This window comes from Pteronotus mesoamericanus, unplaced genomic scaffold (genome assembly GCF_021234165.1).
Source record: "Pteronotus mesoamericanus isolate MK-2021 breed Mesoamerican mustached bat unplaced genomic scaffold, CSHL_Meso_final scaffold_174, whole genome shotgun sequence".
NCBI lineage: Eukaryota > Metazoa > Chordata > Mammalia > Chiroptera > Mormoopidae > Pteronotus > Pteronotus mesoamericanus.
The window spans coordinates 15,157,721-15,301,899 of record NW_026555309.1 but is presented as its reverse complement, the minus strand read 5'-3'; the positions used below and the strand labels follow the sequence as shown (position 1 = coordinate 15,301,899).

At 36.3% G+C, this 144,179-nt stretch overlaps 3 protein-coding genes and 2 pseudogenes across 4 annotated transcripts in view; 2 read left to right on the top strand and 3 right to left on the bottom strand.

Moving 5' to 3' along the window:
* Nucleotides 1-6,480, top strand: part of CCNE2 (cyclin E2) — a 12,956-nt gene extending 6,476 nt beyond the window's left edge. The window contains exons 7-12 of the mRNA XM_054590276.1: nt 908-1,054; nt 2,552-2,647; nt 3,961-4,095; nt 5,149-5,260; nt 5,752-5,909; nt 6,337-6,480. Coding sequence (XP_054446251.1) covers nt 908-1,054; nt 2,552-2,647; nt 3,961-4,095; nt 5,149-5,260; nt 5,752-5,909; nt 6,337-6,462 — 774 coding nt within the window. The 3' untranslated portion in view covers nt 6,463-6,480. The remainder of the gene's footprint in view (nt 1-907; nt 1,055-2,551; nt 2,648-3,960; nt 4,096-5,148; nt 5,261-5,751; nt 5,910-6,336) is intronic.
* A 1,288-nt stretch (nt 6,481-7,768) lies between these two features.
* On the bottom strand, nt 7,769-53,438 carry INTS8 (integrator complex subunit 8). The gene is made up of 27 exons (XM_054590275.1): nt 53,143-53,438; nt 51,690-51,864; nt 49,536-49,676; nt 49,136-49,207; nt 48,328-48,379; nt 47,231-47,413; nt 45,005-45,112; nt 43,121-43,276; nt 40,020-40,120; nt 39,442-39,583; nt 35,190-35,260; nt 34,651-34,826; nt 33,352-33,485; nt 29,815-29,925; nt 27,171-27,372; nt 22,503-22,624; nt 20,401-20,585; nt 19,963-19,996; nt 18,720-18,776; nt 18,577-18,638; nt 16,168-16,286; nt 14,965-15,068; nt 14,053-14,103; nt 12,509-12,582; nt 12,364-12,428; nt 12,150-12,193; nt 7,769-7,938 (listed from the first exon to the last, which is right to left on the bottom strand). Exons 1-27 carry the CDS (start codon nt 53,270-53,272, stop codon nt 7,822-7,824), a joined length of 2,988 nt encoding a protein of 995 aa, XP_054446250.1. The 5' UTR covers nt 53,273-53,438; the 3' UTR covers nt 7,769-7,821.
* On the bottom strand, nt 31,285-32,800 carry LOC129084213 (histone-binding protein RBBP4-like; annotated as a pseudogene).
* A 312-nt stretch (nt 53,439-53,750) lies between the features above and the next one.
* Nucleotides 53,751-54,118, top strand: LOC129084034 (40S ribosomal protein S25-like; annotated as a pseudogene).
* Nucleotides 54,119-66,058: 11,940 nt separating this feature from the next.
* DPY19L4 (dpy-19 like 4) lies at nt 66,059-134,108 on the bottom strand. 2 transcript variants are annotated; one of them, XM_054590273.1, is made up of 19 exons: nt 133,963-134,108; nt 127,450-127,560; nt 120,101-120,225; nt 116,632-116,722; nt 116,012-116,133; nt 115,757-115,902; nt 107,110-107,233; nt 101,626-101,760; nt 97,658-97,789; nt 97,460-97,558; nt 96,637-96,710; nt 93,947-94,105; nt 93,100-93,219; nt 83,531-83,651; nt 81,260-81,316; nt 80,499-80,581; nt 77,823-77,955; nt 71,382-71,540; nt 66,059-69,207 (listed from the first exon to the last, which is right to left on the bottom strand). In XM_054590273.1, the coding sequence occupies exons 1-19, from the start codon at nt 134,015-134,017 to the stop codon at nt 69,043-69,045; spliced, it is 2,211 nt and encodes a 736-aa protein (XP_054446248.1). In that variant the 5' UTR covers nt 134,018-134,108; the 3' UTR covers nt 66,059-69,042. The 2 variants fall into 2 exon arrangements, with proteins under 2 accessions (XP_054446248.1, XP_054446249.1); XM_054590274.1 differs by having other exon boundaries at nt 134,002-134,108.
* Between the last annotated feature and the right edge of the window lie 10,071 nt (nt 134,109-144,179).

Below are 144,179 nucleotides of genomic sequence, written 5' to 3'. Positions count from 1 at the left end.
CCTGTATTCTTTGAGCATTTGAAAAATGGTTCAGCATTTGAAAATCGATTTATTACCTTAATAGTTTAAGCTGTTTACTACCTAAACAGTTTATTACCTAAACAGTTTAAATCATAAGGTCTCAACACACATGATTTTTTGAAATTCTGTATCCATCTCTGATTTTCAAATACATAATTAACTATGAATAGATTTCCTTAACACATTGTTTATCAGAATCTCTATACATTTTGACCAAATCAAATGGGGATAATGGCTCCTACTTCATGGAGTTGTTTTGGGAATCAAAAACTTTCTCTATAATAAGTGCAGAAATGACAGATACTATTTATTGTTAATAGTAACTAACAATAATGAGACATTAGGGGAATTCCCATTGCAGTGCAAAACAAGATATAGAGACAAGATTTTTGTCTATCACCAATGTTAGTTATTCACTGTTTTCTTCTATAATTTTAGTGCAGTAAAACATGAAAAATAAATCACATAAAAACACTGAAACGAACACTATTGTAGTTTTTTTAGTTAAATGTCTATAATGATGAAGAGAATCAGCTGGAACTATTAGAATTATTAAGAATATAAACTAAGCATGAAAACTTGCCTATTTGTCAACAATGAACAATTAGGAAAATAGAAAAAAGTTCTCATTCATAGTCAGTAAAAATGTAAATTTATCTGGGAATAAATACAGTAATTAAGTCCATGTGAAAAACTGTAATATGAGGACAGTAATAGTGTCATCTTATCAGTACTAGCATGTCGTTTTTACCCCCAGTCTTAGCTTTGGTATCCTAAAAGGCAAAGTTGGGCTTATGAAAGTATTGTACAGTCTAAGAATGCTAAGATATAGCTTTCTAACTTGGAGAAATTCATGCAATATTGAAATCTTTGTATTCTTGTCTAGGTATGTGAAGTATACACACTTCATAGAGAAACATTTTATCTTGCACAAGACTTTTTTGATAGATTTATGTTGACACAAAAGGATATAAATAAAAATATGCTTCAACTCATTGGAATTACCTCATTATTCATTGCTTCCAAACTTGAGGTAAGTTTTCAAAGTTTATCCAGAGACATATTTACCTACCTGGTTTTTAAAATCAACATATTAATTCCAGAAAACACTACTACTTTGATATTAACTCCTTAGGAAAGATGAGTATTTTTTCCAATACATTTTTATTTATGATTTGGATACAAAGATAAGTATCAGAGTTCTATTTTAGTATCTAAGCCTATTATGTCTGGGATTAATATCTAGGTGAAATGTTCCATGGTTCATTCTGCTGAAGAAAATATACTGATGCTGTCCCCCTCTACGTAATTACAACACTTGGATTCAATAGAATGGTCTCTGAAAACTGACTAACCAATCAAATGAAATAAATGCTTTTTTTGTTAGAACAATGGTCTATATGCAGCCTAATAGTTTTGCATCTGATGGTGGTGCCAGGATAGAAGGCAACCCCTTCACTGCCTGAGATTTTCCTTCACGATCTCAATATGATGTTATTTTCTTAATGCACTATGAATATTATTAGTACCTCCAACTTTTGAAGCCTGTGTTGTTTGGAGAGTAAAAGCACTGAATTATGCATTAATTTCCTTAAGAGTATTCTTTTTCTTCCAAATTTGCCTTTTGAGCTTTCCCCTCAAAAGGAGATTTGGGCTATCCCCTAAATCTGCCAAACTTGGTGAATAAGTTTGTCTTCAGTCTGTTCTTACCTGAAATCATACTTTGTTACAGATCATCTTTCTAGACTGAAATCTTTTTAAAAATAATTTTTTTAATTTTTATAATTTTTTTAATCCTCACCTGAGGATATGTTTACTAATTTTAGAGAGGGAGGGAGGGAAAGAAATATCAATTGGTTGCCTCCTGTAAGCGCCCCAGTTGGGGATCAAACCCACAACCTAGGTATGTGCCCCGACCTGGGATTGAACCTGCAACCCTTTGGTGCACGGGATGACGCTCCAACTAGCTGAGCCACCCAGCCAGGGCACTGTACTGAATATTGATCTTAGCCTATTCTCATCTGTGGCAGGCATCACTTCTGCTCCTTTGATCATTCTAGTTGTTCTTCTCTGGTCTGTTAAAGCAGACCTGTCATCAGCCAAACTGCACAAAATATTTTTTGATAAACATACTTTTATATCAGGGTAAAAGAAATGTTTTCAGTTTCTAGAACTTGTTAAGTGTTGTACTGTTTTGTTCTGACCAACATACTAGGCAATCTTAAAACAGGTTTGGTTTTTTACGTGTCAACTGAAATGACTGGTTAAAATACTGTTGTTTATTAACTACAATTCAAGATCAAATCTATGAAAAATAAGTCTCAATCAATATAGTTGGCTGATTTAAACCTAGATATGAAAAATACCTTTAAATGTAAGGTTGCTTTGGCTATTGTAGAATTATTTTACTGAAATTTATAATCATTTTGTGAAGCTGTACTTAAAAATGAAGCCTGTAGGTGGTTTGTATATAACTCTTTCATTTTAATCTCAACTGTGCTTAATACTAATGTAAAAATCCATTTTAAAGGAAATCTATGCTCCTAAGCTCCAAGAGTTTGCTTATGTCACTGATGGTGCTTGCAGTGAAGAGGATATCTTAAGGATGGAACTCATTATATTAAAGGTAATAATTATATCTTTATTATTTCTAGTTGTAATTTAATAACAGTAATTTTTACTGAATCTCAGAGACTCCAATGCATGTAATCAAAGCTGATGTTTTAGTATTAGGACCCAGTCCTAAGAGGCTAATGCAAAATACTGACAATGTTATGGATGGGAGAGGAATTTACTTAATCTGTAAACTCTATTTTTCTTCATCTTTCAAGTTTCTATATTGAGAATATACTACTTTCTTAATTTAAAAGTGATAAAGGACAACACTTTCAAAACATATAGGTAGTTGGAATTCACTTGTTAGCATTATCAGGTATATATAGTAATTCTCAAAACTGTTATTTCCCCCTCCTTCCAGCAGACAAAGAGAATGGGTATTATTTCACTGCCTTTTTCTATATGCAGAGAAAGGGCTATTAATAGAAAAGTGGAGGAGAGAGGCATGTAAGTATTTAATCAGGCCTTCAGTTAGAGATTAAAGAAAGAAAGCTACTAGAAAGTATATTAATAAATGTGGACATCATGGGTTTATTAATAGGATATGTAAGAAAACCCAATCAATATGACTTTAATTTTTAAATTATAAACTATACACATTGTAAGTTATAAATTTATGTATCGTAAGTTATATTTACAAACTCTAAACATTCAGATAGCTCTATTAAAATGAGATCTTGTTGGCATGTTTATACTGTTCTAATAACAAAATTATCCAGATTCAGGCTTGAAGTATAACATAAGGAGGATGTAAAGAGAAGATGGAATTATCTGGGCAGTTCTACAGGTGTTAAGATCCTCTGTTCTCCCTTAATTATTTTGGACTTCATGGAGGGAAAGATATAATTTAGGATTTGTCTTTTTTTTTAAACTTTTACATTTGACCAGAAATCATTGGAGATCACAAAAAGTAATAAAAAGTCTAGAATTAATTACCGGAAGATCTGAATGGGATTAGTGTGGAGTCATTGAATACAACTAAATGGCAGTTGTAATAGAGTAGAGAACAAATTTGGAAGACCACGGGCTGCAAGAAGACAAGCAGGAATGAATAATAGGCTGAACAAACTTTGTAAATAAAGACAACCAGAGAATAATGAAGGGGTCTATATTAATAATAGACTATAAAACACATGCAACTTCAGATTGTGAGGTTATCTATAAATATCTAAAAGAAAAATAAAAAGGGTCAGAATAATAAAACTCCTAGAAGATATAAGCCAAAAGCAGAATGTTTCTGAAATGACTAGTGAAGAAAGTACCTTCATAGTGTGGTGTCTAAGTACCTACATTTATTAACAAGCATTTTAATTTCTTTAACAGGCTTTAAAATGGGAACTTTGTCCTGTAACAGTCATCTCCTGGCTAAATCTCTTCCTCCAAGTTGATGCTCTTAAAGATGCTCCAAAAGTTCTTCTACCTCAGTATTCTCAGGAAAAGTTCATTCAGATAGCTCAGGTATTAAATGACATTGTTAATGGAATATATGCTAATGTTGTTAATTATAGGTTTTCTTTAATGTATTTATAATCTTAAATAGGCCAATCAACAAAATGACAGCATACTGAATTAACTTTATTCCTTAATTGACTAGAACAAAACTTCTGGTCTCAAAATTCTGTCCCCAGTATTTATGTTGCTAATTCTAGAAAACAAGTTTTTAAACTGAGTCCAAAATAGACAGTTAAATACCTCTTTTTGATATAAAATGAGGAAAAAGGTATTTTTAAACCAGTTGTCTTCAGGCTTTATAATGGTATTAAATTATTCAGGTAATTTTACTCTCTTATATTTGAATACACAGGGTACCTATTTTATATATTAGAATTAAACAATTTTTAAAAATTTAAGTTCAAACTAAACTTTCCTATGCCAGCATATTAACAGATAGTCTAACAAAGTAACTAATTAAAGGATGGTACCATTCTTTCCTGTCTACTTCTCACAGTATCTTAAGGCTACTGTAACTGCCATATGTAAGTAAAGAAAATCCACATTTCTTATTCTGTATGTAGGATGTAAAAATCTAGTCAACACATTGTGAACACTGAAACTGGATAACCACTAAATACATTGAAATTGGTTTATTTTGTAAAGCTTTTTAATGAAGGATTTTTTTGGTCAAGGTTCACAACATCCCAGGTTATCATAAGCAGCCATGTATACCCTTTTGATAGAGGGCAAATTTTTGATAAGCTGTTAAACAATGTAGAAACCATTTCTAGAGGTATATAATAATTCATGTCCAACACTTCTACTCATTTTTCTACTGTGCCAATGGGGGCAGCAAACAAAATTTAAGTTTTATTCCACTGGACAGGTAGTGGCTTGTTTATTGACTTCCTTCAAGGTAGTGGCTTATTTATCTTTGGATCCCTTTAGTTTTAGCAGTTTTTGGCATGTAGTACATATCATCAACACTCTAAAATATTAGCTTATTGATACATAGTAGCAATATATAGTACTTATCCTTCTCCTAAATACTTGTACTTTTGCTTTTTCCTTTGTTAGCTTTTAGATCTGTGTATTCTCGCCATTGATTCATTAGAGTTCCAGTACAGAATACTGGCTGCTGCTGCCTTGTGCCATTTTACCTCTATTGATGCCGTTAAGAAAGCCTCAGGTAAGGCATTGTTTTACTTCTTACCTGTTCAGCGCTTTTAAAGAGACTATTAATTTGTGTACTTTCAGCATGCTGCTAAACAGCAATTTAAAATTTTAATGGAAAACATTTATCAGTGTAGTGATTACCTTCCTTTCTGTTAGTTCTTTCTAATCCTCAATGTATAGCCACAAACAAAAAAGATCAAATGGAATTTAAACTTATTTGAAGTTAACGTGATTATAGCTCTGCTTCAAGAGTTCTTTGGGTTTTGACAATTTTAATTTCTTATGTAGAAGGTACTGGTTAAGAAGCTCTTTTTATCCCTCAGAATAGTCACATGATATAGTTTGAGTGTTACCAGTTTTGACTTGCTAAAAATGTTTTTTTATTTTCTATGAGTTTTAAAATAGTTATCTTTAAATTTGGAAGCAGGAACAAATTCATGAGGCTTATGTTAGATACTTTCTGATGTAACCTTCACATTTTGCTAATAACCCTTTTCCATCTAGGTTTGGAATGGGACAGCATTTCTGAATGTGTAGATTGGATGGTGCCTTTTGTCAGCGTAGTTAAAAATACTAGTCCAGTGAAGCTGAAGATTTTTAAGAAGATTTCTATGGAAGACAGACACAATATCCAGACCCATACAAATTATCTGGCTATGCTGGTATGTTTTTTGTGGGGTTTTTTGGTCTTACTATCTAGTAAGTCACTGAAACTGACAATAAGGATACTACAGGATAATACTTCAGGCAATTGTATAAGACGGTAAGAGGATAGAAAGTTCTAATGGGCACAATGATTTCAAAATAAGGAAAAGTTAACAAAATAACTTTGAGGTCAAAGCAGGATTCATGAAGTTTCTTAAGATCAATGCCAGTAGTCCAGGTTAAGTTTTAAAACACATAGTTACAACTGTTTAAATGGCTGACCTCTAGAATATGACTAGTCAAGTTGCAAAGACATAAAAGAGACTATTATATTAGGCCTAAGTAGCCTCAAATTAGTATTCAAAAGTCAGGTTTAACTTTATTTTACCACATCAGTGCGTTATCTTAGCTGTTAATCTCTGCATTATTTCTTCACATGTGTAGGATGAAGTAAATTACATAAACACCTTCAGGAAGCAGGGACAGTTGTCACCAGTGTGCAGTGGAGGCATTATGACACCACCGAAGAGCACTGAAAAGCCACCAGGAAAACATAAAGAAGCTAACTAAGCAGACAAGTACTGACTGAGTACTGGGTAGAATTTCATAAAGATGAACTACTAAATTTTACAGGGAAACAGTGCTGACTGTCCTAGCCAATTCCGAAATTTCACTGCCCTTCTTTGACTTAAAAGACTACTTAAAATTGGCACTAAGGAAGAAATGTATTTCATTCCTGTGTTAGCTGTTTAAAGAAACAGCAGGACTTGTTTACAAAGATGAATTCACTCCCAAGGTGACTGGACAGAAGCCAGCCATGATTTATGCCACAAAAAGTTTTTTGATCCAGTGTTACTGTCTTTATATTGATAAACCAGGAATTGTATCATTAAAGTTTTGGACAAGATAAGTGCTACCTTAAAGGGTACATTAAATGATATAGTACTTTGAATCTAATTTTTAAAGTCCCAAAATTCATAAACTATTGCTTAGTGCAATCTGGTTCTTGAAAATTTAAACGTGTTTACAAAAGTTTAGTTTTGTAATAAGGTGACTAAGTTATCTACAGCTGCTGTAGCAAGCTATTATAAAACTTGAATTTTTACAAATGGTAAACTTTAATCTGTTTTCTAACTAGTGTATTTGCCTTACCATAACATATTTAACCTGTAAGGCTTAGGAGAACATGGTGTCTAAACTGCGCTCTAAACAGTGGGAATACCAAAGAAATTATAAACGCTGTAGCTCTTACTTGGGGCTTTGACATACAGGTTGCTTTATAGTAACTTTTTTGTGCATCACAATTTGAATGAAAAAACTTAATTACCCTTTGAAACTATTTATATGAGAAAGTCACTTTATTACTCTAAGGTATCCCTAAGGAATTTTTAAAAAATTTAGTGTGACTAAGGCTTTATTTATGTTTGCAAAACTGTTAAGGTCCTTTTTGAATTTCTACATGAGTTAAGGACAGTGTCAAAGTGATAGAGCTTAACACCTGACCTAAACTTCTTTTAAGGTGGAAAAGTATTAAATGTATACTAACTCCCAGCAATCTATTTATTAAAAAACAAAAGCAAAATAAACTTCACTTAAGAACTTGCTATATATAGACTACCTAATTCTACATAAATATTTGCTTTTTTAAAAATGAAATTTTAACCTCAAGTGGATTAAATTAGAAAACATATACTAGATTGTTAGTTTATTCTGTTAGATATGTGAATCTCTTCTTTGAAGAAATTATAAATTTAAGCTATTATGGAATGAAGTCTTCTGTATAGTTTTAGTTTTTAAACTGTTTCAGTATTTTGTCTGAAAAGAAAACACCACTAAATATGTACATATGTATATATACTTCATCTTTTAATACTGTTTATATTTAGCCTATTGTTTAAAGAATAAAGTTAAAAAATTTTAACTAACTGCTTAAAAGTAAAGTTTTGCCATTGCTTGGAGAAACTTTTTTTTCCTTCTCTGCGCCGCCAGCTGTAACACTTCTTCTGGGTTGCTTGCATTCAGCTCTGTCTGGCCGATGGCTTTGATCTTCCAAAACAGAAAAGTGATGTTATTAGAGGTCTGATTAAAAAAAATAAAGGCTTGCTAATATACACAATATAAAACTACATACAGGCTCTCTTAATTGTAAATGCTAAGAGATGTGGAAGAAATTAACATAAAAACTCACTACAACCACTCTTTTTTTTAAAAGAAAGTCACCTTTGGGGGAAAGGGTGATCATTTCTGAAGAGGGTAGGATGAGGTTGAGGTGCGTATGGACATCCAGTGGCAGGTGTTCATCAGGCCTTGAGATACTCTTGCTTTATTTTGTTTAAGATTTTATGTATACTTAGAGGGGAAGGGAGGGAGGAAGAGAGGGACAGAAACATCCTTCTGCAAAAGAAACATCAATTGGCTGCCTTTTACATGCGCTGACCAGGGATCGGTGCAACCCAGGTGTGTAACCCCAATGGGGAATCCAACCTGCGACCTTTGGCTTCGCAGGACGACACCCAACCGACAGCCACGCTGGTCAGGCTGACTACAACCACTCTTATGGAAAACTTTAACTGATGAAACATACTTTATGGAGTTAATTTAATGTTACTGAAGATAAGTTTATTTGACTAAAATACTTGTAAATAAACTACATATAACTGGACAATGACATTTTTACAGTTAAATTATGACATTCTATTTATCCTTCTATAAAACAGGATAAAAAATTGTTTCAGGATTTCACCTCTTAAAATTTTTTAAAAATTTATAACTTTTTTACAGAGAGCAGAAGGGAGGGAGAAAGAGAGGGGGAAAAACACTGATCGGCTACCTCCCATACTCACCCCAGTTGGAGACGGAACCCACAACCAAGGCATGTGCCCTGACCAGGAATCAAACTGGCAACCTTTTGCTTTTCAGGATGATGCCCAACCAAATGACCACACTGGTCAAAGCAGGCTCCACTTTTTAATGTGCAAAAATAGCTACTTGCTCAGCATTGTATCATTTAGTGAGTGCGCAGTATTGTATCATTTAGTGACTCATTTCTTCCATGATTAAAAATACCTCGGCCTACTAAAAAATCCATAGTATTCTTCCATGAAGTATTCTGTGACACCATTTTTTTAGGCCCTTGGAATTAACCTTTAGATTATAAGGTAATCTATTTCTAGACTAAAGGAAATACAGAATTTTAACAAAGACTATTCTGACACGTAGCTTAAAGGAAGTTAAGACTATTCAAATATGGTCTCCAGCCTTGGCTGGTGTGGCTCAGTAGATTGAGCGCCAACCTCTGAACCAAATGGTTGCTGGTTCAGTTCCCAGTCAGGGCACATGCCTGGGGTGCAGGCCGGGTTTCTGGTAGGGGGCATGCAAGAAGTAATAAATTGATGTTTCTCTCCCTCCCTTCCCCTCTTTCTGAAAATAAATAAAATCTTTAAAAAGGAAAAAAAGATCTTCAATTACATTAGAAAGTAGGAAGAATTGCTAGATCATATCATTCAATATGAAGAAATACATGTGGGAAAACCTGGTATTGGGGTAAAACTAGAATTATTTCAAGCAAAGTATCCTGAAGATGACTGGCTACAAAAATCTGAAGTATAAAACAGAAGTGGTAAGAGGAGCCAAATATTTGAGAGAAATGATACACTCTATGTAAGTAGTCAAAACCATGAGTGAATGAAACTGCCGATAGGGCAATCAGAAAATAACCAAAGGGCTTGGACAAACCACGTTTAAGGGGTAGGCCAAGGAAGAAAAGGCAGAATAGCTGGAAAAAGAATCTAATGAAAATGATATCAGGGAAATCAAAGGAATAAAGAACTTCAAGAAAGAAGGAGATGTAAATAGGATAAAAATTAAAAAGTATACAACAGCTTTGGCATTTGATGATCCAAGAGAAGAATGGTGACAACGGAAGTCAAATTGCACTTGGTTGAAGAGCTTCTAAACACCAGGCAGAGACGAGATTAAAGAGAGGTGGAGGCACAGTCAGAAAAGTTTTTATTAAGGATGAGAAAGTTAATGGGCTATAGGAGAAGAGGCTGACAATATAGACGATAACTAAAAGGTCGGTGAAGGGATAGAATCAAAAGCATAAAAACTTGCTTTCATCAAGGAGTAGCATAACCCTTTATTGACTAAAAGAATGGACTTGACGACGAGTACAGATGTGGATTATTTCAAAGGCAGAAAGCGGAGCTTGAAATAGGAACTTGAAGCTGGCACTCACAGGGCCACAATTCCCAAGACCAGCTTCCATGAGAACAGGAGCTGGTCAGTCTTTTTTCTGATTTATTCCAAACACAGGCAAGGAAGTTACTGAACATGGAAAAGGGAGAGAGAGGACAAGGGGCTTAACAGAAAGAAAGTCTAAAATGGTTCCTAAAAATACCTGTATATACCACTGACTAATGACAGGTTAAAAAAAGAGATGAGAGGCCAGCTTAGGCTGGGGACCACAGTTTGGTACTGGCACCAGTTTATGTGGTTGTAGGACTTTGTGACAGTATTCAGTGCTTCAAGGGGGAAAAGTACCAATATTTGAACTGATTCAGGGTTGGGACTTTTCCAGGTGAGATGAAGAACAAAAAAGCAAAGATACTGAAAATACTGTCAAACAATAGTTCTGACCACCTATCATAGACAGCTTTCCCAAATCTGACCTGTCACCAGAATGATCTAAGAAAACTGAAAAATTAGATTCCAGGGCCTCATCTCAGACCTGTACCAGTATCTCTGAGATACACAAACTGGTATTTGCTGTATTCCAGGTGAGTAGGGAAGAAAGGGAAGCTTGGAAGAGGCTGACAGGCTAGGGAAAAACTGGTCATAAACTTGATCAAGGAACAAAGAAGCCAGGAAGTTAAGTGAAGGAGACATTACTGGAAGAGATCTTATGTAGAACAATTCTGACTGACAATAAAACATGGCTACAGGTGTGGGTGGCTGATGCAGAGTAAAGGTGACAGTGAACTTGTAAAGCTAGGTGTGCTGGATGTCTTGATCACTTCTTTTGATGCATGTAGAATAACAACCAGGAGGTTGGTTAGGTAAGCAAGTAAGGAGGGAAGTATAAGCTTTGAAAGAGAAAGGACTTTAAAAATGATATCAAGTAGAGGAAATTTGAAAATAGCATCAGAGAACTGGAAAAGTTTCAGTATTCACTTCCAGACCTAGAGAAACTGGACACGGGAGGCTCAGTAGCCTCCAGTCAAGTAGAGCTGGCTTCCTGTTTTTTCCTTCCTTGCTCCCTTTCTTTTTTCTTAAAGACACTGTTATCATTGTTTCCTCTAACTAGTGGTCATACGATCTGGTCCAAAAACAAAACTTTAAAGGACACTTAAACAGTATTTACTTTTATTAATATAAATGAAGAGAAAAATATCTATGGTAATAATGCAGCAAATGTTAGACAAATAAAAATGCCCATTAACATTGATTATGTTTTGGCTTTTAAGTCAAATTCAAATCAAAAATTCACTTATTCAGTTACTATTGAGCATCTGTTATGTGCCAGGAACTATTTTAGGTATCAGCTATGACAAAATCAAGTGTCTGCCCTCGAGGAAATAGCCAGTAAGTAAGTAAATATATACAGGGGTGAGCAAAAGTAAGGTTCACAGTTGTTCATATGGAAAATACAATAATTAATAATACAAGAATAGAATGTTTCACATACATACAACTGTAACCCTACTTCTGCCCATCCTGTAGTATGTCAGATGTAGATAGTGCTATGGAGAAAATTTTTTAAAGTGAGAAGAATATTAGAAAAGGGGGAGAGACATTGCTATTTTATAAGATGGTTAGGAAAGAATGATTACTAAGAAGGTGACATTTGAGGAAAGGCCTGAGGGAAGTTAAAGAATGTTCCTGGAAAAGTCCAACAGCCGTTCAGTGGTGAACATTCTTAGCATTTTATTGGTATAGCAGAAGTTAGCAAGGGGGGGTCAGATGGGAAATTCATAGGTGACCTTACAGGCCATTGTATGGACTTTGACATTGTGAGAAATGGGAAACCACTTAAAGGTTTGGAGTAAAGAGACACAGTCTAACATTTTAATACAAAATAAACTAGATACAAAAGCTCGTATTACCAAAATAGGATCTTTTAAAAAATAAACACTAATAATCAACTTTTGGCAGTAAATAGACACACAAAAATCTTTTTTTGTTGGTTGAATTCTTAGCAATGGTTTTAATATTAAGGAAATTAAGTATATTACTGAGAAAGGCACAAAGTAACTTACCGCAATTTGTCTTTTATCTGTTTCTCCTCTTTTATGATGGAGATCTAAATTAATCAGTTAAGAATAATAAATCTAATACTATTAAATACCATGATAGAATCTCAACTCTGTTTTTTAGGTTTGGTTTAGAAAATACACAATACTAAGTACTTCTTTAATTTACAGAAGTGAACTGTTCTTCTAATATCACATGTGGTATTAGTTGAAAGGATATAAGTCAAGTATTCCAAAATGGTAACATCCCATATGTAGTCATAGTAGGAGTCCATAGCATCATGACTGAAAAACAGAATTCGGTCACTTCCTCTTTCTTCAGCAGAAAAATTGCAACTTCATTTTATTTTAGAAATCATTCATACCTGTTTTGTTCCTGCAGTGATTTAAAGGCTGTTTTGTAGTCAATTTCTCTAAGGAACTGACATAAAATTGCCACCTACATAAACAAATAAAGATTTAAAAACAGTTTCATGTAACTAGTGTCAACAATGACTCTCCTGGTTTTGGAGGAGAAATTTTTAATGATTCTTATATCAAGAATGTATCATTTAAGAGACTCTGCAGATAACCCTGAGTGGATCAGCTTGTACTGCTGCCTTCCATCCAATTTTAATTGCAAAAACCTTTACACAAGTGACAGTCTGCCCAATATTTTTTCATCAGTGATCTAGAGTTTTAAGAGCTATTTATTTGAATGAGAAGTTGGCAAATGCCAGTTCAGAAAAATCAAAGGGAATAGAAAACTGCCAAACAAAAGTGTCATGACATTCAAGGATATACAGAACATGCTTAAACCTTTCATAGCTGGCAAATACAAAAGCTCATTTTGGCAAAATTTAAGCTGCCAGTCTGCTTAACACAGAAAACAGATCCATTTCAATCAGGTATATAGGTCATGCTTATTTCTTTTAAAAATATTTTTAATTTTTAAAAATATAATTCATATACCATAAAATTCACCCCTTTAGAGTATAGAGAAGTTTTTAGTATATTCACGAAGTTGTACAACCATCACCACTACCAAATTCCAAAATATTTTCTCCCTCCCCTCTCCCTGCAAACTCCATACCCAGTGACAGTTGCTCTCCATTCCTCCTCCCCTCCCGCCTCAGTCTCTGGCAACCACTGATTCACATTCTGACTATAGATTTGCCTATGCTAAACATTTCATATTAATGGAATCATATAATAGCCTTTTGTATGTGGCTTTTTTGACTCAACATAATACTTGTAAGATTCATCCCAGTTTGAGTACACATTAGAACTTCATTCCATTTTATGGCTGAGTAATAGTCCATTGCACAGGTAATGCCCAATTTTGTCTATCCATTCACCAGCTGATAAAACACTTGTTTGTAACTTTCTGACTATTATGAATAATGCTGCTGTGAACACTCATGTACAAATTTTTGTGTGGACACATGTTTTCTATTTTTTTGGTTATGTACCTAGGAGTGGAATTGCTGGGTCATATGGTAATTCTATTTTTAGCTTTTTGATGAAATGCCAAACTGTTTTCCCAAAAAGGCTGCCTCATTTTATGTTCCTATCAGCATCATAATTCTCCACACTTGTCTCTACCTGCCTTTGCATCACAGCCGCCCTAGTGAGTGTGAAGTACTGTCCTGCCGTGGTGCTGATCTGCATTTCCCTGATAACCAATGTACATATTTACTCTTAAATATAAGAAAACATACTTGAGAACGCTTCTTTTCTAATTCATACTTTCATTTTAGTTAAAATTCTATAAAGTACTAAAAAAAACCCAATATGCCAAATTCTTAAATACCATAAACATAAGCAATTAAAAGGAAAATAAAAGCTACTTCCCAGTCCAATGTTTTTTATTTATTAGAAACTCCAATATACAAGAAAATAAACCAACATCAAAATATAATAAACTAACCTGTGTGTGGCAATTCAGCAAAGAACAACACTTTATCATTCTTTTTATTACCTATAAAAACAATTCTGATTATTTTAAGAAACTAATTAGCATCAATTATAACAAATGCGCCACTCTGATGAGAGATGTCAGCAGCGGGGGAGGCTGTGCATGTGTAGGGGGGATACATTTTTGCAAAACTCCTCCCAACAACAGCACCCGTTTGCTTTTTGTTTTTTAAGTACATATGAAACATTTACTAAGAGATAGTCCACAGCTGGTACATAGGGGGTATATGAGCACTCTAATTTTGCTCAATTTTGCTGTGAATCTAAAGCTGTTCTAAAATATGAAGTTTATTCATTAAAAAGTTACTAAAAATTTTTAAATCTTACCTCAAAAGCCATTTATCATAAATACTGAAAATGCTATTTATTTTAAAGTATGATACTGGTAGACTAAACCCGAAGAAAGAGCAATGCATAGCAACAGAAAATAAACAAAATCCAAGATTTCGGAGAAGGAACCAATATGCCTTGAAGGCTGATTGGGTGGTTTGTGGTGTGCGAGGGTCTTTCAAGAACAGAACACGACACTCAGGATTTGGGTTTAGTCAACTCAAACAGTTAAACGAAGGTGTTTGGTATTTTGGTGAGTTGTTTGTTTGTTTTGGAGGCAGTGGTCACTAGGAGGAGAGACTGGTAAAGCAAAAGGCTGCAATCGGTTCTGGACAGGTTGAGTTTGAGGTGTTTGGGGAAATCAAAACATCAATGGACTATGGGCACTAGAAATAGGGAGAGCAATCTTGTCTAAAGCACTCAATTTGGGAAACACTACCACAAACATGGAAATGAAAACTCACCCAAAAGGGACCCAGAGAGAAGAACATTTAAAGGGAGACAAGAAGGAAAAGAGCCAATAAAAACAACTTACCTGGTCTGTATAAACATCAGGGGGAACAGCCTTATTAAAGAAGTCAGAACATACAGCTCCAGCCTGGAGGTAATAGTGAAGAGCTGCTGAATATTGATTTGTTGCTGGAGTAGAAAACAGAGATAAAGAATTACTTCTCATTAGACATATCAGCTGGAAAAACAGACAGAGCTTCTTTTGTGAAGAATCAGGCATTAAAACTCTTAAGTTGACAAAAGCAGATTCAAACCGTAGCCCAGCGATAACAACACTTATCCAGGACACTGAAAAAAACTGCCTTTTTTTTTAAACTACTTTTAAAATTTGCAACTATTTGCTTCAAAAACAACCTGGGAGACAGGGAAATAATGTAGGCGAGGGTACAGATAAAATGAGACTGGCCTTAAGTTATATTAGAGCGAGATGGCACACACATATGGGTTCACTATACTATCCTCCCTACTCTTGTATTTGGAAATTTCTCCTTTAAAAAAACCAACTCCTAAAAAACTGATCATGAAATGATCAGTCAGAATTTTTTTTATCTGCGTAGTAACAGAAATATTCTTATCAAGTTGGAAAGATCTATAAGTATCAATGTATTACCAAGAATACAAATAATTATCAAGAGTGCCCGGAGAGCCCTAACTGGTGTGGCCCACCGGGTTGGGAATCATCCTGCAAACCGAAATATGACTGGTTCGATTCCTGGTCAGGACACATGCCTGGGTTGCAGGCCAGTCCCCAGTTGGGGGCATGCGAGAGGCAACCAGTCAATGTTTCTCTCACACATTGATGTTTCTCTCCTTTTATTTCTCCCTTCCCCTTTCTCCAAAAATAAATAAATAAAATCTTAAAAAAGAAAGGAGTACCTGGACAGATTTTAGAACCTTTAAGTAGCAATTCTGCAAGCTAACTTTAACCTCTTTCCTTAAGACTATTTTATCAACTTACTAGATGACCATTCACTCTTCAAAACAAAACAAAAAAACAGAAATAAGGTAGTCAACATAAAATTAAAAGCATCTGAACCAAAAGCTCTATACAGCAAAATGCATAAAAATGATGATTTCAGTTTTACTCTCTTAGTATTATGTAGGAAGAGGTATCTGTCAAAAACAAGGCAAGTTTAATATAGTATTGCAATAAAATGTGTAATATACTTATTTTTACTTCTGAAAGTCTACAAAAACAAAACACAAAGCAACCATACATCTCACTTACCAAAGTAAATGTCTGCCTGAATAATTAACCAGGAATGGTTGTTTGGATTTATGCTGCGGGCATACCGTACTAGCTCTTTCACTGTGATTGCCACAGCTTCAAAGTCCACTGACTGGAGGCTAAAGGAAAGACAATGAACATTAATCTCTATTTTAAGAAACAACTTCAAATTCCATACACACATTTATTAAAAACCAAAAGACTTAGCCAAAATTTAGGTGACCATAAATATGCTAAATATTTCTAGGGATATACAGAAACTATCAAAATACCTGAGAAAGTGCGATAAGCTAACTTTTTATAAGAAGTTGAAAACAATCTGATTTTTGTTTCCTTCTCCCACCCCCAAAAATGCCAAAGACAGTTGCTATTAAAAAGTATATTTAGCCCTAGCTGGTGTGGCTCAGTAGATTGAGTGACAGCATGTGAACTGAAGTTGCCAGTTCAAGTCCCGTCAGGGCACATGCATGGGTTGTGGGCCAGGTCCCCGGTTGGGGGAGCGTAAGAAAAAACTAACTACACATGAATGTTTCTCTCCCTCTCTTCCTCCCTTCCCTTCTCTCTAAAGAAATAAAATCTTTTTTATAAAGTATCTTAATTATTTTACAATATAAAGCATATAAAAGCAGTAAGGTAAACACCTAGCTCCATTTTTTAGGCAAAATTTACAGATAATAAAATTAAAGAGACAGACTCATAAATTTCCCCCAAATGATTTCTTTATCTATTATGTAGAAGCCACCAAAAACAAGAGCTCAAACACTAACAATGTGGCCTTAAATCCATCTTGTGACTTCTCCTAAGAGTAACTAACTCCTCTGGATTAGATATTTAATTGACTATCACAGGGTTAGGGGCTAGATATGGCAGGTGTACCACTTAAGTGCATTTGGTAGGAATAAGGGAATCAAAAAAGAGTAAGGAATAGGACCAGCTGCTAGGGGCCTAGTTAAACCTGGAAGTCTTGAGATACAGAATTAGAAGACAGAACTGTGAAGATAAAATCCAGGTCAGCACCCAATTAATATAGTTGATAGCTCGTATCTCCCTGGAGCAGAAAGCCACAATGACCACATTTTATTTTCTCTAGGTCCATTTACATTAAAGCAATTTTATCACAAAGATAATAAAGCCTACTATGCACCAGTCCTTAAACAATTAGCTTAGAAAATGTATTAACTTATTTAATCTTCACAATTCTGACAGAGGTACTATTCATATACCCATTTTTCAGATGTGGAAACTGGCACAGAAAGTAACTTACTCAAGGTCATATACCTGGTAAGTGGAGTGGCTGGGACACCAATCCTAAGAGTCTGGCTCAGACCCTCTATGGTAAACCATTCTTTTTGTTCATTTATAATAAACACACACTGAAAATCTATCATTTGTTTACAATCTATAATTAGGCCAAAGTAACACCAAAGAGACGTGACAACCATCAATTAAAAAGGCAAAATGATCTCTGATTCTTGGACTGCTATCTAATGAACTAATTTTATATAAAATCTGCAGTTCGAAAGCTGTGGAACATGCACATTTGCTTCATAAAGCATGGTGCTCCTTTGGAAAACAAGCCTTAGTAAGTGGAGGGAAGGGTCACAAACCCACTTTTGAACCTCCAGTTTCCACATGAGATAAGTAGCTGCTTCCAACCTCAAAGTTTGGGATGAAAGCAAATTACTCTCATTCTGCTGCCTGCTTCCTACCTACTGAAATCTTTTCTTCTTCCCAGATGCCACTAAGAGTAATAAAATGAGGCCTAGGACTACCATTAAGGCACAAAGATGGGGAAAGAGAGGGAGTAAAGAAACATGAACTCTCCTGAATGAGAAGTTGGCTACGTGTAGAAAGAGAAAAAATATAAATGGTTTCTTCTTCCAGAGTAAGAATACTTTCTCTCCCCTAAAAATATTCTCCAACATCTTTTATTATGCTTCTCAGGTGATAAAAGTTAGGGTGAAGATTTCTTAAAGTCATTAAAGAGCTTCTTAAGGCAACAAAAAGGTTTGGGAGCCTCTGATAATCACAGTGTTAGATAACACCTACAAAGAATTTAAAAAAAAAAAAATTTTCATATAGATACTTGTAAAGGAGATAATACACTACAAACTTGATAAAAAGTCATTCTTTTTAGCCTTGATTTTCTAATTCTACACACTGACAAGAAATCAGGACTACTTAGAAATCTTCTGTTCTACCTAATGCTGGTGTACCTCAGCACTTTCTTAGAGTTATGCCTTATCTGTAATTTTTTAGGAAGATAATAACTCTAATAAAGAAACAAAGTTAACTTCAAAATCCTAACGTTGTACCCTTTTAATCAAATTATTCAAAATTATCTATACTAGTCAGGATAGTTCTAAATACATAAATAATTTAATAAATGTAAACTATAATACTTCTTACTTGGGGATAGAGGATGGCCAAATAGAAATGTGTTCAGCTGTAATATCATTCACAATGTCCTCCTTTAAAAAAAATAAATAAGTGTGACTTAAATGGAAATTTCTTTCAAAAAAATTTTTTTAATAAAATTATGAAATACTGACCCGAACATTATGAAGTTTCACAAAAAGTGATAAAATAATAGACAAAACCAATGGTTCCTATGAGAAAGAAAACACAGAATCCTTAAATATTATATATATTTTAATATTTCTTCCATCAACCTCAGGAATACCAAATATTTTCTTCCAAAAAAATTTTGGAATTTACCATCTACTTTAGTTTAAGACATACTAAAAATCAACTTTATCTTTAATGTCATGAAAGAAATCATGGCACACAATTTACACAAAAATTATCACATTTAGGTGTCTGGTTTACAATGCTCAAATCCTCATGATTTCTGAAACTGAGTAAATGTCTTTCCAACTTCCAGCTACCTCAAAAAATGATTTTTATTTCTTAAAATAATAAAAAAGAAAATCTAGATTATGTCCAATAAATATTATATTAATATTATCAAACCAAAATTAAAGCTACGCTTTACACATCTAGCCCTATTATGCGGACTTCTTTACAATTTTAAAAATACCTGTTTCTAGTCACTAAAACATAGTTAGGTAAATGCAAATTAAACTTCTCCTTTCAAACTATCCTAATACTCAAAATTAACCAATCACCTAAATAATCATTTAAGCACTCAATACTTTTTAGTTACACAAGGGGGGACCCCCTGAAAACTGGAATTCTTTTCTGAGGGGTGAGCCCCTTCTAGTACAGGCTTTCCCCGCTCGGTGAGTGTTCCAGGAACCCATCTGTATCAGTGCACCAGTTGGCGTTGCTGTGAAAGGCTGCGCTGGGCTTCAGTGAATTGTTTTTGAAGACTTTCCAAGTGTTCGTGCATTTCATGATGGGTGATTTACAAATGCAACAGCCCACACACGGTGCTGAGTGGTTAGCAGTTTCTGACCAAAAGAACAGCATGACCCGCATGCCCCACTCTCCCTATTCACCCTATGTTGCCCCAAGAGGCTTTTTTTGGTTTCCCCCATGAAAAAAATCCTCAAAGGGAAACATTTCACTGATATGTAAGAGGCAGAACAAAAAAAAGGCAGAAGCACTAAAAGGTATCAAAATTGACAAGTTCAGAAACTGTATTGAGCAGTGGAAAAAATGTCTCACTATGTGTATTGCATAAAATGGAGAGTACTTTGAAGGTGACTGAAGTTTAAAAATGTAAGAATACATAATGTTTTATAAATAAATTCCAGTTTTTGTTGGGTCCCCCTCATAGTCCATAAATATCAGCAAAAGTAATTAATTAGATCAACTTTTAATAAAACGTACCCGTAATTTTTTGATAAAAGAGAGCAATTCACTCCTACAAAAAAAAATTTTATATACATTAAATATCAGAAATTAAAAATAAAATCAAGAAAATTACAGATGAAGATTTAGTCCTAACTCTCCAGTTCTGCATGTATAAGAGTATTCTATTGCCATATTAATGTAATAAAATTTCTTCTATGTTTTAATCACATGTGACATCTTTTATACTGCCCAACTGTAAGATTTCACTATGTTAAATTATTGATAGTCTCCTACAATAAACAACAAAGTATTTCTAAATGCAGTCACATCAGCCAAGTCCATCAGATATCAGCACCAGAGAATTCTTACATTGTCCATCTTTATGATGTATAAGGATAATGATAGATGTTCTTGAAATAGTACAAATAGTATAAATAATAATATAACTCAAAAAATAAAGTCATCAAAACATACCGATACATTATACCTAATGTAGATTCCCTCTGCTTTATTAAACTAACTCTGCCATCATTTCCTCGTTTGTGTTGACTGGACACACTACAGATCTGAACAACAACTTCCCAAAGGTCTTTAGCAGTCCGTCTACTTTCTTTAGGGCCTGGAAGTTCTTTGATTGTAGCCGCTAAAAGCTGTCCAAGCTGAACACGAAAAACAAACAGAAAATACACAAGAGACAATCTGTAATGTCATACATGCTAGTACTATTATAAAGGCACCCTTAAAGAAAAATGTGTCATTGCCCAAATATCCCAAGCACAGTTATTTTAAGCTGTGCCTTCCATCCAACAACTGAGGAATTTGGAGCTCACTGTCTACTGAAAGATCTGACTCTGCTCAGGAAAGAGAATCCTCTGATTTTACAGTATTATATACCTCATTATTTCTAAGCAGTCTAATGAGAACAAAAACCAGTATAGTATAGTGAGACAAACTGGGACAATGCAAAGAGGTATGTGATTTATTAAGTGGAAAAAACCAAGTTTCCAAATACACATAGTACAATCGTACTTTAAAAAAAAAAAAATTAAAAAGGTGTGTAATGGAATATATACACCGCAATGTTAACTATGGTAAAATCCCAGAGATGAGATTAAAACAGTGCTTAAAAACTTCCAGTCAGGATGGCAGGGAAGGTAAACACAGCATTCACCTCCTCCCACAGCCACATCAAAATTATAAGTAAACTACAGAACCACCATCGTTCAGAACTGCCTGAAATCTGGCCGAGAGGAGTACTACAACTTGGAATTAAAGGAGAATCCACATCAAAACTGGTTAGGGACAGAGATGCAGGATAAGCTGGTCCCACATCCATATGTGGTAGGTAAAACATTGGGTGGGCTATCTCGGCTGCAGAGTTCCCCCCTGAAGAGCAAGCCCACTTGCACAGGGGGGACACACCACGTGTGCACAGCTTGGGTGACAGGGGAGGCTGTGCCACTGACCCCACAAAACATCTACTACATTAGGTCACTCGACTGATCCTGGGAGACGTAGCAGCTCTACCTAAAACAGACACAAACACAGAGAGGCTGCCAAAATGAAGAGACAAAGAAAAATGGTCCAAATGAAAGAACAGAACAAAACGCCTGAAAAAGAACTAAGGAAAACGGAGACAAGCAACTACTAGATGCAGAGTTCAAAACACTGGTTACACGCATACCAACTGAACTTAGTAAAAACCTGAACAGCATAAAACAGGATCAGTCAGAAATGAAGGCTATACTAACTGCAATGAAGAAAAATTAACAAAGTCCTGGCCAATGTGGCTCAGTTGGTTAGGTGTCAACCTGCAAAGCAAAAGGTCACCAGTTTGATTCCCAGTCAGGGCACATGTCTGGTTTGTGAGACTGGTCTCTTGTTCAGGCACGTGAAGCAGGCAACCAAACAAAATGTCTCTCCTTCTCATTCTCCCTCCCTTCCCCTCTCTCTAAACAATAAATAAATAAACCTTAAAAAATAAAATTACAGGTAATGAACAGTAGAGTAGATTAGGCTGAGAAACAAATAATCAATTTAGAATATAAGGAAGCAAAAAACACCCAATCAGAACAGCAAAAAGATAAAAAAGAACCTGCTCTGGCTGGTGTGGCTCAGTGGGTTGAGCGTCAGCCTATGAACCAAAAGGTCTCTGGTTCGACTCCCAGTCAGGGTACATGCCTGGGGTGCAGGCCAGGTCCCAGGTTGGGGGTGTGCAAGAGGCAACCATGATGCTTCTCTTGCATATCGATGTTTCTCCCTTCCCCTCTTTCTAAAATCAATAAGCATGTCCTCAGGTGAGGATTAGAAAAAAAAAAAAGAGAGAAATAGGTACAATAATTCCATCCTAATAATTTTTTTTTAAAGAAAAGATTTTATTTATTTATTTTTAGAGAAGTAGGAGAGGAAGGAGAAGGAGAAAAACATCTGTGTGTGGTTGCCTCTGTGACCCGCAACCCAGGCACGTGCCCTGACAGGGAATCGAACCAGCCACCCTTTGATTCGCAGGCCAGCACTCAGTCCTCTGAGCTACACCAGCCAGGGACTAATAATTCTTTTACTTAAACATGAATTACCTTTACATATGGATTATTCTGAAGCAGAAAGGCAGGAACTTGAAGTGTAAGATACTCATTTTCCTTCCAGTTTAACATAAAAGCAACACACTCCTCAGCAATAACCTGACGAAGAGGAATATCTAAAAAGCAAAAAATGAAAATAGTTGGAATTACCATCATAATATTAAAGTGAGAACATAGCAAAATTTGCTCAGATTTTAGTTAAACATATTAAAAGCAACAGTTATAGATGAAATATAGAAAAATATTAACATTTTACACTTTTCTCTATAAAGTTTAAGGTTTTCCATAAATAGATTGTCATGGTCTCCACCATTAATCAACCAAAGTATGTACTTAAGAACACCTCAGACGCCCAACACTCTGTGAAAGTTTATCATTCAAAAGGGCTTCAGAGAATAAAAACACAAACAAGTACAAAATGGTATGGTATAAACTTTTAGTACTTTTAGAGAACAGAAATAGCTAAACCATATAATAAAAATGTAACAAATCTAATTTATCATTTTAATAATCTTCTTGATTAAAATGTAATAAATATTGAGACAAGTCATACACTCTTTCAAAATATATTATGTGCCAGAAACTGTTTTAAACATTATTTCCTTTGCAAAATTATTAAATACACCTTGATGTGCAATATGCTGTGAATTTTTGTAGCTCAAAGTATGTAATATTCAGGTTTTAACGTACTGCAGCAAAAAGAAAATCTCAATGAATGCTACAGAACAATGTTAGACTTTAAATGGGAAGAGATATTAAACCAAATTATATTTTTCAGTCTTTCTATAAAGAGTGTGCCTGTGGCCATTTGTTTACGTTTCATTTTTAAAAAGAATTTGAGATGATAAAAAGCATAGGAACACAGAAAAATAAAAATACATTATTTGAATTATCTTCTTAAGAAAGGAATGAAGACATTCCTTTAAGTGAAATTAGTGCCCAAATGCATGCATGTCATTGAGTGCTACACAGTTTGCCAAAGGAAGGCTACACAGCAATTGGCTGCAACGTTTGATTTATTCAGTGGGCACTCCCCTCCAGCAACACGGCCATAGCTCTTAAAGATGAATCAGAACGTAGAGAGGGGAGTACTGATACAGCCTGAGAGGCAGTGACTTGAAGAGTAAACTTCCCTTTAAATACCTGCAATACAGTTATTCATTACCAGAAAGTATAGAGTCATATACTTTTAACAGTTAGACAGCAACACTAGGCCTAACATTCAATTTTGTTGAACTCCAAGGAACATTAACGAAGCCAAGCGTTTCAACAGAAAGCTACCTTTTAATACAAAGGTATTAAAAGTTGGGGGATTTCTCTCAAAAGAGATGGTTTTAGAATAATTAATCTGCACCTTCTAATTATGTTTTAACTGAAAGGTTGGATCTGTTGTCAGTTCAGATCACTTCTTGTTCCTGACAGAAAAGTTAGGTCAACCCATGTAAAAGAGAACTTTCTGTGTTCCTCAGAGGACATGCATCTAACCCATTCAAAACTGGCCCAGTATCACCCGGGAACAATTTTTTTTTCCTTAAAAAAAGGAGGGAGGAGTAGTTCTTGAGAAGCAGGAGTGGCCAGGCAGCCCAGTTTTGCAAAGGCTCTCAGTGAGCACTGTGGCCAGCAGGCACCTGGCACACATCTGCCCTATTGCCAAGTTGCCAAAGGGGAGATCCGGGAGGTTGTTGGCTAAACCTGCTCCTATAAAAGTGGAAACAAAGTAAAATAAAAAGCAGCAGGGAAGAATAAATCTTCAGATAAAAAAAGTGCAAACAAAAGGGAAAAGGGAAACAAAGAGAAAAAATGTCAAAATGGTTAGCCAGGAAACTAAAGAAGATCTACCTCGGGTAAACATAGAAGTTAAAAACAAGAAAAGTCCAATCTCTGATGAAGCAGGGGAGAAAGAAGCCAAGTCTGATTAATATCGCACACCATGTCTTACAGGTGGGTCCATCTTCCTTCTTGTGCAATCAAAAGTAGTATTTTTATCAACTATTTTATAAATGCAAGTTTTTTAGTAGCTCTAGAAACATTTTTAAGAAGGAGGTAATTCCACATCATCCCATTTTTTAAATGTAAATGCTTTTTTTTAAAAGAGGTAAAATCAATTACTGGTTGATTGTTTTTTGGTACAACCAGAAAATAGTGGGATATTGAATATGGGAGCCTTTGATTGTCTTGGGTGTCAGCTTAACACTCCATAGATGGGGGTGGTTTTTATATCCTATAATACAGAGCATAATAAATGACAATTGGGAGTCTGTCATGCATTTACTATGACTTGTACATTTTAAATTACTTCTATTCCCATGTTTTTGGTAAAACTGTTTCCTAAAGAAGACCACTCCTTGATGTTGGCTCTCCCTGTCAGAATTTTGTGCACTCCGTAACATCTTCGGTGTGGTCGTCCAGTTTTTTTCCTTGCAACTTTTTAAATATGCTGTGAAAGACTGAAAATTTGATTGTGTACCATATATGATAGGTTGTGCATTAGTGGGACCTTGATGTAACAGCATATCAGCATTTGAAGATACTGGTACTTGATACTCTATTAAGGAAAATTAGCCTCCAAATTTTAAACTTGGATGTCACTGGACTAACTAGAAAAAAAAAATCACAACCACATGACTTTTTTAGGTTTTTGGTATGAATGTTAAAAGTTGTCTACAAATTGAAATGTCTGTGTACTTATCCTCAAAACAATATCATCTCAATTAGGGGGGAAAAAAGAGGGAGGAGAAGGTGGCAGAAGACACCTTCTTATACCCCTCCCCCAATTCTGATACATGGAAAGACCAGCCTACCAACTGCACCTCTCGCAGTGGTATTGGACTACAGGGCCGTAAGAGCATCAGAGCCAGCGATGCATGCTACACTCAGGTAATTTAGTCTGTAACTGAGGCTCAGTCAACGTCAAAGGTAAGGAACTGTGTCTATGGGGAAAATCTTTTTTTAAAATTCCTAACAACACATTACATCCTTTCCTTCTCATTTTAAACACTGTTTATAACACAAGCCATGGGACAAGTAGCTAAACAAGCAGCTAGGAATTTACAGAAATTATGGTCAGAGCTATGAGTCTCAGACCAAAAACAAATATGAACTCCAAACTATTTAAATGCCATAAGGTATAATTAAATGCTGATACGCTATAATTATTTAAAGGCATTTCCAACCATTTCCAAGAGTAAGAACACAGGCTTAAGTGGGGCTGATGGATTCAAATAAATGCATGACTTTGGCCAAATTCCTTATCCTCTCTGCACCTCAGTTTCCTGATTTACAAAATTGGAATAATTACAAAACTAGTAACTTCACAGAGCTGCCATGAGGACAAAATGAGTTATGCACGTAAAGCTCTTAGGACAATATCTGACATGTAGTTAACATTCAATAAATGTTGGGGTTTTTCAATTCCTTTTGCTTTTAATTTTTGAGAAACCATGTATAAAAAGCAACCCTTTACTGCAAGACATACACAGTAGCATGTCAGTCAACAGTTAGAGCCAGCATATCAGACCAATTTTTATGATACTGAAGGGCACAGATGCATTAAAGCTCAAAGGTATTTATCCATACAGTGTAAAAGGTTGTAATTTCTGCTATAAACCAAAATGTAATAATTATTAAATTCATTCAAAAGACGCCTGAGGGCCAGGAGCCATTTCTCTCTTGGCACATTATCAGCACCTTCCTTTACACCTCAATTTCACTGTTTTATAACATTAAATGTGTACAGTATTATTTCACTGCTCTAAAGACTATATTATTAAAACATGTAAAATTTAAAAAATAAATGTAAAATTAGGAAACAGCGTTAACTAAGCAAGATTTATATACAACAGATAATTTATATAAGCTCCCTTTCATAATAGGATATTTACATTTAGAATTGGACACACAGGTCTAAAGTGACCACAAGTGAATTCCTGAACCAATGGCAATCATTTTGAGGGCTTTCTATGATGGTAATGAGGAAATAAACCTTCAAGGACATTGTTTTAACAGTGTTCCTTTGAACTGCAATATAGTAGCACAGTGTCCCCCTCAAAATTCACATCCACCTGAAATCTCAGAATATGACCTGACTTAGAAATAGGGTCTTTGTGGGTGTACTTAGTTAAGGTGATGTCATAGTGAATAAACACAGGCCCTAAAGTCCAATGACTGGTGCCTTATAAGAGAGGGGGGAGAAGGGGGAGGACGGGGGGGAGGCGGGAGGGGGGAGGGAGGGAGGGTGAGAGAGAGAGACACACACACACACACACACACACACACACAAAAGCTATATAAAGAAAGGGGCAAAGACTGGAGTGATAAAGCTACAAGCTAAGAAGGTGCAAGGAAGGATTCCTCCCTAGAACTGTCAGAAGGAACATGGCCATGCAGACACCTTGATTTCAGACATCGAGTCTCCAAACAATGAGAGAATAAATTTCATGGTTTTAAATCACTTGTCTGTGGTACTCTGTTATAGCAATCTTAGGAAATGAATAGTTCCCTACATTTTCCCCAACGTTCTCAAATGAAGTCTACATCTGAATTTTGTTTTAGGAAATAACATTTTTACAGATGGTAAAGAGTTAAGTAAATATTCTTTTAGACTTTCCCCACAGTTACTTGAGTAATGACTTTATGAAATGTAGCTTTGTGAAACAGTCTTACCAGGAAGCCTCATTTCCAGATACCCCCGCACCCTACTAATAAGATCAGAAGGAGGTCTCTCTCCTGCTTGCCCTGTTCCAGCTTCATGTGTATAAATATCCAAAAGCAGCATCTCATTCAACATGACCTGACGAAGTTTTGGTGAGAACTCTGTTACCAATTCCAAACAAGCAGCAAATAGCTGTTTAGCATGGGAAAAGTCCTATTAAAAAAGAACAACAAAACAGCCTGGATCACCTTTCCTCTCGAGTAAAAAAAAAAACATGTAACTTTATGAGTACAAAGAAAAAAATTAATTTAAATGATTAATACTGATCTTCTCAAGGCATGAGGCTAAATTATCTTGTTCTTTAACATCCCTATATTGTTGATTTATTCCAATAAATAATTCTTTTGTAATTTTTTTATTGTTGTTCAAGTACAGTTGTCTCCATTTTCCCGCCACCACTTGCCCCCACCCCGCCCACTCCCACCTCCCACCCTTCTTTTGCAATTTTTTAAAAACATCTAATAAGCAATATAAAACATGTGCCAAATTGCTAAACAAGTTTTACATAAATTATAAACAAGTTTTAACGTAAATTACATGTAGTATATATACATATTTGCAGGTATAAAATTTCACGACAAGCATGCTTCTCCATCAACCTAGATATTCAGAATTAGACCTTATATCCTTCAACAAGGTTCCACATTATAATATCTTTGCACACAACACTATTAATCTACATAATTGGCTAATAAATCAAATCACCTACAACCCACACCTTTTCCTACACATCTTCCAATTTTTCCAAAGAGTAGTCTTCCTTCATTACTCTCTCCCCCGAGGCCTCCTTCAGGCCTCCAATCTGGCTTCTCCCCCACCGCCCATCATAATGAAGAAACAGCTCACTAAACAAAGGTCTTCTAACTGTCCAATCTACTGAACACTTCTCAGTTACCTTACTGAACTTCTAGACATTCTCTATTATGACTCCTCATGTACCTGGTCCTCATACCCATCACACCATTCCTTCTTAGACCCAAGTCCAAGAACATAGAGCACCCCCCAGGCTCTATATTCTCCTTGGGTGATCTCTGATGACTCCCAAATCTGTATCTCCAACCCAGACCACCACCCATGCTTCAGGCTCACGTGTCCAATTACAGGCATGAATTAAATACTGTAAAAATGAACTCATAATGTTTTTCTATGCATATTCACTTGTTGGCACTTTCATCTGTTCTCTAACACCCAAAGGAGAAACCTGATCATCCTTGATCCTCTTCTCCCTCTTGCCTTCCACAGCAAGTCAGTTAGCAGCTAATTCTAGATTTTACCTCTTCTCTAATATGTTCTCTTCTCTCTACCATTTCTAGCACTTGTGCCACTTGGTAGCTGTGTGACCTTGGACAACTTAATACCTTTGAGTCTCTGACTTCTCACTGATAAAACTGAGAAAAATCCCTTCTGCACACTTGGGGTTTTGTGGGGTTTTTTTTAAAGAAAATTATATATGAAAGTTGAAGAACAGTCTCTGAGCCCAATAAATGTTATTTTAGGAGAAGGAGAAAAGTTCCCAGTGACATGCTCCCTATTATAAACTTCACCTATTATAAGCCTCATCTGCCTCACCTCACGCAACAAATAAATATTTGGATACTGCTTCCACTCTACTCCTACACCATCCTATTTCTTATCGTTGAGCTTTTCCTCATGACATCAACCTCTTCGCCTAGATCCCTTACTTAAGCTTCAAGTGTAGTACAGCATTTCTGCCTTCCAAATGCTATCCTTAACGTTCCTATATAATTTACTGTACTATTAGTTGTGCAATTTTACTATCTTATATCATGTAACATCTCGCCTATGTCTCAACTTTCCAGATTGCTAACTCCTTACATAAAATAAGTTATGAAAGTAATTTTAAGGGAGTTAGTATTGTTTTTATAGCTTGGAACACAATCTTTAGTAAATGAATCCTAAAGGATACAAATAAGAACTTTTCATGCTCTCTAGATATTTAAAAAGGAATAGAACATTATCCATATGTCCAAGACCAGTTTGTTAAACTTATGAAAGAAAAAAAGAACAAATCAAAACACCTTTTCAAATATCATTTTAAGCCTATGACTATCATTTTAAAGCCAGCAATATGTAACAGCCCTGGCCAGGTGGCTCAGTTAGTTGGAGCATTGTCCCATACACCAAAAGGTTACGAGTTCAAGTCCTGGTTGGGGCAAGGAGGGGAGGCAACCAATCGATGTTTCTCTTTCTCTCCCTCTCTCCACACCTTTCTCTCTAAAATCAATAAACATATCCTCAGATAAGGATTTAAGTTTTGAAATAATGGAATATATAGTAGATACTGATACTTGACTTTCATGCTAAAATCAGTACATTATTTTTTTAATCCTCACCTGGGGATACAACTTTTTATTGATTGAGAGAGAGAAAAATATCAATGTGAAAGAGAAACATCGATCCCTTGCCTTCCATACGCACCCCAACTAAAGATCAAATCCGCAACCTAGGTAATGTGTTCTGACCAGGAATTGAATCCACAACCTTTCAGTATATGGGACGATGCTCCAACCGAGACACCTGACCAGGGCAGTAAAGCATATTCTGAACCAGAAGTTGGTGTACATTTTTACTCACCTTAACTGTACTGCAGTGTAAACCTTTGGCCATGAGAATATATACCAAATCCCTTGTTAAACTGTCTTTAATTCCCAGGATAACACCACTATAGACAGAAGGTACTTCCCACTAGAAGAAATAAAAATATGTAAGTATACACACTTAGAGAAAGCCAAATCTAGATAAGAATCTTTCAATAATCTTGGGTTACATTTAAAGAATCATTCAAAGGTCATTTAAAAGAAGACAGCCATAATGAAATGCTAATCAAAATTAACATATGATGAGCCAGTAATAAATATTTAAATTGAGTGGAACTTTCTGAAGGATATAGGAAAAAGGAAAAAAACAAAAGAATATATGAATTAACCTCTGTAATCCTCATAATACTATGAACTAAGTAGTTATTCCCCTTCCATAGGGGAAAAAACTGAAGCACACCGATGTTAAATAATTTGCTCAAGATTATACAGCTAATAAGTATGGAACTGGGCTTTAAACACAGGCAGTAAGGATCAGAACTCCCTCTTAAATATTACGCAATACTTCTTCATCTATGAAAATGAACCCTAATAGCAATGTCAATACTAATGAAGCCCAACTAATGTTCATAGCAATTTTCTATTTTACTGCACTTCCATGTTCAAGTCCCATAAAATAGACATAAATTTCTGACTGCTTTTTTACTACATTTTCAGCAGAGGAGGAATATACAGTTATCAGAAGCACTGCCATATTATTTTAATTCCTTCCCTAGTATTTCTAGCTACATTGCACTGAAATGGTGTTTTAAAAGCTATTTTCATTTGCACTTCCATGCAAGAAAGCTTTTAAATAACCTCAGAAACAAGTAAACACATTAGCTGGGTGTTTGGGATTTTTTTTTTTTAAATCCAGGATTAATTTAATTTAAAAAATAAATACAAGCTATCAATTCATTCTTGTCAGCTTAGCTGGACAGTCTACCTGTCAGGTAAACTGTCAGGTAAAAACATACCTCTCTATCACTTCGTGGGCTCAAGATTTAAAAAAAAAAAAAAAACATTTCACAGAAAAGAAATAATATAAAAAGAGCTTACAAAATACACTAACAAGCCAAAATATAAAGGTAAAGAGGAACATGTAGTTGTGACTTAAGAAACTGAGAGGAGACTGGTCTACAGAGGAAACTGTACATCCTAGAAAGTCAGGTATGAAGATTTTAGAGTAGGGCCTTACAGGACTTGAATCTTCACTAATTCCTGAATAAAAATGACATCTTGTAGTCCTTACACTTCATGGCTGAGATACTTACCTCACTTGGCTCTATTCCTTCCTTATTTATAGCCTTTACTTAAATGAGTCTGAAGAACTTGGGATATAGCATAAGAAAAATAAAATAAGCACTCACAATACTGCCCTTTCAGTAGCTACTTTAAAGCTTTGTTACTAGAAAATTCCTAAAGAAAATTTAAATATAAGCCTTTGGCTTTGCCGAATCAAGTCCCCCAGTTAATATTAAGAAAACACCATTGGTTTGGGCTAATAGCATTGTTGATGGAACTACTCTAGAGGGAGAGCTGAACAACCTCAGGGTTGAGAGGGGAATAAAGGGAAGTCACAAGAAGTACAGGCCCCTGTCCATCTAGGTCTACACTTCCTTCAGGGTCCTCATCATTGTAAGTGTTCTCTGCCATTTGCCACCCTTGTACATTATCTTCTGACACAGAGCACACCAAAGGTTCATTGGGATTCCAGGAGAAATCAGGTATCTTGGCAGTGTGACCACCATGAACTAACAACTCCAGTGGCCCATCTTCTGCATCTTCCAGGGATTGTTCCTCTCCAATTTTATTTAAATCCCAGACATTAAGCCTGCGATCAGTACCACTGAAAGCCTCTCACTATGAGGTGATCACTGAGCCTAGAATACTTCATCCTTATTTTATTCAAAGGAATGTAACTTCAGTTTCAGACTTCTCAGATCCTATAAGGCCAACAGTTTTATCAGCTGACCCTGTGGCAAGGATGAACTCTCTACAAGGAACAAAAGAAAGGCAGTTCACTTCAGCAGTGTAAGCATCAACTGAGTGGCTTGATCTGGAAGTACTGTTTGAACAAGTATCCCAGAGCGTAAGTTTCTGATCATAAGGAAATGATCCAAACAGAGACTCATGGAGCAGATGCCAGGAAACATCTCCTACTACTGCTGCTGCCCTGTGAAGTTGGCCTTCACAGCCTCAACTCTTCCTTCCTTTGGAACAGCACTGACATCCCACAGGAAGATCGTGTGGTCTTCGGAAGCCCAAAATAAGTGCCCAGTGAGACCTGGGTTCCAAGAAAGCCCACAGCCTTCCTTCTGATGTCCATGAAGATGCAAGTCTGGGTTGCACTGTCCAGAAGGATCTGGTTTAGTAGGATGTTTGTATAGTCAAAAAGAAAAAAATATCACATGCTAGGGTTCTCTGGCAAAAAACATGATGCATTTACTTCTCTTTCATGGGTGACCTTGATTTCTATTTCAATTTTTCTACTAACAGAGCCCAAACCTCCAAGTTGTCCTTTCTCACTGTCATACTGTGAAGCATCAAACTGAGCATCATTATTAAGGAGCTGCACACTGGCTATCACAGGGTGCTTCTGTTCATCCGATGTGTGTGTCCCAGGACAAGTCAACGAATGCTGAAATTTTTCCCTTCTTGTCTGGCTACAATTGGAAGCCACTGTGCAGTTAGGCTGTACCACTCCAGAACATGGGTCATCACCAAATCGTAAAGAAAAAGGATGTTCTTTTTCCATGTTTTGTACTCTTCATTGATCACACGCTCTACTGTGTCATCAAAGGCTTCTTCCTTGTCAGCCATGGCGGGCAGGCAAGCCAGGGGGATCCCGGGGTCCAGTACTGAGGGAGGGGTGGAGAGAATGAGGGCACTCATTCTGCCTAGTTGGGTATTTCTAAGTGAGTATCTAAAGCCAAACATGTCTATAAAAAGGCTTTTATGAACTGGTTCCAAACTGTAGACTTTAGAGACCTTAAGAAGGTATTAAAAAACAAAAAGTCCTCTATTAAACCCATAGCAAGTATTAACTAGACTGCATAAGAAATATACCTTACACATATAATTACAACTATATTTGTAAAGTGTATGTAGAGGCTATGACAATAAGTGGCATATAAACTTATTGTTAGAAGTTACTGATATAATAGTATCTTTTGTGACATTTTTTATTTCTCTGACAATGGATGTTCAAAATACAATTATTGTCATATGAAGGTCCTAAAATTATTGACAAAAAAAGGGGTCTTTATTCTCAAAAAAGGTCAGGCAACAACTTTTCTACTAAACTACATCAGAAAACAAAGGTAATTTTCTTACCTTTTTCTTTTTTTTTAATCCTACTGAATTGCTCACTTAATTTTTAAATTTTTTAAAAGATTTTATTGATTATTTTTTAGAGAGCAGGGGAAGTGAAGAAGAAAGAGAGAGAGAAATAGATCAGTTGCCCCAGGAGGGGACTTGTCCACTGAGCTATACCAGCCAGGACCTTATCTGTTCTTGACAGAGGGTTTCTTACCTTATTTGACACTGTCCAGAATTGGCGCTCCGAAGTCATACCATGTAATTCAATTAAAATCTGTCGAATCCTCCAGGGATCCACTGACAATATCAGCTGATGCTCCAACTGGCCAATGTTGACACTTGCTGAAGCTAAGAAAGGAAGAAATTTGTATTTCAATAATGATTTAACTCAAGGGCACACATTATCCTTTAACTATGAGAATGGTAATTTATTGAGAGAAATTGTGTATGTTTGTAAGTACTATATCTATGTTAAAAACAGCTCTCATCTTGAGAACTGATTAACATAAAATAATTTACTATTAACTTTATCCTTAGAGAAAACCTACAACAATTTTGTCTGCATTTAATAAATAAAGATGATAAAAATATAAACAAAGGTAAAAATCACTAACTGGTTCACAGAAAAAACTGTGTTATATAGGGAAAAAATTAACTTACATAGACAATCGCTCACTTCTGAACATCATATGTTAACAAAACCATGTATAAATAAAATAAAATAAAATGTTAATTTTGAGTAATAAATATTTAGAATGTGTTTTTCGAAGGGAGAGAAAGAGGAGGGGCTGCCTTCCCAAACAAGAAATGATCATTAAAATTCCTAATATACAACTCAGCTTTCAGATAAAGTCTTCAATAATCCACTTCCAGCATTCTAGGTGTTAATGTTATTCTTTTCCTTTACAATTTAACAATAAATCAGTCTAAACCTAGTGAGCTTCGAAGCAATTAAAATTTTGCCTTTTTAACGGACTGAATTGTGTCACCTATACTAAGTTTTGAAACTTATGTTTTTTTATTAATAAAAACACTACTTTCTACTTATAAAATAAGAGCAAAGAAGAAAGAAAATAAATAAGGAAAAAATGGCAATACTGCCAAAGCTAAATGGTTAGCCAATAGGTAGTAAGTATCACAGTGATACAGGCTGAAATGCAGGAAAGCCTGTACAGTACATTTTCATGGTCTTAGCACACTTTACCAGTCCCCTCCCAACACTTACTGGTACCGCCCAAGAATACATCAGCAGCCAAGTTACTTTCTAACTAAAATTTCTACTTTCCTAACTAAAATTTTTTATGTATCTAGGCATAATTCTCCATTAACCATACACTCAGCAGAGTCCCAGCACGAAACTGCTTACATAGAAATATAATTACGAAACACAAGTAAATTTCTATTAATTAACAACATAAATATAAAATAAACCAATTTAGGAGGGCATACTCACATATACTGAGGGACAAATAAAATGTTCCAACATTTTAGTTATCAGACTAAGAGAGCTAACCTGGGATATCATAAAATGAAGTCACAGGTTTAATGCACAGATTTATTCTAGGGGATCTCTTCCTCATCTGATCAACAAGTAGTTTTCGTTCTTCATCTTTCAACAATGTAATGAAAAGCTCATGTGAAGAAATCATGAAAACATACTGTAGATCTTCCAACCCCAGACACACATTCCTAGATCAGTAAGAAATATTGTTAAAACAAAAAAAGTATATAATTTAGTTTGGGAAAAATAATATTAACCAATTTTTATTAATAAACCATTTCACAAGTCATCATTCCATAAACTGCATTAAAGTATTTTGAAATAGATTTTAAAATGTCACTTTGATTCTTATTTAAAATTGTGGTGCCAATGACACAAAATAAGAGTATTGATATATTAAGTTTTGTGAGGCTGCACTAATCTCAACTTAACCCTAACTGGTTCTCAAATATCTGCCTGACTGTAAGACATACCGTTCAAATACAAAGAATAAATAAAAGATACTTTCCTCACAGGACTAAGTTCAAAGTTAAAGGCAAGAAGATACTTACTTTAGAAAAGCAGCCATGTTTCCTTTCAAAGAATCTGAAGGTTTTTCTAAATTTATTGATCTTGAACATACCTAGAAATTTGAGTATTTGTTATGAGTTTGGGCACTTTAAGAAATAATACACTACAGTATGAAAAGTTATCATTCAAAAACAAATGAATTTTCCTTTCTCAGCCATATATCAGTCACAGATGAAGTAATTTAAAAGATGATACCAAAAATTAAAATCCATTATGGGGAAAGGGAGTAGAATCTGATCATTTCGATTACTGCGGGTATTACTAAGAATTATCTATTTGGCATGGTATAGAGGTCTCCCAGAATTTATAAATTGTTACCAATTATATGTAATGATAAACTGTAAGAATCAGTAGCTACTGTCAGAAAAGATTCATCTTAGTTGCAAAGAATCAGTAATAGCTAAGATACATAAAACCAACGGTTAAGAAATTAACCAAGGTTTATAAAATAAACAATGAAAATAAAGAATGATAGAAATTGGTTATGAAAATCTTATCTATAAATATTCTAATAATATTATTCTGAGTTTATTAGGGTGATTTAGAAGCCAAAATAAAATATAAGTAGTATAAAAGTCCCTAACCTCAAGAAATTGTCATATATTCTCTAATAAAATTAATTAGAAAATGTAGCTGCATTGTTCATAATAGCAAAAAAGTGGAAACAACTCTAAAGTCCATCAACTCATGAAAGGACACCCAAAATGGGCACTGAATAGTATACTCAAGACGAATGGACACAGAAAATAGATATTGAATAGTATACCCACTCAATGGAATTATTCAGGCATAAAAAGGAATGAAGCACTAACGCAAGCTACAACGAGAATGAACACTGAAAATATTAAGAAACTAGTTATAAAGGACAACATATTTTATAATTTCATTTATATGAAATGTACAGAATATGAGTATCTGTAGAGACAAAAAGATTAGGGTTAAGGGGACTGAGGGAAAATGAGGGGTGACTGCTGATGTATGAGAGGTTTTGCTGCAGGGTTGGGGTGTGGGGGGCAATACAAATGCTCTATAACTAAGGCGATGGTCGTATAACTCTGTGAACATACTGAAAATTATCGAATTGTACACTTTAAATGGGTAAACAGTATGGTATGTGGATTAGATTTTCATGTAGCTATTACTAAAAGATAAAAAATAACAGAATTTTAACAGCACTATCCTCAGATGAATAGGTTACCTCATTAGTGTGCATCACATCTAGTATCTTGGAGTATGTACAATATATTTACATTCTAATCATCTTGCTCCATGCAAAATTAATTTTTTTTAAATTCTATTTTATTGTTTACGCTATTACAGATATCCTTACTTTTTTTCCCCTTTGGCTCACCTCTACCTACTCCTCCCCTTCTTCAGGCAATCCCCACATTGTTGTCTGTGTCCAGGAGACCAGTGAATGCATAAATAAGTGGAACAACAAATCAATGTTTCTCCCCATTCCCTCCCTCTCTCTATAAATAAATAAATAAATAAATAAATAAATAAATAAATAAAGTGGCATAACTCTAAACAAAAATCCATCAGGCTTATTTGTGAAACTTGACAATCTGAGTCTACTGTTTACAACAAAATGCAAAGGACAAGCATATGAATGCAACTCTGAGAAATAATGTTTGTACTCAAGACACGGAAAAACTGACATAAGAATAGACAAGTAGAAAAGAGATACAGAACAGAGGCCCAAAACAGGCCACACATACTTGGCATTCAGTAAAGGTAGCATGGGAGATTGGTAGAAAAAAGATGGATCATTCAGTAAATGGTACGGGAACAAATGAAAAGCCATGTGATGAAAAAAATGACATCGGACCCCCTACCATTCACATGGCACACAAAACAATCAATTGTAGGTGGATTAAAGACCTAAATGTGAAAGGAAGACTAGGCTCAAAAGCTTTTACACAATAAACTATGATTATCTTTATGACCAGATTTAAAAAAAAAAAGAAAAAAAATTTTCCTAAGATTTTATTTATTTATTTTTAGAGAGAGAGAAAGGGAGGGAGAGAAGAAATATAATGTGAAAGAGAAACACCGATGGGTTGCCACTTGCACACCCCCAACTGGAGGCTTAGCCTGCAACCCAGGCATGTGCCCAGGCTAGGAATTGAACCAGTGATCAGTTTGTTGAACAATGCCCAACGCACTGAACTTTTTCAGGGTAGGAAAAGCTTTCTTAATTTAAGACATGGAAATTACGAATTTTTTTATGAAAGGATTGATAAATTTTACATTAAAATTAAGAGCTTTTAAAACAAAGAGAAGTTAAAAGAGAAGTCAAACTCAAAGAAGATACCTGCAATATATATAATTGGTAAAGGACAGGGGCTATAAACAACTACCAAAACAATTTCTGCCAAAAAAAATACACATATACACACACACGCACACAAAACAGAAAAATAAGGCATAGCACTTGGAACAGATGCCTCAAAAAACAAAATCTGTATGAGGAAAAAAAAGGAAAGCTGGTAAATTCCTTAGTACTAGGGAAATGGAAATGTAAAACTCAGTGAGGTAACATTATACAATGACCTAACAGGCAAATCTGAAAATACCAAGTGTTGGTAAGGATGCTGAGCAATGAGAATTCTCATGCATGCTGGTAGCAAAAAAAAAAAAAAAAAGAACCACAAAATTTTGATATTATAAAGTAGTATTTCAGATACACTTTTTCTCTAAGTGTATAAACAGGCAAATAGTACATGTATGCTCCAGGATATATATCAATATATATATTCCAAGCAGCACAGTAGCCAAAAACTATAAACACAAGGGTCCACCATCATGAGAATGGATAAATTGTGGTAAGTCATATAATGTTAAAATATAACAATGGAACATATTTTATTAGTAGTATTAAAACATCTGCTACATGCCACAGAGAAGACCCACACTGTCCAGAGTCATATAGCTAGCTACTTATTATTTGAAATGTCTAGTACAGATTGAGACCTGCTGTGAATGAAAAATACACACAGCTCTGGCTGGTGTGGCTCAGCGGATTGAGTGCAGGCCTGTGAACCAAAGGGTCGTCAGGTCAATTCCCAGTCAGGGCACATGCCTGGGCTGCGGGCCAGGTCACCAATAGTGGGCATGTGAAAGGCAACCACACACTGATGTTTCTCTCCCTCTGTTCTTCCTTCCCTTCCCCTCTCTCTAAAAATAAATAAATAAATCTTTTAAAAAAAATACAGACTTCAAAAACTTCGTATTAAAAAATTGTAAAATCTCTCATTAACTTTTTACACTAATTTTATGTTGAAATTATTATTTTGGATATATAAAATATAGGATTAATATTAATTCCATATAATATATAGGATAAAAATTAATTCCACCTTTTGTGGGAAGGGGGGTCTAAGGGGATTGAATGGTAATGGAAAAAAATACAATAAAAACTAAATCAAAAAAATAAAGTAAAATAAAATTCCACCTTTTAAAACAAACTCCTTACAGCAATGTGGAAAAAACAACTGTATCTGCATTAAACGTGAAAAAAATCTCACAAATGTTTAGTGACAGAAAATGAATACATTTTGTACGATTTCACCTATACAAAGTTCAAAACAGGAAAATTAAAGAATATTCTTTAAGGGTGCATACAAAGGTGAAACACCTGTAAAGCAAGGGAATGGTTATTATCAAAGGCAGGACAGGGTCTCCTCAAGGGGAGGCAGAGAGAGTTTGGTAAAGACATAGGAAAAACTTAATGGAGTATTGTCAATGTTATACTTTGGAACTAAGTGGTATTAATTATGCTTTATGTACTTCTCTCAATGTCCATTACTTTAAAACTATTAAAGAAAGAGGGTGAAAGATCCAATAGTAACACAGACTCTAGAACTCACATGAGAGGCTAGAGGTGTGATTTGGGAGTTTTCAGTAAACAGGTGATAGACCAGGTGATTGACATCCTGAATGAGAACAAAAAAATGAACTGAGTAGATGAGAGAGCCAAGAACAAAACTTTCGTAAACAAAAACACCAAAAAGAGAGTAAAACCAAAATCAATGAAGGACCAAGGAAAATCCAGCAATGGAAGAGAGCTAGGAAAGAAACAACGTAGGAGACTGTTGTCCGCTAACAATATCAATTATCAGCCAGAGGCAGGTCAGATGAAGATAGAAAAGAGGGCCCTGGTTTGGCAACTAAGAGGTCATTGGTAACTTAAAGTAAAATTATAAGTCAAATGGGGATATAATGTCTTACCTCAAGAAGAAAGTCTATTTTCTCTTTATTAGGTCTAAGAAATAGCTGGTTAAATTGAATACTAATTGTTCTACCTTCCAATATATCACGAACTGTGTTACAGGCACAGACTTTAAAACAGATTTCATCTAGAGCTTCATTTCTGTAGAATACAAAAGTAAATCCACCAATATTTTTTGAATTAAAAAAGGTATGTAGTACAAAACTAAATTCACAAGAATGAGCCATTTATTCTTGAGAGGTTGAAATTTTAGTATTCTCAGGGACATTAAGTAAATACCCAAGTCAAGGAGGGAAAAGCAGCACAGAAAGGATTTGAATGTATTGAGGGACAATTTAGTTATACAAATTAGGTAACAGAATCAGATTCTGCTATGTGTAATATTTTTGTCCAAGTACTTTTAAAATAGAATAGAACAACACTGAAGTGGCCTCTGACTATCTTAAGTTCTGTATAATAACAAAAGCAAAAGTGTTGTCATAGACTTACAGGGAATTTAGAGGTGTTTCTGATAAACCTGAAATGCACACTTGCTCTTTTACTCAAAAATCAAGAATTCTTCAATTTACTTACGTACCCCTGTTGAGCTTTCTGAAAAAGTTCTCTTAGTACTGACTGCCGGAACTGGACAGGTAAACTGAATGTTAAGTTGTCTTCAATGAAAATCTTTATTACTTCCTAGAACAGACATAAAATTGCATCCATTTCAAAAATCATGACAAAGTTTCTTTACTTTAAAAAAGTCTTCCTCTCCTCGAAAATTTAAAAATAAATTTTTTTAATAAGTACCTTTATTTTATTTTTTTTAATTTTTACATTTTTTTAAATTTATTTACTTTTTAAATACATTTGTCTCTGCCTCCCCCCGACCTCTTTCCCTTGTCCCCTCCCTCCTTCCCTCCCTCAGCTCTTCCCCTTTGGTTTTGTCCATGAGTCCTTGCTAGATTTAATAGAAGTCTTCCTATAATAAAAATACACACTGAAGAAAAATCATTAAAATATCTTTCTAGAGCCCTGGACGGTATGGCTCAGTTGGTTGGAGCATTGTTCCATACACTGAAAGGTTGTGGGTTCCATTCCCATTCAGGGCACATGCCTAGGCTACAGGCCTGATCCCTAGTCAGGTCGCATACAAGAGGCAACCAATTGATGTTTCTCTCTCTCTCTCTCTCTCTCTCTCTCTCTCTCTCTCTCTCTCACTCAAATCAGTTAAGTACATCCTCGGATGAGGATTAAAAAAAAAAAATCTCACTAGAAAAATCTTCTCTAAAATTTTAAAAATTAGATTAAGGTTAAAAATAGCACACCTCCACCCATCTTGAGAGAGAAAGATTTATTTATGAATGAGAATTTATGTAAGTTATTTGAGCAAACTGACAACACATGCCAGGGAGCAAGATCTCAGGTGTTCCCCCTCCCACCTTTTTTTCTGTTTTTTAACTTAAAGATCATGGACCAAAAATGAGAAGTGAGAGAAGAATTCATCAGTAGCATGCAATGCAGCTACGTTATTAGAAGTTTTACAAAATTCCCCATATTCACTTTAAACACAAGTTCATACAACAAACTTTTAAAAATATTAAAACAATTAATTTAAAATAATTCAGCTGGGAAAAATGCTAAAAAAAAAACTATACTAATAAATTTAAATGGTTTAAAATATATCATTTACTGAATTACAGAAAATACCCACATTCTTACATATAGACTTTCTCAGCTCTTTATCAAGCAATGGAAGAGAAAGAAGGGTCACAGTGTAAGGAGACAGGGAAGAAGCTTTTAGAAACAGTTTAAGCTGATCAGCCGTCACCAAAAAAATACTGACAAAAGTGGTTTCAAAACTAAACAGCAAACACTGTTCCACCTCTGCAGACAAACGTGAGCAAGGGAAGGTTACAGAGGGTAAAACAGTCCTTGCCAAATATGAAAAGACGCATTTGCTACAGCTGTTCAACTATTTGATCAGTACAAAATAATAACTGGGTAGTTCATATAGAGAATCCTATTCAAATACAAAACGCTAAATATGATTTCTAAGATACTCCTGCATACGTAACTAAAGTGATAAATTTCAGTTATGATAAAATCACTATTTTCTCCTTCCTAGCTACCGAATTACACTAGTTTCTGATTTACACATTTTGGCACTTTGTTATGCTCACAGTAACATGTGCCTATCTATGAGTAATATTTTTAAGTTTCTATTTGCACAGGTCTTACTCCAGGGAGCTTCTTAAAGATTCTGTATCTTAACCATAATTGATCCCTACCCTGCAAAACCCAGTGGGGATATACAACTAAAAGATCTCCAGTCTTTATTAAATCCATCTGCATCTGTAATCCATCCTCAAGAAAGTTTAATTTTCTTCCTTAGAGCAGAGCAGAATTTGTTTAAAAGGGGCCAGAGAGAAGGGGAGCAAGTACTAGTCCCTCTGTTCTTCTATTTTCTGTGTCAAAAAAAAATAACTCTAGTTAAGCAGAGCGAACTAAACAGCTGGACTCAAGTCCATTTGGAGACACAAACTAACCTCATGCTACACTTATTTCATTTCATGATTCCAGTTTTGAATTAAACAACATGAAAGCATTGTTCACTTTCTAGAATAAAGGCTTTCTGACTTTAAAGCACAAATTCTAATTCCCAGTGATTTTTCATTACAAAACTAAAGCTATATACCCACATGGGGTCAATAAAAATCTCAACAGATTGCTTTAAGCTCTTTTCATGAGTAAAGCTGAAATGATGACCAGGCTCATTGGCAAAGTGGACTCTGTAACATACTATTCAAACCTATCAAAACTGCTTTGCTTGCTTTCTCCCTCAGTCTTAATATTTGCAGTGGCTAATAAGGCTGGGCTACAAGACTATACTTTCAAATCAGACACAAAACTTTAGTCTCTATATAGAGGGTATTGGGCTAAGTGAAATAAGTCAGAAAAAGAACGACAAATACCATATGATCTCACTTATAGGTGGAATCTAATGAATGAAATAAACTAAGCAAGACAGAAGCAAACTCCTAGATGCAGAAAACGAACTGATGATCGCCAGAGGGGAGGGGGGCTGGCAGACTGGGTGACAACAGTAACAGGATTAAGAAGTACAAATTGACAGGTACAAAATAGTTATGGGGATGTAAATGAAGTACAGATTAAGGAATATAGTCAGTAATATTATAATAATTACACATGGTGACAGGTGGGCACAAGATTTATTGGGGGAATCACTTTGTAAGTTATATAATTGTACAACCACGGTGACATACAGCTGAAACTAATAGAATATTGATTGTCAACTGTAACTGAAAAATTTTTAAAAACTTCAGGCTCTATAAAACTAGGGTCTCTACCTTTAATTTTAAAAGATCTGCTTATCAATTTTTTTACAAAATGTACTTACAATGGGCAAACTATACCTTCAAAAAAGGATATCAATATTGAAGAGTTAACATCTATACAGAGCTAGACTATACAGTGACAGACTGTAACTTCTCACTTGATTCTCACAAGAAGCTTATGAAATGGGATAATTATTACCACTGTTTTATAGGCCAGTTTCACTGTCTGACTCTCTACAAATCACACACCTGGCAAATGACAGTGCCAGGATTCAAACTCAGTTCTGTCTGGCTTTCAAAACTTTTCAACTACACTACTGCACCCCCATATAAGTCTTACCTGATAGTTGCCAGATCTCAAACAAATATGGACTTGACTATATGGAGTTAACTGTTGAGTTGTACTATCAGAAGGAGATACGAGAACATCACATGCTTGACAATAGCCAGCTAACCGCTTCTCATCTATGGTACAATGAAGAGATAATGAACCTATCTGTAAAGTAAGAAGTATATGTCATTATCCATCAATGTAATAGAAACAATATAGTCTAATACCCACTTACTGCATCTGCACTACAAGAAAATACTAAAGAAAAATTCAGGGCTGGAGGAAACATGAAATACATAAACATTAAAGTTCTAGATCAAATGGCAGCAAAACTTGCTACAGGCCAAATCTCACCCTTCGCCTGTTTTTCCACAGCCCTTCAGTTAAGAATGATTTAGGCTCATAAAAGGAAAACAACAACAACAAATGAGAATATGCAACAAAAAACTGTGTAAGGCACAAAGCTAAAATATCTATCTGGCCCTTTACAAAAATGTTTGCTGACTCCTGGTTTAGAGCTTTCAGGCCAACATACAAAAGGTGGACATTATTATCACTCTAAGTAGGTATGACAATTAAGAAACTGATTAACAAAGAGTGAACACTGTTAAAAAACAAGCTTAAAATATTTTAAGAATACATGCACTCGGCAGACATTTACAGGGGGAGAGCAAAGAAAAGTCAGTCTTTATTAAATCAGGAAGAATATGAATGTTTCTACCGAAATAGAAAAATTGTTTTAAAAGCACATTTTTTAAAAATTCAAGTTTAAATTACCTTCCTGAAATGCCATGAAATTAGAAATCGGATGAGTTACCCAGGCAAAGTAAAAATGAGAATTCCCAGTGAGTCCAAAATAGATTTAAGGTAAACCTCTAGCACATTTAATTTTTTTTCTCTGGTGAGGAAAGGAAACTGAAACGGGACTTTTTCTAGGCATCAGGCATACAAAAACTTAGTTACACACTTTAAATTTCAGTTGTCTGAACCATAAAAAGAAAAATGCAAATGATGAAAACACTTTAATAAGTTTATCCTTACTAAAAATTAAGAAAATGCAAGATTTTTAAAGATAGTAGATTTCACCCATCAAATAAGCAATTAAAAAAAAAACAGCTTGCCCTGGCTGGTGTGGCTCAGTGGACTGACCACCAGCCTATGAACCTAAGGGTCACAGGTTCAATTCCCAGTCAGGGCACATGTTTGGGTTGCAGGCTAGGTCCCTGGTTAGGGGTGTCCAAGAGGCAACCAATCGATGTTTCTCTCCCTCTCTATCTCCTTGCCATCCCCTCTCTCTAAAAATAAATAAATAATATCTTAAGAAAAAAAACTAAACTAAACTAAACCTGCTGATTAGAGTACCCTCAGAGAGAGGCACCCGGCAAAGAAATTGGTTTACAGCCTTTAAAAAATTAATAACCATTAGAAATGGCAATTCTACCCATAGGAATTTAACTTGAAAATATCGAAAATTCAAAGACAAATTTTTGCTTGGATAAATACTGCAGCTTTATTATAAATAAAACAATAAACCACCTAAATGCCCAAGCATGAGGGAAATGATACAAATCACAGAATAGAATACATTTTAAATGTCTATTCAAAGATTTGAGCAATATACTAAATAGTATGTGTGTGTATATATTTAAAAAATTATCTTAACTGTATAAAAACATATAGAAAGAATAAAAGTCTTAAGAAAATAAGCTAAAATGGCAGAAAGGGTTATTTCCAGGCAGTGGTAGTACAGATTTTTTTTAACGTTTTCAGTACTTTTTTTAACCTTGCAGAGTTACTACTATGATAAACACTGTTTAACAAAAGAATTAAAGCCAAAAAATGTACAGATGTTGTAAAGAATTGATATTATGTGCCTGTTATGACCATATTTACCTCTGCAATTAGTTCTTTGGTTCTAAAAAATTTTTCTCTGGCTTTTTCATAGACAGCTGAATTTGTAGAGCCTTGCTGGAAGTATGCTGCACCCAAATCATAACACACCTGAAATGGTAATTAACACCAATTTGCTTAGTAATTTTTCATGTACTTAAAAAGTTAATAAAACCCAGTATTATCTTTATCTCAGCAAAATACAGGTACATATATAGGGAAAAAACATTTCAATGAGCAGTGAAACTACCAATGATCTTAGTCACATTAGAAACCAACTGTGATGAAGCAGAAAACACATTTACTGGTAAGATTTCAGGTGGCCTACAGAATTATTGGTAAGGTCAAGGATCAGACTTGAAAAACAAAAGGGGCACGGGAGGCAAGCAGTGAGGAGGACAGCCACAACCAGTCTAATGAGACACCCCTGCAGCGCCATCCCAACACCAGACTCCACAACTCACATCACCCTCAGCCACCAGCACTGGACACTGAAAGCAGCAGCTGCATACACTTTTACTGGTGCTGCCCCTGAACATGGGGTTTTACTGTCACTGTTGCTGCTACTCGTCATCGCGATGGATTCTATCAGCCCCACTTCACTCACTCACTAGCTCTTGATTCACAGTCTAAACTAAAGGTATGTGTCTGTCACACCTATGTGACATCCTTGCCCTTAAGCAGGATAAGGTTAGAGAAAGACAGTTTTTGGAGTTTTAAGTTCCTCTATAGGAAATAAGCTCTGCCTCCTGCCAAGTCTCAGAAGGTAGAGAGTTCTTCTAAAACAGAAGAGAACAGATACTGAAGAGTGTCTCCAAAAGTGTGGAGAGGGGAAGGAGCAAATGTCTACTATAACAGGACTAGCCAAATTAAAACTTTGAGAAATTTGAATTAATGACTATAAAACAAGTACATTTCCAGTCGTCTTCTTCTAATAGAATCTGTATATATTTCCAAAAACTTTCTTAAACTGATGCCTAAATTTACTGAATACAGAACTCAAAGATTCAGATTGTTCAGCCTGGCCATTTTACAGACAAGAATGCAAAGGCCCAGAATTTGACATATTTGCTTAAAAGTACAAAAAGTACTGGCAGAGTCCAGGCTTGAACCCAGATCACTAGGCTCCTAATATCCTGTCTCAAGTTTATTCTACACATGGCTGATAAATCAAGTCTTCTTGATCTTTTTCTTAAAAAGTCTTCAAATTATTCCAAGTAGAAGAAGGTTCAATCTCTGTGACCGGATCTTCAAGGATCTCAGAAACTGGACTAATTTCTCTCTCCCAACCTCTCTTTCTCTTCTACTTCAATTACACCAGTCACCTCAATTCCCCATTCATATCAGATCTTAGAAATAAAGCTTCACCCACACCCCTTATTTCTAGTTACACCAGATCAACCTTGGCCAACAAATACTTATTCCTCCTTCAAACTCCTAAGCCATACAGTCTCTGGTACTCATTATGGAGCTCCTTCTGACTTATATGCATTATAGCCATTATTCTGTCCTACTCAATAAATTGAAATTAATGCTTCTCAGCCTCCAATATACAGATTTGTATTATGTAGGCTGCACTAAATATTTGGCTGTTTTTCATTCTAGAAAGCTTCCTCCCTTCTAGAGTAAAGAGGTATTAAAGAAGTAAAAATATAGAAAAAGAGAGAGAGAGAGAAAGAGGGAATGGAAGGAGGGAGATGGGAAAAGGTTTATACACACACCCACACAAACACACATACACACATATATATGCCTATGTATTATAGTTACATATAATCCCCCTTTCCAGGCAACCAGGCAAAGACAGAGTACAAGATTTCAAAAGATATTTTCAAGCATTACTATACTAGCTAACTAGCCATTAAACTGAGTTTAAATTCTGTAGTTAAGAGCTGATCAATTGCCCTGGCCAAGTGGCTCAGGTGGTTGGAGCACCATCCCATACACCAGAGGGTTGAGGGTTCAATCTCTGGTCAGGGCACATATCTAGGTTGCAGGTTCGATCCCCGGTCAGGATACGTACAGGAGACAAGCTATCGATGTTTCTCTCTCACATCAGTGTTCCTCTCTCTCTCTCCCCACCCCTCTCTTTCTCATCTTCTTTCTCCTTCCTTCCCCCTCCTTCCCTCCCTCTCAAAATCAAAATCAACAACAAACCAAAATACTAGGATGATGTCATGTAAGTTTCCAAAAATTTACTATGCATTGATTAAATACTGAAATAAATACCTGGCACTGCATCTCCTCAGTTTTGATTTTCAATCCAGCAGTAGAACTCTCAGTTTCTCCATTTACCATGCCTGGCTCCATGGCCAATAGATCTAGTGTTCTCATTGTGTGGACATAAAGATCCTTGTTCAATTTAAGGGCTGCCTCTAGTACCAAAATAGAATCAGAAGCTTGTTCTTTTAGCTATAAAAATTCAATAAACAAATTATTAAAATACAAAAAATGGCAGCAAAAGACTGTATTGACCAAAATATATTTACAGGATACTTAGAAACTTAGTGTACTAAGTTATTTAAAAAATTTTAACACAGTGGGATTCCAATTTGTTGAAATTAAGTTAAGTTTTTGAAAAATATTTTTAAGTCCCTATTGTGAAATTAGAATACATATTGGAAAAAATTAATCTTTTTTCTACAGAAAAGTTAATAAAGAAAAGTGCTTTTAAAATTTGCTGTTCCATTGATTTATTCAAGACATGTCTGTATGTTTCAATGTGCCAGCCATTTTAATAGGCACTAGATGACAAAAATAAAGTGCAGAGTCTTTGCTTCCACATTCGCAATACTAGTTTATCTGTCTGATACAGAGGCAGATTGTTTCTTGTCTTCCCTCTCCTTGCCCAGCCCCTGCACACTACATGGTATCTCTGGCACATTGCAGGTGTTAAATATAGAATTACAGAGATCATTTTTAAATTACAGAAACTCCCATGTTTCTACTTTTACATTAACTAGATCAATTAAAAAATAACTGCTGTATTTTCTGATTACAAAAGTAATTTAAAAATATAAGTAATGTTTATTGTAGAATTTTTGGAAAATATTGAAGAATATAAAGATATCCCCTGCCAGAATGATTTCTCATATCTGCTAAAGTGTCATGAAATATTCAACAACAGAAATGGCAGTAAAGCACTCTATCATTTAAAAATCTGTACAAGTTAGAATATTAGCAAGCTATGTTTTAACAGAAAAACCCTAACTCTCAATACATCAAGACCTTGCCAACTCTCATATAGCTAAGGTTAAGAAAAGCATCTAAACATACTCTAAATGTGTTCCAGAAATGTTTAAAGTATAATTGATGCTGATACTCACCACTTTCAAAATATTTTCTGTCAGCTCCTTCTCTTGTTGCATCTGATTCATACTAAAAGAGAAATGATTTGAGTTATCAAATGTTACTCAAAACACTGAAAATTCAAAACTTAAGAGCACCATTCTTGAATTTTAATAAAAATAGTTTTTAATGCTATTTCTTTTCGTCCTTAAAAAAAAAATCTCAAGTTAAATGATGTTCATTTATTTACAATTTCTCATTTGCTTTGTCTTTAAAAAAAAAAACTAAAACAAAAACAAAACCCTCTATTTAGGAACAAAATTTACTGGCAGCAAAAGATAGTTTATTTCAAGTTAGAAACTATGCTCTCTAGCTCCAAATTTGGGTAAGCTACTACCTGGAATTTAGGAATCAGATTTAAGACTCCAGATACAATCAAACTTTTATAATAACTTTATACTCTGAAATAATATTTACACATATTAAAATAATTTTCCCCCATACAGAATATATCTTCCAAGTACATACAATTAAATGAAAAATAAATCTCTGTATTTTGAAAGTCAGCTAATACTTATTAGGATGAAGAGCACAATTCACAAAATACTTCTTTTTTAGAGCTTTCTACTTTCAATATTGAGAATGCTACCTGATCCTCTCACCCTCTCACCCTCCAAACCCAGATTCTGAAGAAGGCCTTCTTCCCTCCAATTTTTGCTCCAATCCTTCAGAGTGTATTTAAAAACTTGCAAATATTTTTAATATCTGATGAAAATAGTTCCAAGTTAGGGTTACATATTAAAAAAAAAAAAAAGTGCCAGGTGAAGGTCATATCTGCCAACTTACACACTTAACTGAGGAGGTCCAGGTTTTGCCTGTTTGACAGGAAAACTACTTTGAACAATTGTCCTAATTGCCCTGAAGAAAACACAAGAAAAAGAAAATTTAACACATTATAAATGTCACTTCAATTTTTTCTTCAAGTATTCCTTAGAGGACTCGTATTATAAATTACCTGGAGTTTGATTTAACATGTAATAAAACTTTCTAAATCATCCACATTTTTTTTTTATCAGAGTGCTTTTCATCTAGCAGTCCCAAGTTTTCTCCATTAGACTCACAGTTCCCGAGATCCTCTGAGAGAGCTCTGGAGGATAAGGAGCCCCTGAAAAGCACACACCTGAAAGCCAGAGTGCAATTTAACATGGGCTACCCAACACATTTGAGGTTTATGAAAAAAAGGTACCATCTATTGTAGAGAAGTATAGCCATGGCAGTGGTTGGAGGTAAAGTGGCCATATCCATGTCTACATGCTTTGTCCCAGGAGGAACTTTACTGATGCAGAGCAGTTCATTCAGCAGCATATTCAATACTGGAACAGACAAACTTAGAAGAAAGAAGCAAAAACGGACATGTCTGCATGTTAGCCGCATAAGATGCACAAAATAAACAATTCAGTATCTTCACTAAAAATAATTACATTGCTAAAGGGCTGAATCTATGGGGCCATTTTATTAATGTTTCAACTTATATGAAAATATCAAATTTTAAGATTTGAATTAACTTTTATAACGAAAACAATTTAGGAATAAAATTTACTGGCAGCAAAAGATCATTTATTTCAAGTTAGAAACTATGCTAACTCCAAATTTCTTAATTATTTTCATAATAAAAGTAGAGAGAATACTACAATGAATCCCCATATGCCCATTATCCAGCTTCAACAATTATCAACTGATGGCCAATCTTGTTTCTCTTTGCTCTTAGCCTCTTCCCTCTTTCCCATATTATTGTGAATCAAATTTCCAATGTTAAATTTTTTATTCGCTAATATTTCATATTAGAGCTCCCCAAAACTAACTCTTAACATATTTACAGTATTAATTTTACATCTAAAAATTTTGCAATTGCTTATTATCATCAAATATCCAATCGGTGGTCAACTTTCCAATTGTAGCATAAACATCATACTTTACTGTACACACTGCTATGCCTCTTGAGTCTGTTAATAGACAGGTTTCACATTAAAGAATAAATTATTTAATTTTAACATTTAATGCAGGAGAATGGGTGATAAGAAAAGTATTTAAATACTACTACTAAGAGTTTTAAACTAGTACAACTCTCTTGAATGCAATCTGACAATGTGTAACATGTGCCTTAAAAAAGTTTATACTACCTTGACCCAGTAATTTAATAATCTAAACTAAGGATGTGAATAAAAATTCAGATAAAATTTAAGAACAAAAATATTTAAGGCTTTGTCATGTATAAAAGTGAAAAAATAGAAAACAAAATGTCAATGAAGGAAGTTAATAAATTATCCATACAATGGAATTATCTTCAGAATAAATAAAATGGAAAAATGTTCATGATATTCTGTTACACAGGGGAAAAAAGAAATCAAAACAGTATGCAGGGCACGATCATACATTGTTTAAAAAATAAAGAGAAAAACAAAAATTACACAAAAGTATTAAAAACTTTTTTCTCCCCTATTACTTCCTATTTCCTGAGTTTTTCCATATTCTTCTCTATTTCCTTTTAAATTGTGAGAAGGGAATGAAATCATTTTCTAAGCATAGCCTGGAAAGTATTCATTTGTAAACAAATAAGCACTGATTCTAATAAGATATTTTAATAGTTTGGGAGACAGTGATTGATTTATGACCAGTAAAATTAACTATATTATTATTGAATAGCAATTCATTCATATTAGATAACATCCATCATTAATTTTTATCCATTTTCTTCAGATATGTAAAAGTAAAGTGAAACATTTAAAACTGTTTAGGTGAGGATTTCTCTAGTCATCACATCAAATCATCATCCATTGCCTTAATACTGGTAACATCAAGCTTTTACTTTACAAGGTGATTTCAATTCGTCAAACATTCAAATACTTTCTATACCTTTTGAAAAATACTTGCATATTTTACCTAGAATATATGGAAAAATAATTTTTATTTTAAAGACTGATAACATAAAAGCATATATAGAAATAAACAAAGATATCTAAATATTACTTCAAAACAAATGTCTTTTTCTTTTTTTCAGCTTATTTATCTTTAGACAGAGGGGAAGGGAGGAAGAGAGGGAGAAACATCAATGTGTGGCTGCCTCTCATGGGTCCCCTACTGGGGACCTGGTCCACAACCCAGGCCTGTGCCCTAACTGAGAATCCAACTAGTGACTGTCCAATTCACAGGCCAGCTCCCAATCCACTGAGACACACCAGCCAGGGCTATTTTTCATTTTTGGTATCACGCCATTTTATTCAGGGCCTTTGTGAGGGTAGAAGGCTGAGAAAACAATGAGATCCAACATCCTCAGCCTGGCCAGGATCTCCACAGCTACAAAGCCACCAAAAGCAATGGATTTCATTTAAATATTGTATACCTTTTCTCTAATACGTCCAAGTCCCACTTTAAATGTGCAGCAACTTTAAGAGCAAGTAGTTTTAAAATACGGTTTCTCTTGTTATCAGGTGGAGGCTGAACTTGGTTTTGTTCATTAACTGAGGGTTTAGAAGCCTGTTCCAAAAACTGAACTATAAGTTCAACTGGTGTAGGATCTAGGATTTAAAAGAAAATAAACTTTTAAATTTAAGTTTTAATTATGAAGACGCAAAAGGATTCACGGTATTGGTTTATGGCAACAAAAGGAACCCCAAACAGCTACGTAGTTATGACCAAGGAACATAATTTATTAAGATGTGTACTTGGGGGAAAAGGGGAAGATCAGGACAGGCAGTAGGGAGGAAGGGGTGACAGATCCTGCAGAAGCACTTGACAGGTAACAACCAAATGGCTATAGATTTCCAGTTCCGCAAATACCAATGTCTACTAGAGGAAAGAGATGAAACAATTACTGTTTTAAAACTTAATTGGTGGGACTTGCATCAACTTACCTCTCTACATCTGTTTCAGTCAGTGCACAACAGAGATAATATCACTTACCTCACAGGATTATTATGAAGACTGAATTCAATAATATGTGAAGCATTAAGCACAGTGCCTGGCACTCAGAAAGCACTTAACAAATGTTTGTCAAAAGCAATGAATAAAAGAATATAATAGAGGTGGTAAAACTACCGAAGCTTATAAAGTACATTAACTTCTCACACAGTAGTCTCCATCAGTTAAAGCCAATTTAAGGCTGAACAACCCACATTTGGATTCGAACTTTACCAGCAAAATCCTATTCAAGAAACTTATCTTTTCATTCCAGTACCTTTCCAGAAATGCCTGGAAATCTTCCTTCCGTAATAGCACGCATTAAGTGTGATATTAATCATTATCAACACTATAACCACCTCCCAGTTGTATAGCATTTCCTGTTTTCAAAGACTTTCTCATTTTAATTTATAGATCAACTTTGTAGTAATATGCTGGCAATTAAGAGTCAGTAAAATCTCATTGAGGAACAAAACAGTTAAGTAAGAACCTAAGCCATAACTAATCAGAGTCAGAATTAGCACCAGAACAGTTGGTTTCGCCCCAATTCCTCAAATTGATCACAGCCGGGGTTCTGTAAAGAGTGTACGAGCCAGCCTCCCCGACCCAAGCAATCTCAGAAGACCACCTCGCAGGTGCTACAACCCCAAAGAGTAAAAGAACCAAAAGGGGGGGGGGGGTTGAAGGCCTGTTTTGCGCTTTTCTTGGGTCTGCCACGGCTGTGCCCCGCACTGCGACACTTAAGTCTTAGCGAGGGGACCCGGCGTGAGCTCGGCTCGCATCTGCGGCTCCCGGCCCGCATCTTCATAGCCGACAAGGCAAGGAGTCCTGGAAGCCCAGCGGACAGCGCCAGTGACTGCGTCCCGCTCCCCTCGGGCGGCAAGCGCCGCGCTTACCCGGGCAGGGCTTGCGTAGATGTTTCTCTAAAAGCGACTCCTCCAGCAAGAACTCGAACCAGCAGGTCTGCGGCGGGGTGCAGGGCCGACTGGAGGTGGCCGCCTCCCGGTCCGCCGCCTCCGCGCTCATCCTGCTCGCGCCGCCGCTACCCACAGGGACACTTCCTGGCTCCAACCTGACACCCGGACACGCGCCAAGGGCCTGTGATCGGCGGAACCGCTGGGAACAGGGCCACTCTCTCAATGTCCCGGAAACCCACACTACCCAAAATGGCGTCACGGCCCCACCGCAGTGGAAGCTCAGAATCCAAGGCCCAGCGCTGCGGCGCCTCCGGCCAATCGGCTCAAGTTGGAGAGAAAGGGGGCGGGACCAGTCCATACACCACGCCTCCCCCGGCTTCCCCTGGGAGGTGATTGGGGGAAAACTGGGAGGCTGCTGCTTACGTGTTTTTCTGAGCGTTTCAAAATTAGCAAAAGAAACAAACTCTTCTGGGTTGCAAGGAACCGCAACGTCTTCACAAAATACAGTGAACACTACATGTTCAGACTGTGAGCCAGGACCCCCTATCGAGGCAGCCAGTGGTAGCAGCTGCTCTTCGAGTTTCGCTATGCCGCCCAAGGACGACAAGAAGAAAGGTGCTGGGAAGTCCGCCAAGAAAGACAAAGACCTACTGAACAAACCTGGAGGCTAGGTCAAAGAGAAGTGGTCCAAAGGCAAAGTTCGCAACGAGCTCAATAACCTAGTCATGTTTGACAAAGCAACATATGACAAATTCTATAAGAAAGTTCCAACTATAAGTTTGTAACCCCAGCTCTTGTCTCTGAGAGACTGGAAATCCGCGGATACTTAGCCAGGGCAGCCCTTAAGGCGGTTCTTAGTTAAGGACTCAAGTTAGTTTCAAAGCACAGAGCTCAAGTAATTTACACCAGAAACACCAAAGGTGGATATGCGCCAGCTGTTGGTGAAGATGCATGAACAACAGCTTGCATCAGCTGTCCATTTTGAAAAATAAAACTCTATTAAATTTAAAAAAAGAAACAAATTGTAAGCCAGGAGAGTTTATCTTTGGTGCTTTCAATTTCCCTATTTCCATTTCTGAGATTTCCTCCCTGCTAGGTCCTCTCAAAAGACTTGGGCTCCAGCGTCCCCAGTCCCCTTGCTTGACAGATGACAGCCTACAGCAAGATCCAGCGTTTTGGTTATTTCTCAGGACTAGCTTTCAGTATTTAGCGCCTAATTAAGCCACTGGATATCCCCGTTAGAGGTCCTGTTAACCCTATTTTACATTTAGCTTCATTTGGTAATGTTCTTGTGGGCTTTTCTTAGATTAACAATTAAAATGGGGGAAAAAAGTGTTTTCATCGATTGTGCACACACTAGTGCAACTCTACGTTAAGTTACTTAACCTCTATTAACCTTAGTTTTCACATTTATGAAATAGGAATAATAGTGCCTAATATTAGGATTGGTAAGAAAATTAAAAGCAGAGGTTGGATTAATACAGGTAAAAGAGGTAATATAGGTAAGCTTTTTAAACAGGGCCTGACACCTAGAAACATCAACAATTGGAAACATCATATAGTGCCTTTCAATTTGCAAATTATTTTCATATACATGCTTCTGATTTTCTCCTGTAAACAAACCCTGTCATATACCTTTTAACCAATGAAAAAGGCAAGTCTACAGAGTTGTGATTTTGTGTAAGGTTTCCCAACAAGAGGCCGAGCCAGGGCTTTGGTGACATTCCCAATGTACCCAGGCTGCTTCCAACCTTGGGTAGAGAAGAACAAGGGCTATGGTCTTTTTCAGAGTAAAGAGGGGAAATCTTTGGAAAGTTACAGAAAAAAATCAATGGAAGTAGCTCCTCCATTTGTGAAAGTACATTGTGTTTCAATGGCAACCAGTGCCCTGTTCTTTTCTTCCTGTACATTTTCCTGGGCTGTGCACTGCCCCTCTCCATTCTTTCCATCTTGGTGCTCACTGGGGTCCTGTTAGTCCTCTTCTCACTGTAAAAACCATCCTGGTCATGCCTCTCAACTCCTACAATTCTAGCTCTTGAGGGTACCTGTTCTCCAAGCACTCGGTGTCCACTGGACATTTCCATTTTGAACCTCACAAGTGTTGCATACTCAATATTTCCAACATACATTTCGAACCTGTCCCTTAGCTATGCTCTACTCTGATAGAGGACAGGGACACAGGTCATCTACCCCGGTCACTGCAGTTGGAAACATGGGAAACATTTTTTTTCCCCTTCTTTTTTTTTGTTTTTTATGCCTACCTGGTGAATGAAGAATGCCAAATCTTCCACAAAAAATAATGATTTAACCTCCCTATTGATATTTATTAGTTTAGGCCCTCATGTTTTTATTAGTATAATACACAATTTCCAAACTGTGTTCTTTATAGTCCAAGGGGTTCCTTGGAGCCCCTTTAGAAGAGATTTAAAAAACCTCTGTGGGGCGTGTGTGTGTCTGGAAAGATGTGCACATAGCACTCTGAGCTGACCACCCCAGGTTTCAACCATAACTTAATTATAACCTAACTCTTTCCTAGCTTTTCATTCATCTTCATTTCCCTACTCTGACCTCTTCCCACAATTAAAGTTAAGTTTATCAACCTGGCTGGTGTGGTTCAGTGGCTTGAGCGCTGACCTGCAAACCAAAAGGCTGCCTGTTCAATTCCTAGTCAAGGCACATGCCTGGACTGTGGGCCAGGTCTCTGGTTGGAGGCATATGAGAGGCAACAGATTGATGTATCTCTCGCACATCGGTGTTTCTCTCCCTCTCCCCCTCCCTTCCCCTCTCTCTAAAAATAAATAAATAAATAAAATCTGTAAGTTCATCTTGAGGTATTGTAATTTATTTAATTTAAATTGTAAACTATTTCAAAAACCCTTTGGAATAAGAAGGGGAAATACTTATGCACAAGAAACCCTTTATCTGTTTTATGCCACAATACCTTTGTATGCAAGTCACTGTTTCCTTAAAAAAGAAAGATTTATAGAAGAGAAACTATTCCTTCTACTTAAATCTCTGTCCCTCTTATCAAATTCCTATTCATCCTCTAATCTGGGTACCTTCCAGACTTGGCTGAAGAAAGTTTCAAAATTAGGAAATCTCTCTTTATTCTTTCAGACAGCATTTGGCAGAATATATTAATGATTCTGATGTGTTAATGTACTAATAAAATGTATTAATGATTTATTTACATATTTGTCTTATTCGCCAGGCTAGAAAAATAAGGAGCATTTTTCTTTCTTCCTCCCTGCTTTCTTCCTTCAACAATTACTTCCTGAGATCTACTCTGTGCCAGGATATACAGTGGGAACCAGAACAGCCCTGCTCTCAGGGAGTTTTTTAGAATAGAGTATGCTGCTCCCGTCATATGAGGTCTGTCCAGAAAGTATCCAACCGTGTAATATGAAAAATAGAGACATTTGTTGAAGAAGGTACAAGATACAAGGAACATTGTACATAGGAAAATGATGCCTCAGTCCCTTTCAAAGTAGGCACCTTGGGACCTCACACAGTTCTTCCAACATCTCTTACACTGTTCAAAACACTCTGCAAAATCCTTTGTTGGAATCTCCATCAGCTGCCTCATCATATTTTGCTGAATCTCATCGACGGTCTGAAATCTCTACCCTTTCAAAGGTGATTTTAGTTTTGGCAAAACCAGAGGTCACAGAGTGCCATATCTGGGCTGTAGAGGGTGCTGAGTCACCTGGGTGATTTGATGTTTCACAAAAAACAAAACAAAACAAAACACAAAACTCTACATGACAGGTGATGCACGAGCGAGTGTGTTGTTGTGATGAAGCTGCCGATCACCGGTTGCCCATAGCTGTGGCCATTTTCATTGTATTGCATCTCTCAACTGACAAAGAATATTTAAATAGTACTTCTTATTAATTGTTTGGCATGGAGGGGTATACTCATTATTGACAACACCTTCCCAATAAAAAAACACAGTAAACATGGTCTCAATCTTGCTACAACTTTGTCCCGCCTTCTTCGGGCGTGGAGAACCAGGGGACTTCCATTGGGAGACTGAGCCTCCATTTCTGGATCACAGTCATAGACCCACGATTCACCTCCAGGTATGACCTTCTTGAGGAAATCTGGTTCATTGGTAGCATTTTGAATCAAGTCATTAGCAACTGCAGCACAATGTTCCTTCTGCTCTGGTAGCTGTAGCCTTGGTAACAATTTGTACCTCAATATGTTTCATGTCAAGATTCTGCATCAAAATTTCAGACACAGTAGTTTTGGGAATCAATCCTCAAATCAGCTTCTAGTTCTCACACTGTCAGTCTCTGATCTTTGTTGATTGCAGCCCGTACACTGCCAACATTCTCAGGTGTTTTGCTTGTTGCAGCCCTACCAGAACCTGGATCACTTTCAACAGATTCTCAATCATCTTTGATGCATTTGTGCCACACTTTCATTTGTGTGCACTCATTGCATTGTCCCCAAAAGCCTTCTGAATCATCCAAATAGTTTCTACAGAGGAATGTTCAAGCTTAATGCAAAATATGATGCAGATTTGTTGCTCCACTTGCTCAATCATTTTGAATGCAATGGCCACACAGTACACGTGCTCACACAATGGTGAAGTATTGTCCACACATGCACATTCCTGTTCACTCTCCTTGGCTGCCAGGTTACATCTATGTTGAGCAAACCATTCTTGTTATATTAACAATGGCTGGACTTTTTCCAGAGAGATCTTATATGACTGGCACTCCACAAACATTTACTGATTAAATTAAATTTCACACAACTCTTCACCACCCTCCTCATGTAAGTCTGTGAATATGACACTCATTGGTATCTCTACATACTGCAGTTCCTGTGCGGAATACCTTGGGCATCTTTAAAAATTGTGTAATTATTTCACTTAGCATAATACTCTCCAGGTCCACCCATGCTGTCACAAAAAGATTTCCTCCTTTTTTGTGGCGGAGTAGTTTCCATTGTGTAAAGGTACTACAGCTTTTTTTATCTACTCCTCTACTGATGAGCACTTGGGCTGTTTCCCAGTCAGAGAAAGACAAGTACCATATGATTTCACCTGTAATGGAAATCTAATTAACAAAATAAACTAACAAACAAAACAGGAACAGACTCATAGATTCAGAAAACAGATTGGCAGCTGTCAGAGGGAAGGGGTGTTGGGGAGCTAAGTGAAAAAGGTGAAGGGATTAAGCAAAGAAAAAAAAACTCTAGACACAGACAATAGTGTGGTGATTACAGGAGGAAAGGGGGTGAAGGGAGGTAGAAGAGGGTAAAAGAGGTATAAACGGTGATGGAAGGAGACTTGATTTGGGGTGGTGAACACGCAATACAATATACAAATGATAGACATAGAATTGTACACCTGAAACCTATATAATTAACCAATGTCACCCCAATAAATTCCATAAATTTTTTTCTTTAAATCATACAGTTAGAGTCCCTGAGCTGACGCAGCTACTATTAGCTTGAATCAGTGGGCAAGGCAGCATTTACCTCCTGGCGCCCTGAAAGGAAAGAAGGGTGCACTGCTCTGAAAGCTTGGTCTCGCAAATCCTGGCTCTGGACCTGGCTCCGGGGCACGAGGAGAGAGCGGCGCCTGCAGAGCTCCCAGCCTTCCCAGGCCACATTCCACCGCTACCCTTTGCGTCCACCTACCTTTCGGCTGAGTCTTGCCCTGGTTCGCTCCTTCCGAGTGTCTTGAACTAACTTCACCAGGTCGTTCCCGGCTCCCAAGTAAGTGACAATACCCCCTCCCACACGTACACACTTAGAAAACTTCAATAACGCCAATTTAAAGGTGTCAAGATCTCCTCTCCTCTGACTCTCCATCGCCCCTGCAGTTCTCAGTACTTACGGTCGCGTTAGTCTCAGAGAAGACCAACGCTACCAAGATAGTCCCGAAGAGGATAGCAATGAATGAGGGCGCCCAAGAGCGAGGGTCCCTACCCTCGGGCACAGTCAGCGCCGCCGAGTGAGTAGTTGGGCGGAGATGAGACCCCGGACCTTCACTCCATTTGTACCTGCGCTCAAACTTCTGGTTACTCCTATTCGCCCCCCAATGCGTGCGAACGTTAGTGCCTCTGGACGAGATCGAAAGAAAGGGCGCCAGCACCTCCCACAGTACTCCAGGACCCCTCGGGTCGCCACCCCGAGGCCGTCTCTCTCCGCTTCCTCCACTTCGCGGGTCGCCGAGGCCGCGGAGCCGGGACCACGCGCTGCAACCCGGACCCCACGGTGCTCACTCCGGAAGAGGTCGGCCTCCAGCGGGTTGCTGTGCGCGCAGGTCACTTCTGCAGAACCTCGCGCCTGTTGCACAGGTGCTGTGGCTGGGACGCCTCCGAGCAGTTGGAACCTGCCTCTGCCCCCGGAGAAGCGCGGGTCAGGAGGTACCATGAACAGCTGGTCGCCACGCACGGGACGCGACGCCCTCCTGGGGCCTGGCAGAAAGGGCCAGTAGGGGCGGGCACCACGTAACATTCCGAGGCCGTCTGCGTAAGAGCGGGCTCTCCGAAGCCCCGGCGTAGAGAAAAGAACCCGACCCAGCGGCAGCGCGGCAGTCTGAGAAGCGCCCGCCGCGGACACCCACCAGCCAGCGCGTCCCTGTCTGGGGAATGACTCCGCCCCACATCCTCAGCAGCCAATCCCCTCAATTGGCATCGGGCCTCGCCCCCTCTCGGTCGGCTGCTCCGCAGTTAGCGACCTCACCGCTGCCCGTGACCGCTGGTGACCGGGAGGGCTCCCCTTCACTTTGTCAACTCCGTTTACACTAACTAGTGCCCAACAGCATTCTTCTCTAAATACGCGCCAGAATCAGAATGCCTCCCAGCGGAAACCGCCTGCGGAAACAGGGTCTCAGCGCAGTCCACCCACCCCGGCCCAGGCTTGCGGCAGGAGCCGCACTGGTGCAGCGCCTCCCGCTCTCAGAAAGCAGGCGTCGAGGCTCTAGAACGGCCGCACTAACCGTTCACGTCAGCCGCTTTCGCCTTCTGGTCACCTGATTCCTGGGACACAGCTAAGGCAGCTGAGAATGATTTGGAGCGGCTTCTGGCTTAGGCTACTGCTCAGGTCTGCTAGAGGTTCCCGTTTCTAGACCTCCCATGTCCACAAGCCCAGGTGAATGCCAGAAGCCAGCCAAGAGAGCACACCGAGCTTTAAATCCCAGTTACAGCACTTAACTGTTGTGTAACACTAATTACGCTATAGAGTTGTTAAAGGATTAAACGAAAGAATCATGTCAAAGCATATAGCACAGTGACTAATACAAAGAAAATGCTCAGTGTTTGTTATTTGGTGCAGCTAAGGACCCATTCTAAAAACTCAAGCTGGTCCGGATTCTCTTTCTCAGAAGTTTGAAATAAGTGATATAGAGCAAACACGATTAATAAAAGAGAGTTGAAGCTGGCAAGATGCCATGACCCAGATTTCAGAATGGGCCAAACCTAAGTAATAACGATGCAGGAAATTAGTAGGCAGGGGTACTAAGAGGCAGAGACTCCTTGAGAGGCCTATGTAACAAATGAGAGACGCTGGTTACTTAAGAGGTTTTAGCTTCTGACATTTTTTCCAGCAAAAGTGGAAGTGCTTGACTAGGATTCCCCAGTTGTCATTGGAACAAACTGACATGACATTACTTTGTTTCTCTGCTTTCATCTGGATTAAGTTAGCAACAACGAAATACTATCCAGTTGGTTCTCTGCTCCAGAAAAGCAGGTGGTCATTGGAAGAAACCAGGTTCTCTTACCACACATATATTTTTCACATAACTAAACCAGGGTTAATTTCAGAGCTGGTCATATAAAGTATGACCAAAAAAATTCTTTGCATTCACCACTAAAGCTGACTTAAATCTTATCTAAAAAGTTAATGAAATGACTGAGATTTGTTCATATTAACACTAAGTAGGGACTTAAGAAAGGTCAAAATTTTTTTAAATTACACACACACAGAGGTATGTCCAGAAAGAGTCCAGCCTTTTGTAATATAATGAGAATGGTTTGTGCAACGTCCATGTAACCTGGCAGCCAAGGAGAGTGGACTGGTATGCACAGGCATGAACAAGGATGACTTCATTGTACTAGTTAGTGGGAGGGTAGATGCCGTTGAGTGAGCATCTGTTGTAGCTGTCATATTCAAAATGACTGAGGGAGTAGAGCAACAAATCTGCATCAAATTTTACATTAAGCTTGAACATTCCTCCCTGAAAACTATTAGGCTGATTCACAAGGCCGCAGCTATGGCAGCTTCATCATGACAACGTGCCCGCTCATGCATCATGTCTCATGCAGTTTTTTGGTGAAACATCAAATCACCCAGGTGACTCAGCCCCACTACAGCCCAGATTTGGTGCCCTGTGACTTCTGGCTTCTCCCAAAACTATAATTGCCCTTGAAAGGGAAGAGATTTCATACCCTTGATGAGATTCAGGAAAATACAATGGCGACTGAGAGAACTGTGTGAGGTCCCCAGGTGTCTACTTTGAAGGAGACTGAAGCGTCATTGCCCTATATACAATGTTTATTGTATCTTGCACTTTCTTCTATAAATGTCTCTATTTTTTGTATTATATAGCTCGATACCTTCTGGACAGACCTTATATATTGCTGTCTCACTTTTTTTTTTTTTTTGCTTATAATAAATATAATTCTTTAGAGTTATGTAAATGTATATTGCTAACTACTTGGCCCAGTATACTTTTATTTAATAAGCCAATCCTTAAGGTTAAGTCTTGTAGAATTCCTAATGCAATACTTAACAATTAAAAAAAATACTGTATATGAGCTGTGTAAGTGCTTACATTGCTACCTACTGCGAACTGGATAAAAACTTGATATTGTGGTAATGGCAGCTTACATTTACAAAACGTTTGTTATATAGCAGAAACTGAAAATGCTCGACTTAAAATCAAATTTTTATATCTCACCAATTAGCCTGTGGGGTAAACATTATCCTCATTTTATTGACAAAGTGCAATGAAATGAGGATTTTGTACTTTGTACTGTGATTATGAAGTCCACTAATATAACTGAATATTTGCAGCAATTACCTGAGCCTGTTTTTTTTATTTCTGTAAGACATTCAGTTTATCAAACTGACAAATAGCCCTTCCCTCATTTGAAAGGTCTAGTCACAATTTTTCAGGTAAGCAATTAACTGTTAATATTATTTCCTTATCAATGATGCTACCAAGAGAGAAAGCCGATTAGTAGCTACTGCAAATGATTTGCTAACCTTTTCTCATTAACAGCCTTAAATGGCATTGTAAGGAGCCCCCTGTGAAACAAATCTAACTGATAACAATTATTTTTAAGAAAACAGCCATTTAAAAGCTCTGAAAAATTGACCTAAGAGCATATGGCAGGTGAAGAATTAGTTATTTAAAAAAAAAAATCTGCTAAAACTCAAAGAGAACAGCCAGAGTCTGTACCAAATGTGGCATTTGAACCTACCCACTCCCTCCTTTTCCCCTCCCTGCTCTGTATGATAGTCCAGGCGGGTAAAGCCAAGAATACAGGGTTACCTCTCCCCCTCAGCTGCCAGCCAAGGGCGGCAGTATCTTCCCTGGAGTGGCAGGCCACGAGAATTTCTCATCAGCCCCAGCCATGTGTTGCTAAGGTTAAATTCTAAGCAAATGAAAAAGAAAAAAGGTGAGGGGCAACCTTCTTTCCCCCAGCCTCCACTCTTAGGGTAAAAGCTCTACCTTAGACATGGCACGTTAATAGCTAATTTGTAGGGCAAAGGTTCCAGGAGAGGCAGGTCAAGACCAGAGAGGCTACCGTCCCAACCCAGAAGCCTGCTCCCAAAGTAGGAGTGTCACTCAGAGTATGGCATACCTGTTACCAGTCCCAGCTCAGAGCTGCTGCTTAGTAACTTTTGCCTCGGGAGAGAACCAGGATGTAAAACGAGCTCCCGAATAGGTGAATTTATTTGAAACAGAATATAAAGAAGTTAAAGCCTAAGAGTACTCAATACAGCAAATTTTGGTGGAAAGCAATTCTGCAGAAGCTGGCTTTGAAAGAAATACAAACTAAACCAAAGGCCACCTAATATTCCAGAGAGAACCAGGGAAAGAGAGGCCTTCTGGCGTTAGAACCAACCACAACCATTGACCCCAAATACTATCTCTTCAAGGGAGCCAGGATTTAATTGGATCAGGACGTGGAGTAATTTATTCCTCAGAGCATGGTTGAAAACAACAAAGCAATCAGCCAAGACTAGTTGAGCTTAACAGCTGGCTAGGAAACAGAGTAAAGAGCCCTGCTAAAACCACCGTCATCCCAGGGTGACTGTGTACATGCCCAAAGGGGTGACATCTGGGGACCAACATCAAAGGTTCCATAAAGTGGAGGAAACAGACATTACTAAAATAAGTTCAGTCGGACACTAAAGAAATAAACAAGTCAACAATGATAACAAGTTCCAGGGAATGGGGAGGTACGGCGGATATCAATATCCAGAGTGGCTATAAACAGAAAGTATCAGTAAAGAGATACATACTGTTTTTTTTTTTAAAAAAGAACTGCATAGAAATTCTTAAGTTGAAAAAGTACAACTAAAATGAAAAATATACCAGAAGGGCTCAACGGATTTAAACTGACAGGAGAAAGAATTAGCAAACTTGGAAATAGGGATAATGCAAATCAAAGAACAAAGAGAAAAAAGATCGAAGAACATTGAATACAACCACAGAGAAATGTGGGTCACCATTAAGTACATCAACATATGTGCAATGGGAATACAAGAATTCCAAGTCTGATTTTCAAGAAATTCTTCAGGTAGCTCAACAAACTCTAAGTAGAATACATGCAAGTAGAACTACTTCAAACACATCATAGTAAAAATGCTTTGTTAGTAATATCAAACATGAGTAACAATGCAATCAAAATTAAAAGCATCTCTTTTTCAAAGGACACATCAAGGAAGTAAAGCAAACACACCTAATGGGCAAAGAATGTGAATGAACATTGCTCCAAAGAAAATAAACAAATAACCATTAAACACATAAAAATATGCTCAACATCATTTGTCATGATGGAAATGTGGATTGAAACCACAACAATGTACTGCTGCACACCGACCAGGATGGCTATCATCAAGAAAAAAGATAATAGCAAGTGTTGGTGAGGATGTGAAGAGATTGGAAACCTCATTCCTGTTGGAGGGATTGCAAAATGGTACAGTCACTTTGGAAACTAGTCTGGAAGTTTCTCAAATAGTTACCACAGTTATATGACCCAGAAAATTCTACTCCTAGACATATACCCCCCCAAAATGAAAACATATGTCCACCCAAAAACTTATACATGAATGTTCATAGCAGCATTATAGCAATATAATAGCCAAAAAGTAAAAATAACCCAAATGTTGATGAACGGACAAGCAAACCATGGTATATCCATAAAATGCAGTATTATTTGGCAATAAGAAAGGATACATGCAACATGAATGAACTTTGAAAACATTATTCTAAATGAAAGAAACCATCCCAAAAGACCAAATACACATCTATTATATGATTTCATTTATGTGAGATGTCCAGAAGAGGCAACTGCAGAGACAGAAAGTCTATTAGCGGGAGTTGCCAGAGGATGGCATGGTTGAGGGTGACAGCCTAAAGGTGTGCAGCTTCTTTTTAAGGTGATAAAAATGTTCTAAAATTGATTGTAGTGATGGTTGCACAACTCTGTGAATATACTAAAAACTGTTGAACTGTACACTTTAAATGGGTGAATTGTATGGTATATAAATTATATCTCAATAAAGATGTAACAAAAACAGTTTATATAGAAATAACTAAAATTTTTAAAAGAATTTTATTTTGGAAATACAACAAGGAGTATAATTAAGCATGAAATAATTTCATTCTTGATAATAGGTAAACATTACAAATATGTGAAGTAAACTAGTTGGTATCCCAACTCTTTTAAAAGAGTTACATTTATTGAAATTAACTTTTATTCTTTTGCAAAGGCATAACCTTACTTACAGGATGAATACATTTAATCTAAATGTTCATTGTCATAAATAAGAATCAGAAGTCAACACACATAAAATCAGTTGCATTTATTTTTGTTAAACAGCTGTACAAAGCTATTAACACAAAAAATGAAAGGATTCTTTAGGAAATATTTCAAACTACAAGGTTGGAATGCATGTTTCTTTCTGATACTATTATTACACTAAATACAACAGTCAGATATTCTTATAGGACTGCACATAGGATTATATATGCCAAGATTAAAATAATGCAAATTCTAAGAAACTCATAAACAGAAATGATTGAAAGATTCCTTTATGTTAAATCCAGCAAATGTTGTTCTACAATGCCCTTTTTATTATGAAAAACAAGTTTAACATTTAGGAACCTTGATGGACAAAACATAGTTGAGTCAAATATAATCTTTTGTAATTTTTGCATCTAATTATTGAAGCTGTTAACTCTATACATTCAAAAATTTAATAATGAACTATTGTTTCAATAAAAAATTGTTCAATTTTACTCGCAACTTTTCAGAGTTTAATTTTAATACAGATTGGCATCTAAAACTATTAGCAAATAGCAATATATTGGGATCTAAAATTATTTGCAAATAGCAAAACACTTTAAAAATTGGACAAATAAAGAGAGAATATGTTGAAGTATAAATCAGGAAACATTTGCTTTACAGAAGATTCTTAAATATACAGAATAATCATAACATATGCCTGTTAAATATTCATGCATTTAAAATAAACACACCAAAAAATCGACTGACATATAACTTTTAGAAACTCTGCAATTTTATAAAGAGAAACACTAGTTTTACCCATAAAAGACATCAAAATATTTTAACAGTTCAAAATACAAAGGGACAAAAAAAAATTTAAAAACCAAAACAGTTTAATCGGATGGCTTCAAGAAATTCATCATTTTTAGAATATATTTTCAGCCCTAACTTGTAACACATTTGACATCCATTTCTGCTTTTCCTGGAATCATTCTGGACTATGTGGAAGAGTAAAACCACGTGGAGGCAATTGGTGATTTGGGTTAATATCCTGAAAAAACATGCTGTCTGTATACACAAAGTAATAAAGAACAAAGTTCTGAAGTACAATGCATGCTCCCTATGTTGTAAAACCAAAGTCTAGCAAAAGCACCAAGATACAGATGCCAAAAGATAGAAAAAACATAAACCAGCACACACCTTATCACATACCTAATCAGGTAAGTTTTATTTGTTGGATTGTTTGGCATTTGGGAGCTAAATAAATGAATTTAGCAAGCTAGAAATCCCATTGCTGTCATAATAAAGATTTGCTTATTAGTAAAAATAGCGTGGTGAGGACTCCCTTGTCCTTACTCATGAGGAAAAAGTGACCATGATTTTCTTATGGGAAAGAAGGAAATGGATAATACTTTTTGGAAAATAAAAATAAACTTTTAAATGAAGAAGCTAAGGCACTTATTTCAATGGTTTTGCAACAGTATGGGCAAAATATGCTCTGTATTTCTTCAAGAAATTCCTTCCACACAAAGACCATAAAGTTGCTCCTTAGAGAGATCTTTATTGTCAAACCTAACAACTTGTAAATTACATAAGCAGAATTACTTGCAAACTTCTTAATTATTTGTTATTCTACAAATAAGTTAATTAAATGCTCCTCAGTTTTCTAGTGCTATTGTTTTAACTACAGTTAAAATAGAAACAAGTAATATTATCTCTCATATCCAGTATTATTATTTCTATATTAAAGCTCACATTTTCCTTTTCAAATGATTCTGAATGAAAAATTTATTACTTAGAAAATCCAATTAAAAGTTTCTCCAAGTCCATTTTATTTAACAAGTAAGTTGACAGAAGCAAAAGCACCTATTATGTCAAAACAAAAATAAAACAAAGAACCACACACAACAAACTAATAATTCAGCATCTTTGATCATAATGTAAATCAATAAAAATTAAATATTTCATGCTAGATAGAAAATAGGGTATTCTATTTCCCTTTCAAAATATGTATGCTGACTTTTAAATCACAATGTTTTACAAGCTCTAATCATAAGTATTACCATGTGACTATTCACTATGTTCTTAGATAATTATGGTAATATTTTCATAAGGCTTGAAGCTACATATTAGTGACTCATTATTAAGATGTACAGAGAACTTGAAATATCCTGCCTACAGCTATCTTAATATAATTGTTAAAAAAATTACATAAAAGCATGAAATGGAACGAATAAAACTATTGCACCAGATATAAGACACAGCCATTGAACAATTCTTAAGCTCCAAAAGAGCAAAGCAACCTAGAGTTAGTCCAAGAATGAATGTGCTTTCAAATTTTTAAAACATATTACAGAAAATAAAGATTCTGGAAACATGCTCCCTTCTAATATAGAGTAGTGACTGCAATTTTTACAGCACTCTAAAAAGTGAAAATTTTGAAAACCTGTTCACTTAACAGATATATAAAACTAAACACACATCCCATCTTATTAAAATATCATATTTATCCTGAATCTCTTTATAAAGCCAAATAAATCATTTTAGATTTTCTTTTAATAAATGATTTAAAATGTGAAAACATTTAACTTAAAGGAACAGAGCATTTAGATGGTGAAACCATGCTGTGAATTTTATTATAATTGTCATTCTTTTTGTTGAAGACTGTATCACAGTTTCATAAATAATAGCACTTTTATAATAACTATATCTGTATGCAGAGGTATGTTTAAAAGCATCTGCACATATCTCCAAGAAATTGTTGCTCATTTTAGTGTACATCTATTTATCATGATAAAGATTTTTACCTAATATTTCAGTAGAAAACATGTGAATAGACTGTATACTTCATATCTATATTTGTATTTATTTTTTAATTTTATTTATTTATTTTTAGAGAGAGGAGAAAGGAGGGAGAGAGAGAGGGAGAGACACATCAATGTGTGGTTGCCTCTCACGTGCTCTCTACAGGGAACCTGGCCCACAAACCAGGCCTGTGCTCTGACTGGGAATCAAACCGGCAACCCATTGGTTTGCAGGCGGGCACTTTGCACTCAGTCCACTGAGCCACACCAGCCAGGGCTCCATATCCATATTTTTAAAAACCTGAACATTCTTGTAAATATTTGTTTTAAAAAATATATAGGTAACAAGAGTTACTATTTTATCATGATTAAATTGGTATCAAATTTATGAGCATAAGTAACCAACGCTAATCACTTAATAGTTATAAAATAATAAAATGCAATATCATACACTATATATTACTAAGAAAGTGCTCACTTATATAAGCAGTAGATAATGAAAACAGTATCATGGAATAGCTGGATATATCTTTACATATATATCCTTAGAAATCACTTTCTTTTATATCATTTCCATTTTAATTTAAATGCCATGTTTTCACCTAACATTTAAATTAGTTTTTTATTGTAACATTTCAGTTCTATAATAAACCATAAACTGCCTTTAGAAACTGCCTTGAGGGTAAGAATAATTCTGTTCTATATAATTATATCACATTAAGTATATATTGAATGTTATGTTTGTGAAATATACTGAGACCTTGAACATATTCAAATTCAAGATCAATGTCATGATAAAATGAAGATTTATAAGGAAATTTTTATAATAGTTCAGAAGGTGAACTCTTTAAAGACCATGTAACAGTAAGGAAACTCCTGGCTGGAATACTGCAGCATGGTGCGATTCGACATTTTACCAAAGGACAGCAAGGCTTAATCTTCTACCCCCCACAGAACTCTGGATCCAGTTAATTGCAGGAGGGAAAAGCAGCAGGAGCACTTCAAACGTCCATATTCTGATTTCCAAAAGCACACCACACTGCATTTTATTTCAGATGGTATAAGTCTTTGAAATGAGGGCTCTGCTATTTTCAAGACTGAAAGGATATCACAGTGTTGATTTTATACACAAAGTAGGATCTGTTCCAGTATACTCTAGTGAAATAATTCACATATGGAGAATAGTTAATTTTGACCTCATGACAAAATCGCCCATACTTTGAGTAGGTTAACTTGTCATCCTCTTCACAAACCATCTATCAAAAGATATGAAACATAATATTAAAAAACTTATTAAGCTTATAGGAGAAATACAGTCAATATACAAATGACTACATTTATATGGAAATATAATACGCTAAACATGGACTATCCCCCATTGTTTAGCAAACATCTCACATTGTTTATTTAACAGAAGCCTAATCACAAGAAGATCACCGCGTATACTCAACTTCTGACCTTCCCACTGAGATTGAGACACTAGTACAAAGTGTTTCCAATTTTAAAAAGATTTCATCCCTAAAACTTAGAAGCCTATGTCTCCATAGTCCATTATCATTCCTTGTAAGAACTTCATCATGGAGCCTGCCAAAGCTGAGAAATACACATACAGGGTGGGGCAGACAAAGGTTCACAGTGGTTCGTATGGAAAAGAATACAATAATTAACAAATAATAAGAATAAACTCTGTGTTTCTCATACTCACAAATGTAAACCTACTTTCCCCACCTTGCACTATATTCTTAATATATATTCAAACACTTCTCCTGGTGTAGAACTGATTTACAATCACCTAGTAAGCAAGTGAATTTTTATAACTTACCCAGTGCAAACCTTTACATTCCCTCCTTAATGATGTTCACTAAGGTAGCGTAGCTAGCTTGTAGGATTTTCTATAAAACACTAAACGTTATTCTAATGCCAAAGGAAGACGTCAGAGAGCCAACTTTAATAAGAGTAAAAGGATAGGTTAGCTTTATGTCTGTGCCTGGCATTACATGAAAGTAACCTGATCTTCAAAATGGAGCAAAAAGGTAGCCAAAAGTAGATTATAAAAAGGCTCCAGATAGCAGATACCAATACAGCAGCAATCACTAAATGCTTTTGATTTTTTTTTTTTTTGTTAAATCCTTTTTTAAAAAATCCTCACTTGAGAATGTTTAATGATTTGAGAGAGGATGAAGGAGAGATATCAATGAAAAAGAGAGAGGGTGGGGGAGAGAGATGTGAGAGAGACACATTGATCTGCTGCCTCTCATAAGCACTCCCCTGCAATCTAGGTATGTGCCCTGGCCAGGAATTAAACCCGCAAACTTTTGGTGCATGGGATGATACTGCAGCCAACTGAGCCACCTGCCCAGGTCCCTGTTATCTTTAATAAAATTCCATTTTGTCACCGGTTAAGCCAAAGATCAAAGATATCAAGTATGAAGAGAGAAATTTTAAAAAATACATGCAGCAGAAAACACAGTATGTTTTTAAGTTTCAGGGGTCATGAAGAAAGAAAAAGGTGAAAATCATAAAAACTAACTTCTCAGCTCCAAACTAGTCTGTGATGATAAGACAAAGAGCTAATTATTTAGGAAGGGACAAAAAAAAAAAAAGTCTCGGTTGTAACCTGAACAGAATATGCACCCCAACCTAGAATGATCTAATAAACTTTTCCTAGGGTTTCTCAGAAGTAAAGGTACCCATTCCAGACAACACTCCCCCCCTGCCAGTCTTCTCAGTTGCTAGATATGCAGTATACACTGCAGGCTGAGATGTAAGATGTTTGGTAAAATAGCTAAAATTAATGAAAAATTAAGATACAGCTAAGTCCTACTGACTAAAGTGCCTCTGAATACACTAATTGTTGTAGATAATAGGGACTCTAAGCACTGCTATAATTTAGTAAGCAATTTTCCTAGATATGTATTAAATTATAATAACTTTCTCAATATAACATTCCAACCAAATGCTCTACAGATTATCAATTAAAATCATCATTCAAACCAAATTATGCCATCTTGTTTTTTTTCAGATGCTCATTTTTCCCCCCAATATTATTTTGTAATGGTTTCAGGTGTACAGCGTATTTCCAGTACCCACCTGGCACCATACATAGTTACCGCCATACATATTTCTGACTACATTCCCAATGCTGTACTTTACACCCCTGGCCAGCTTTTGTTTATAAATGTTGAATATACATAAGTATAGGTAATGAATAAGAAACGTATTGGTAAAAAAATTTTTTTGCAAAAATACCCAACTTTCCTTTTGTACGTTAAAAAAATACTTCAAACTACTTTTAATAAGCTCCCCCCCACACTGTTATAAAACTTTTAATTATATTCTTAGTTAAGTTCCAAAAATAAAGTGTGAAGATTACAAGTTTAAACACAGTCATTTTTCTCAAAAAGATTTAGTTTTCCAAATGGTTACTTACATGGCCATTTGCAATGTCTAATAAATCTTTAACCCTACAGCCTCTCATGGTTCCCACCTCATTGCAGATAGCATCCTCTACAATTAGGTAATTAGCTTTGTAAGATGTCAGGATTTTATAAATATCCTCAGCTGATCGCTTTGAATAGATTTGATAGATCTGAAAGAACATAATTAAAAGTTATTTTAAAAGAAACTCAAAACTTTTATTAATCAAAATTATACATTACGCATCTACCATGTTTGAGATTCACTAAGTCTTAATTCCTGCCCTCAGAGAGCTTATATTCATATGCAATTAGCCATTTGTATATCTTCCTTGGAGAAATGTACATTCAAGTTTTTTGCCCATTTTTTTCGTAGCTTTACTGAGATAATGAATAACATATAATAGGGGGAAGGGTTGAGGTGGAAGAGGATGTAAGAGGGAAAAATGGTAATGCAAACAATACAATAAAAAATAAACTATTAAAAAACATATAACATTGTGTAAATTTAAAGTGTACAAGGTGCTCATTTGATACATTTAAATATGGCAAAATGATTACCACCATAACATTAGCTAACACCTCCATGATGTCACTTAATTACCATTTATTTTTTTGTGGTGAGAACATTTAAAACTTACTCCCTTAGCAACTTTCAAGTATATAATACAGCATTAATAACCTAATCACCACTTTGTACATGAGATCCTTAGAACTTACTCATCTCATAACTGGACGTTTATAACCTTTCACCAGCATTCCCTAGTTCCCCATCCTTCGGATGCTGGCAAGCACCACTCCGTTTCTATGAATTCAACTTTTTAGAATTCAATATATAGGTGAAATCATACACTATATGTCTTTCTCTATCTGACTTATTTCACTTAACATAATGCCCTCAAGAGTCTTCCCTATTTTTGCAAATGGCCTTTGCCCATTTTTAAATTGATTTATCTTTTTATTATTGAGATGTAATACTTCCTTTATTTTAATTACCATATATCAGAGGTATATTATGCTTATTTTATACATGAAATAAAGTCAGCAAGGCTAAAAATAGTTTGACCATTGTAACAAAATACTAAATGAGCCAGTGATACTTAAAATTCAAGCCTTGATTCCATGGCATTTTTCATTAGAATTTTTCTGACCTTATTAGATAATGACTCCAGACATTGCCAAATGTCTCCTAGGGGCATGACTGTCCCAGGTTTGAGAATCACTGCCATAGGTGATCATGAAAAAAATCCATCACCTGTCATGAATTATAGATAGTGTCTAATTCAAATGATACAGTCTTTCATTTATGGAGTTTGGTTTAGATTTTAGTTTAACAACAAATTTATTCAGTATTTGCTATGTACCAGACATCAGAGAGAAAGACAAAGATTTGAAAAACATGGTTCCTATTCTCAAAGCCAAGTCATATAAAGCTTAAAACTCTAAAGTGTTGAAATTTAATTACCAACTAATCAAAATTCTGGTCTAATTATAAGAGATTCTAAAATTCTGTATTAGTAAAAAGACCAACCAAAAAATTTTTTAAAAACCCACAAAGTCATGTCAGAACTGGCTGGTTCAAATCCACAAAAATTAGAGTTCATGAATCTATTCTGTCTAAGCAACACTATCTTTTCAAAGTGCAGCAAATACTAATTAGAGACAGCTGTTGTCTCTGAGGTAAATGACTCTCTGGTAGATCTCTCAATCTCTGATTTTTCCTGCTTCATTCTGTTCTCTCTGCTATGAACATAATGAATTCTCTAAAACAGATCTAAGCACTCAATTCCCAGGCTTATTAAAGGTTTTTAATAACTCCCAAATACTTCAAGGGTGAATCTAAACCCTTTAGCATGACATTCCAGGGCCTTTGGAAACTATTTTATAGTTTCATGACCATACAAATTTCATGGCTCATGTTGCTTTTTCAGACTCAAATCATATGCATTTTCCCCCCAAAGAAGTTTCTACTCATCCTTTGAAGACCAGATCAAGAGAATGTCCTTTTTGAAGACTTGAATTTTTGTAGGCAGAATTGATTGCTACTGCTTTCAAACTCCTCTTTGTACCTTGTGTATTTATACGTGTTCATGTGTCTACACATACAATTACAATTTAATAGTATAAGATAATAATAGTAACTAACATTTAAATTTTACTGTTTCAGGCAAAGTGCATCATCTAATTTTCACAACTAGGAGGTGAGAACTATTATTTCCAGATTCAGATACTTGCTCAACATTAAAAAATTGAGGACACAAATAAGTGGAAAGATATTCTATATTCATGGATTGCAGAAATTAATACTGTTTAAATGTCCAGACTTAAAGCAATCTATAGGTTCAATGCAAGCCCTATAAAGATTGCAATGACATTTTTTGCAGAACTAGAATAAATAATTCTAAAATTTGAATGGGACCACAAAAGATCCCAAATAGCCAAAATAATTATTTATTTATTTATTTAGTTAGTTAGTTATTTAGTTATGGGGACAGAAACATCGACTTGTTCCACTTTTCCATGCATTCATTGGTTGATCCTTGCATGTGTCCTGATGAGGGACAGAACCCGCAACCTCGGTGTATCTAGATGACACTCCAACCCACTGAGATACCTGGCCAGGGCACCAAAACAATCTTGAGAAAGAACAACAAAGTGGGAAATATCACATTCCCTGATTTCAAAGTATACTACTAAGCACAAATAATCAGATCAGTCTGATAATGGAATAAAAACACAAATAGATCAATGGAACAGAGTAGAGAGCCCAGAAATAAACCCACACATATAGGGGCAACTAATTTACAACACAAGAGACAAGGATATACAATAGGGCTCTCTTTCCACAAGGCAGCTAGACCAGCAGTACCGGTGAGTATTCCTCTTGCCACTCTAGCCCCAGCTGCAGCCCCACCTCAGCCCCAGACCTGGCCCAGCCTCGCCTCCAGCATCCATCCCAGCTCCAGTTCTAGCTCCAGCCTCAACCCCCTACCCAGTGGCAGCAATGGCTACGACTGTGGCTCCGGCCCAGACCCTGGCCTCAGCACCAGCCCCAGGGCAGACCTCAGTGCAGTCACAGGCCGATCCTACTTTACCAGGCCCCTTCCCCAACGGCCCTGTGGTCTGGCTGCACCTGGCCATTTTGGCCTCCATCATGGACAGCTACAAGTGACACAATGAGAACGCTGCCCGAGATATCAGGATTGTGCTAGGAACTGTTGACAGTCACTCAGTGGAAGTCACCAATTGCTTTTCAATGCTACACAATGAGTCAGAAGATGAGGTGGCTATTGACATGGAATTTGCTAAGAACATGTATGAAATGCACAAGAAAGTCTCTCCAAATGAGCTCATCCTGAGCTGGAAAGCTACAGGCCACGACTTCATAGAGCACTCTGTGCTGATCCATGAGTACTACTGTTGGGACGTGCCCAACCCCATCCACCTTACTGTGCCTCCAGAACGGTCACATGAGCATCGAGGCTTATGTCAGCATTTCAATGGTTGTCCCTAGGAGGACTATGGGAGTGATGCTCACACCTCTGACAGTGAAATACATGTACTATGACACTGAACACACTGGAGTTGACCTGCTCATGACAACCTGTTTGAACCCCAACCAGGTGACTGGACTGTCAAGTGACCTGCAGCGAGTGGCAGGGTCATGGGCTCACATCCAGGATGGCCTAAGCACGGTGCGGAAGTACGCAGAAGATGCATGGTCTGGAAAGGTATCAGCGGACGACACTGTGGGCCGCTTCTTGATGAGTCTGGTTAACCAAGTGCCCAAGACAGTTCCCAGTGACTCTGAGACCATGCTCAACAGCAACATCAATGATCTGCTGATGATGACCTTCACAGCTAATCTCACATAGTCATGGATGAGAAACTTGTAAACCTGTGAATGGACCCCAGGCAGCCCACTCCTTCCATTCTGGCCCCAACTCTAGGATTCAGAATGGAGTGAAATGGAAATGGCTTCTTGTGGTTTGAGTCACGCTGAGTGAGTCAACTGGTTGTGACTTAAACAAACATGGCTTACCATTTGTAAACTTAAAAAACAAGACTATACAATAGGGAAAAGACAATTTTTGACATATACGGTGTGGGGAAAACTGGACAGCCACATGCAAAAGAATGAAACTAGACCACTATCTTACACCATACATGAAAATTAACTCAAAATCAGTTCAAAATATGAATATAAGACCTAAAAAACATACAATTCCTGCAAGAAAACATAGGTGGTAAGCTCCTTGACATTGTTCTTGGCGATGTTTTTTGGGATTTGACTCTGAAGGAAAGGGAAACAAAAGCTAAAATAAACAAATGGAACTATATCAAACTAAAAAGCTTCTGCAAGATAAAGAAAAATAAAACAAAAAGACAACCTACTGAATGAGAGAGGACATTTGTAAATCATACAACCGATAAGGGGTTACTATCCAAAATGTATAAAGAACTCATACACTCCAACATCAACAAAAAACAGCTTGATTAAAAAATAGACAGGTGATCAGAATAGATATTTTTCCAAAGAAGACATAGAGATGACCAACGGGTACATGAAAAGATGCTCAACATCACTAATCATCAAGGAAATGCATATTAAAACCACCTCATACCTGTCAGAATAGCTATCATCAAAAATGGAAGAAACAACATGTTGGTGAGCATGTAGAGAAATGAAAAACTCTTGTGCACTGTTGGTGGGATTATAAATTGGTGCAGTCACTATGGAAAACAGCATGGAGATTCCTCAAAAAATTAAAAATAGAACTACCATATGAGCCAGCATTTCCACTTCTGGGTATTTACTTGAAAAAAATGAAAACACTAATTTGAAAGATACGTGCACCCCCATGTCCATTACAGCATTACTTACAATAGCCAAGACATGGAAACAACCTAAATGTAAATCAATAGATAAACAGCTAAAGAACACATGGTACATACATACAATGGGATATTATTCAGCCACAAAAAAGAATGAAATCTTGCCATTGCAACAACATCTCGAAGGCATTATATTATCCTAAGTGAAATACGTCAGATGGAGAAAGACAAATGCTATATAACTTCACTCATAAGTGAATGTAAAACAACACACACACAAGCACAGAGACCAGGTGGTGGTTGGTGGGCAAAAGGGTGAAGTGAATCAAAAGGTACAAATTTGCAGTTATAAAATAAACAAGGCATGGGGATATAATATACAGAATGGTGACTACAGTTAATAATACTGTTCTACATATCTGAAAGTTGCTAAGAGAGTAGATAAGGTTTCATCACAAGAAAAAAAAATGTTATAGCTCAGTATGGTGACAGATGTTAACTAGACTTATGGTGGTGATAATTTTGCAATACATACAAATATCAAATCATTATTTTATATACCTGAAATATAATGCAATATGCCAATTATGCCTCAATTTTTTTATAAAAGGGCATTGTGGAAATTTCCCCTGTCCAAAGAAAGAAACTTGCTCAAGGTAACAAAGCCAGTATGTGGCAGAGATAGAATCTGAGTCCAGATACTCTAATATCAGAGTCTGTATTCTTGCAGTCTAATATTATACTTTAACTTCTATGCTGCTATATTTTCTCCTTAGCTTAGAGGATACTCAAAAACTATATGAAGCTCTCTTAAATTGAAAAACAGAGTAACTGGAACTCAAGTTTATTTAGTCATTGTCTCCACATATAAAGTTACCATTTAAATACATACTAAACACTCAAAATAATATATTCTCTTAACATTAAGTAACTAGACACTATTCTAATGTTATAATAAATATAATAGCCCATACTGAAAAATAAATCACAGTGTAATAGAATTTTAGCTTAGAAATACAAAGTGTATCAAGACATTAATTGACAGCGTTCCTTCAATAATTTGATTAAGAACAATGATATTTTCAAAATTATGTTACTCTTTGTGAAATATTACATATTAGTTCCCTTGAAACTTTGTGGGAAATTAAATGTTTCTTCTACAAACACACCTATACTGTTAATAAAACCTTTAATATTTTAATTTTGGCTCTCCTCTTGTTTAAATGTATTATGCAGCTTTTAAAAAACTAAAGCTAATTAACCCTTCTAAAATTACTTGGATTTTCCCAGCTAATCAGGAACATATGCATCATTACAAAAAAAGTTTATTTAATAAAATAAAGAGTAATATTTAAAAAGATCCAAATGTAGACGCTAAAATGCCTTACATTTTCCTTTTTTTAAAAAAAAAGATTTTTATTTATTTATTTATTATTTTTAGAGAGAAGCAGAGAAAGGGAAAGAAACATCAATCAGTTGCTTCTCGTATGCCCCCAACCGGGAACCTGGCCCCCAACCCAGGCAGGTTCCCTGACCAGAAATCGAACCCGTGACCTTTGGCTTTGTGGGACGATACCCAACCCACTGTGCCACGCCAGTCGGGGCATAAAATGCCTTACATTTTCATTTCTCTTGAGAAGATCATCATCATTGTAAAGAGGCAAGCTTGTTACCATCCATCCAGTGCATAATTTAATTGCACCCATTAACTGTGGACTCCCTGCAAACACAGCTGCAACTGGAGCTTGCCTTCTGCAAAGAAGCATAGAGATTTAGATGTTGGAAAGGTAAATATACTATTTAGATCATTCATATATATCAACTCTGAAATACCAGGCAACTTATAACATACTATATACTTAAGTTTCAGTGTCAGCTTTCACTTCATTTTACTTATGGATTCATTCAAAACAACTGAGCACCTATTATGTACCAGGAATGATTCTGAGTGCTGAAGATACAGACATTTTTTAAAGCAGGAGTGGAGACAAGATCCTTTCTTGAAGATATTAAAAATCTAAGTCAGGTGGTAATAATGCTATTAAAAAACAATATAGGGTAATGGGATATAGTAACAGGAATATACCATTTTATATAGTGTGATCAATTCAGTGGTGATACTGTGACTTTTCAAGTTCATCTTTTTTGCAAATATTAACCACCACAATTAAACTCCTTTCAGACCCATCTATCCTCCTGCTCCTTCCCTACCTTTACCTCATATCTGTCTCCAGATGACACAGTTAGGACTTCTCCACCCTGAACCATGATTCAAAGCCCCAGATAGATGCCACTTGCAAGGCTAGGAAACCCAGAAATAGGAAACCCTATTGCCTCCATTTATTTATTCACTCCCTGTATTCAGCATCAACCCACTGTGTGTTAGGGATAGTCCCAAGCTCTGGAAATAAAGAGATGGCACATAGCCATTGTCCTCCAGGAGCACCCAGTAAAGGGGAAACAAACACAGAACTGAATAGTTACACAACAGTAACATAAATGTCCAACTGTCTGATGTAAAATGTCCTATATTCAGGCCTTTGTTGTTTTCTTATAAATATGTACTATGACAAATCACACACATAGATGTAACTCCCTCTTTTGTTAATGACAACACAAAGGTAGTTTTTTACAATGGTAAATAAAATTCATAGAAAGTATTAATGGGGAATAGTTAAGGGTAATCTAAAGGAAACAAATTTTATATACACAAGAGGTGTTATTACAGTATAATGCCTTATAATAAGACCTATTCTCATTTCTACATGCCTAGTCTATAAACGTATTCCTCATTTCTAGAAACATTTTTCTCCCCTCTCCCCCTACAGTTTCCTGGTCTTTTTTGATAGTGTTTCCTTCCTTTTCATGTTTCAGTTTCTTCTCTGTGTTCAATAGTTTTCAACATAGTTATTTCAGTTTCTATCCATGGCATAAGACTAGAGGCAGAATGGCTGCACCGATTCTCCTTCTTATAGCTACTCTCTAGGAGGAAACTCTGGTCTTGGCCATGTGACTTGCTTTGGCCACCAAACATAATGTGAGCAGAGACAAAACATGCTTGACATTCAGACTTGCCCTCTCTTGCCGCTCTTGGGAACTCTACAACCACTACTTTGTGAATGAACCCTGGCTAATATGGGCTGGATGATGAGAGACACATGGCCAAGTCAATTCTATCCCTATCCCCTCAGCAGGTACCTATCCAAACCTGAACATGTGAGAGAGGCCATGTCAGACTATTCAATCCCAGCTGAGCTGGCCTGGACCAGAAGAATCTTCCCTACTGATAAATCTCAAAATATGCAAAATAACATGTTTACTGTTTGTAAGCCACTAAATTCCATGACTCCTATTATGCAACAAAACTGACACAAATAAATTTTACTATGAGAAATTACTAGAGGTCTAATTCTAGAGAGCTGATTCTTGCTGTGTTAGACTTTCTCGTGTGTTTTATAATTTTAGATTTCCTCTTCAAGAAGTTTTATTGATAGAATCCGTGAAGTCTGCGTTGATGATTTATGAGGCACTCCAGATTACCCCAGAGCCATTTTTATGCTGATTTCTTTATTTTGGGTTTTCTGGATTAATCAAGTATAATTTCAAACTATAAACCCATGTGAATCCAGATCCATTGCTACAAATTCAAGAGAAATGGCATTTTCTTTTTTTTTTGGCCAAGAGCTGAGGCCAAAGGAATCATGCTTCCTTATCATCTTTCTCTACAGCTGGATGGGTCTTTTGCTAGACTATCCTTTCACTGATAGTGTTACCCTTTGAGGTCCCACTAAACACATAAAAAACACATAGTTAGTTATGTGTGTGTTGGGAGAGGGGAAAAGTTGTCTTGATTATAAATCTCGGCTTCCATAGGCCTACAACCACATCTCTTGTCTTGAATGGGCATTAAAATTAAAATTAAAAATCCTGATAACCTTGGTTACCAAGACTAGTAATCTACCACTTATCCATCTCCAACTAGGGCAAAAGAAGCATCCTCTTGACTATCTAAATAAAAGGATATTTGTTCCTTTTTATTCCACATTACTAAGTGTTTGATGGTGGAGCATCTCAAACCTCAAACTAACGAATGTTATATTTTCAAAGGAGCCAAGTACTATTAGAAAATTAGAATTATAAGTCCAATACAAAATTAAATATCCTTTAAAAAAGTATACAATTCTTGAATTTTATGAGAATTTGAAAAAACATTAATTTTTCACTTCTCCTGAATCCACTAGATAGCATACAATGATTTATTGTTTAACAACAATATTGGGCAGTTCAATTCTTACTTTATCCAGGTCATAAGTTCCACTGTATCTGGGTCATAGAATTCTTGTAGTTCAGTTAATTCTGTCATTAATCTTGGAAAAAACTAAAATGCAAAAACAAAATCCACCCAAAGTGTAAGTATCTAGAAAGCTGAAAATTGTTCCAAAGTATTTCAAAAGACTATGAAATGAATTTAAGTCAAACAATTTTACACTTCATATTTTAAAAATGTCATAGCTCTCTTTACTTTCTTTCAGTGACCTGCTCATTCTTTTCAATCCAAGTCAACTATTTTATAGTTAACTTACTTCCTAGACTCAATAAATAATTTTATAATTACTAAACAACTAATCATCAGTTGTATCTTTTATGCACACACAATAATTAATTAGTTAATTACTTTTTGAGTCAAATAACTCAGATTTTTTTGGTAATTAGTTTCATGTTATATCATAAGCTAAAAATTATATTATTTTATAGATATTTAAAGTTTGGAATTGCCAAAATACTATTTAATATTAAGACTGCTTCATTGAGCAATTTCCTTTGCCAATTATAAATTGACTTAATGACAGTATTAGACAACAGAAAATAGCATCAAGTGGCATTCGAAGAATGTTTTAACTTTTCTATCATGTTCCTAACAATTAAAAAAACAAGTATTACTAAGAATATCACATTTTATTTTGTTAGAACAGTATTTCAATATAACTACACTACACACATATATATCTACCTTGTAGGTAAAGGACATTTTAATATAAAAATCTGAATTTCTTACCTCCTTCCATAAGCTGAGACCTATTATAGTGGGCATAGCCATGCTCAGAATAAGAGCCTAAAATATTAAAGCAAAAGGGTTATAAATAAATACATTTCAGAATGTACTTTAAAGTACTAGACACTGACTCTATGACCAAGCTCCTATCAATATAGTTATACTAATTTAAGTCAGCACGAAATCTAAGTCATGAATTGGGGTGGGTGAAGACTAATGATAAGTTTAAAACATATTATAGTGGAAGTAAAGTGAGACACATATATTTACTATATCAATTTAAGGCAGAACATAGAAATGGTAACACTCTTGTAATATTTCAAATAGCAAATCAATACTTGACAATCTTGCCAGGAACTTAAGTTAGGAAGAACATACAAAGGTTACTAAACTGCTACCTAAAACACTAACAACAAAAAGACAATGAAATAACACAGAAAAAATAGCTAATATATATTGATCAATATCAATATACTAGTACACTAAAATAAGAATGTATAAATTCCCCTAGAAAAAGACTGGCAAAATACATGACTAATATTAAAGATAATTATTTATTGTCTTCCTTCCAAACCTTTTCTTCTTCTTGTCCTATGTTCACTGGTGACCCCATGATCCACAGTCATACATACCAGAAACACAGGAAACACCTCTGGTTTCTCCCTCTTCCTCATTTGCTCATACTTAATCAAGCACCAAGTCTTATTAATCTTCTATTTTTTTAACCCCAGTATAACACAGTATTAATTGAATGGGCATTGCAGTTAGAAAAACCTGGGTGTGAATCATGGTTTCCAGACTTACCAGCTATGTGATCTCAGAGAAATTATTTAACCAGTTTAAGCTTTAGTTTCTTTGTCTATAAAATACTGATAATAAAACTTAGCGAATAGAGTGTTTGTAAAGATTGAATAGCATGTGAAATGCTTGAAAAAATACCTGACACATAGTGAGCACTCAAGAAATTAAAGCTTTCATTACTTTCATCCACCATGGCCTGTACCTGAGTGACAGCATCCTTCCTGGCTCCAGTCTGTGACCCTAAGGCTTATCATTCACAGAACTGTAAGGCTGGGGCCTTGGCCAGGTAGCTCATTTGTTTAGATTGTTGTCCTGATATGCCAGGCTTGCGGGTTCAATTCCCAGTCAGGGTACATATAAGAACCAACCAATGAATGCATAAATAAGTGGAATAACAAATCAATGTTTCTCTTTCTTCCTTCGCCTCTCTCTTGAAAAATTAAAAAACAACAACAACTGTGTGAGCTGAGAGAAAAATGTAGTCTGACTCTTACACACCTGCCTAAACATCTAAATGCCTTCCTACTGCCTATAAGGCTAAATGTCACAGCATGACACTTGAATGCCCCTCTGACCTTATCCTCCTCACTTCTCCAGTCTCATTTCTTGACCACCCCCCTCACATTTTATGTGCCAACAAAACTAAAAATATCATGCTTTTTCTTTGCCTCTGTTTTTATTCCATTTGATTACATCATTCTTTGCCTACCTGTGTTTATTCCTTCTACCATAAATACACTTTCTTTCTCCTTCATTTGACTAATAACATCTTTCAAATGTCATACTGGTAAGTCCTAAAAACTGAATTAAGTAGCCCTTCTCTGTGTTCCAATAGCACTATGTTAGTGTTTTTCATTATCTGTTTTTATGACCAAGAGATTGTAATCTACATGATGAAATGATTCATGTTTTATTTATTTTTGTATTCCAAGCACATTGTACACAGCAGTCATAGCGTAAATGTTCCATTCACATTGACAACATACTGAAGTTCTAAATCAAACCAAGAGAGATATAAAAATTAATTCTTGATAGCCTCTCATATTGTTAATTCACTTTCTTTAACTTTTAACTTGTCTGCATTAAAATGCTTTTCTTGTCCTGTCTGGTGTGGCTCGTTTGAGTGCCGGCCTGCCAACCAAAAGGTCGCTGGTTCAATTCCCAGTCAGAGCACATGTGTGGGCTGCAGGCCAGGTCTCCAGTAAGGGGCATGTCAGAGGCAACCACACACTGATGTTTCTCCCCTTTCTTTCTCCCTGCCTTCCCCTCTAAAGATAAGTAAACAAAATCTTTTAAAAAATGCTTTTCTTTTATAATCATAAATTATAAAAAAAATGTTTTTTACAGGATCTCTTTTACTACCCATAAGTCATAATGTGATGTACTCATGCTATTTCAATGATATCTAATGTGGTTTCCATTTATGTAACTAGAAGAGAGACAAGTACTTAATTTAAAATAACAATGACTCACCAACAGTACTGGGTGTACAGTTCGTAATCGAAGCCATTTGAAAAGTGTTGTCCAAAGCTCAGGAGAGCATACACCAAATGCTGCTAACATGCATACATAAGGAGTCCAGAGGTATTTCAAACTGGAAAAGACAAAAGGAGCCACATATGAGATATCCTATGAACATCATTATTCTCTGATTTATTTTTTCTAAATTCTTTCCTACTACCCATGAAAATACTAGAATGTTAAGGAAGAATGAAAAAGTTTTGCTTCTAATTTAAATAATAATCTTAAATAATCAAGAAGACATGTGGGTTACTAAAATGAGGATGAAATAGCTTTAATATAATGATGGTATAGCAAACTTGTACTCTTGGAGAGCATATAAACTTACACTTTTTCAGAAGGCAATTTGGTAGAAACCATAAAAAATTTAAATACCTCAAGACAATCCCATTTATAGTAATCTAGTTTACAGATATATTACTGTGAGTGTATAATGATACACATACAAGGGTTTTTAGTGCAGTAGGTTGTTTAAACAGGAAAAAATTAGAGCCCTAATTATCTCTCAATAGATATTAATTAAATAAAGTATTATAAAAAACAAAAAACCTAACTGTAAAATTTCATGTAGACTGTGCCTAGTTTTTTGTTTTGTTTTGTTTATTAATGTAGATATATGGTACACCCAAAAAATAACATCTGGACTTCTGGTCAAGATGGAGGCGTAGGTAAACACACTTCACCTCTTCATGCAACCTCAGAAGGAATAACAGCTACACGTCAAAATAAATAACACCCAGAACTGTCAGAAAACTGAGCTCTATGAAAGTCCAACAACCAAGGATTTAAAGAAGCCACATTCATACTGACGGGTAGGAGGGCAGAGATGCAGAGACGTGGTGTGGCGCAGAGAGGCAGTGGAACGGGTGGTCCCACATTCACGTGTGGTGGATCAAAATCAGGAGGGACACCTTGGGAGTGAGTGATCCCAGCCCCAGGCCAGACCACACAGCCCAGAGTTCTGGTGCCAGGAAGATAAATCCCCATAACTTCTGGCTGTAAAAATCAGTGGGGGTTGGGGTGGTGGAAGAAACTGCTAGATTTTCAGGAGACTCAGCTTAAAGGGCCCACAAGGACTTAAAATATATGCAGACCCACTCACTCTGGGATTCAGCACCAGGGCAACAGCTACAACGACACCAATACAAAGGGCGAGTGCCAGAAACCAGGCAGCAACATTGTCCTCTCTCTAACCCCTCTCCCGACACAGACCCACAAAGTATTGCAGTAGGTCGCCCAGGTCTGGTGATTACCTAAGGCTCCACCCCACACATTTTACAGGTGTATGGGGCCACATCTACAACAGGCCACACTGCTAAGACAAGGAGTCAAAGCAGCTCTACCTAATACACAGAAACAAACACAGAGAGGCTGCCAAACTGGGAAGACACGGAGATATGGCTCAAATGAAAGAACAGAACAAAACCCCAGAAAAAGAACTAAACAAAACAGCGATAACCAACCTATCAGATGCAGAGTTCAAAACACTGTTGATCACAATGCTCAAAGAACTCACTGAAATGAAGGTTACACTAAGTGAAATAAAGTAAAATCTACTAAAATCTACAGAAATAAAGTAAAATCTACTAAAATCTACAGGGAACCAACAGTGGAAGTGTTGAAGATGGGATTCGAATCAATGATTTGGAACATAAGAAAAAATTAGCATTCAACCAGAACAGCAAGAAGAAAAAAGAATTCAAAAAAACGAGGAAAATATAAGGTGCCTCTGGGACATCTCCAAATGTACCAACATCCAAATCATAGAGATGCCAGAAGGGGAAGTAGAAGAGCAAGAAATTGAAATCTTACTTGAAAAAATAATGAAAGAAAATGCCTCTAATCTGGTAAAGGAAATAGACATACAAGTCCAGGAAGCACAGAGAGTCCCAAACAAGTTGGACCCAAAGAGTTCCACTCTAAGACACATCATAATTAAAATGCTAAAGGTTAAAGATAAAGAGAGAATCTTAGAAGCATCAAGAGAAAAGCAGAGAGTTATCTATATAGGAGTTCCCATAAGACTGTCAGCTGATTTCTCAAAAGGAACTTTGCAGGCAAGGGACTAGCAAAAAGTATTCAAAGTGATGAAAAGCAAGGACCTATAACCTAGATTATTCTATCCAGCAAAGCTATCATTTAGAATGGAAGGGCAGACTGGCTGTTGTGTCTCAGTGGATTGAGTGCCAACCTGTGAACCAAAGGGTTGCTGGTTTGATTCCCAGTTAGGGCACATGCCTGGGTTGCAGGCCAGGTCCCCAGTGGAGGGGTGCAAGAGGCAACAACACATTGATGTTTTTCTTTCTCTCTCTTTCTCCCTCCCTTCCCCTCTGTCTAAAAATAAATAAAGTCTTTTAAAAATATATTTTAAAAAATAAAAAAGAATGGAAGGGTAGATAAGGTGCTTCCCAGACAAGGTAAAGCTAAAGGAGTTCATCATCACCAAACCACTATTACATGAAATGTCAAAGGAATTCATTTAAGAAAAAGAAGATTAAATTTGCAACAAATTCACAACTATCAACAACTGAATCTAAAAAAAACAAACTAAGCAAACAACCAGGACAGTAACAAAACCATAGATATGGAGATCACGTGGAGGGATAGCAGTTGGGAGGAGGAAGGGGGAGAATAGGGGAAAAGGTGCAGGGATTAAGAAGCATAACTGGGTGTTGCTCAGTGGACTGAGTGCCAGCCTGTGAACCAAAGGTCACCAGTTCGATTCCCAGTCTAGGGCACATGCCTGGGTTGTGGGCCCAGGTCCCTATTTGGGGGTGCGCTAGAAGTAACCACACATTGATGTTTCTCTCCGTCCCTTTCTCTCTCCCTTCCCTTCTCTAAAAAATAAATAAATAAAATCTTTTAAAAAAAGAAGCATAATTGGTAGGTACGAAATAGACAAGGGGATGTTAAGAACAGTTTAGGAAATGGAGAAGCCAAAGAACTTATATGCACAACTCATGGACATGAACTAAGCAGGAGTTTGCTGGAGGGAATGTGGGTACCAGGCAGAAGCAGATAAAGGGAAGAAAAAAAAAATGAGACTGTAATAGCATAATCAATAAAATATATTTAAAAAAATAACATCTGGAAAGACACCACTAATTGTGGTGACCTCTGAAGAGTGGAAATGAAATATTTTCATTTGTTACTTCAAATATTTCTATATTATTTGGGTTTGTTATAATCTGCATTATTACTTGTGAGATTAATTTTTTAAAACAAGGATTTAAAAAATTGGGGCTCCTAAATTAAAAAGGTTAAAAATCCAGATGTATGTAAAAATGAACTTGTGCCAGTAAAAGACAGTACATTATGTTGTAGGTTGTACAGGAAACACAAGGAACCCATCACCCTAGGTAATGGCAAAGCTGAAAATGGAAGCGGAAGAGTTTTAGAAACATTTGTACAGATGTCAGTGCTTTACATAGATTACCAAGGTAAAAATAACATTTCAGGAGATAACTTTTATAATTAATATTAAGGAGAACAACAAGATTCTTCCATGACATATTCCTTGATGTGAACTATTATGGTTTTATAAAAAAGAAAAGCTAAGGAATAATAAAAATAAAGTAATATTCATTCATCTAATAACCATTTATTCATCATGCACTATAAAATGACCGAAGTACTAGAGAATAAAAAAGAAAAACAAGACACGGCTACATCCCTCAGTTCTTTATCACGATGAAAAACCCCCCTGAATATTTGAGAAACAATTAGAAAATAAGTATAAAAAATTTATGTAAGGTCTAGGGTTATGTGAAAGCAAAATAACCAACTTGAGAAAAATGTACTTAATGAAGGTTTTTAGTAAGCGAACATTGATTTGGGCCTCAAGAGAAGTGGTGGACGTATGTAGAATACACATTGCTAAGATAGGAAATGCTTCAGTTTCCTCTGGTCAACCAACATCTCCTCCTATTTCTCCATTTCTGATAATATCAACCTATCAGATATTTCCAATCAGCAGAATCAATACCACTGTCTGGTTTACAGCTCCAGGGGACACCATGCACACTGAATTACATGTATGTAATAGTCCCTGAAACAGAAACTTTCTGCTCTAGAGATTATGTCATTACGCAAATCCATAGATTTCTCTGGATCCACCCCTTCCTTACCATTTTATCCCAAGAGCCTACTAGTTAATGCCTCTACTTTTAGACTCTCCTCCAATTCAACCAAATGCCAAATGAATCTTCTTTGAACATATCTGTGATAAGACACTTTCTGTTCAAAATTCTAATGGTTCCCCAGTGCCTTCTCAAATAAATGAAAACTCATCTAAATGGTTTTCAGGGCCCTATAAAATATGAATTTGATTTACCTTCCCAGTTTTTTCTCCTATTGCTTCTCCAAATATGATTAGTGTTCTAGACAGTTTGCAGAACAATCTTAATGCTTCCATCCCATCATGCACGTAAGTTTCTCCCTCCTGGTACAAATGAACCCCTCTCTAGTTGCTGCCCTAGACTCTGATTCCCTTCTTAGCCAGATTCCTTGAAGTCCACAATTGTCTTTCTTTCCTCACCTTCTACTCTCTCTGATCATGTCTTCCTTTACAAATTCCTCTTTTGGCTCTGAGTTACAACATAGTCCCTATTACTACTACTCAAAAAGAATTTTGGTGTTTTTTTAATGCATGCTGATATGACAGCTGTCACAATACAATCTAACACAAGTGTTTCGAATTAAGTTAAAGACAACTAAGTGCTACTAGAACCATCTTATGGAAAAAACCAAATGAACTTTTTGGCCAACCCAATATGTGGACCCCTTATAAGAAAACATTTCTAAATGCATAAATTAAAATATATAGGCTTCTAAAAAACCCAATTATACTGAAATATTAATATCAAATAATAAAAATAAATTTATAATAGCAATTTTGTATTTCTTTAGTAATACATTTAATGCAGGTCTAGTAATTACTATGCTTTTTGAAGTAGCTACATATAAAAATACTATTTCAAGATATCTGTAAAATTTTTAATATAATAGCCATGTTTTCTGTTAGGAAAAGTAGCATAGGTACATCTAAAATTACTGTGATTTAATACCTATATTCATAATTAAAGTAAACGTTACTTAGAAAACCTTATACTGGATTAATATTCTTCACCTTTCCTACCTCCACTGTCATCCCTCTACTTCAGAACAGTAATCACTCCTCTTCATCAAAGTGACTTATCTGATTTGTGAGTGTGAGAGAAAGAATGGAGCACACCCAGCCCAAACACTTCTAGGCTTCAATATTTTGGCTCTGTCTTCTGCAGGCTGTATGCGTTTAGGTGTAGCAGGCTTACCAAGGCTTTGCTCATTCAAAAGATAAGGCCTGAAATTTGGGGACTACACTTAATTTGGGGTGGGAGATGTAAGGAGCCCTTTTGATGAAGTGTTTTTCAATACACCTTCAATCAGAATCAAAACTATTATTTTTCACCTATGGTTGACTTATTCTACATATTATTTTTCTTCTGAATGCAAATTTCAAAGAAAAGAGTATTATTTACTAACCCAAAAAGCCCCAATGTTAACTAATCAAAGCAAGCCAACTTTTAGAAATCCCAGAGATTATTACCAAGCAGGGTCATAGCACTTATGTAAATAAAAATAATTTTTCACTAATGAAATGTCAATCTGTGGAAAAACTTTTCTTTTAATATTCTCAGATAATCATAAATAAATTTCAATCACAATTGGTATATTGTCTTTATAAATAATATGCAGTATTTATTTGTAAAGTATTTGCAAATCATATATCTAATATAAGGGGTAATACCTAAAACATATAAAGAACTCCTACAACTCAACAATAACAAAAAAAATCAAACATCCCAATTTAAAAATGGGCAAAGGACTTACAGAAATTTCCTCAAAGACAATATACAAATAACCAACAGGCACATAAAGAGATGCTCAGACCTGCACTCAGAAAACAAAACAACACTAAAGAAAGAAATTAAGGAAGACACAAATAAATGGAAGCATATACCATGGTCATAGATTGGAAGAATTAACATCATCAAAATGTCCATACTACCCAAAGCAATTTATAGATTTAATGCAATCCCTATTAAAATACCAATGACATATTTCACAGATATAGAACAAACATTTCAAAAATTTGTATGGGCCCATAAACGACCCCGAATAGCTGCAGCAATTTTGAGAAAGAAGAACAAAGTAGGAGGGAATCACAATACTTCACATCAAACTATATTACAAGGCTACTATAATCAAAACAATCTGGTACTGGCACAAGAACAGACACATAGATCAATGGAACAGAATAGAGGGCCCAGAAATAAATCCATGTCTCTATGGTCAATTAATACTTGACAAAGGGGGCAGAAGCCTAAAATGGAGAAAAAATAGCCTCTTCAACAAATGGTGCTGGGAGATCTGGACAGCTACATGCAAAAAAAATGAAGTTTGACCACCACCTTACACCATACACAAAAATAAACTCAGGATGGATAAAAGTTGCGACACCATAAAAGTTCTCGAGGAGAACACAGGCAAGAAACTCTCAGATATTCCACGCAGCAATATTTTCATTGATGTGTCCCCTAGAGCAAGGGACATAAAGGAAAGAATTAACAAATGGCACTTAGTCAAAATAAGAAGCTTCTGTATGGTTAAAGAAAACATCAGCAAAAAGAAAAGGGAACCAACCATATGGGAAAATATATTTGCCAATGATACCTCAGACAAGGGTTTAATCTCCAAAATATATAAAAAACTCACACAACTCCACTCCAGGGAGACAATCCAATTAACAAATGGGAAAAGACCCTGAACAGACACTTCTCCAAGGAGGACATACACAGGGCCCAGAGACATATGAAAGGATGTTCAGCATCACTAGCCATCAGAGAAATGCAAATTAAAACCACAATGAAATACCACTTCATACCAGTCAGAACGGCCATCATAAACAAATCAACAAACAAATGCTGGCAAGGTTGTGGAGAAAAAGGAAACCTAGTACACTCTTGGTAGGAATGCAAACTGGTGCAGCTACTGTGGAAAACAGTTTGGAATTTCCTCAAAAAGCTAAAAATGGAACTGCTGTTTGACCCGGCAATTCCACCGCTGGGATTATACCCTAAGAATTCCAAAACACCAATTCAAAAGAACCTATGCACCCCAATGTTCACAGCACTACAATTTACAATAGCCAAGTGCTGGAAGCAACTTAAGTGCCCATCAATAAGTGAGTGAATCAAAAAACTGGTACATTTACACAATGGAATACTATGCAGCAGAAAGAAAGATGAGCTGATACCCTTTGTGACAGCATGGATGGAACTGGAGAGCATTATGCTTAGCCAAATAAGCCAGGGGGTGAAAGACAAATACCATATGATCTCACCTACAAGTGGAACCTAATCACCAAAACAAACAAGCAAGAAAAATATAGCCAGCAACATTGAAAGAAAAAACAAACTGACAGTAGTGAGAGGGAAGGAGGTGGGGGTTAACGGGGAAAGGAAGGGGAAGGGTCAAATCAAGGAACATGTATAAAGGACCCATGGCCAAAGCCAAAGTGGGGAAGGATTGAGGGTGGGAAGTGGGGGGAGGCAGGGGAAAGTGGTCGTGGGAAAATGGAGACAAATGTATTTGAACAATAAAAAAGTTAAAAAATAATTTAAAAATAAAAAATAAAGAGATGCTCTTAATCATCAAGGAAATGCAAATCAAAACCACAGTGAAATATCACCTCACACCCATTAGGATGGCTACTATCAGAAAAATAGAAATAACAAATGTTGGTAAGGATGTGGAGAAATGGAACCTTGTACACTGCTGATGGGATTGTAAAATGATGTAACTACATGGAAAACAGTATGGAGATTCCTCAAAAAATTAAAAATAGAACTACCATATGATCCAGCAATCCCAGTTCTGGGTATATACCAAAAAAAAGCAGAAAGCAGGGTCTCAAAGAAGTATTTGCATACTCATGTTCATAGCAGGACTATTCACAATAGCCAAGATGTAGAAGCAACCCAAATATCCATCTACAGGTGAATGAGTAAAACAAAATGTCGTATACATGAATGGAATATTATTCTTGTCACATGCTACAATATGGATGAACCTTGAGGACATTAGGCAAAGTAAAATAAGCCAATTACAAAAAGACACATGTTGTATAATTCTATTTATATGAAGTATCCTAAAGTAGTTAAATCATAGAAGCAGAAAGTAGAATGGGAATTACCAGGGACTGGTGGGAGCGAGAAACGGAGAGTTGTTTCATGGGTAGAGTTTTGGATTTACAAGATGAGCAAGTTCTGGAGATCTGTCTCACAGTAATGTGAATATACTTAATACTACCAAGCTATACATACACTTAAAAATGGCTAAGATTGTAAATTTTATGTTATGTGCTTTCTACCACAATAATAAACAAATGGCAACTTAAACATAATGATCTGCAAGCTTTAAGCATTCATTTTGCATACAAGTGACTTGTCTGATAAAGAGACTGTTAAAAAACTACAAATTTCTGATGATAACACTTTCATCTTTCATCTAGAAAATAAAGAAGGAATATTCTGGTGTGAATTACAATTTCAGAAAAATAAATTAATATTCAGAACCTCATATATTGCTTTTTATTATATTTATTTTCATGCATCTTATTCACTGTGCAGGAAAACCCTGCCAAAAGAGAAATTTGGCCCTACCGCTGACTCCTGGGAGATAACTTCTAGGCCCTTGGCAGTCCGGTGTGACAAAAGCGTCTTTTTTTACCTGGGTTCATGCCTATAACCTATGCTAAATGATAAATCGCATTCTTGAAAGTATCCACCTATTACCATTAGGAAAGACAATTCTTTATAAATACAAATAGATCAAATAAATTACACTTACCTTTCTGTAACTCTGTATTTCAGCCATACTGAGCTCATTTTCATCTCTCCCAATAAATCCCTCCCCAAAATGAGCCATGTTTCTTTCTATCACAGGCCTTTGCATATGCGGATCTTCTACCTGGAATTCTCTTCCTTCTTCTGTTAACCTAGTTCACTCCTACCCACCCTTTAGGTCTCAACTCACAAGTATCTTTACATTAGAAAGCCTTTCTGAAAGATTTCTTCAATCAGATTCCATTTTTATATGTTCTCACAGCACCATTTACTTGTCCGTCACTTATCAAAGTTATAATTTTATTTTTGCGTGATTAACATCTGTCACCTCCATCAGGCTGTAAGTCACATAAGGTTAAAGACTGTGTGCCCACCAGTGTTCACCACTGCACCTCCAGCACCTAGCGCAATGTTTGGCCCTTGGAAGACATTCAATAGTTTTTGAACAAATGAATGAATCAGTAAATGTCACTTCACTGTATTATGCCTTTGTAAACTCCAGTTAGATTAAGAAAATATATAGATTTTGAGTTTTTATAAAGTTTTACAAATGTATCTTGAAACTATCTACCTATTACCATTAGAAAAGACAATTCTTTATAAATACAAATAGATCAAATAAAGTACACTTACCCTTCTATAATCATTGCAAGAGAACCCAATAAAATACTGTGAATCACATGATAAATTATTTCTGGCCTTTCTCCAATTCGTCCATCTTCAATAGTAAAAGTTTCTTTCAGGGACTCACCACTAGAGAAAGGAAATGTGATTTTTACTAAAATATATATTTGAAAAATCAAAGATCTTAAATTTCTTCATAGAAAGAAATATAGGTAGTTGTTAAAATTTGAAAGTATATTCTGCTGGTCAAATACTAACTTTTCTATCCCCAAGTCTTTGAAAGTGGCTTTTAGAACCTGAATGTCACTGACTCAAGGAAAACTAAAAATGAAAGTTCAGAAATATAATTAAAAAACATTTTAAGATCCTTTCTAAGATCAATTATCACTCAACTAGTAATTGCTAAATCAGTATAGATAAATCATAATCCAAACAACTAAGTTCTCAAAATCAAGATACTATATACAACCTTCTTTCAAACATGATAAACATATTTAAAATAGACAAATATTATAATTTAAAATCACGTATACTACTAGCTTCCTTGAGGTTAAATAGAAGAAATTTTTCTTATGTTAAAGTAAAAATCTGAGTAAATTAGTCAAAAAGTTTGTGAAAGTTTGACTGATTATTTAAATATTACTCCTAGACTAAATCTGGACATTACATGCTTAGCTATATGAACTTAAATTTAAATTTTATCTAATTAACTTATCATTATTAAGTTTTACATATTAATGAAGAGAAAGTAAAATTAGAAGCTCTAAAACAAATACACAAAATTGGAAGAATATTAAAAGAATTTTACATACTTTCATAAAATATTAGTAATGTGACTGATTTCATAGGTACTTACTTAGTTCTCTTAAAAATAACTTGCATCATAGAAAGAAAACAAATAATTAACACTAATAAATAGAAAGGTAATAAAGAAGATTGTGTCAATCGCAAAAAAAATTCTTGAGATGGTGACTGCAGGGATTCTTGACACAGGAGCCAATTCATTGTAAAATTCCTATAGAAGAAAAAAGCATACTAAAATAACAGGCGTTTTAAACTACTGACCATAAAAGTATTTTTATCTCAGTAGAAATTTAGATAAAACAAAGCACATTTCTCAAATCCATTCACTTATAACAGCTGGATCCTACCCTTAACAAATGAAGAAAGCAGCATTAGTAAACTCTCCTCAACAAACTGCTCTAATAAATGTAAAACTGCTGCTTTTTGTTACCAAATAATGTTACCATTTCTAGAGCCCAATACAGTTTTAAGGAAGTTTCACTTTCTATTTTTATCTGGAAGACAATAAAAAATTTAGCTGTCTAATGTCTACATCTGCACTGTCCAATATGTTAACTTTAGGGACATGTGGCTATTAGCACTTGAAATGTGGCCACTGCAAATGGAGATATACTTTAAGTACAAAATGCACCCTGGATTTCAAAGATAAAAGAGAATTTTTAAAAATCTCAATAATTTTTATATTGTTTATACATTAAAATAATATTTTTGATATATTGGATTAACTAAAATATATTATTAAAATTAAATTTACTTCTCTTTACTGTTTAATTGTGGCTATTAGAGAATTACATATGTGGTTCATGTTATTAGACAGCCCTGATTAACACTGATAAACATAACTCAACTGAGACCTCTTTTAAAAAGAGATATCTAATTACTAAGAGAGTAATCATAAAATTTGAAATGTAAAACTTTCAAGCTATAGGAATCAGGATAACCTTTTTTTACCCTAAGCTAAATATTAACAAGACTCCTCGGTATATGTCGTTTTATCTGCATTGTCACTCCCAATCCAACTGCAACCTCCATTTTATTCTTAATCCCTAGCCCTGGGGACAGAGGTAAGAGACGGAATGCTACTCAGGAGTGCTCACGGACTGATGGGCAATGCCCGCTTCCCAAACCACTAGAGTTAGAATGAAAGGTTCAAGTTTCACAATGTGTCAAACAACAAAACAGCTGCATCAAAGAGGCTGCCACTGAAATATCTTGTACCTACAACAAATGCATTCCTTTTTAAAATGTGCCTATTAAAGTTATTAATTCTATAAAGGTCCAATTCAAATCCCAATTTAACAAGTATTCTTTCTGTATCCCCCAGTCTCAACCTTTCCTTCCCAATATCCTCACAGCCCTTTACTTATCTCCCAATTATAGTTCTTAATGCAACCTGCCGTATGTTAGGTTGTAGTCATTTTTGTATCCCCCAGAGTATCTGGCCTACTATCCTGCACATCCAACGAATATTTATTAACATTTCTTTAGTGGTTCCTGAAAGTGTGTCTCAAAAAAAATGTTTCCTGAAATTCTGGTGAACTCCAAATCCTAATACCCAATTGGCACACTTAAGCATTAGGCATTTACCATTTATACCACCCATGTCATTAATGGTACCAAAACTATCTTATGAAATGGCAATATTCTTAAGGACAGGGACCATGTTTTAATCTTAAAACACATAGAGCATTACTTTGTGAAGTAAATCCAGTACCTGACATACAGAATAAAGGGGCACTACGTAACATCAGCTAAAAACATTGGACAAAGCAGCCCTTAATCCTAGGCTCGTTCTAGAGTCTTCCAAGGTTAAAGGGAAAGTTATTTTAAGAGGCAGACACTAATTAAGGCCTACAACTAATTTTTACTGATTGTCTGCTACGTGCCAAACCTACACATACTGTGAAAAAGACATGGTCTCTACCCTTATGGAAACATGGCCTTTTAAAGGAACCTATTATCTTAGATGTATATGTAAGACTTACTCTTCAAAAGATTTCTCCAGTGTTTAAACCATGTCAAATACTTTGTTAACTGTGATATATCACAACATGAAATTCCATGCACAGTATCTCAAATCCCATGTTATCATAGCAAATGATAATAAGGTTCTAAGGTATATTATATGAACTAAAGAAATGTGTAGGTAAAAATATATTTTCTGTTAGGCAAATAGACTCTTGTCAGTACCTAAAATCATGAATTTCATTTTAGGTTTTAAAAATGCATTTAACAAACCAAAAAACAGACAAAAAAAGGCACAACACTATTCTTGAATTTAAAAAGTCAGCTTCTTCTCCAATCCACTATTATAACCCCCAGATGAAATTCTTTGCCATGAAATAAATATCTTACTGCCTACCCCTCTTTGGGGGCCTATACCCTTTCTCATGTAAGCATTTTGCTGATGTAGTGGTTAAAATTACCTTGGTTCTTTATTCATTTTAAATCTTTCATTTATTCTGACCTTAGATGACATCATTTTTCCTCATCAAGGGAGAACGTAAGCTCAAAACACATTAATGCTATTGAGGTTTAAGTATATCTAATTTCTGAAAGACCTAAATGAGATTTTTTTAATGAGAGAAAACATTAGTGTCAGATTTCTTCTAGATATAATATCCCAATTATTTATTTTCCATGTGGTATTTAATTAGGTATATACTTCCTCCTTTCACTATTTTTGTTCTTTATCTTCTAAGTGGTATGGAGTTAGATAAACTTACATAATCTAAAACTTACTTAGTCATATTTAGTCCAAATTTTACTTCAAGGAATTTCAGCATGTGCCCATTTTCTTTGTGTGGAACAAACATCTGGAGGGAAAAAAGAACGATTAGCTATACTTACAATATGCTAGTGTCCAATATTACAAACAGAAAACAGCACGACTACAAAACAAAAGATATGAATGAAATAATACAGAGTGTAATGGTGAAGCAAAGAAATCTATCGGCGTAAGTCCATCACATTACCCTATACTCAAGTATAAAACTATAATGGAGTAATAAGAAGATTTCAACTTTATCCCACTTGGGTTAAGTAATTTACCCACTCTTCTGAACATCTTTGACTCATCTCAATTTATTCCACAATATTAATTGCATAATATTGACATTTTAAATTAGATGGAAAATAAAGTAGATATATTTTTAAAGTATATCTAGAAAAGAATCATAACCCAATTTTCTCACTTAATATGCTAGGCATCATCACTGGTCAACTAAAAATTTTACTATACAAATTCTGTTTTCTTGTTAACTCATTATTCTCATTAAAATTTAATTTACTAGCCCTGGTCGGGCACCTCCGTTGGTTAGAGCATCATCCTGATATGCCAAAGCTGTGATTTGATCTCTGGTTAGGACACACACAAGAAGCAACCAAGGAATGCATAAATAAGTGAAACAACAAACTGATGTTTGTTTCTCTCCCTTTCTCTAAAATCAATAAATATAATTTTAAAAAAACAAAATGGCTTCCATCCCTTTATCACCTTTAAAATATAAAAAATAAAATTTAGTCCACTATCCACTGTGTGAATCTCAGACACAGAGTTACTTACCTTAATTATAATATTCAATGTCACTGTCAGAGCACACACCAAATAAAAATTAATAACTTTCATTATTTTAGCAACAAAAGTTCCTTTCTTCACATTTATCTGTGGGGGGGGGGAATCAAATGAACAATGAAGTAAGGTATAAAAAATTAACAATTTAAAAATTCACCATAAGAATAATAAAAAGGCAGTTCTGATTACCTGAAGGTACTTAACAAACATTAAGGCTACTATTAAACTTAATAAAGGAGATACCAATAAAGCTGAATTCTCAAACTGCAGTAAATATCCCAGAAAGAGAGAAAATATATAGATTTTATAAACTTCATGAACCTGTTGGTACAAAAAAAAATGAATAAGGATAAAATGAACTTTACTGTACCTATTTTCATTAGTTTTATTTAGAATAGATTTGACTACAATTACAAGGTAAATGCTCTACTATAATTTAGTGTATTGTGCATACCTTCAACCCATTTTTTTAATGTTATAATATGTAATTAATTTATCATTTCCTTCTTAGAAAGAATGCCTGCAAATAAAGCTAAAAACTTTAAAATGATGGATGTCTAAATCAGACTGCGAGAACCTTCTGTAGTCCCAGGCTCTGGCTTATTTCACTTAGCTTACCTTGTTATTAAATCCAAAATCATAATCTTTTGCAGTAGTTCCCAAAATCTACCCAGTGAAAATGCAAAGTCTGTCCGGAAAAAGTCCAGCCATTGTTAATATAATGGAAGCGGTTTGTGCAACATCGATGTAACCTGGCAGCGAAGGAAAGTGAACTGGAATGCATATGCATCAACAGTAACAACTTAACTGTACTAGGTACTGGGAGAGGTAGACACTGCTGGGTGAGCACGTGTACTGTGTGGTCATCACATTCAAAATGACTAAGGTAGTAGAGCAACAAATCTGCAACAAATTTTGCATTAAACTTGAACACTCCTCAGCAGAAACTATTTGGATGATTCAGAAGGATTTGGGGGACGATACAATGAGTGCAGCACAAATAAAAGTGTGGCACAGATGATTCAAAGATGGTAGAGAATCTGTTGGAAGTGATTCACATTCAGGAAGGACTGCAACAAGCAGAACACCTGAGAATGTTGGCAGTGTACGGGCTGCAATCAACAAAGATCGGCGACTGACAGTGTGAGAACTAGAAGCTGATCCGGGGATTGATTCCAAAAACTACTGTGTCGCAGGATCTTGGCATGAAATGTTTTGAGGCAAAAATCATTTCCACAGCTCTGCTAACAGAGCAGAAGGAACATTGTGCTGCAGTTGCTAATGACTTGATTCAAACTGCTACCAATCAACCAGATTTCCTCAAGGCCATAACTGGAGGTGAATCATGGGTCTATGGCTGTGATCCAGAAACGATGGCTCAGCAGCGTCCCAGTGGAAGTCCCCTGGTTCTCCACACCCAAGGAAAGCGGGGCAAAGTTGTTGCAAGATCAAGACCAATGTTAACTGTGTTTTTTTATTGGGAAGGTGTCCATCATGAGTACATCCCTCTAGGCCAAATAATTAATAAAGAGTACTACCTCAATATTCTTCATTGGTTGAGAGATGCAATACAACGATATTGGCCACACCTATGGGCAACTGGTGATAAGTAGCTTCATCATGACAACACACCCGCTCAGGCATCACGTATCATGCAGAGTGTTTTGGAGAAACATCACATCACCCAGGTGACTCAGCCCCCTCTACAGCCCGGATTTGGTGCCCTGCAACTTCTGCCTTTCCCAAAACTAAAATTGCCTCTGAAAGGGAAGAGATTTCAGAACTTCAATGAGATTTAGGAAAATACAATGAGGCAGCTGAGTGGGATTCCAACAAAGGATTTTGCAAAGTGTTTTGAACAGTAGAAGAGACAGTGGGAGAACAGTGTGAGCTCCCAAGGTGCCTACTTTGAAGGGGTCTGAGGCACCATTGTCCTATTTACAATGTTTCTTGTAACTTTAAGAAATGTCTCCACTTTTCCTAGTACATGGATGGATACTTTCCGGACAGACCATTCTTAAACTGCCATGAGATGTAGCACCAGAGAAAAGTACTTTTGTATTTGCTCCATTTAACAATAAGCATAAGGAAATTAAATCCAATATCTTAATAGATCTCCCAGGAAAGTTATGTCTTAGTAGACTTATTTTTCTAAAACAGTATAATAACTTATTCTATCATGAAGTTAATTCATTTTAGAAAGGGAAAATTAAGACAAAGCATAGGTATTAGCAGGAAAAATCAAAGGCAGAGTGTTAAAAGCAAAAAAATAAAAACCAAAAGGCAGAAAGAAAAAAAAAAATCCCTAAGCGGCCAGACCATTAAAAAATAAAAATAAAAAGATATCTCACTGTTTGGAGGCTGAAGCAATGACTGGGAGAGGGCACAATGGGATCTTCTGGGTGCTCATAATATCCTTCTTCTTCTTCTTTTTTTATTTTTGGATGCTGGTTCTACAGTTATTGAGTAATTGTCTCTTAGTTCCAAATTTAATCTTTTACCCCTGCCTCATAAAGCTGGGGCTGGTACTATGAAATCTACCTTTCTGTTTTTCTGGTTGGCTCCCTATTAAGCCCTGTTGATAGAAATGTAAGAGAGACTACAAGGGTGGAGAGAAAGAAGGAACTTGTTCCTTCCTAGCGCTTCCTGTCTGCTTGCAGTTCAGGTAAGCATCACCTCAGCGATACTTCTTCACTCTAACTGAGCAATTCCCTCCTGCTGAAGGAAGCCACTGCATGACACTGAAGTTCCTCCAACCCCTGAAGAACCAGCATTATTGCATCCTTTTGCCCCACAGAACAGCTCCAGTCTCAGAGGTCTGGATCTTATTTCCACAGGGTCCTTCTTTCCTTTTCAGAAACACCAACAAAGCTGAGTAGTGGCCCCTCTTCAGAGTCTGAGTTTCAGCTCCACAGGGTTCCTCCTCTATGTTTAAGTTTGAGTAATTCCAAATTCTTCCTTTGTTTCCTCAGGTCTAGGGCAGTAACTGTTTTCTGCAGTTGCTACCTCTGTGATATTTTCAGGTTCTTATTACCCTTTAATTAGCAAGTGAATGACTTTGTACTTGGGTCATGATTCTTTATATCAAAATTTCTCTATTCCAATAAAATAAATGTTGGTACTCATCAGGATTTTGGACCAGATGAGTATATGCGATGAGGAAAAAGAGGACAGCAAGAAGATTCTTAAAATCTAGCTTGGATAACATATTAAATACTTAATAAAAATTTAAAATTAAAAAAAAAGATATGAAGTGCCAAAAAATAAAAAGAGACAGAAACAGAAGGAACCAAATGCTGATGGGAACTTTTAACAACCTCTGTTAATAGTATAAACTGATGTAGCCATTAGGTTGAAAGGTTTGGTATCTAGTTAGGTTGCATATGCACATATCCTTTGACTGGTAATTTGTTATCAGGCATATCCTCTAGAGAAATCTTGCACTTACATGCCACATCACATGTATAAGAATGCTTATAACAGCACATGAACAATAAACTGAAAAAAAACTAAAATGTCGACAATAGAATGAATAGATACAAATGAATGAGATATAGCTCAGCACATCACCATGGATGAATCTCAAAAGCAAATCAGGCAAAAGTACACAACACACTATCTACAAGATATTTTTTAGAAAATGCATAGGTTGGTGGTAAAAACCACAATGAAAAAGAGGAAAGAACTAAAAAGATTCAGGATAGTTAGCCTATGGTTGGGGAAGGAACTGGATGTGACTGGCGAAGAGTTAAAAAGGGGCTTCTAGGGTATTCAAATGCTCTACTTCTTGGCCTGGGTGGTCAAATACTCATATTTTATTCTAGTACTGCATGTACAGCCTACATATACTCTTTCATACATGTCCTGTATTTCACTTTTCTTTCTTTTTTAAACAAACAAAAATGGAAGAAGGAGAAATGGCGAGAAATACAGAGGAAGCTCAGGGTGACTTTGGTTAAGCAGATCGTGTTTAAAGGAATTTCAAAGTTATAAAAAGGATAGAGGAGATGAATTTAGCAATCTTTTGAGAAGTGTAAATCAGAACCTATTAAAATATTTTAAAATGAAGCTTAAAAGCTAAATGGTTTTAAGATACAACACTATAAAAACATGTATTCCCTGGATTTAAAAATCGCAGTTTCCAAATGCCATAATACCTTGTCACTTAGCTTCAATGAGAAACTATTGAGCAAGAACAGAGATATTGCTTGAAGGAACAAGAGGTAGTGGCTGTACTCCCACATCATCATAAACGTGTAAGTTGAAGCACTCATCAACAAGTAGCAAAACCTCTAGGGAAAACAAAAGAAAGAAACTAAATATGAATAGCTTTATTACTGTAAAAATCTATGAAATTGTTACTTCAAAGTAGCAGCTGTTATTGGTTCAACTTTAAGCTAATTCTTGAAAATCTGTTTTAAAATAACATAATTAGCAAATCCTAACAGAAACAGTAAGATCTTAAAGCACTCTAGAGAGAAATCAATGATGTCCTTCAAAGTTCAACATCATATTGAGAATTGCAGGAAGACAAAGGAAAAAATAAAATAAAATTCAGTACAATTTCCTTTCATCCTCAAAGAGGTAAATTAATAAATATAAGAAAATTGTGGCCTTTACTAGATTTGGCTCTGGTGGGCTTCTGTTATTGTGAAATTAACTTCCATCACCCAAGAAAATATTTTCACTTCCATGGTGCTTTATATTTTCCTAAGAGCTTCCATTTTATTAGTGTGTTTAAATCACAGTCTATTGTACAGCCCATGGAAAAAGTCCACTGGTTTTTAAATTTCTTCTCAGCAAAAGTGTAGCCTTACCTTTCCCCAATGCTTGTACTGTCAACCATATAAAACTCTTAGTTGTCTTCCTCTGCTGAAGAACTAAACACAGGGTTTCATTGCCCCAATATGCCTGGCTAAAATCAATTGTCCTTCCAAATGTCACCTCCAAGTGATCCCGTAGTGAGAAACTAAGCCTGTGAGAAATCCACCGTCTCTTGGCATATTTCTAACACCAGTCTTTACTTCTTCCAGGGATCTACATTTTTATTTCCAATTCCTCCATCTGCAATGGTGTCAAATGACTTTGCTCTCTTAAGAACAGTGAACGAAGTCAAGTCAAGAAGCCAAACCTAAGAATCATGTTCTCTAAAACTGGAAAGGTTTAGTCAGACTCAGCTGACTATACTCAGTGATAAATTCCAGGGTCAGAAATACCTCAGGCCATCAGCAGATATGATTTTTCCAGCATCCTGAATAAGATTAAGACCAGAAAACGAATTGTAAGAGATGGAAAATTTCCACCAATTGGAAGAATACCAACTGCAAGGCCCAGGAGGACTCAGCACTGTAGAAAACATAAGCTTCTGTGCTTCCTATTACAACAGCTAAAAGAGAAAGTGTTCTGAAAATCTCTTTTTTCCCCCCTAAAGATTATACTTATTTATAGAGAGGGGAAGGGAAGGCGAGAGGGAGAGAAACTTCAATGTGTGGTTGCCTTTCATGCACCCCCTACCAAGGACCTGGCCTGCAACCTAGGCATGTGCCCTGACTGGGAATCAAATCTATGACCCTTTGGTTTGCATGCTGGTGCTCAATCCACCAAGCCACATCAGCCAGAGAGTTCTGGAAATCTTCCAGTGTGGAACAACCAGAACTTCAATAACCAGGCCTGAAACCATCATCCCCAAAGAATTCAGTAATAGAAACCAATGAAGACTCAGGTGCAGACTCAGCCTAACTAACCTACTGGGCATTTGGAGAATATTTGGGGGATGTTGGACAAAAGCTACACTGAATGAAGCCCTCACTAATTCCAAGGGTTTATTCTCAAACTACATAGAGCACACAGTGAAAGTAAGATAGAAATACATGTAAAACATAATCTGGACAATTAGCTAAGTTTTTCCTTTCTCTAAACATTTTCAAAATTCTGTGCACTCTTGTCTACTAACCCTTACCTTGTTCACTTCACTTTCAATTAGGCCTTTATTATGAACCTTTTTATATATATAACTTGAGTGACACATTACATGGGTTTCAGTAATCAACCACAGGTGTCTCTGGATGGCTCCAGATAACTGCACAAAAGATCTGAGCCTGGATATCCTGATGTGACTGGGACCATGCCTCAAGAATACAAAGTATGTGATTAAAATATACATGTTGCTGGAATAAAAAGCAATAAACTCAGCAATAAAGAGAAGCACACTCCTGATACATGCAACATCTTGAATGGATATTAAGGGCATTAGGCTGAGAAGAAAAAAAAGCCAATCTCAAAGGATACCATACTATATAATTCCATTTATATAAGCTCTCTAAGTGACAAAGTGACAAAACTACAATGATAGAGATCAGATCAGTGGTTGCCAGAGGTCAGGACTGAGGGAAAGGTGTGACTTAAGAAGTAACATAGGGAGTTTCTTTGTAGTGATGGAATAGTTCTTTTTTTTTTTTTAATCCTCCTCCAAGGACATGTTTATTGATTTTAAAAAGATAGAAACACTGATGTGAGAGAGAAACATCAATCAGTTGGTTGCCTCCTGTATTTACCCTGACCAGGGATCAGCCTGCAGCCTAGATATGTGCTTTGACCAAGGATTGAACCCACAAGCCTCTGGTGTATGCGCCGATGCCTCAACCCAGCTGGGTTGAGCCACCCAGCCAGGGCATGAAGGAACAGTTCTATATCTTGATTATGATGACGGTTACTTGAATCTACACATGTAATAAAAATTCATACAACTATACATCCTCCTTACTCCAAAAAAGGAGTACATGTAAAGAAATTAGGATAGAATATAATTCTAAATACATATATACATAGTTTAAAATTCATAAGAATTTGCAAAAATAGTATAGTGAATTCCCTTACCCAGGTTCCCCCAATGACAGTATCTTACATGATCATAATACAGTATCAAAACCAGGAAACTGACATTGATAAAATTCTATTAATTCAGATAGAGCCCTTCTTTAGATTTAAACACACACACACACACACACACACACACACACACACGTACACACAGTATGGTAGGGGACAAACATAACTGAAGGATTGGGCTGTTTTGGTTTTTAAAAAACTGAAATTAAGCTGAAGGGTCAAGAATACACTATGGTTGCCCTGACCAGGTAGCTCATTTGGTTGGAGCATTGTCCAGATGTACCAGGGTTGTGGGTTCGATCGCTAATCAGGGCACATACAGGAATCAACCAAAAAATGAATATGAGAGGGAACAAAAAAAAAATCCAGAATTTATTTGTAAAAAATTGTGTTTTTATTCTTACATGTTTAAAGTTCATTCACCTTCAAAGTACTCTCCATCTGATGTAATACACCTATTGAGACATTTTTTTCCACTACTGAAAACAGTTTTTAAACTCATCAATTTTGATGCCCTTTAGTGCTTCTGTTGTTTTTTTGTTTCAACTCTTACACATCTGAAAAATGTTTCCCTTTAAAGGCTTTTTTCATCCAGGGAAACAAAAAAATAATTGTTTGGGGTGAGATCGGGTGAATAGGGAGGGCGGGGCATGGGGGTCATGTCATTTTTTGGCCCAAAAACCGAACATTCAGCATGGTGTGGGCAGGTGTGCTCATAAATCAGCCATCGTGAAATGGGCAAACATGTGGAGAAAGTCTTCACACAAAATTCACTGAAGCCAAATGCAGCCTCTCCCAACAATGCCAGCTGGTGCACTGGTACAGAGAGGTTCCTAGTGGGTGAAGCCGGAACTACAAGGGGCCCACCCTCCAGAAGACAGTTCCATTTTTGGGGGGTCCCCCTTCATAAATAAGTGGAACAAAAATTTTATAAAAAGAATATACCATGATTAATTTCCTTTTTTTCCTGCCATTTTTGAAAATAAAATTCTTAATGTCACTCCTTTAATATTGGTATATACATATTTTGCTCTTGTTGCGTACTGCTGAGTACCACCAGATGAGTGGCTAGTTATAAATAATCAAACAACTGACAAAAACAATTTTCCCCCTTTACCTTAATATTAACAGAGAAAGAAATTGGGCGGGGGGGTGGAGAAGAAGGGAGAATGTTATGAGTACTTTGAAAATAGAGGAAGATAATTGTGGTCAAATAAAAAAGGAGAAGCTAAATAAGAGTAAAATCTATTCTTGGATCCCTTCAAAAAGTACAGGATTCTTAGTATACAATGAACTGGATGGAAATACACTTTTTGTCTCTATATCCACTAGCACCTACAATATTTTTTTACCATATGTGTAATGTGTATGTATTACTTTTTTATTTTAAAAGAAGTTAGAATAAAAACATATTAGAAAAAATAAATATAAAACATGGCAATGAAGAGAGATGGCAAAATATCAAATACAGTATAGAAGGGAAAAAATTAGTATACATTCCACTATCTTTTCCAAAACTCCTTTTTTAAAATAAATAATGATTTTATTAAAAAGATGATTAGGCCTTTTTTAGAAAACTTAAATTTTGTTTTATTTCAAAATAATGGTATACACAAAGAAGCTTAGGCAGTTCATTTTACTATAATGAACTCTTTTATTCGGAAATGGAAGAACCTATTTTCCCTAGGAGAAAACTGCACAACCTAACAGGAGAACACTAAAGCACAGACTCCCTGACTATAGGAGAAAATATTCTTGCTCAGAAAGTTCTTTATACAAACACAACAAAAGGAAACTTACAAATCTAAAATGTGATATTTCCTTTACATAAAAAGGGAAATACTAGAGTTATAAAAATGAAATCAAAAGTTTGCTATGCTCAGAACATTTGTCATCACTGAAAATTGGAGAGAACAGTACATTTTTCTGAGATTTCCAAAAGAAACCATAAGTACATCTTATTTCCCAGCCAACTGGGTTCCATAGATGCCTTTCCTTGATCCCTGTGATCTTTACCTAGCTAGGAATTCTTAACCCCAGACAGGCAGACCATCAAAAGATTGCTACGTTTCAGTTACTTTAGATATAATTGGTTGCCTTTATAGTAACTTACTTTATGCATTTAAAATCATTATTCTGAGACAGAGTCTGTAAGCTTTATATTACTCCCAAAAGCGTTTATAGCAGCAACAACAACAAAAAAAGAAAAAAAGAAAAAAATCTAAACTATCTGGGACAGTCTCCTGAAACTACCTATACCTCAGTCACAGGAAACATAAAGGTAAACAGAAATATATGCAGTGCTACCATAAAAGTTTACATTGCTGTCATTTATAGTCACTCTTTATATTTCACTAATATTTCTTTAACTTGTGATGACTTAAGACCATCAATGTTCCAGAACTGAAAGAAATGGTAAAATAACACTGAGTAATTTTCAAAATAAGATATTGTTCTTGTATTTGTCAAATAACTGCACTAAAACAATACATCTCCTTTCTCCTAAAAATATTTTACTGTCAGATTGCAGAAGAACAATGTTATTTATAACAAGACTACCTAACTATATCCTTTATTATGTAGTAACTAGGCTTCATTGACTTTAACTCAGTATGATTAGCTTTAAAATTATGTACCAGATTTGTAGTATGTCAGAATTGTGAGAAATAAATTTGTATCTTCCCCCCCAAAATTATCTGTATGATTAATGAAAATAAATTAAACTTGTGGCAGAAAAAAAAATTGTATCTTACCTCTCCATAAGCATTTAAGTTGCTTTTTAAATAGCCTGTAAGTGCAGCAACTTGGCATGCAAAATATGGTAGTGCCCAGTTTTCTCTTAAAGGAATGGAGTATTCAATTCTTGTTGTATCTACCCTAAAATAAACCATAGATGAAGAGCAAAGAGCAAGACATTACATTTGTGTAACACTATATTTTTCAAAGCACTTTCACACACATCTCATTGTTCTCCATAACATCCTGTGACATAGGAATAGACACAACCAACCACTGCCTAAACAGCATCTTGGAACAAATTAATCGTGTCTTACCTGCAGCCCCTCAGAAGACTTAGTGCTGTTGCACATTCTTGATAAATTGATGGGCCTCTGAGAGCATTTGGGGGGGGGGGGCGCGGAAAGGCATCTCTGCTGTGGCAGATAGAGCCTCATGCTAACAGCACACAGTTCACTGCAGAATATACTGGATTTCAGCACCCACCCTCCCTTCCCTTAACAAGATGGTTACCCTCCTCTACAGCACAATGTACACTATTCATAGTTAGCAGGTCTGGAAGATCCACAGTTTTCATACTCCTTATATAAGGAACATAAAGTGTATAAAGGAACCTAGTAACAGTATTAGATCTTAATTCTGTAATGAACTATTTTTTACTTAACAATATATTATGAGCATCTTTCCATAATATACATATACACACATGCCAATAAATATACTTCAAGAACACTTGATGAATATGGCACACCACTGCACAGATCTATCAAAATCTAGCCAATTCCTTCTTGTTAAATACTTACTTTGTGTCTGACTTTACCTATTACAAAGTTTTTTTAAATATCTGAATGAATGTTTTTGTATAGTAATCACTGGTTTCACTGTTTCATTAAATCCATTTGGAATTTATTTTAGTATGCATGTAATAAGCATTTCTGTTCCAGATTTGGTTGCTCTGATACCATTTATTGATTATCATGTATTCAAAAGGCCACCTATTTCATACAATTTTATTTCTGAAAAATTGTTGTGAAAGTTAACTTCCTAAAAGACAAATAAGAGACTCACCTGTCATAGTCAGGAAGTGGAGGGAAGGAGAGGATGCCTAGCATCAATTCAGGACTCTGCCAACCACCCCATCAGCCCAGGACTGGGAAGCTTAACCCAGCAATTCCTGTTGCAAAGGTTCACACACTGCCCCTACCGATTTCACAGATCAGTGGAGTGGAATCTTGAAAACTCTGGTCCAGAAACACTCTTTGGAGAAAGGGATGAAGGGATCCTTCTCCTCTAGTCACTATAGCACAAAGTAGAATCTCTGCTAATTATTCTCTACACCTGGACAAGCCTCCTCACTGCTACCTTCCTGAAAACCTCTGCCATTCACACTCTTTTCCCTCGTCCTGCTTGGGGGTAATGAGGACCAGAAGGCTAACAACGGGATGTGACAAAATCAAATGAGACCCACTTTTTCTCCCCAGTGACAGAGTCTAACAGATAGCAGCACAAGCCAGCAGTTCAAAATAATACTTGTTAGGTCAAATGAGGTTCACAGACCTGCAGATACATTGGCAGAGATTGGCACGCTCTGAGTTTAATTGTGTTTGTATTTTAAACACATCATAGTCTAAGCATAATCTAAATTACCTCGATGTAATTTACTTTGTAACTCATTATTGCCAAAAGATCTCAGGACTCACTTTCATGTTTGTATTAACAATATAGTTGGCAACATAATACTACTTCAACTGGCTTGGGTTAATCAGAAAAAAAAGAGATGGTCTTAATGATGTATTCCAAATAAAAACAATGTCCTGATCACCACAGTAAAAAAAGATTTCACAGTGGACTGAACAGGTCAACATTATGACAACTGAGTCATCTCATGGTACCCAAATGTGTAGGTTTATCATATTCAAAAGAACCTGCTGGACTGATACCATGTGTACACTGACAGTAGAAATTTGGCTTCTGCAAAATATCCAGTAATATTTTATTGTTTTGTTATTTCACTAGTAAAGTTGCTTCAACAGTAGTATAAATGCTTTTAAGCATAGGAGCTTTACCTAGTTTTATATGTAAGAAACATTATAAATTAAATTATTTAAGCCAACAAATAGAATCCAAAAGAAGTTTTAAATATACATAATTGAACTTTGAGAAACATTGAGTTAGATTACACAAGTAAAACAGTTTGGCCTGTCAACATATGTGAGAAAGTTGAAAAACACCTATATAATAAATATATAATATATAATATCAGTAAAACTTCTAATGCCTGAATGTTCCCTTCCACTGATGTATTACAATGTACCTAACCAATCTCTTATTTTTAAGTGGTTTTCTAATTTTTCATATTATTACAAATAATACAATAATCAGTAAGATCAAGCAGTAACGTTTCCCCTTATTTTTTGGATGACTTCCTAGGAATAGAATAAAATTTTGAAAACCTATCGCCTAAAATTGAATAAACATACACCTCCATGGAGCACCCTGAGTATGCCAATATCATCACAACAAAACCAGCACCTCGTGTTACCAATATTTTCTGTTAACTGTAGCTCTAGGATATGTGCATTCACTACATCTTACCTATTTATTATTACTAATGTTCATAGTTTCCTTTTATTTTTATTTATTTTTTTTTTGCCAGAGGTTAAATATAGTATAGACTTTTAATTATATCATTTCTTGGCCTTTTGGCTAAGATCAAGTGTAGACTTTTAATCATACATATTTTATTTGCTTGTCAAATATAAAGGTGTTTCCAGTGAAAGTGAGACCCAGGCATCTATTGGCAGATGAGAAGATCGGTGGGGACAAAGAACAATTTCCATATTGCTTTTATGTGAACTGGATTCAAGTTAGCCTACTTTAATGATAAATCTGTTCAAAAAAAGTCATCTGTCTCTGACTGCCCCTACCACTATTGTCTGTACATGCTGCTTCCTGAAATGCCCTTGAATTTTCTAGTATGCCTACATCCTTTGGTTTGAACAAACAGGAGCTAGTTTACAACTGTTTTCCCCTTTTGAGGTTAATAAACAAGTAACACAAAATACCATTAAGAACACTACTAATGATCATAATATAATAGAATGACTAAAATTTTTTATACTTTTCTAAGCAATCACATATAAACTGTAAAGCTGATGAATAAAAAGGAGAGAGTGTATTCTTTCATGGTATTACAATATATTTTGCAATAAAGTTGACCTTTGAACAATGCAGGGGTTAGGGCGCAGACCCAGCACAGCTGAAAATCCACACATAACTTTTGACTCCCCAAAGACTTATGTTGCACCTTGGTATCTGCAAGGGATTGGTTCCTGGACACCTCTCCCCCATGGATACCAAAATCTAAGGATGCTCAAGTCACTTATATAAAATGGCATAGAATAATGCATACTATTAGCCCTCCACATCCACTGATTCTCAGCCATGGATTGAAAATAAACTGTTTTCAACCCAAGGTTGGCCAGAGCAATGGATGAGAAACCTGGGATGAGCAGGGCTAACTGTAGAGTTATTGCAAAAAATCCACATATAAGTGGACCCATGCAGATTGAATCCTGTTGTTCAAAGGTCAACTGTATAAAATACATACCAATAAAAAAATAAACAAAATGCAAAACAAAGCTGGGCAGAGGGGGGCAGGGGGCAAAGTGGGGGACATCTGTAGTAGTGCCAACAAAAAAAAAAATTGCAATCAAATTCTTTTCCACTGTTAAAAACTGTCATTTTACAGTAATGAATAATGAATTGACAATCATTTAAAAAATGCAAAACAGCAAGGGAAAGTGGTGGGGGGTAGGCAGAGACAAATGTATCTGAAAAAATAAATTAAAATAAAATTTAAAAAAATGCAAAACAAACACATTTTTTAAAAGCTACTTTCTTAGAATGTTTCAATTGCCAAAAGATACATTGTAGCAGAACAGATCAGGTTAATTTTTCTACCTAACTTCTGCTCCAGATAGCTAGGATATACTGTGTCATTAAATAAGACAATTTCTTTATAATTCTCACTAAGTTCTCTAAAGTGTTTGACAGGGAGTCTTATTATTCTTCAATGCTGTTATTTTTACAGGGAAAAGTTGCTTGGGCTTTCTCTTCAAATTTATGATTAAGATAAGTCTAGGGTTTAAATGAAATCAATATTAAAAGTTCGCTGCGTGTGGTAGCGATCCTCCGAGATGGCCCACAATGGTCCCTACCCCCGGATATGAACACCCGGTGTTGTCACTCCCACGCTGCACTAGTCAGTCCTTGTCATGAATAGTACAGGAGTTGGCAAAAGTAGGTTTACTGTTCTGAGTACACGAAGCACAGTTTATTCTTGATTATTATTTATTCTTGTACTATATATTTTTCCACATGAACAACTGTAAACCTCCTTTCGCCCAGCCCTGTATATGGCAGAGTGACGGCATATCATTTCTGAGATTAGGTTATAAAATATACCTGGCTTCCACTATGGCACACTCAGTGCACACCCTCTTGGATCATGCACTCTAAAGGAAGCCAGCAGCCACGCTGTGAACAGTCGTGCGGACAGGCACAGTTGGTGAGAACCTAAGGCCTTCTAGGCCAACAGCCGGCAAAAAAGTGAGGCTTCTCCTAAGCAGTATCCTTGGAAGTAAATGACTCGTGCCAAACTGTCAGATGACTGCAGCCCCAGCCAACTCCTGGCTGTAACCTCCTAGGAGACCCTGAACCTTAATCACCCAGCTAAATCACTCCAGCCCTCTGACCCTCAGAAGCTGTGTGAGATACTGTTTGTTGTTTTAAACTGTTACCTTTTGGGATGATTTGTTATACAGCAATAACTAATACATTATCAAGAAAGCAATCCTTTTAGGTCTATATTAAAAATAATTCTTGTTTTGTAGTAAATACCATTTCACTTTAAAAAGCAGGACTTTCTACATCTAGTCTGAGTACTGAGATAACTTTCTGTGAGTAGGTTGTTGAATTTCTAATAATGAATCCTAACAGAATTGTAGAAAAGTACATGGCAACTTGAAATATTCTCTAACAAGCACTTTCTGACATAACAAGAAATCATCTTATCACCTTAGCACCCACACCACATTCTCTAATACTACTATTATTTTTTTTTCTTTTTCTAATACTATTCTATTAACAGCAACCAGAGCTCTACAGAGAAATGGCTAATTTCAAATCTTTCACAGGGAATTACAAGATGAGCCTGCTTGTTGAGCCAAAAAACAAGAAAGCTTTCAAAGACTAATGAAGGTGTGTCCAAAACAACCAAACTCAGAAGCCAGCCTGAAAGGACTCCTATTGATGAACATTGTGACAATTTGAGCAGCAACAACAACAAACAATGATGGTAATGGATTTAGTTCTATTGAGTCAATAAAAATCCCAAGTAGACAAAGATATTTAAAAAGAGAACACCAGAAAAAGTTTCTTATCACTGTTGAAGTCAGCTACTAAGACAACCCCTTACTTAGAAATTGGTAATTAAAGTTAAGCATTTTGTCTGACTTGTTAATAGTTAAGAGAATTTCTTTAAAAATTTTTTTTCTTTAATCGATTCCAGGGAGAGAAGCAGGGAGTAAAAAGAGAAGGAGGGAAACATCGATTGGTTGCCTCTTGCACGGGCCCCAACTGGGGACCAAAGCTGTAACCCAGGCATGCACCCCGACTGGGAATCGAACCTGTTACCTTTTGATTTGCGGAATGATACCCAACCAGCTGAGCCACGCTAGCCAGGGCTAATAGTAACTAAATTTAAAGATAACTAAACAACCCTGTTTAATAAAGAAAAATTCTACCTTTGAAGAATGAAGAATGCAACTAATGAAAACAGAAAAATATAATTTTATAAACCTGAGTGGAATCACTAATTCCAAGAAAGATTACTAACTGGAGCCATGACCCTTAAGTAACTAGTTAATAATGAAAAGGAAATTCATTTGGTGCCCCAAATCACCACACAGATTCTCTTCCTGTCTTAAGAGGAAAACGCGACCGCTCAGTGGAGAAATCAGACTGCCATCCCCTGAGCCAGCGGCTGTCTCAGCCTCACGCGGGGTAGGCCAGCTGAATACCATGTACTTCTAATGTCACGGGACATAAAACAACACAGCATCTATGATATATTCTAACCACAAATGTTTACCTTGAACCCATCAAGCCTTTAAATACAACTTCTAGTTTGTGGAAACACAAGGAATAAGGCATAAAGCTAGATAATGCTACAAGGAAACGAGAAATCCACACGGTGTGCTATTCTGTGGCACAGCTGATTCAGTCCCTTCAACAATCCATTGTCACAAAAAAAGGGACTATGCTGGATTTAAAGAGATTTAGGGAACATAACAATCACATGTAATATGTGATCCTGGATTACATACTTGTTTGAATAAACTAACTATGTAGGGTATTTTGGGATCAATGGAGGAAATTGTAATATGGACTGGGTATTAAGTAAGATAAACTGAAATGAACAGGTAGCGATTGCCAAATAAAGCAGCACATAAAACAGTATGTGCAATATATATCATTTTGGCAAAAAATATATATATATACAAATACATGCATATACATACATATTCATATAGAAAAAGACCCCAAAAGAATAGGCACCAAGGTAGAAAAAATGCTGAATGATCTCTAGATGGTGGGAATGTGAAGTTACTATTTTATTTTTGCTGGTTTTAATTTTCCACAATATACACATATCGCTTTTGTAATAATAAAGTTTGGTTCATCCCTGTAATTTTTTTTTGAAGATTTTATTTACTTATTTTTAGAGAGAGAGGGGAAGGGAGGGAAAAAGAATGGTAGAGAAATATCAACCGGTGGCCTCTCGCACCCACCACAAACTGGAATTGATCTGGCGCACCCTGCACCTTGCAGGACAACACCCAACCAACAGATGCCGAACCCGGGAATCGTCTCTGTATTTTAGAGAAGAAATATACTTGCCCATAAACTGAGTATCTATACTTGAAAACTTTTAAGATTTAAAAAATTCTTTATATCAAATTGTTGCCAGCATGTGACTCTAAATACAAACAAGATCCAGTAAGAGATTTTAATAGCCTTTAATGCTTAATCTCAATAACTTCAAAGTATGAGGTGGGACACAAAAAAACCAAATTATATTCTTGAGGGCGGGGCTTCTCATTATAGGCTTCCTCCTCTAGGTGAGTGTTCTAGGATTTTTTTTTTTTTGTTTCCCCAGATGAAAAAAGTCCTCCAAGGGAAATGTTTTGCTGATGTGGAAGAGGTGAAACAAAAAATGGCAGAAGCACTAAAAGGCATCAAAATCAGTGAGTTCAAAACTGTTTTGAACAGTGAAAAAAATGTCTTGATAGGTGTCCTGCACCAAATGGAGAGCACTTTAAAGGTGGCCAAAGTTTAAACATCTAAAAATAAATACCCAATGTTTTATTAAAAATTCCAGGGGTTTTTGGGTCCCCCCTAGTACTATCATATTTTTCATTTGGCAACTGCTGAAAGAAATCTGTAACAAAAATGAGGTTTCATTTTGAATCATTTAATCATATTATGTATTATGGGGGGAGATATTATGAGAAGGAAGGAGAATGCCATCATTCAAAGAATAAATTTTTGACAGTGACCAATGTCGAGAATATTTTTATGACATGTTTCAAACCATCCTGCTATTTCAAAGAGGCCCTGTCCCTTACTAAAGAACTAAGGCTGGCCCTGGCCAGGTAGCTCAATGGGTTAGAGCATTGTTTCAATACACCAACGTTGTGGGTTCAATCCCTGGTCAGGGCACATACAAAAACCAACTAATGAATACATAAATAAATGGAACAACAAATTGATGTTTCTCTCTCTGTCTCTCTGTCTTCCTCCCTCCTGCTTCCTCTCTCTCAAATCAATAATTAAAACATAAATTTTTTAAAAAAACTGAGGTTGCTTTGATCACCAAAAAGATGGATTTATCAATTCAAAGCATACTATCATAGATTAGCATTGAATCATTATCTGTGGTGGTGAACTTAATAGTAATGTATCTGATGCCTCTTCTTCTTATAAAGCTTATGTTGTCAATCTTAAAATAAAAGAGGAAAGAAGAGGTATATCTACATACGCCAATGTCATTATGTCTAAAAAACGAGAGATACAAGGTGGGTATATTATGTTCCATTTGCTGCATAACAAATGACCACAAATGTAGTGGTTTAAAACAGCACAGATTTATTAGCTCACAAACCCAGCAGAGTATGGCTGGATTCTCTGCTCAGAGGTTCTTAAGCTAAAATCTGAAGCATCAACTAGAGCTATAGTTCTTATGCAGTCTTTTTATGAGCTCGTTGGTTATTGAGAGAAGTAATTTCCTTCTCACTTCAATCCAGCAACAGAACAGCAAACTCTTCTCCTTTGAATATCTCTCATTTCCCCTTCTGCACATGGTAGAGAAAGCTGTCCACTTTTAAGGACTTATACCATTAGATCAGGCCCACTGGGTAATCTTCCTACCTTAAGGTCAACTGTGCCATGTAAAATACTATAATCACAGGATAGTATCTCATTATATTCCCAGGTGGGAATTAGTGTAGGGAATAATGGGGATAGTGCAGGGAACATTTTTAGAATTGTCTACCACAGACACAAAAAGTTGTAAAACTTAGTTTAAAACATCTCTCTTACCTGTTAATAATGAACCATGCAACAGTAAGCATTCCTGCTAGCCAGGTTCCACTCATAAGCCAACTTGTAACAAATAAAGCAGTAACATATATTCCTTGCAATCCAAAAACAATACCAATATAGAAATATACTGGCTCAATCATCTCCTAATTGAGAAAAAACAGAAAGAGGAGATAATGGGATGACATTAGTAATTTTAAGGATTCTTTAGTATGTGAGATAATAAATGTTATAGTCAAAAGAAAAAACACATACATTGCTACCGGTTGCTTGATATAAAGCGCTGGCTATAAGTTCTGGATATAGAGACATTTGTTGCACTGCATTTATAGTCTTCAGAGATACAGTTTTGTTATTATGTGTCAGCTCATAAACACCTAAATATAGAAAAATATTTCTCTAGATTATTTATTCTGCTTTTACAATAACTAAACATGTTATTCAAAAGTCATTTCATATTTTAAATTATCAAGTAAAATCTCAAAATAATACTGTGTCTCATTTTTCCAATTTTATTAAGTACAAGAAAGAGTAATGCCTATATTCTAATACCAATCTCCACATTCGAAGGTTCCCACATAAAAGAATATTTTATTTTAAAATTTTTATTTATTTATTTTTAGAGAGAGGGGAAGGGAGGGAGAAAGAGAGGGAGAGAAACATCGATGTGAGAGAGAAACCTTGATTAGTTGCCTCTCACATGCACCCCAACGGGGGACTGAACCTGCACCCCAGGCATGTGCCCTGACTGGGAATCAAACCAGCAACCTCTGGCTCTGTGGGACAACACCCAGCCAACTGAGCCACATCAGTAAGGGCGAATGTTTTGTTTTAGAAAAATATTGTTATTAAAAATCCAAATGTAGTAATCATACCTCTTTCAAATGAAGGTGCCTTTAACATATCTTTATAATAAGAGTAATAAATGGCACTGTCACCCTGGAATGTGATTTCCCGCTCAAGTTCCTAAAAGAAAATACAACAATTATTTAAATACCAGTGTCCTAAATTTCAACTGCTCTATTTTTTCTTTCTCATCCTCTAAACTAATGCTATTTATTTATCCCTTTATTCACAGATGTGTTTGAATTTTCCTTTATTTACTAGTGGCCAATTATTAATGAGGTTAAACTTTTTAATCTTCTGGAAATCATTTTAATAAAACATCTAAGGTTTAAGATGAATTGTAACTCATTAAGTCATTTACCTATTATATACAAGGAAAATCTAGAAGGAAACCAAAAGAAATACCCTAAGGACAGCAAAAATAATAAGGCAGAAAATAAAAATTAATGGTTGAGGCACATTAGTCCAAAATAAAAAGATATGTTTAAGAAGAAAGTAGTATTTTCTCTTGCTATTGCACTTCCCTATGTATCCAGAACAGCAAGCCATTATTTAGTACTTCTCAAGAACAGCAGATACTTAATCAGTACTTTTCAAATGATCTTCCCAGGAACAGAAATCTTAAAATCCAGAAAATTAGGCTATACAGAACCAAGAATGTGGGTAGTCAAAAACATGAGGAAACTTTGTGCTTTCCTGCTCAATCAGGTTTTCATAAATCTATAATCTTTTAGAGAGGTCCAAGATGGCAGCGGTATAGGACACTGAACTTCCACAAGCAAACTCTTAGCATACATGTATACAGAGAGTAATTATTCCTGTGAGACAACTGAGGACTCAGTGAACAGCTTCTGAACAAGATAAAGAGATGAAAAGAGAAGGCTAGGAAACCCTAGATACCAGTGAGTGCCAGTGAGGTCCCCGTCCACCTCCACAGAATGGGTGGGTGCTCTAGCCAGGTGCTGCGGCCTGCCTACAAGGTTGCTGTAACACGTTCCCCCAAACATCACCACAACCCATTCTGGCCTCTGACAAAGGGAGCTGCGCCTGCTCCGTAGGACACTGCCCTGGACACTGAGCTCCTGTTCGGGTCCTACCAGCCTGCCAAAATAATGTGGCGCACACAGCCTACAGAGTCCACGTCTATGGAAAGTGGACATAAATGAATCTAGAGTGCTATGCTAAGTAAAATAAGTCAGAAAGAGAAAGACAAATACTGTATGATTTAGCTTATTTGTGGAATCTAAAAAAAATAAATGATAAACAGAAACAGACCCAGAGACAGAGAACAAAAGGATGGTTGCCAAAGGGGAGGAGGTTGGGGAGATGGAATACAATTTATTTATTTTCATGGATAATACTTATAAATTAATACCAAAACAAAAGCTACAAGAGCAGTTTCCCCAAAGTTTGATCACTAGAACTTCCTAAGATATAAATGGATGTTACCTAAAAAGAGTTCTACAGTTAGAGAAATTGTACGAAAGTCTATATTAAACAAAGTTAAGTGGGTTTCTTTGCAAGGCTTTTCAGAGTTTCAGTATATATTATGCACCATGACCAGTGAACCCTTTTTTTCTCATTTAGACTATATTAATCTAAATAAATTTCCTTAAGATGATTTATGAATGAAGACAGATTTGTTTCTAAGATCTCAAAGATGTAAACTCTTAATCAGTGCTTCTCAAATTTAATGTGCATAAGAAACTCCTATAGATCTTATTGAAATGTAAATTCTGATCATTAAACAGCGCTGAGAGTCTGCAATTCTGAACAAGCTCCTAGATGATACCAGTGCTCCTGGCTCACACACAGTGCTTTAAAAACAAGGTTCTTGATGAATGCCCTCTGTATTTTTCTTTGTCTCCCTTTCTTTCCCCTTCCCCTTTTCCTTCCCTTCCTTCTTTCTTTTGTGTGTGTATGTTTGTGCATGAGAATAAAGTAAGTTTATTCTGGTAGAGAAAAAGAAAGAGGCAAGGGCACAGGCACAGCTGAGACAGAAGCAAAAAGTGTGTGTCCAAGTGGAGGTGGGACAACTCGAGAGTGACTTGCATCTCCCTCTATGTTTTCAAACCTCTAGCTGTTCTCAATGCTGCCTACACACGGAATTGCTTAGAAATATTTAGTTCAATACTGATCCCAAACACTCCCTGCCGCCTCATCTCCACTTACAAATCCACGAGGGAATTATTTTTCGAAAGCTCCCAGATGATTCTATTGTACATTCACTACTGAGAACTACTAATAGTTAATCTGCATAACATTTTTAAGGAAATAGAATATGCCATAGTATTCAATAATAAATTCTGTCCAACACAGGTAATTTTTCAGTTAAATGTTTTGGTCGTACTGGGTAAATCAATGGCTTAAAAACATTAATCAGCTGATTACTTGCTCAAAAAGAAGAAGAGCAAAACAATTTGGGCTAAAACAAGAAGCCTTCAGAGCCAAGTGGTAATGCCATGAACTTTGCCACCATGTAATACAGATATATATGCTTATGAAGGAAAGTTGAAAACAAACTTATCAAAGCCCAGATGAATTATGAATTACAGTGACTAAAGAGTCTGTGTGGAGCATACAATGATTTAAAACCAAACATTTAACATGCTAATATGACGCAACATCTTTTTTTATAAGCTTTTATTTATTGACTTCAGAGAAAGGGAGGGAGGGGGAGATGAAGAGGAAGGGAGGGGGAGAAGGAGAGAGAGAGAGAGGGAGGGAGAGAGAGAGACATCAATTTGTTGTTCCACTTATTTATGTATTCATTGGTTGAGTTTTGTATGTGCCCTGATGAAACCCACAATCTTGCATATCGGGATGATGCTCTAATCAACTGACCTACCTGGCAAGGTCAAGGTAACATTTTAATAAATACTATTTTGCTTGTTAATCATCCCTGCCCCTCTCCCATTCTAATTATGTAATCTAAAAATACAGGGTCCAGCAGAAGTAACATCAGTGAGTGTGGTTGGTAGGGTACATGAATGTCTTGCACAATATGGGCAATAATTTGAACATTTCACCGAAAATGTCATATGGTATGCTTGAGTGTGATAGTTATGTTATGGAATTACATGTTTATGAAGTTATAATAAAAGATTTTTGTATAATAAAAAAGGGCATTATTTGTGCTAGACCTTCTATATTTTGATGTTGAAATTTTCACAGATTGTTTCTGAAGATTAAAAAGCAAACTAAACTCCGTATCATTTTGCTGTCACCAAAAGTCCCTGATAAATTCATTGCACAAAGGAAAGCACCCTCATAGTCGTTATTCTATTGCCTTAACATATATTCTATTAAAATTCTCAAAGTTCAAACTGTAAGTGTTCCCAAAACAGTTTTTATACCATTTTGTTTCTAATGGCTGTAAATGAGAAAGCGCTTGTCATATTTATCAAACACAGATTTTGGCTCCTTGGAAAGCACATTATTTAAATTAATATTAAATACTAAAATGACTTTCATATGCTCAAAAATCTTTCTTCTTACCTGCCTGTTGGAAAACCAGAATTTCCGCTCATGGTATGCTGACAAATAGAGAGCATACATCATTCCACTAGTAACTGCAGCAAGACAGCCAATGAAAATCTTTGCAAAGCGATGAAATAATACATCTGAAAAAGCATATTAAAAGGAATCAGATGCAGGTGATATTTATATTTAAAACCTTCTATTAAAAAAGAAAAAGTAATCCAAAGGTGGTATGTAGTCTTGATATGACATATTGAAAATTTCATTCTAACTCTGTGGTCTTCCTCCCCAAAACCCATAGTCTAAGTTTCTGGGGAAAGCAGCAGACAAACTCCAACAGAGCGGCATCCTGCAAGATAGCTGACCACTCCTCCTCAAACTACGAAGGTCCTTAAATACAAGGAGAGCCTGAGGAACTGTTACAGTCAAGAAAAGTCTAAGGAGACATGACAACTAAATGTTGTATAGTATCCTGAATGAGATCCTGGACCAGGAAAAGGACATTAAGTTAAAACTAAAGAAATCTGAATAAAATATGGACTTTAGTTTAAAATAATGTATCAATATTGGTTCATTAATTGTAACAATTATAACAACTGTAACAATTGTAACAAATTATAACAATATCATAATACTAATATTAAATAATAAAAACTCTCTGTGTGTGGTGGGGGGCGGTGACATTAGAACTATGTACTGTCTGCTCATTTCTTCTTTAAATGGAACATATTTTTAAAGTTAAAGTCTATTCATTTAAAAGAGGAGTAAATGGAATGTACTACCAAATATCTAAAGAAAAACAGGCCCTGGCTGGTGTGGTTCAGTGGACTGAGTGCTGGCCTGTGAACTGAAAGGTCGCTGGTTTGATTCCCAGTCAGGGCACATGCCTGCGTTGAGGGCCGGGTCCCCAGTTGAGGGTGTGTGAGAGGCAACTGATCGAAGTGTCTCTCATACATCGATGTTTCTCTCCTTTTCTTTCTCCCTTCCTTCCCATCTATCTAAAAATAAATAAATAATTTCTTTTTTAAAAAAAAAGGTAAAGAGAAATAGGTTCATTCAGAATTACTACTGATTTTTTTTCCTTATCAAAGAATTTTTTCTTTATTAAGGAAGAATTTACATACTACAAACTATAGCCATTTAAAATGTACAACTCAATGACTTTTGATGATTATATGTTTAAAACATTATATACAACTGCTTTGTATACGTAACAAATTCTTGATGAAATGACAAAAAACATTTGGTTTTTTACATACAGGAGGATTTGGTCTTGCTATAGGTATTAAATATAAACATGGGCCTAAGGGCCCAAAGCCCAGTGTTCTGTTACTGAATGACTGAGAGTTTATAAAAATCAACTTGTTTACTTATTAGTTTAGCTAAACTAAAATCTTAGCTATTTTTAAGACATTATTTTAGAAGTGTTAGTTTGTACAGTATACAAGAGACATTAAAGACTAGTTAGGTATCACTAAATTAATAGGAATTATATTCAAAATGCTTGAAAAACACTACCACATAAATAAAATTAAAATTTTATTTATAATTTATTTTTATAAAATTAAAATTTTATTTATAATTTATATTTTATAAAATTAATAAAATTTATTATATTATTCATATAATAAAATTGTTTTAAAATTACTGTTCCCAATAGCATGTGTAAAGCATCTGGCCTGGCAGATAGTAAGAGCTCAGGAAAAAACAATAAGAAAACTTATTTGTGGTGGCAGTCTGGCAAAAGTTCTTCAAAGTTTCTAAACATGGATCTTCTCCTGTTTTTTCTTTCATTAAGTCTTACACAATAGCAAAGCTATCCTAATTATCAAGTGCTATTAGAAAATATATATTCAGCCCTGGCTGGTGTGGATCAGTGGATTGAGCACTGGCCTGCAAACCAACAGGTCGCTGGTTCGATTCCCAGTCAGGGGCACATGCCTGGGCTGCAGGCCAGGTCCCTGGATGGGGGCACACTAGAGGCAACCACACATTGATGTTTCTCTCTCTTTTTCTCCCTTCCCCTTTCTCTAAAAATAAATAAATAAAATCTTTAATATATATATATATATAGTCAACCAAATCTTATATGGACACTCCCTTTCTTATAATGTTTCTACCTACAATTTCTTGACTTTAAAATGGTGATATGCATTCCGTAGAAACCACACTTCAAATTTTGTATGTGATCTTTTCCAGGGCTACAGTTATGTGGTACAAGATTCTCTTGCTACATTGGGCAGTAGCAAGAGAGCCACAGCTCCCAGTCAGGCACATGTTCGTGAGGGTAAACAACTGATACTCTACAGTATAGTATTAAATGCATTTTCTAGTTATGATATTTTCAACTTAAGATGGGTTTACGGGATATAACCTCATTGTAAGCTGAGGAACATCTCTATTTAAATGCCTTACATTAATACTAAATATTTTTTTCTGAAAGTTTTTTGTAAAGAGTAAAAGATAGAATCAAGTTATCAGTGTTCAACATAAGTGTGTATAGTTTAGAGAAAATAAAGAGCTCTGGCCCTGCAAATTATTGCCTTAAAAATTATCATTTTAATTGGAAAACTGAAAAGTAAACAATCTGACTTCTAATTCAGTTACGTTATTCATAAACCATCCTAACCAGATAATTTCTGTGTACTCTAGTACCTTCATTTGTAAAATGTTGATCATGCACAAAAAAAAGAAAAGAAAAAGAACACTACATAAATATCAATGTCAATAATATAGGGCATAGTTAAGTAATATTTAAAGCACAAGAAAAAGCTAATGACATGTTAAGAAAAGATATGTAGGATTCAATTTTACAAAACATAAAAGCATATTAAAAAAATATCAGTAATACCAAAATTTTAAGAGTACTTATATCTATTGGAATTATTCATTCATTTATTTATTTTTTAAAATTTTATTGTTCAAATACAGTTGTACTGATTTTCCCCCCCGTTGCTCTACCCTGCCCCGCCCTTCTCCCCACTCCCACAATCTCCACCCTGTAGTCCACGTCTATGTGTCCCTTATACATGTTATTCATATACTTTTTATTATATGTTTCTCTATTTTCCACATTTTCTATCCTAAACACATTTTTGCAGTCATAGTTAAAATACTATTTCATAGTAGTTATATCTGGATTGTTTAATGTTCTTTCTTAACCTGTTTTTTTCCCAAATGTGTTAAATGATCACTCCATTAGTTAAGCTTTACTGTGATTAAAAAAAAGTGACCCCAAACTGTCAGTGGCTTAGAGAACAAAGGTTTCTTTTTCACTCTTGTTACTTATAGGTTTCAGGTCAGTGGTAATTTTCCACCCATTTCCAAGACTTCAAATTTGTTGTGCCTCTTCTACTTGTAACTTCTTCAGAGTTCCAAACTGGGGTCAGTCCTTATTTGGGACACATTGTTCTCATGACAGAGGAAAAGAGGAAAACAGGCAGAATCATACAGTGCCTCTAACAGTTTCTGGTCAGGACTAGTACATTCCTACTTCCCCTCACACTCTTTCTCAGCCCAGACAACTCTCACTGATAAGCCTGACAACGGGGTAGGAAAATACTATCTGCTTGAGACACTCCAAATCACATGGCAATGGGAAGGAATGTATAATCCACTTTTAGGGTTGGGAGCAAATTTTTGGGAGCAATACCACCAGGGTCTGCCTCATTAATCACAGACATTCACGTCCCTCCCAAATGCCAAACACACTCTCTCCTTCTCAACAAAGATACTTCCCTGAGTGCCTGCTTCCTGAATGAAGAAAGTAAGGGACTTATATATCATTTTAGGACCTGAATAGCCGTGTCTTTTTTCATCTAGGCTGGCAGTTCTTTTGACAGTATGTGTCACTCAAAATCTCAGCTGACAACTCTCCTAGGTGTTTACTTAACTTGCAGGTGTGTCCAACCCACGGCCCGCATGCGGTCCAGGATGGCTATGAATACGGCAGAACACAAAATCGTAAATTTACTTAAAACCTTTTTTTGTTCATAAGTTTTTGTTAGTGTTTGTGAATTTAATGTGTGGCCCAAGACAACTCTTCTTCCAGTGTGGCCCAGAGATGCCAAAAGGTTAGACACCCCTGAAAGAGATATAAAAACAGATGCCCACAAAAAGATTATATGTTCACAGCAGTGTTTTTCATACTAAATTAATATTGGAAACTACTCAAATGTGCAAGAAAAAGAGAAGAGATAGGCATTTATAGCAATATGAATGAATCTCAAAATCATTATACAGGTTAACATATTAAGCTAAGTGAAAGAATCCAGACACACAAAAAAAGTATACATGTCATATAATTCCATTTATGTGAAATTATAGACATGCAACGTTAATGAATATTGAAAAATATCAGAAGAGTGGTTGTCTTGGGGGTTACAGAGGAAACCTACTGGAAAAAGATACAAAGGAACTTTCTGGGATAAATAGAAGTGTTCTGTATCTTTTTTCAGCTGTATTCAAGGGTCAGATCTCATTTTATTAAGTGCCTAAGATTCTGTGCATGTTACTGTATGTCAATTACCCTTGATTTAAAAAAAAATAAATCACTCCTTTTTGCAAATAAAAGAAAAACTCTGTTTTTATTTATCTGATTCTAGTCAGCTTCATATTCCAATAACTATACCCACAATTTTTTTCTACATATGCTTCTCTCAAGCATTTAACTACATGTATTTTGAGTTTATCAAGCTTCTGTGGGACCATGCCTTCTGTTCTTTTTCCCTGAGCATTTTATCCAACTTATTATTCATACACTTGAATAAACTGTGTGAAAGCCATGCCCTTGATTTGGTCATTGTGCTGGTAATTCATCTTACACAGCCTTTGTTACTCCAAGTATTTCCCACTTTTATTTTTTTTTACTGGTTAAAAAAGACATACAGTTCCAATTTCAATACTATGAGTCTCCAAAATTTTAGATTCTCTAACTTTTCTTTTCATTCCTGCTTGTAAATAGGTCAAGTCTATTCTAAATTCATCCCTTTCCTGTGATCAAATGCAGCTGATAAACAAGACACTTTAAAAACATTGTATCTTGCAACATTGTTACCTAAAATAATAAGAAGTTAGTATTAAGCCAACTATTCAGAGGAAAGTTTTATAAAATGTTTTGTTACTACATAATATGGATTATTATTTTTCCAGCTTCCAAAAAAGTTTTCTCCCTGCTAGCCCCGGAATTAAATCTGTAGATGATTTATTGCCTTTATCTTATTTAAGAAAATATATACAAATGGTCCCTCAACTCTGTAGGGGCAGGAAGCAGTTTGAGAAAGCTCTTCAACTCTTGATGGCATATTCTCCAAAGCCATCTTCAGATACGTACAGTTCAGGAAGATAATGGAAAAGGAAGACGCTCTAAAGAGTGGAGCCACAGAGAACAATAAACTGTGAAACTGCTCCCAGGGAAAACAGTTGGGGCCTAATCAAGAAACAGTCCCTACCTCCCAGGAAGGAGACCTCATATTTGCCTAGTAGGATTTCAGAATTGCTGTGGACAACTGGCTGATATGCATTCCCCTCTTCCTCCTTCTGAATGAAAGGATTTATTATGGTCATCCTGTCCCAGTCCAACAACATGAAATGGGAAAGGGGGCATGAGCAGAAAAGAATGACAAAGCAGGCCTGCAACTGCTTTGCTAAGAAAGGCCTGCTTGCCCGGGCTGGGTGGCTCAGTTGGCTGGAACATTGCTCCATACACCAAAAGGCTGCAGGTTGGATCCCTGGCCAGGGCACAGACCTAGGTTGCAGGTTTGATCCCTGGCCAGGGCATGTATCAGAGGCAACCAATCAATAACATATACTCAGGTGAAGATTAAAAAGAAAACAAAAAAAATTTTTTAAAGAGATCACCATAACTTTAAAAAAAGGAAAGAAAAGAAAGGCCTGCTTTCAAGGTAGGCTCTTGGTTGGCATTTGGCAACTTGGATTTCAGGAGGGTTCCTACCATTCACTAACTGATAAGAGTGGTTTACTCTGCACAATGTGGTTCATGCTACTGCTTTTCTTCTCAGAGTCTAGAATTTTGGTATGTAGTAGGCAGAAGGTAAATGACCAGCTGCCAATAAAAACCCTGAGCAGAGTCACTAATGAGCTTCTCTGGTAGACAAAATTACCAACAGTAAAATGTGAAAAGCTGAAAGAATTAAGTACGTCCTGTGTGTCTCTATTTGGAGAGGAGTCTTGGAAGCTTGCGCTGAGTTCCTTGCAGACTCCAGCACATAAGCCTTTTCTCTTGCTGATTTTGTTTTGTATTGGTTCACTGTAATAAATCACATCTGTGTTAATAATCATAGATGTGAATGACTCTATTCTGATACCTATGAGTTCTACTAATCTCAGAACATGGAGGTGGTCTTGGGGATCCATGACAAAGAGCTGGTAACTTGTTACTTTAATAGGTTGCTGGATCAGAATGAGTCATAGCAAACCCTGATATAGATAAGAAGGCCTTGAGCTTCAAGACTGATACTATAACTTGAGATTGAGTGCTTTCCTTGGAGTAGCAAGGGTGACGAATGTACCTCGTCTGAGAGAGAGAAGGAAATATTTATGACCAAAAAGACAGAATGTGCTAGATTGCTATCATTGTCCTTTCCTATAAAAGGATTACTCATCTCTGCCCACCACCTTGTGACTTGCCATGCTTCCCTGTAGTCAGAGTATAATTCTCCATTCCATTTTCTGAACTGATTATATGACCTGCTTGGGCCAATAGACTATGAATACAAGTGTTGGTGTGCCGGTCTGGCAGAAACTTTAAGAGGCACTGCATGGTCCTGGCCAGGTAGCTCAGTTGGTTGGAGCATTATCCCAATGTATCAAGGTTACGGGTTCGATTCCTGGTCAAGGTACATACAAGAATCAGCCAATGAGTGCATGGATGAGTGTGGTACAAGTTGTTTCTCTCTCTCTCTCCCTCCCCCTCCTCTATAAGATCAATTAAAAAAATTTTTTTAAGTTTAAAAAAAATCAAGATTCTGTAGTGTATTTAAAATATTCTTTCATTAAAAAAAAAAACACTTGATTAAAAAAAGAGGCACTACATGACTCTGCCTGCTCTCCTGCTTTTCTCCTTGGCCTCAAGAAACACATGTCCCATTCAGGGGCTGTTCCCTTGTGACACATAAAGCTCCACCAGCCAACCTGCAGTCACACGTGTAGTATTAATCATAAATAAGTGTTGTAAATGAGAGAGATTGAGAGGTTCTACAGTAAAATCTAATGAAAATCAACTGGTATCACCACATCTTAATTAGGAAATATGTTCATACATTTAAAATGTTAATATAAAATATATCGCCTAACACAACTGTATTTTTGCAGTACCATTAAAACTCCACCCAATCTATCCAACTTACATTTTGGAGCTCTTTCAGGAAGTGAAGTATCATCAATTTTCTCTTCTTTGGCAGCTTCTTTATTTTCTGAAGACTTTGGTCTTTTTCTTTGGCGCAGTTCTATAGTTGGCCCTTAAAATATTTGAAAAGTTATTGCAACATGTATCAAATTACTGCCTTTATCCCAAATGATTAACTTTTATTATACTAAGGCAAAAGTCACACAAAGACCGATCAGTACCCAAGATAACTTTTTAACTATTTTGGCACTCGCCACAAAGCCATCTTTCCTGCAAACAAAAAGGCAATATAGGTTCTGCCTCCAGCTTGTGCTTTCAGAGCCCTGTGGATAAACTAATGAGCTCTTCTCCTGAGATGACACTAATCTCCCAAAATTAGTAAGTTCTTTCTGTAATGATTGAAAAAAACAAACTGTTATGTAATAAATTAGCTTATTATTCTAGTTACCTACTAGTTACATGCAGAATTCATGGATTAACAATTTTTTAAATCAAAATATAAAATACATGCATCATATAACTATCTTTTAATTGTTAACGCTATTACAGCGGCCCCCATTTTCCCTCCATCGGTCCCCTCCACCTATCCCCCACCCCCAGCCCTCACCACATTGTCGCCTGTGTCCATGGGCTATGCCTATACGCATGTATGTTCTTTGGCTAATGTCTTCCCCTCTCACACTGTCCTCCCCTCTGAGATCTGTCAGTCTGTTCCACATATCCATGCCTCTGGTTTTATTTTGTTCATCAGTTTATTTTGTTCATTAGATTCCACATCATACTAGGCATGGGAAACAAAGGAAAAAATGAAAAAATGGGACTATATCAAACTAAAAAGCTCTACAGAGCAAAAGAAACCAACAAAATGAAAATAAAACCCACTGTATGAGAGAACATAGTCATCAATGATACATCTAATAAGGGGTTAATTCCCAAAATATACAAAGAACTTACATGTGGTGAGGGGTTAGGGGAGGAGAGGAATCGAGGAAAAGGGAATAAGAACTCATGGCCATGGACAACTGTGTGGTAACTGTGGGCGGTGGGGCGGGGAGAGGGGGCGGGCAGAGGTGGAAGGGGGGGCATGAATGGTAACAGAGCAAAATACAATAGAAAATGAACTATTAAAAAAAAAGAGCTTATACGACTCAACACCAAAAAGACAAATAGCCCAATTTATAAATGGGCAAAGTGCCCTTGTCAGTGTGGCTAAATTGTTTGGAGCATCATCCCATATACCAAAAGGTCAAGGGTTTGATTCCTGGTCAGGGCCCATGCCTGAATTGCAGTTCAATTCCCAGTCAGCGTGCATACAAAAGAAAAACCCATCAATATTTCTCTCTCACATCAATGGGGTTTTTTTTCTCTCTCTCCAATCAACAAGCATGTCTTCAGGTGAGGATATAAAAAAAAGTGGGCCAAGGGGCTAGCTAGACACTTTTCCAAAGAGGACATACAAATTGGCCAACAGACATATGAAAACAATGAACAATGTCACTAAACATCAGAGAGATGAATATTAAAACTACAATGAGGTATCACCTCACACCTGCCAGAATGACTACCATCAACAAATCAACAAACAAGTGCTGGTGAGGATGTGAAAAAAACGGAACCCTAGTGCACTGCTGGCGGGAATGCGGACTGATGCAGCCACTGTGGAAAGCTGTGTAGAGTTTCCTCAAAAAACTAAAAATCAAACTGCCATTTCACCCAGCAATCCCACTTCTGGGAATATATCCTGAAAATCCTGAACACCATTCAGAAAGAGTGTATATACCACTATGTTCATAGCAGCATTATTTACAATAGCCAAGATCTGGAAACAGCCCAAGTGTCCATAAGTAGATGAGTAGATAAGATGTGGTACATTTATATAATGGAATACTACATAGCTCTAACAAAGAAGGAACTCTTACCCTTTGCAATAGCATAGATGACCTGGAGAATATTATGCTAAATGAAATAGACCAGTCAGAGGAAGACAAATACCGTATGATCTTACTCATATGCTCCATTTTTTAAATAATCCTTAAAGTTCTGCAGAATTTCACACTGCTGTGGTATCGTTATCATTCAATAGTCTTATTAGTTTAAGTAGGCTGAGCCCTGACCAGTGTGGCTCAGTTGGTTGGGCATCATCCCACAAAGTGAAAGGTCACCAGTTCAATTCCCAGTCAGGGCACATTCCCCGGGGTTGGGTTGTGGGTTCAGTCCCTGGATGAGGTGTGTACAAGGGGCAACCGATTGATGTTTCTTTCCCTCTCTTCCCCTCTCTAAAAATAATTTTTTTTTAAAAAAAAGAAATAGGCTGAACCTATAAACATCCCTATACTTGGGAAATCTCAGAAAACTCCCCAGTATTAGACTATCTACCCTTTATATAACCAATACAAAAAATAAAATGCAGGAAGTACCTTCAAACGGGTAGACTAAATCCCAAATTAAACAGGAAATTACAATATTAAATGTAATTACTTTTCCTCATAATTATCTCATGAGGTAGTTTTTGTTGTTATGTAGTTACAGAGTACCCTGTCAAGTTTATAAGGTGCTACAAGAACTTACTCCTCCTTAAGAGAAATAGAGGACAGTTTTTCTGTCCTTCAGTGATGGCTTTAAGCTATGAAATATAAACTTAAAGAGAGAAGTGAAAAAAGGAGAAATGAATCATCTATTGTTGCTGATTATCTGGATTGTTCTCTAATTTGACTGTAGAAAATGAATAAATGTATTTTAAAATAGCATAAAAGTATATTCATGTTTGCCAAAATATCTTTGAATACTGGCATAGTGAATAAATACTGTATATTTTGCCTATTAACTTTGATTAGTCCAATTTTTAACCATTTCTGTGCTACCATTTATTGTGTAGTCACGTCAAGTAACAAAGCCACTGAATACATTATAAAATGACATTAGCAGAAAAGCCATACTGTGAATTTTGATGTTTTTTGCATGCAAATCTGAGTCAAAAAATATTATATTCCTTCTTCATGATGCCCTTTTAATTTTCCCCTTGTAGGGGATAAAGCAAAAGTAAGTAATGGTCAATGAGAATGAAGATTTATATAAAGCCAAATAAAGTCTTCAGATGCAAGTTATTATTTTTAATTTTATTTAGCAAGCATACAAGGAAAAAATAACCACAGGAAGTTTACTTAGTAGTTACACATGCATGTTAAACACATTAATAGTATTAGAGTTAAAAAATTTAATTGGGTAATTTCAGATATCAAGTTAACAGATATATTGAGGTAGTTCACAAATGAATGTGACCAATGTTAGGTAGGTCTTTTTTATTAGACAGAGTCTGAAAGCATACATTTAACAAAGATAAATTGGGAAGGGGGCATTTACGTAATAAAGTGTTCTTTACAAAAAGCTATCATTTTCCTTTTAAAATAAATATGAAATAAATCATGTTACAGGGACTTTAATAAAGAGTTTTCTTGCACATAAATGGATTTTTATTTGTAAAAGTACAATTTATACAAAAATTTTGCAGTTTCCAAAATAATTTATGAAACATACAAATCTTAACAGTCATTGCTCAAGAATCTCTATTAGTTATAATAAAGATCATACAAATAAATACACTATAAAGGATCTATAATGCTTTATTTTCTATATTCTAAAATGCCATACATTTTAGGATATTATTTAATAAGTTTTTCAAGGGGAGAAAATCACCATATTAAAAGCATGCACTGATCTAAAGACATGCCAATTTCAGTGACATTAAATTGTGGGAACAAAAAGTACAACTTGGGAAATACAGCATTCATTTTAGCCAATCTCTTCAACCTGGTTCCTAAAAGTAATTTTGTTACCTGTCACCAAGTAAAAATCTGATTAGATGCAAATTTCACCCTGCTTTCTTTATATTGGCCCCATAACTTAATAATTGATAAGCAAAGCCAAGACTCTGTAAGTGGGTAACAGAGGCTAAAGCAGTGGACAAACTAGATTATTAATTCCAATAGAAAAGCTCTAGCATAGAATTCAAGTTTCCTTTCATTATTTTATATTTTTAGCATGGCAAAGTAAAAGTCAAACTAAATGAAAATGATAAGATAGCCACAAAAATAACTTGCTATTTCTCGTCCAGTGATCTTCACATGAGACAGTAGGGCTTACAAAGAGGCTTGCAAATGTCTATCCAGTTTATACATAATAATTTCCAAGTGAAGTTGCTCTATTCAAGGTTGTCACTTCTTCCTCTGCTCTACCATTTCCTTCAGGAAGCATATACACCCTGATCCTCTATAGCATCATGGAAGGCATTTTTTGGGAAGATGAGATTCCTAAATTGTATTTACTTAGAAAAAAATTGGGACAATGAAGAGGATCCAAGTGAATGTTAATAAGCAAAAAGGGATTTAAAGAACATTGTAGATACAGAATTAGTCTAATTTTCATACAATGAATACAAGGTAACATATGTTTTGAAAAAAATAGTACTGAGTGTCAAATAAATGTAAACATTCAGAATGCCTGACACACAGACATGCTTGCTATAAATGTCATTACTAGTGTTTTTAATAACTGAGAATTTAATTATTCATTCTTCACCATTATATCCCTGAACCTACCACAGTAGGGACCCACATATTTATGGAACTTTAAAATGTGTTGAATGAAACTATATTTGAAATAAACTGCAATCCATTATGTTTCATATAATTTGTATTTAATCGTTTTAGAAATATCTGTAATTCTACAACCAAAAATCATTTTCTACTTTATATAACAATTTCACAAAATGGTATGGTCTTTTTAATTGGTTCTACATATCTATTTAATTAGGTGTAACTATAATATCCTAAAACAATTTCTTATTTTATATGATGTATAATATTAAAGACTTTTAGTACGCACGATTATTTTTTTATGCTTTAACTTAGCGATTTTCAACCTTTTTCATCTCTTGGCACACATAAACTAATTACTAAAATTCTGCAGCACCAAAAAATTTTTTGCCAATCTGACAGAAAAAAATAGGTATAATTTTGATCCAGGTACACCAGACAGCTAATGTTGGGTTGGCTGTTGTCATTTTTTTTGACAATCTAAAGGAAAAGAGGTCAGTGCTCCTGACTAAATAGTCAGGTACTGAATGTTTTAAAAATTCTTGCGGCACACCAGTTGAAAATCGCTGCTTTAACTTCAGCATGGGAGTATTCACGTAAACACACATGCTCGCTTATCAACCTACCTGCACAGATTTGCAATTAGTCACAAAAGGAAAAGAAAATTAAGAAATGTTTTAAAATACTGCAACCAAAGTTGAAACCAAGGCAACAAGTGGAATTACATTCTTCCTTACCAATCACATATAGTTTTGTTTTTGAAGCTGCTTTTAGGCAGAATGTCTTAAATTTAGATCAGTTTTAACACTGAAAACTCAAGGAAGAGAAGGCAAATATGAAGCCCATGTGAGCACAGGGACCAGACAGCAGTCACAGAACAGCAAAACACTTCTTACAGTTAACTTTTTAAAAGTTGATTTCCACCAAATTCTTTTCTTTTTGATATGAAACAAAAGAAATTTAATTTCAGAATATTACATGAAACTAAAAGAAAGACAATGCATATGATTATTTCACTCCCTTCTTTCCCTCTTGGTTCAATAAGCCTTAATTCTAAACAGAGCATATTCAAAACTACACTCAATAGGGTAAAGAGTCATGCTTACCACCAAAATGAAAACTGCTCAGACACCACCATACATACCTGTTCCTGAAACTAGTACAGGGATCATGATTTATTTTGCCATGAATTCTCCCTATAATAGCTATCACTCGCTAAGTTCCTTCCAGTTCCCCATTTTTCTCTCATACTTATCATCTTCTATGAGTAAATACTGCTGAACGAATTAATTTCTTGGCATTTGCCCTGCGGGGGCACGGAAAGCTTTCTCTGCCTCACCCACTTGCGCACACAAAGCGCTCCTGGCCTCTTAATCGCCGACTACTTAGCCCTCCGACTTCTGCCATCTCCGCCTGCCCTGCGAGAACTTGCCCTTTCTCAGCTTCTGCTCGTTCATCACCTCCCAAACCACCTTCCCGAGTTTATCCCAAACCGCTGCCTCCTTCTGTACCCTCGGCGTGCGACTCCTCTCATCGGTGACTGTCAGGATCCACAGCCCTCTAAAGAGCGTACTCAGAGTGAAGCGCATCTAGGTAAACTGTGACTTTCAAACAGGCGCTCGGCGCTTAAACCTCCACCCTCTCAAACAAACTAGGTCCCCCACCCGACGCATTCTCTGCTCACAGCCCTCCCTCTCAACCACTCCCCCTACAGCTTTTGCTTTTCCTACCCGATTCCCAACTTTAAGTTCCACCTTTGCTTCCCACCTCCGCCAACAGAACTTCCAGTCATTCACTCCGCTCCCTCGGAATTTCTCCCCAAGCCTCCCCTCTCCGCCCCGCTCCTTCCCGCCCGCCCCGCGCGGCCGCCCGCAGCCCAGGCCTGGGGGGCCCCTCGCGCCTCTGCCCCTCTTTCCCGCGACCTGGGGAGACAGTTGGAGCGCTGGGCCCCGGCCTGTCACCTTCTTCCTCCGCCATCGTTTCCGCGGAGGCCGGGAGTCTCCCGCCCTCCGCGTCGCCGAACCCCTCGGTTACCGAGGGCCCACTCCCCGCCGCCGACGCGCCCCCACTTCCTGACACGCCCCCCTCCGGTGTCTCCGCCAACCACGTCCCCCCGGGCGGCCCGGGAACCAGAGTGCCGGGAGCGGGGAGCGGCGGGTGAGTTACATTGGTGCTCCCGGGCCTGCGCAGGCACGAAGGTGACGAGACGCTCGGGCACGCCCACGGCCGGCGCTCCGGCTGCTTCCCCCACCACCAGGCAGGAGGAGGCTGGTGGCCCTGCGGCAGCTCTTCGCCCTCGCCGTCCTGACCAAAAAGGCGGGAGCTCGCGCGTGCTTTCCGTGACTTTCGTGATTGGACTCAGGGAGGCAGAGAATATTGTCAGGCACACCTTCCAGATCCAGCCCCCGTCTCCACCCCATTTTGCAGAAAGGAAACATGTCCAGTAAGGTGTGAGTCGTTAGGGTGGTCAGAGCTAAAATCGGAACTCAGGACTCTTGTTCTGCATTTTGAGCGCGGCAGAACACTCACTGCGGGTTGGGAGCTTAGGTGTAGCAGGCCGCTTGACCACTGCAAGAAAGGAGCTTGTACTTGGAGCTTAGTGTTTTTAACCACCCGAACTTGTTGATCAAGTGTATTTGCATTTCATGATAGTTTTAAAAACAATAATACTATCGCTTATACAGGGAGCAGGATGCTTTTAGGTATTCCACAGCAATGGAACATTCTTTGAACTTGTTAAACTGTTTATGTCTTCACTTTTATTATATATGACATTCTTATGTACCAGGACCTTCCCCCTAACGGTACTTCGAAGTAAATTTAGGAACTGACAAAATGCCCATTTTAGAGCAAGAGAAAAAAAAGCATAAGAACTCACTGAAGTCATGGGGTAATTCTGGATGTCCCCTTCTTAGCAGGCAGCAAAATTCTCCTAATAGCGCCTTTGTCAAGTTAGGGTATTTGGGGAACAAGCTATCAGTTTTCAGTACTGTAAACCAGTTCCAGGAACTCTTTTTATGCCTTTGGTTGCTTGTAAATATGTCTTGCTGTCAAGCAACATTGGACACGAGTTAGAAATACCATGGAGTAATAGCATAAATAACAATAAAGAAAGAGAGAAAGAAAAACACTGACGGGTACCCATGGACCAGAAAAGACCTGGGTTCAACGCAGATAAAACAATGTACGGACCTTGAAAACTCCAAGATATGACAGGGTCCATTGACGTGAGCAGAACATACCAGAGTGTCCTGCTTATCAGATGAGCTACTGCAAGAGCCCCACCTCAAGGGAGAACAAAAATACAGTGGTCACTGAGGACCCCTGTTTTCCAAGTCAAGTGTCTTGAGGTGATGTCCATTCCTCATATAGTTCCTTCATAATCACTTAAAGGTGACTGATGGACTTAATTATAAATTTGCCTGCTCTATACAGTAGTGGCTGAAGAGGAGAAATAGCTGCTCATGAAAATACGGAAGAGACAATTATTCAGTCTTTAGATAGAAGTCAGTGGAATCATGATTGTATTCCCTGGTAGAAACATTCTTCCTTTGACCTCTAAAACCTCCACACAAGGATAAGAGACTGGATCATTCTATCCCCAACAGAGTACAATTTTGATATGAGAGATATAGGCCACTTTTTATTAAAAATATATACTTCATTAAAAAAATACAGAATCCTAACTGCTCATGATGTTGCCTTGCATTAATCATTATAACTGACATTTCAGTAGATCATTCCATAATTCCATAAAACCAGCTGCTTCCAGATGGTAAGCTTGTAGACACATGGTCCTAAGAAACCTGATGATAACTTGACTACCACTGCAAACCATGGGCTTCTAGTTTCCAATCCAAGTTTGGAAAGGTCATTTTATTACCTTTTGCCACACATTGACCAGTCCTAAACACCTCACATTTCCTCAAATGGTCTTTTATTTACAATCTACTCTGAAAGAACAATATGCTCTCTGCCCCCTTTAGAAGTCTGAGGAGCCCTTCTGGGATATATTCAGTGGATATATTTAGGAAGTGATATGAAATGTTCTTTAAGAAGTTAAGTCTTTAGGAAATGTAGATTAGGAGGCTGTTGTGGTAAACTGGGGAAGTAAAGCTTGGAATAAGGCAGTGGAAATAAAAATGTCCAAGGAGAATGGATTCAAAAAATGCTGGAGGTAAAACTCTACAGGGCCTGATGACAAATTGGATGCAATAAATTGGTTGAAGATGATTCCTAAGGTTTCTATCTTGAAATTAATCATGTACTTTCTCTCTGCCACAATGTATTGCCAGGATATGAGAAGAATATGAAACTAACACTCCAGAGGACTTAAGTACTTAAAACCAAAGAAATATAGGCAAAGGCTGTTTCAAATATATTCGTCTGTCAAAGGCTTCATCTCATCAGTAACACAGTGATAAGTGTGAAATCCTCATATAGTTTGGCTTTTCTTCTATTAAAGATAAGGAATTTTGCTTCATCTTTATTATGTAATAAAATCTCAATTATTCATTAGTTAACAATATCCTTGTATTATTTTTAAATCTCCTTTGTGAAGTCTAAACCAAATGTGCTTTGTCTTTGAAAACTCTCAACACCCTTACTGCCATTATATTTCAGCCTGTATTTTGGTCATGTTTTATCTCCATTCTTTCAACTCTTTGAAAATACATTGTAGGCAAATATTTTGAGAACTGACTTAACTTGTTGATAATAGTAAATATTAGCAGTGGGTGCACCTTAAAAGACCATCATGATAAGTTGTATATTTTGCACTATCCATGAGAACTGTCCTTTGATTTGAGGCTGTTTTGTCTCAGTTTGTCACTAGTTCTAACTATGACTATGGGTTGATGGGGTTTCCCCCCTATTCCTTTTCTGTAAAAGGGTGGATAAAGGGTATATTGTCAGTTTCTCCCACCAATCAGGCCTCACTTTTTCCTCATTATTTGAGGCCGTGTTTCAGTGCCTCCTGAATACATTTGCCCTATTATCACACATCATAAGAGTCTGCTGTCTTCCTTTTCCACTGACTGGGAGAGCTACAATTATAGAAACCAAGAGAATCAAACTGGGACTATATTATCTTCCCTAGTGGGTTACATTAAACTGTGCATTCTATTTAAATATTTTTCAGTTGGTCATATTAGACATCTTATGACTTTTTTTTTCAACCATCAATGCCATTTTATTTAGGAAGTTTCTATGTATCACATAGGTATTAATGTCCTTTCTCTCATCATCCCCCTAAAGAAGTCAGAATGACTTTTTTAAAACTGAACATATAAAATCTCTTAGTTTCTCTAAAGTTTTAGGTTTTAAAAAAAATGTAAGTGGTACTTTTTCTTTATGAGAATATTGCTTTTTAAGAGAATTCAGTCTGTTTCTTATGCTCACTACAGATTTCTACTCCTTCCTAGGGGGGAAAATAGTCAGTGCTTCTGCTTCCTTTGAATATATTCATTTCTTGATTAGTATACACTATCATTCCCCACTTGACACCTTTTTAGAAACTTGGTTGTTGGATGCATTTTTTCATTTGGCCAAAAAAAAAAGAAAAGAAAGAAAGAAAGAAAAAAAAAAAGAGGCTTTGCATGGAATGTCTGAAGTGTCAGAAACAGCGGTGTTGGATGTTCTGGTTTTGATTAGGAAAATAGAGAGATGCAGACATTCCCAGAAAGAACAAATGCAGAAGACTGAAATAGGGTGTGCACAGAGTTCAGAAGGCAAATAGATGCTACCTGATTTTGGATTCTGTGGCCATCAGCCACCAAAAACTGCAATGTACTGAATATAAGTCTCCGTAAAAAGTTTTGGTGGGCACTGCAAAATGATGGAGGTAGCTTCATCTTGTTCCAAGTGTATCAGATCACATAAGAAGGAGCAGTGTAGGTCATCTGCTGTGTGCAGTAACCTGCGTATGAGCATGCACGGGCATTTCTGCAAGTGCTCTGCCCACGTAGGCTCCTGGAGAAAAGCAGCGTCTTATTAAAACAGACCTCCAACTCTAACTCATGAAAGACCCTAGACTTCCTCAGCTCCATGATTTGCAAGGCTGAAATGAAGTTTAGAGTTATGTGTCATTCTAGGTCACCTAGAAGCTGGTTCGCTGGGCCATTTCAGGAAACCTGGTGTGCCCAAGAGAAAAAGATGACTACCCAGAAGGCTATGCCTTGATGATCTTCACATTCTGCACAGGGCAGTCCTGGGAGATTGTTTCCACCATTCCTATACTCAGACACACAAGGCCAAAATGGTATGTTTGCCATCAGGCCATTAGGTGGGAGCCTGGGTCACAAAGAACTGGCTGCCATTGGTGTCTGGCCTTGCATTGGCCATTGCAAGAATTCCAGCCCCTGTGAAGTTCATCCGCAAACTGCTTGCGAAAGGTAAATGCACCACTTCACCTGTCCCTGTTGGGTCTCCTTCCTGGATCATGAAGTCTTTGATGATTTTGTGGAATTTGGTGCCATTGTAGTAACCTCCATGAGCTAACACAACAAGGTTCTCACAGGTCTTTGGAGCATGCCTCCAGTACAGCCCCAGCACTATGGCTCCATGCTGGTCTCCAAGTATACGTTGGGCAGGAGGTGGAGGTGGGGGGTTGGAGGGTAAGGCAGGCGAAGAGTGAGGTGTGGGTAGGGGATTGCCACTGCCATAGGAGAACTGGTGGAATCTTTCTCCAGCAGGACATTTTCTTAAGTAGAATTTTTCTAGAGTTAAAACTCCTCTAGAAAAATATTTTTGACCAAACTGCTCATATGAAAAAATACTCATAAATAAAGCAAAACATTATTGGTACTAAGTGGCCTATAATTGAGATTTCCCCAGGCAAAGATTCTATTTTAGTAGACAGTTTACTGATTTTGTACCAAGTCCTTTCTCTCTTCTTCCTGAGAGTAAGCCCTCTAAATGTCTGTGAAATTGAGTTGAGTTGAATTGAATTATATTAGAGTTGCCAGATAAAACATAAGACACTTTGCTATAATATGTCCCGTGCAATATTTGAGCCATATTTATACTAAAAATTATTTATTTATCTGAAATTCCCACTTGAGTATCCTGTTTTGGGTTTGGTTTATTTGTTTTTGCTAACTCTGTCAACCCTATTTATGGATTGAGACCACCCCAGTGGAAGCCACTTAGCATCGATTACTCTCAGGCCTTTTCGGCACATGTAAATAAAAGATTGAATTCTTTCTTATGACAGAGAGAAGGCAGTTAGATAGCAGGTGGACTCTGAGTACCTCGATTGCATTAATTCAGAAAAGAATGTGCCCTTTCTAAAGGCTTGACACATGAAATTGCTTCTGCTGTTTTCCTGTCCTACAAAGGGCCCAGGCTAGACCTGGAGGGAGCACAGTGCAGTCCTGGAGCTGCCACTGAGCGATTCAGTCGACCAGCAGCCAGTGTGGATGATTTTTCAGGCGTCTTGAGACCTGGTGGGGACTAATCACACTTCCAAATTATAAGTATCTTAAAACCAAAAGAGCACAATGATTTTTGGGGGAAAATGTTTCCCACCAAAATTATCAACATAACAATTTATGTGTAACCAATTAAAAGAAATTTTCAAACTGTAATATAAATAACATTGTTTAAAAAAATTTATGTGTAAGGGAAATTGCTACGGTTTTTTAAATATGGTATAAAGAACTGTTCATCAATTATGACAGTTTAAAAGTAATTTTTAAAACTCTTGTTAGAATCCTGGATAAGCACTCTGAATGAGAATAGGACCCTGAGAAACCATACTACATAGCCAATAGATGGCAGAAGAGCCGAAATCATCATGTTTAGGTAAGTCTCAACCAAACTTTCTTTGGATGTATATAATGTTAAATTTTGAGTATATTTTTTAATTAATGCTAACATAAAACAAATTTTGCTCTTTAGCAACATTTAAACATAAAAAATTTAAAAAGAAAACTGTATAGAATCACATTAGATTTCACCTGCAGAAACAAATATAAATGTATTTGTTCAACAAATATTGTGGATATTGCAAGCACTGGCTGGCTACTACAGATTCACTGGGAAGGATGGTACTGTGGGCACTAAAAAAAAATTAGTACATTTCCTCCCCTTCTAAGTTCTAACTGGGCTAATAGTCAAATTAACAGAGACAAATTAACAAGAGAAAAAGAAAAACTTTAATACATCACATGGGAATTCACATAAGCAGGAAAATTCCAAAGACAGTGAGGCAACATTGAGCATATATAACATTTTTGGAGAAAAGGGAGGCAGTGGGGTATTAGATTTCAGAAGTGAGAATGGGTGATTTATAGTTAACTGAGAAAGAGCAGAATATATGGGGCAGGAAAATTCTTCTAGGCAACTCAGAAACAATGGGACACAGAGGGAACCTTGCTAACTGGCCCCTGCCTGAAGCCCTCTTATTTATCATACTTACTGCAAATTAGGCTCAGGCACACAATCCTAAGGTGATTCCCTTTCTGAAGCAGTTTTTTCTGTCTGAATCTCTGGTGCAGGAAAGTGGGAAGGGCCAAAGATTCTTTGATTCTTGTTTCTTAATGAACAGCTTAAAATCAATATCCCAAAAGGCAGCTTTGGGTCCTTTCAATACACACAGGCCTGAAGAGAGTTACAATATGGAGAGCTGTTTACAGGAAGATTTTACTGAGTCTAGTGAGTCAGAAGAGGCCTTCCTCAGAAAAAATAAGATTTCTGGGTAGCAGTTAGTGGAGAGAGGAATAACAGGAGGAAAAAAATGGTGTTTCAGGAAAAGGATGCGAAGAATAAAACATTTACTCTTGCAAAATACTGGGAACAGTATAAAAAAGTGTAGAGCGTGAGGTGAAGAGTAGCTTGAAAAAAGCTCAAGAGGAAGGTAGGTAGGAGTCAGCTCATGCAATATCATGCAGTCAGACAGGTGTGATTTTTACCTATAGCAAGTGGGAAGCTTTCATAAAAAGTTATTAAGAACACATAATCATTAGGTAAGCATTCTTATTGCACACACAAATAGGTTGGGAAGAAATTTTCGGAGGTAATGAATACTTGTTGGCATTGACTGTGGTGAGAGTTTCACTGGTACATTCAGTGTTTGTGAGTCACATTTACATTCAGACTCAGCGAGCTGTATACATAAATATGGACAAAGTTCTATATCTCAACCATACAATAAAGTGATTAAAAAGAAAAGAACATATAACCAGATCTGTGTTTTTAACTTAAAAAAGCATTCTGGCAATAAAGGAAAAGAGAGTTTGAGGCAAGGAGTCCAATATTGAGGCAAAAAAAACCCCAAACAACTGGTGAGCTCCTGGTGACTAGGATGGTGAGGAGAGGAAGAATGAGGTGGGGTTTTTTTCCGATTATTGTTCAATACAGTTTTCTCCATTTTTTCCCCCACCAGTCCCCCCACCTGCCTCCCTCCCTCGAACCCACCCCCTCTGGTTTTGTCCATGTGTCCTTTATGCATGTCCCTTGATGTCCCTACTTTCCCCCATTATCCCTCTCCCCCCCTCCCTCTGGTTACTGTTAGTTTGTTCTTTATTTCAATGTCTCTAAGAATGAGTTTCTTGTCTTGAACGCTTTGTGGTATATGGTGCTGGTTCTTGAGGAAAACACAAGTGGCAGGTTTTGGGACAGAGAGGTTTGTTTTAAGTATGCTGAATATAAAATGCCTGGACAGACATCCAAATGGAAATGTCCATTAGATTTTTGGGTTTAAATGTTCCTTGCTCAACAGGAGTATGGAAGTAAATGAATGAGTTTGCCCAGAAAATGAATAGATGGAGAAGGTGGGTGAGGAAGGAACCATGAGAAACATCAGGTAGGGAAGGATGAATCACAAAGCAGGCTGAGAATTCCACATTGATTTTTTAATTGTCCTTTTAGTGCTTGACTCTACTATCACACAGGTTTCAGTTGTGAAACACTGGCTTAAATTCCAGTAACAGCAGCTTTGTAACCCATGTATAAATATTCACTTTTAAAACAACAATATGCAGCTACGAAACATTTCAGCTGAAGAAATAGTATGCTGGTATTAAAAAGGCAGACCAAAGGAACATTATGAAGCCCTACTCTGTGACATGGTAAACAGTGAACTACATGTGGGCAATGCTAGGAAAAGGGGCAGAGTAAGGGAGAAACTGTGAGAGTACTAATCACTAGTCTCCAAATCTTACTTTATTTTCCAGATCCCTTCCTTTACTTTTTGTAGTACCTCCTATAATAGGTTGTCATGAAGATTCATTTAACCAATGTAATGCTTATTTTGTTGAGCATACATGTTCTCAGTAGTTTTGTTGTAGCTTCCTGTGTAATGATTATGAGCTTGGGTTTTGGTCCCAAATATCCCTCCGCCTTTCACATGAATTGTGCTGAACTATGTTGAATAAGGACATTTGCCTTTCAATACAGGTCTAAGCCGGGGGGGGGGGCGGCGGGGGGGGGGGGGGCGGAGGGGAAGTCCAGTGGTTTGTTTCTGAACCTTTTTTCCTAGGCCCACATCTTGGCCTTCAAGAGCTCAACCAAAAGGAGGCAGCAAGCCCTGGCCAGTGTGGCTTGGTTGGTTGGGCACCGTACTACAAGGCAAAAAGTCACTGGTTTGATTCCATTCAGAGAACATTCCTGGATTGTGGGTTCAATCACATGAGACTGATGTTTCTCTCCCTTTTCCCCTCCCTTCCTCATCTCTAAAATGAATGAATGAATGAATGAATGAGTAATATTTAAAGAAAAAGAAAGGAGGCAGCAAAAATGTAGAAAAAGTTTTTATCCCAAAGGCACTCACTCAGTGCTCTTACTCCTCAATTTCATCCTGGTAGTTTTCTGGTCCTCAAACATCAATCCTATCTTTTGTCTGGCACGAATTTCCTCATATTAGCATATGGACTGGAGAATGAATTAGAACACAATTGTACTGATTCAACTTTAAACACAAGACATTCATAAACAGAATACACCAGTTCAGTCCTGTTCTTTTACTCTTCTAATTAAGAGCATCACCTCCTACAGTGGCTCAATTTTAAACCTGACCCAAAGAACTTGCTTTAAAATAATACAACTGTGTGGAAAGTGGACAGGAAGTAAGATTGGCCTGGAGTTCATAATTCAAGAAGCTGGGTAAAAAATACAGTGTTCATTAGTCTATCTACTTTTATATATATTTAAAAAAAAAAAACAAACCCACAAAACTTTCCCAAGAGCTGAGGAAAGCAGGGAGAAGTTGTGCAATTAACTATGAACCTAAAAGGTAGATCTTCAAAATTTTCCTTTTATATATTCTGATCCTCTTTATTCTCATTCTTTTGTCCTTCCCTAACACCCTTACTTCATGTTCTCCTGACTACCTATTTTTCTCTTCTGCTATGAGCAACTACCAGGTTCTATTTCAGGGAGCTAAATAGGAAAACCAGCCTAGCTCAGGCAACTGTTTTTGGTGAAGGCAGGGAAGACCTGAGCAACATTAGATGCCTGTCAGAGACATCAAAGAGGAACACGGGTCAGCTCAGCGTGCCTAGAGAACCCTGACATTTCCTCACACATGATGGCAGAGACCAAAAGCTAAAATACAAATGTGAAAGAAAAGCAATTGTCCCATTTTGTAAATGACATTGTCAAGGACTGGGACAGAAAAACTGTCCCAGGTGAACTGAACTCTAGTGAATGTTTATCAAGAAAGAGCAAATTGAGTGAGCAGAAATGTGCTAGACTTTGAGTGAAATGCATGCATACTTCCTGCCTTTGTGGTTATAATAGAAATTCAGAATTGATACACTTGAGGTCTTTAAAAATTTTTTTTAAAGATTTATTTTTAGAGAGAGGGAGAGGAACATGAATGTGTGGTTGCCTCTTGCGTGCCCCAACTGGGAACCTGGCCCACAATCCAAATATGAGCCCTTACTGGGAATCGAATCAGTGATCCTTTGGCTTCACAGGCCAGCACTCAATACACTAAGCCACACCAGCCAGAGCTAAACATTTTTTATTTATTGATTTTTTGGCAGGGGCGGGGGGGAGAAGGAAACATCGATTTGTCGTTCCACTTATTTATGCATTCTTTGGTTCATTCTTGTATGTACCCTCACTGGGGATTGAACCCACAACCTTGGTGTACTGGTTCGATGCTCTAACCAACTGAGCTACTCAGCCAGGGCCA

Coding starts and splice junctions, on each gene's coding strand:
- INTS8 (XM_054590275.1), bottom strand. CDS start 53,272: ATGAGCGCGGAGGCGGCGGACCGGGAGGCGGCCACCTCCAGTCGGCCC. Junction 49,677..51,689: donor TTGGACGTATTAGAGAAAAG/GTATACAATATT, acceptor CTTTCTTCTAAG/TTTGTCTGTTCCAGTATTGA. Junction 14,104..14,964: donor CTGATGTTTATACAGACCAG/GTAAGTTGTTTT, acceptor TTGTTTTTATAG/GTAATAAAAAGAATGATAAA.
- DPY19L4 (XM_054590273.1), bottom strand. CDS start 134,017: ATGGCGGAGGAAGAAGGTGACAGGCCGGGGCCCAGCGCTCCAACTGTC. Junction 97,790..101,625: donor CATTGAAGCTAAGTGACAAG/GTATTATGGCAT, acceptor TTGTACCAACAG/GTTCATGAAGTTTATAAAAT. Junction 93,220..93,946: donor GTTATTTTTAAGAGAACTAA/GTAAGTACCTAT, acceptor TCCTTTCTCTAG/TGGTGAGTCCCTGAAAGAAA.